Raw genomic sequence first — 142848 nt, forward strand, 5'->3', positions numbered from 1 at the left:
AACGGACCTAAAATAAAAAGCGAACAATCGGAAAACTATTTTCAATTTATTTGAAGAGGAGGAGGGGGGGGGGTCTGTGATCGCCAAGGCACTATGAAGAAAACTGGTGATTTTGCTGAATGATGCACATCTACTCTATACCTTTTTATAGGGAATGTGTGTTTTATCAGCTTTTATCAAAAACAGACTTTTACTTTTTACTTCTGCTTTGTTATTCCTTTTGTTTTAAATCTATGAGCTTTGCTAGTTATGGATGTTGACATCCTTGTTTTTTAATTCTGTATGAAGTGGAAGTAAATTATCCTTTCACATTTCCGTCTTAACAATACTTTTCATTACATTTATTCAAGTTTATTTTTAAAAGCAAAGCTTTTCTATAATTAGGGTCGGTTCGTCCCTACGTCCGTCCGTCACAGATGGATAGCTTTATTCGTTAATTTAGACATGTTAGAATTGTCCTATCGATTTTAAACTTTGCATGGTGATTCCTTTAGTAGTTAGGTACGATTTAGAAAGCGTAGCAATTCTATAATTATTACAGGAATGTCCGTACGTCCATTTTAAACATGTTGATTTTTTAGTTTTTTTAACAACAAATTTTTATGTGATCAAATCATCCGATTGATCTGATTTTTGGTATGTTGATTCCTTGGACAACAAAGTCTAATTTTATAAGCGAAGCAACTCTATAATCAAGTCCTAAAAATGTAAGTATGTCCATAAACATTATCCTGTATCAAGCAGTTTTTTAACAAATTTACTTACAATTTTGCTTCGACTCTTATACATTTATATTCTGATTATTCAGTTCTGACACTTTACAAGTGTTAATGTCCGTTTGTCCTACCGTTTCAGTGCTTCGCTTTTATGGATGTTGTCATCCTTGTTTGGTAGAGCAACTCAGGGAGGCAGGGGACATTGGGCTGTTTATTGCACTTGTCCTCAATATCTTATAATAACGTATTTTATTAGTTGGCTTAACAACCTTGGGGACTTTTATTAAATTTTGATTGGTTGGTTCATTGTGTCCAAACGTTTCAACCACTAATTGTATTCTATAGCAGGTGTAATTTGTTGTATCATCATTTGGGACGTAGATAAATTTATCGGACATTGTCTTATCCCTTTAGATCCCTGAGAGCAACTACTTTTTAGGTAGAATAAGTCCGTACATAACTAATAGTATCTAAAATAGTCAATATTTTGTATATAAAAATCTTTTTATTTGCATATTATAAGTTTACTAGCGGCTACGCCCCTAGAGGCCTCTAGTGGCACTTTAAATGTTTTTGTTTGATAAAGTCTCTACTTTATTTTTTTTGTACGATACCTCTTTATTTGACGTTGAAGTCTCCTAAACGTGTTTTAAAATTTCGATTTTTTTGTCATTTCTCTTGGGAGGGTGGTGGTACCCTCCCCCAAAATAGTTAAAAACCTTCCCGGGACTTATGAGAAGCTATCCTGTTAAGGAGAACCCGATCGGTTCAGCGGTTAGCGAGATCCTTCGGTACACACAGACAGACACACAGACAGACACACAGACAGACACACAGACACACAGACACACAGTCCCTTTAAGATAGATGTGGAGGGAAGGGGTCAGGGAGAGAGGGGACATTGGGTTGTTTTTGTACACTAGTCCCCACAAAGTTTTGATAACATTTCTTATTTGTTGGCTTAACAACTTTGGGGACTTTAAATTAATTTTTTTGGTTGTTTCATTACGTTGGGTATTCAAACGTTTCAGCCACGAATTGTAACCTACAACCATTGTTTTATCCCTTTAGATCCCTGGAAGGGGTTCAGTTTATATGAAGGCAAGTCAATGGACTTAAAGTAATAAATTTAAGGAAAGGATTTTTTCGTATGGATGAGAACCGGTTCCTATCCACCGGATTCGAATGAATACGAGAAAGGATTTTATTTGTTATTGGGTATATACAATCTATTGTGTTATGGACACTGAAATGTACATTATGTGTATTATATGGTATGCGCCCTTAGCCTTTAGGCACAATAATTTTATGCATATTTGCGTTCTGTTGCTTAAATACCAGATGTATATAAAAGGATGTACTCACTTTTATATTATTGCTTTGCTTGTTACCTGTTTCGAATCGTTTAGGAATCACCATATGACGACTACATTACAACTATTGTAATCTGTAAGTTTTCTGAATTAACATGTTTGAAATGGACACACTGACTTTATGGCAACGATCTTTAAGTTGCTTCGCTTTCTAAATTGTAAACAAGTAAAATCATCAATGAATGTACGGACTTTCTGGTAATAGTTATAGAGTCGCTACACTTTTTAAATCTTAGCTAATTGTTACAAGAATCATCATTCAAAGTTTGAAATTAATAGGACAATTTTTACATGCCTAAATTAACGAAAAAGATAACTGTGACGTACTAACAAACGTACGGACCTAATAATAGAAAAACTTCGCCTTTAACAAGGTTAGAGGTGTATGGGAATCTTTTATTCTTTAATCAATTGGGGTCCTACAAGATGATCCCCACAATTTCTCAAGTTTCCTGTGATTTTTAGCAATTAAGCTACTATATAATTCTAAATGTCCGTATGTCAGCTACGTTAAGGAAGAAGCGTGATATTCTCGGCTACTTTATGTGATAAAAGGCTGCTTTTTTGTGAATATTTTACTGATTAATGACTCGCATGGTCCGTCGGTTACATGCTAGAAGTTATTAACAATTTTACTTAACGGACCTAAAATAAAAAGCGAACAATCGGAAAACTATTTACAATTTATTCTAAGAGGAGATGGGGGGGGGGGGGTCTGTGATCGCCAAGGCACTTTGAATAAAACTGCTGATTTTGCTGAATGGTGCACATCTACTCTAAACGTTTTTATAGGGAATATGTGTTTTATCGACTGTTATCAAAAACAGACTTATGTACTTTTTCCTTCTGCTTTGTTATTCCTTTTGTTTTAAATCTATGAGCTTTGCATTGATGTTGTCATCCTTGTTTTTTAATTCTGTATGAAGTGGAAGTAAATTATCCTTTCACATTTCCGTCTTAACAATACTTTTCATTACATTTATTCAAGTTTATTTTTAAAAGCAAAGCTTTTCTATAATTAGGGTCGGTCCGTCCGTACGTCCGTCCGTCACAGATGGATAGCTTTTTTCGTTAATTTAGGCATGTTAGAATTGTTCTATCGATTTCAAACTTTGCATGGTGATTCCTTTAGTAGTTAGGTACGATTTAGAAAGCGTAACAATTCTATAATCATTATAGGAATGTACGTACGTCCATTTTAAACATGTTGATTTTTTAGTTTTTTTTTAACAACAAATTTTTATGTGATCAAATCATCCGATTGATCTGATTTTTAGTATGTTGATTTCTTGGACAACAAAGTCTAATTTTATAAGCGAAGCAACTCTATAATCAAGTCCTAAAAATGTAAGTATGTCCATAAACATTATCCTGTATCAAGCAGTTTTTCAACAAATTTACTTACAATTTTGCTTCGACTCTTATACATTTATATTCTGATTATTCAGTTCTGACACTTTACAAGTGTTAATGTCCGTTTGTCCTACCGTTTCAGTGCTTCGCTTTTATGGATGTTGTCATCCTTGTTTTGTAGAGCAACTCAGGTAGGCAGGGGTCATTTCTGTTAATTGCACTTGTCCTTAATGTCTTATAATAACGGGTTTTTTATTCGTTGGCTTAACAACCTTGGGGACTTTTTGATTGGTTGGTTCATTTAGTTCAGTGTATAAACGTTTCAACCACTAATTGTATTCTATAGCAGGTGTAATTTGTTGTATCATCGTTTGGAATGTACATCAATTTATCGGCAATTGTCTTATCCCTTTAGATCCCTGAGAGCAAGTAATTTATAGGTAGAATAAGTCCGTACATAATTAATAGTATCTAAAATAGTCAATGTTTTGTATTTAAAAATCTTTTTATTTGCATATTATAAGTTTATTACATCTTACTTTTTAATTTTTGATATTGGTGGCTTGTTTAGTTTTTGTAGAACTGATGTCCAGGATCAGATTTTGCTTAGGCCACAATGTGTTAAAATTAGTTTCCAGTATGGCTTCGAAACCGATTAATATTCGCTGGATTAGAACCGGTTCTCAGCCATCCTGAAAAATCATATATAGCATAGTATTACAGACAATTTTCCACGAATATACCAGTTTTGTTAGCCTATCGAAGTAACAATTCTGGTTTTAATCATATAATTTGATATATCTTCGGAAAGCTGTCTATAATACGATGCGAAAAATAACTATTCCTAAACTGTTAACTTTTACATTCTGATAATATACTTCAAATACATCCTATCATATTAAGAAATTGGATGTCATTTAAAAAAAAATTATAATAACGATTTTAGTCATGATAATTATACAAAATTCGTAAAAAAAATTCTATCTTTTATATTTCTTAAACCAAATTGTTTTATTTACTAAGTATATTTGCGATTACTTTTATTTAATAGATTTTTCCAATTTTTAACATTTACAAAAGGGCCTGCTTTATTGCTTCAAGATCCATGTCAGATCTATATAGGAAATAAATGTCTATAAACAAGCTCAAGTTTTCCAAGGAATAAATGTTTAAAACTCATAGTGCTCCAATAATCCATAATAAACTCTCATTGCCCAGAACAATAAAACCCAATATTTTACTTTATTAAGAATAAATTAATTTTTTTTATTTCATCTTGCTATTTATATAATATTGAAGTATTTAATTACTATTCTTAAAAAAGAAAATTTAAATTCATAATATAGTAAATTTAAGAAAACTTAGTTTTAAAATGAGTTGATTCTAGCGCCCCTCCCTAATGTGTCCAAATTTTGAAACAAAAATTAAAAACATTTTAACCCTTTCCTGAGGGTTGTAAAAAAATATATATTGGAAAATAAATTCCGTAATTTAAATTGCATTTTTGAAAGAATGAAAATGGCTTTATTATAAATACGTATTTGAAGATTAAATTAAGAAATCAAAAGAAAATGGAAGAAAAAGCAAGTTAGAGAGAGTTTTTTTTTAAAACAAGAAAACGCTAAGGCAGAATGTTAATACGTTCATAGTATCAAAGGCTTTTATCTATAATACAAAGTAGAACGATGTCTGTCTGTCTGTCTGTCCGTCTGTCCGTCTGTCTGTCCGTCTGAAGCTTAAGATCTCAGTAACCACTGAACCGATTGGGCTCTACTCTTCAGGGAATATACCTACTGGTCCTGTGATGGTTTTAAGCTATTTTCTTTTGGGGTGGGACACCCCCAACCCCCCCAAAAAATGAAAATACCCCCCCCCCCAAAAAAAAAACTTTTTTTTTACTTTTTCTTTTTGAATCTAAAATACGAAAAATTAAGCTGATCAAACCTCTTGGGGCAAAGCCCCTAGAGGCTAGGGGCGAAGCCGCTAGTTATAAAATAAATAACTAAAATCAGTCGGACAGAAATTCTAACGTAAGTAGTTGAACTTGAAGTAATCTTTATGTGTAAGTTAATATATTTATCTCTTTCTATTCTAAATGCATAAGAATATTTTAAACTAGCGGATGTGTACCTAGCATCCAGGGGCTCTCAATTAAAAGAGGCAGAAACAGGCTAGAAAAAATAGCTCAAAACCATCTGAAAATGAAATAGCCTAATACCATCATGGGACCTATTTAAAGCTTACCTAAAATAGAGAACCCAATTGCTTCAGTAGTTATTGAGATCTTAACCTTCATAAAAAAAGTGGAAAAACATATTTTTGCAGACAGACTGACGGGTCAATTGAGATGCAGAGTAGATGCTCATCACCCTGTAAAATTTTACCAGGGAAAAATTCATCTTTCTATCAATCAAATGACAATCAGAGCATTACCGATAGACTGACAGACCAGGTAAATTATATAATGGATGCTTATTTGTAAAGGAGAACCATATCGATTCTGCGTTTATAGAGATCTTTTAGTACAGAGAGAGACACACACACCGAGATCCTTTTACTTTGTTTTAAGGACTATAGGCTAGACTTCTATTTTCAATAGAAGAAAAGGCACATTTCCCTTCAGAAATTGATGTCATCTGGAGGGTTACAGACAGACTAACCGACTAAATAAGGTAGAGAGTAGATATTCATCTAACAGGAAAATCTTCTCTAGAAAAAATCAGTCGTGATCGTCTATCTACTTTATAATTTGATAAATAAAATTTTTACATTTCAAATTAAATGCCTTGCAGGGTATTTCCGACAGGCTGATGGAATAAGTAAATCACATATATTCTCAAAAATTAAAACCGTCTATCTTTAATAGCAGATGGTGAATTATGTTTTACCCTCAGACGGACATTTCTAATTAAAGAGGGGCTTCGCGTAAAAAATATTATATTTAATAAAAAAGCAAGGTCAGTTACCCTTGATGTGCCCTTACTCTTGATAAGATATTTATTATAGAACATATAGAATTTCTTAGAAATTTTAAAGCTAAACAAGGATGACATCATTTATAAGTCCTTAGTAAAGCTAATAAACATGGAAATCTTTACAATAGAATTTATATAATATCTTTGATAGTAGATGCATATCAAAGCATTCCAACAGACGGACGGACAAAGTAAGTTCATCAGTATGGGGATGTTTTTAATTCCAGCCATTGATCTTTTATAACTGAAGAGAAATTTACGTTTACTTCTTTACGGTTTCTTTCAGACAGACAGACAGACATTTCAATTAGAGTACCAAGAAACATATGATAACATCCATAAACTTTGTGAAGTTCATAAAAATCTAATAAAGTAGACGGACAATATGGTTAAAACATTAGATGTCAATAGAAATATATACAGTAAACTTAAAACATAAAATACCATAAAATCTAATTACTAAAACTTTAGCATAATGGACGGACTGACTGACAAAGTTAATTAAATATATATGATGCTTTTTAGTCAGCGAAATCCTCACAGACAAATTTGCTTTTCATTTTTAATTTTAAGTAAATCATAATTCTGATTTTGTACCAGACAGACATACAAAGTTCAAGTAAGATTTTCTGCTAAAATATTTTTTAGTACGGATAGCCTTTCCAGTACGGATATTTAATATTCTCAAGAGCATTACAGACCAGCGAACAACGTGAGCTGTAGGCTAGTATTTTATATATTTAAACGATATACATTACTCTCTAGAGCGAAAGAACAAATTTTGCTATAACAATTACGATATTTTGATTTTCAACCATGCACCAATAAAAATTCCTTGAAAAAATGTTTTACGCCATATTGAGCAATACTTTTTGATTCTAATACACCCATATACGCGAGCACAAAAACATCATACGGACCTTGAAATGTGGGCATGTTAAAAAATGCACACACACACTTACACACAGAAATCCGCAACATTACACACACACACCCACACACACACACACACACACACACACACACACACACATAAACCATAACAGACAAACACATTTTTACTTACAAAGAAAGAAAGATGTCACAAAACTATGGAAACAAAGAAAATATGAAAATAAATGGGATGAAACCTTCTAGGAAAATAAGGAGGGGGGGGGGGCAAGTAGAGACACATTCTAATTTCCCAACTCATTAGAACTGTCACATCCAAGCATAAAAATAATTATAATGACCTGCTTAAGGACCACGCAGCGTACGAAAACCTGCGAAAAAAGGATTTTCCGTGTTTTGCCTTATTCCAAATATTTTGCATGTTTTTTTAGCCGTTCCAAAGGATTTTCAAACTAAGGCTATATGACCATTGACCAGCAAGCTGCCTTTGAAGTAAAAGCCTCTTTTAGATTTCATTTCAATAAAATAAAATTTTTCATTATTGGGGGAGGGGAAAATACACTTAAAGTAAAATTTTTTTTACTTTATTATTTCTGCAAATAAAAAACAAAAGGGGCTTTTCGGTAATGATTATGTTTGACAAAAACGGAGGCCTAATAATTTTTCTTAGGACAAAATATCACTATCTTTTGAAAAAAAGTCTTATTTGCAAGATCCAAATCCATGATGATTTTAAATTTTCTCACAAAGGGTAAGGACCTTTTGCATTGCAACGGTCTTTAAACTAGATTAGGACAAATTTTGTTTGGGCCTGGAAGGCCTTGTGCCTTGTATCTGTATCTGTACCATATTCCATATCTCCTTTCTCTTGAGCTGAGAGCTGCCTGCTTTGCAACGCAAAACAAGGATAATCAATTGCATAAGCTACCAACAAAGCAAAATTATAAGCTTACCGAAAATTTACATATAATATTTGATACTCAATCTAAATCTAACCCATTCTTGAATTAAGATAGTTATCTACTCATTAATATTTATTTGGAGCTCACAGAAATGTGTTTTGTTGACAACCTTTGGTATTTTTTTGTGTGGAACACAGCATTACACTATTAGACTAGTCCCCAAAGTTCTATGATAACGTTTTCTTGTTCGTTGACTTAACAACTTTGGGGACTTTGGTGAATTTTGATTGGTTGGTTTAATAAGTTGAGTGTTAAAACGGTTCAACCACTAATTTTAATCTACAGATAGGTAATTTTATAAATCTACAGAAGTGGTAATCTTGTGTTTCATCATTAGTAATGTTTGTACATTAATTTATTAGCCATTGCCTTATCCTTGTATAGTGCCCAGTCAAACATGCGTCATCTCTCCAAAAAAATTAAATGACAATTTCAAATTCATAGAAATGATAGGAATCTTTTTTTCATTGAAAATGAAAAATAAATGACCAGCATTTTTTTTTCATTTTTGTAATTTTCCCCCAAATGCCAGAAAGATGAAAAGAATGTTTTTTTCATTGAAAATGAAAAGTGAATGACCAGCATTTATTTTTCATTTTTGTGATTTTCCGAAAAATGACCCAGCATTAAATTTTCATGTTTGACTTTTTCCAAATTATGCCAAGAATCTTCATATCATTAAGAGATGAAAAATAAATGCTGGTCATTTACTTTTCATTTTTTTCATGAAAAAAACATTCCTGTCATCTTTTTTTCATCTAAATGACTTTCATTTAATTTTCAGGCCATTCCTTTTTTCTATATTACATGGTTAGAAAAAATCCCGCTAGAGGTCTCAAATTTTAATTTTAAAAGTGGGAAAAGTTAAGTAAAAATAAATTTAATTAAAATTGAGTAATTATTATGTTATCAGAAAATATAACGGAAATATTTTTGAACATGAAAGGAATTTTTAACATTCATTTAAAATAAAGAAATCTTATTTGAATTACAATTTCAATTAGTAATATAAACGACTATATTTAGTGTCAACTACAACACATTATTTATTTTAGTTATATCTTTGGCCATCATACTTAGGTACATGTGGCAAGTCCTTGGATGCTGCTTTACATTATATATTATTTCCGTAAAAAGATGACCTGGCATGTAAATTTCATTTCTCTACAAACATGACTGTCATTTAAAAGTCAGGTCTCCACAAAAATGATTGTCATTTAAAATTCATTTCTATAATCATCAAAATCGGTGCCATTTTAGAAGGGAGTTGATTCTGAAATATCCCTGATTATCATTTTTCTGGCATGATGATTTTAAATGAATAGATGTAAGTGAAAAAGATGAAAATTAAATGAATTTTAATGAAAATGTTAGCTGGGTGGATAGCCTAGTACTATGAACCTTGATTGTAACCACAAAGTTACAGAGCAACTGCTTCTCTAACAACACAGGCCTTGTCTTGAGTTAAGCCAGCTTTAACAAGAAAGAGAAAGGAGATGAAAGAGAATGGTATCGTGCATACATACATATGTGCACATACATATATGAAGGTGATAGGACACAGATGCAAATTTGAACGGTGCTCACAAAGTCAAGGTTCAAGAAATGAGTATACTATATGTGCTCACACACACACACACACACCTATACATACTTAAGACCTTGCAACCTTAACCGGCATTATCCCCATATTCGCCAGTGGCGCACCCAAAACCTCCTTGACAATTTCATAAATTTGAAAAAAAAACTTACTTGTGACCAGGAATAAGGTAAAGCCAACAAGCGAAATAAATCTAAATAATATTTGGGGGTCAGATAAAGGTTGTTAATTATAAAATAAGTGTTGCCCCCTAACGAAAGCTAAAAATCAAGTATAGGGTTTGTGATTTTTTTCTCGAAATAATTTTTTGTTGGTATGACCTGACTTGTGATACTTATTTGGCTTATGACGGATAGCCATGCAGGTTACAAATGTAGAGGGGGGGGGGGGGGAGGGCGGGCAATTTTGGTGATTTAATCGAATTTAGGGATTTAACCCTAAATTTTAAAATTATATTAGAATAGCTTATCAGCTTATTTCAAAGTTTTTGCATACTTGAAAATATAAATAGACAGACGAATATTCTAAAATACTGATTATTCTTTAATATACTTTTTTTATAGCGAAATTGTTATATGAGAAAAACGCTGCTTCTATACAGTTTTTCTTTACACACAGTCTACAGTATCTACAGTACTGCTCTCTTGTATTAAACGTTGATATTCTTTTTATTCTACTAGCGGCTACGCCCCTAGAAGCCTCTAGGGGCACTGATAGGAGGAGGAAAAGTCGACCTCATCCCATTTTAAATTTTTGTTTCAAAAGAGTTTTTTAAAAATATTTTTTGGGGGGAGGGGGGTGAAGACACCCTCTCTAAAATAGTTTAAAACCTTCCCAGGACCTATAAGAAGCTTCACTGTAATGGAGAACAATATCGGTTCAGCGGTTAGCAAGATCCTTCGGGACAGACAAAAAATGCTTACTACTTTATATAATAGGATATTCTTCGCTACCTCTGGGCATAACATTAATTACCCTTGTTAATAGCAAATTTGAGTTTTAATTTGAGTTTAGGTCCAGATTACTAGGTATAATTGTGACTCTTAGCCCATATATTTAAGTTTATCTTGTTATCAGATATAAACTTTAGAGAAATTTTCTTAATACCATATATTTATTATATTTTGTGCGTTGATGCGTGTGTGTGTGTGTGTGTCTTGGTATACTAGTGTGTGTTTCTTGACCTTGATTTTTAGAAATAATGTTGGTGTGTGTGTGTTTGCGTGTGTGTGTATGTGTGTTTTTGTGTGGGCGTGCGTGCGTGTGTGTGTATGTGTGCGTGCGTGTGTGTGTGTGTGTGTGAGTGTGTGTGTGTGTGAGATGCTTGGGTAATGGGGTGAGCGCATATTTGGGATCGCTAGAGAAGTCAGAAGAAAACTTTTTATCCCTCGTGGTTTGAGTTCCACTATTTTTACTATTTCTTATAAAAGGTTTCTTTTATATTTGCTTATGTGAATTTGATTAGTGTGTTACCATGCGAATTTTACTCCTTTAATTTTTTAATACAAGAACAATTATATCCATATGTAAAGTGAAATTAGAGAAAATACCCGGCCCTGAATTGGAAATTCTAGCTGGATAAATCATTGTTTTTATATAAAAATATTTTTAAATTCCATTTAGAAATAAGGATTCTTCAGTCGTTTAACGTATCTTACTTTGATAAACTGACGTCATGATGTAATATAAGACATAAAAAAAACTTGGCTCTATGTATAGAAGCTTTCTCTTAGTCTCTCTAAAAAAAGGACCAATTATTGGTCACCCCAATATTTATTTATTTTTTTTTATTATTTGTTTCTGTAATTAATTTGAAGCATTTATTATTCAATCCTCTCTGTTTTCATAATTTAAAGCGAAGCTTTTCTATAATTAGGGTCGGTCCGTCCGTACGTCCGTCCGTAACGGATAGCTTTTTTCGCTAATTTAGGCATGTTAGAATTGTCCTATTGATTTCAAACTTTGCATGATGATTCCTGTAGTAGTTAGGTACGATTTAGAAAGCGTAGCAACTCTATAATCATTACCAGAATGTCCGTACGTCCATTTTAAACATGTTGATTTTTTACTTTTTTAACAACAAATTTTTATGTGATATATTAATCCGATTTATCTGATTTTTGGTATACTGATTTCTGGGACAACAAAGTACAATATTATAAGCGAAGCAACTCTATAATCAAGTCCTAAAAATGTAAGTATGTCCATAAAAATTATTCTGTATCAAGCAGTTTTTCAACAATTTTACTTACAATTTTGCTTCGACATGTATACATTTATATTCTGATTATTCAGTTCTGACACTATACAAGTGTTAGTGTCCGTTTGTCCTACCGTTTCAGTGCTTCGCTTTTATGGATGTTGTCATCCTTGTTTATTAAATAAATAACTTTGATAAAATACTACGGCAGATTTCTACGGTCATCTCTCCATGGAGAGTGGAGATACCCTCCCCCAAAATATCATAAAATATATATTTCATTGGCCTGTAAGAAGCTTCACTGTAAAGAAGAACCCTATCGGTTCCGAGGTTAGCGAGATTCTCCACAAAAGACAAAAAAAAAAGCTTACTACTAATCATAATAGGATTCAAACGTTAAGACAGGTATTCAAATCATTTTCTAATTCCTAAGGCTTGAAAGTCTAAGCAGTAAACGTTTTCATTGAAACTTTTTACCAAACCGCAGCTACCGGCCAAGCTAATAGAAAAATCGCTGACGTGCTGAGTCCGTTTATTCTTAAACAGCCAGCAGCCGCAGTTGTGAAACTTTGAGCAAGTACAGCTGCCGCAAAGACCTACCCTTGTCAATCTTCCGCAGCCAAGTCCTATCGTACATTAATTTTATCCAGTAAGGGAGGGGACATTGTACTTTCATTGCACTAGTCGCCAAAATTTTATAGTAACGTTTTCTTATTCGTTGACTTAACAACTTTGGGGACTTATATTGAATTTTATATTTTGGCTAACTTAGTTGAGTGTCTAAACGTTTCAACTACTAATTGTAATCCAAAGAAAAGGTAATTTTGTGTATCAGCATTGGTGATGTAAATCAATTTATCGGACATGTCTTATCCCTTTAGATCCCTGAATTGTACCCCTTTAGCAAATTTTTCAAGTTTAGAGATATCAGTGAAATAAAATAAGCAGAGAGGATTATATTTTTAAGAGGGAAGTTCTCTTGTTTTTCAAAAAACAAGGATGACAACATCCATAAAAGCGAAGCACTGAAACTGTAGGACAAACGGACATTAACACTTATATAGTGTCAGAACTGAATAATCAGAATATAAATGTATAAGAGTTGAAGCAAAATTGTAAGTGTAAATTTGTTGAAAAACTGCTTGATACAGGATAATGTTTAAGGACATACTTACATTTTTAGGACTTGATTATAGAGTTGCTTTGCTTGAAGCATTATACTTTGTTGTCCCAGGAATAAACATTCCAAAAATCGGATGATTAGATCACAAAAAAAATTTTGTTAAAAAAGTAAAAAATCAACATGTTTAAAATGGACGTACGGACATTCTTGTAATGATTACAGAGTTGCTACGCTTTCTAAATCGTACCTAACTACTAAATGAATCACCATGCAAAGTTTGAAATCGATAGGACAATTCCAACATGCCTAAATTAACTAAAAAAGCTATCAGTTTGTGACGGACGGACGGACGTACGGACCGACCCTAATTATAGAAAAGCTTCGCTTTTAAAAAGGTGGTTGCACTTTGAAGGAGAGTAAGAGGGACAAAATAAATTGAAGCAGGGTTGACAGGGAGAGGGTAATGATAAAAATATCTATATATGAACATTTCTCAGACTTTTATTTATGTGATCAAGGCAGAATTACAAACATTAGATTGGAGAGAGGGGGAGAGGAGATAATTGATATACCGCTCATTGACAAGTCCCTTTATCCCTGAAGCATGAGAGAAATAAATAGGGGATGGAAGGGGGATTCGAACCTAAAATGTCAGGGGGAAGGGGGGATGCCAGGTGGCAATGGCCAGCTGCTTAAAAATTTGCAGCTGCCACCATCTGATAGAAAAGGGGACAGGGGAAAGGAAAAGAAGGAGTAAGAGGGGGAAAGTAAAGATAAGAGGAACTTGGGAGAAAAAAATAGGCAGCAACTAACATGCATAATTTAAAATAAAACTTTTCTATCATTATTTAATATTTATCTTAAATTATTAAAGCAATAATTATTTGTTTTGTTGTGGATATCTCGTGTAATTAAGTGGTAATATGAATCCAATTCATGTTTTTTACAAAATTATTAATCTTTCCATCCTGCCTATTTTATTATAACCCCCTTCCTCTACCTATCCACTATTTAACCTTTCTAATTTTCCTACCCCTCCCCCCCCCCCAATTTTTCAAAAAGATTATAACTTTCTTTCTCGTATTCATTCGAATCCGGTGGATAGGAACCGGTTCTCATCCATACGAAAAAACTATGTCTAGCATCGTATTATATCCAGCTTTCTACGAATATAGAAATGTACAATCATAAGATTTAAACCAGTTTTTTTAGCCGGTGACTTCGTCACCTCGGGGCTAAAAAAACTAGTTTTAATCTTATAATTGTACATTCTATATCCGCGGAAAGCCGTTTATAATACGATACGAGAAATAACTATTCCTATCTTTGCTGTAAATGTCCATTTTCATTTATCTTTTATAAACAAGAGGATGACAATATTCATAAAAGCGAAGCTTGACAAATGCGATGAAAGGGTATAAACATAACAAATAAAAAAGTGATATCACTTTTGATGTTTTTATATTGAGAAAACAAAATATCAATCAAAAAAAAATAAAAAGTTAAAAAACAGACAATTATGTTTATGCTACTAAGAATGCAAGATGATTATACATCTTTGTTTAATTTTAAATTGGCTAAGTTATAATCAAAGCTATCCGTCTCAAAATGGACTTACGGTATACAATTATACATCCTTAGAAATAGAAAAGCTTAGCAACTACTTACCAACATAATATCATGTACCTCTAGCTGTACGTCCCCCCACACACCTCTCCCCCACCCCCCTTTTTTTTATTCATTTTAATTCCCATTTGCCCTTAATTTCCTTTCCCTAATCATGATGACATTTTTGTCTGCCTGGGCTTTTGTTGGGATAACGTTTTCTACGGATGTAAATAATTCATAATATCGATTGTTACTTTTGTTGTCAGGAATAGGAAGGATTTTATATCGGAATTAAATATTTTACGATTAATAAAAAAAAAAGACAAATAATCAATCTAAAGAAATATTTGAAAAAACATTTTAAGCAGTTTTTGAATTTGATACTTTTTTTACCCTGATAACTAGCAGACATGTTTAAACGTTAATGTCCATTTTTAAAGACTTTATTTACTTCAATCCCTGAAACATAAGAGAAATGAATAGAAAATTATATACATGTACGTTATTATTTGTTATTTGACTTATTGGAATTATGAATAAGGATAACAGAATTTTTTTCAGTTGTGCCATTTTAACGGTTCTTCCTTCCATTGAGGCTCTAAATCGGCACGAACTTAGGCAGGATTCAGGCTATTTTATGAAACGGGGTTAGGACAAGAGAAATTGGCTTAATTATCATTAACCAGAATAATAATTATTAATTGTATTTAAATTTTTCTTCATTTATTTCAAATTTTGCTTTAAATTATCATTATTTTATTGCAATAATTGTTTTAATATAAAGTATTTGAATTTTTTATATGTATAGAATACCCCAAATCCCAAATATATATAGTTAAACCAATCTATCAAACAGGTATGCCTATCTTACTTATGCCTAGATGCTTTACTAAATTTTTCCCCCACGGTTATCCTTCTGTTAGTAAAAGATGAAGGAAGATCTCGATCATAACTATTTTCGGATAGATTCACCCCCTCTCTTTCTCCATTCCCTTTGAACTGGATGGTTCTGGATTATCTATTCCAAAACTTGTTAGCGATAAGGTGTTTATACAAGTGCCCCAATGTTTTTTTTTATAAAATTGTTAAAAAATTACATCTGTTTGGTTTTCCTTTGCAATTAAGCTTTTTTTTAGGTACAGGGAAGGTTTTTAACTATTTTGGGAGAGCGTATCTCCACCCTCCCAATTTAAAATCACACCCCCAAATTTTTTTTCTTAATATTTCTTATTAAAACTCAAATTAAAAAGTAGAAGGGCGGTTGACTTATCCCCCTCCCACCTAAAGAACACCTAGAGGCTTCTTGGGGGTGTCCGTTGCCCCTAGTCTTTCTTAAAATAAAAGCTATGTCTTGCATTTTTTTCAATTAGGTGTTTGATCACGAATTTCATATGGTAAAAATATTTTTCTTATTTAATTGTTATCCTAATAAGATAAAAGTTATGCTTGAAAATTGTTTTAATAGCTATTATTATATGTTGCATTTTTAGATAAACGTCAGAATTTGCGTCATTTGCGTCATTTCTATTTCAGATTTTTATTACCCGTCATCTAGTAAAAAGGTAAAAGAGAGTGGTTGGTTTTGTTAAAGATCAAAAATTCTTTATTTTTAGACAGGGGAGGGGGGGGGGGAGAATCCCCTGGCAAATATAACCTGAACAGAACTGCTACCGAGCCTTTTTAACAATTGCAAGATCTATTATGCCAGCTACCTTTTTGCCTTCTTATTAAATTATATATATTTTCAATATATTGTTAAAGCATTTTACCTAGATTAAATGTTATTTTTCAATACTTTTTTTCGACAAATTATAGTAAATTAAAAAAAATAAAGGAAGGCCATTGAAGTGTAATCATAATTGTGTACACACACACACACACACACACACACACACATACACACACGCACACACACGCACACACACACACACATACACACACACACACACACACACAAGCACACACAGCAACCACCCGACCCACACCCTCTTAATGTGCTGTGGACAATTTGTTATAAGTTTGAATACACATATTGATATTCGGTGTGCCATAGCTACCGCTAACTTCAAAGTTTTTCATATATAATTACCTAAAAACCAGAAAGGGAGGGCACATTGGACGGTTAACTATACTGGTCTCCAAAGTTTTTCTTTATAACTACCAAAAAGCCAGGAAGGGAGGGGACGTTAGACGGTGAACTATACTGGTCCCCAAAATTTTCTCTTTAAAAAACTTTGGATACTATTATTAAATCCCCTATGATCCCTGCTAAAGAAACAATTTATAAATAAAAAGCAGCCATGCCCCTAGAGGCCTCTAGGATCATTTGAGGGAAGATGGGGGGAGGGGATTATTATTCCTAAGGGCGATTTCTCTTGGGAGGATGGAGGTACCCTCCCATAAAATAGTTATAAACCTTCCCTGGACCTTCACTTTAAAGGAGGACCATTTTGGTTCAGCGGTTAGCATAATTCTTCGCAACACACACAGTGACAGACATTCTATTACTTTGTAAAGGATAGAAGGGCACACTTTCATCTGAGATAGGGAAAACGGAGGGGATAGAGTGGCCTAATGTCATAAATACTCTTTGTAAAATAAAATTAAAAATTTTTGGAACGGAAGTGAAGTTTCACCTGAGATTCATGCAGGATGGAGAGACACTTTTGGGTAAGGAAACCTTTTCCTTTAAAAAGTAGCAAGGGGGGAGGGGGAGTACTTTACTTTAGGCTTGGCCATAATTAATGGAAAATCGATAAAATATAAATATAATATGTGCTTTACTGTAATATGTGTAAAAATAAGGTGATACATGTAGATACAAAATATTAAAGGGAAAATCATCATTTTAGTTTTTTAATTTTTTTTAAATTTTTTAAATTTTTTTTTCAATTATTTTTTTTTGGTATAAAACCTAAATATATGCATGTAAATTTTATAAAGGATTTAATTTAATTTTTTTTTGTAATTTACTTGCGACTGCGCCTCTATCATAAAGGGGCTCTGTATTAAAAGATTGAAAAATACCGGCCTAAAACCATCCCAAGACTTAAATCTGAAACTTTAAATACAATTAAGTGGCTATGTGAAGCTTCACTAAACTGGAGAACTTGATCGGTTCGGTTTTTTTTATCGAAATCTTAAGCTGCAGACAAAAAAAAACCTTACTACTTTTCATAATAGGATAGTGTTAAAATTTCATAGTGTCTCTTAGAGAGGGGAGGGACAAAATTACTGGCCTTTAATCAAATGCCTTTTTAGCAGCCAAGCTACCCTTTTTTGCTAAATGTCTGTTCTGCCGTGTGTCATGTAATTTTCGATGGAGATAGAAGCCTAAAACTTCGTTTAAAGTTACCTATGACCAAAGAGTATATAACTTACTTATTCTGTAGGTCTATTGATTCCATATGTAAAAAATACATTTCCTTTAATATGTATTTTTCTCAGCTATCTTTTCAGCTTTGTTCGTATTTTTGGCTTTTCTAGTTATTTTAGTTATTTGTTAGCTTCGCTATTATTTAATGTTGCCACCCTTGTTTTCATTTATCAAACAAATTATTGTTTGTTCATTTATAGTTTTATTCTCTTATAGGAAAACTTTATAAATATTGTACACAAAAGAAAATTAGCGCCCTTTGTTAAACGTTCATGTTAAAAGAGAAATAGTAAAAATTTTAATATTTTCAGCTAAATATTAAACGCGAATTTATACAGGCCCAGCCCTTTGATGCATGATGCAATTTTTTTTTAATGATAATGTTGTTTTACTGAATCAAAACATATCCCACTTTGACTTAAACAATTTTTTTTAATGTAGAATATTATGATGGGGGGAAAAATTTCCATCAATTATGTTGCTAACATTGAAATCTTTTTTTGGTCAGTTCGTTCAGTAGGAGGGGAGGGAATGGAGTAAAAGGCGTTGATTGGTATAGTTTTTTCAGCACGCTGCGAGTTTCTCTTTATTAGAGAACATGAAAATCTGGTCTAAGATCCAAGTATTAATAATTTCAAGTAAGTAATTTTTCCTTTAACAATCTCACTTTGTGTTAAATTTTATACTGTTTTTTTTTAATTTTTATTATAAAATTAACGATGATTATCTTTAAAATTAGAGATACATTTCAAATTTGCCTAAGCCTTATTAATTTCAATTATTACCAAATTTATAATCATAGTATCTTTTGTTATTGATTTTTTATAAATTTCCTTCAAGTAAAAATCCTCTAAATTGTCAAGTAATATTTTTTAACGGATTTTGTTAAATAAATGTGTGTAAGGAAGCATATATTAATACTATAACTGTGGACTCTTAGCTATATATTCAGTTTTCTATAGCTCATACACAACACATAATACCATTTCAAGGTGTGTCATCACTTCCCAAAATTGTCCTATCCGCTTAGTGTTTCGTACAAGACTACATAACAAATGAATTTGAGGATCTTATATTGATGAGAATTGTGCAAATATGAATGGACAGCTTGTGGTGTTGTAATCATCTTTTGCGGACAGGGAGGGAGGGGACATTGGACTGTTTATTTCACTTGTCCCAAGGTTTATTATAATATTTTTTTATTCCTTGATTGGTTGACTCATTGAGTTAAGTGTCCAAACATTTCAACTACTTATTGTAATCTACAGAGAGGTAATTCTATGTATCATTATTGGGGATGTACATCAATATATAGACCATTGTCTTATCCCTTTATTTCGCTGGCCTTCTGGTCTTATATTTGTGACACATTTAGCGGAAGTAATTGGTCACCCAATTACAATCCCAACTAAAGAACCAAATCCCTTGGAAAAAGGGGCCGAAATTTAAACGGTTTTTCATAGTTTTCCAAAGCTAGGGTCATGTTGGGACGGGGGGGGGGGGAGGTCAATAAAGAGGGTATAAGGAAGGAATGAACCAGATGGTATTTTCAAAGAAGATCTGCACATTTTGAAGGGGGGGGGGGTGGGGGGGGGGGGGTATTGGGGGGTTTATAGTTTTCCATCTACTCTAAAATAGAAATGTGTCCGTATGTCTAGCACAGAGTGCGTAAACATTTTTACAGACAAAATCAAATAGAAATTTATACACAATTGTGATATACTTGAATTAACTTGTTTCTGTAACATTTTTGTTACCTTTTATAGCAGTGCTATCTGTTTATAGACATAGTTGTCCTTGTTATTCTTTATAAATTGTCAAAGGAATTTAGAATTGGCTAAAGAGGGTGGGGGAGGGGGGGGTGATTTAGGCAGGGTGGGAAATTGTAAGGGGCAGGAGGCATGGTATTTGATAATGCATTATTTTGATAATAATTGCAGGCAGGCGGATGGACCTCTTCAGCAGGATAACTGTCATTTAATTCTATATTTACATCAGATTTTAATTACAAAACTAAATAGATATTAATTATCAAAATTAAATAAAATATTTGGGATTTAAGTTTCTTGTTGAAGCAAAGTTTTTCCATGATCGGGTCTATAGGTCAGTATGTCCAGAAGTCAGGCAAATTTAAAAATTTACATATTTTTGCATTGAAAGAATTGTCTACTCAATAAGAACGATTATGGTTACCAATAATTTATATTCTATATAACCTAACTACTCTAAAACATTCATTTATTTGAAGCAATTTTGACTAAATAGAAAGGCAGATATTTAAATCAATTGTTTGGCTAATAAATTATATATTTACTAGCGGCTACACCCTTACAAGCCCTTAGGAACATTTGAGGAAAAAGGAGGGGGGGGGGGGGGAGAAGAAATCGACCCTCCAATATCAACTTAAAAATTTTTGGATTAGCGGTTAGCGAGATCTTATGGTACAGACTCACAAGCAGATACTCTGTTGCTTTTAGATAAGGATATAAAAGGCGAAACAGTTAGAATTAAATGTAAACCTTATTTTAAAATGAACTTGGAGCTGTAATCATGCATTCAATAATAAAAAAGTGATTAAAATATAAAATAAACCTTTCAAAACTTAATATTTTTATTGAAAAAGATCATTGCCTATTGCCTCTGAAAATCATTACAAATTTCAATGTCCAAAAGTAAAGTTGTTTAAAATTTTATTTTAATTATTTTTTTTTCTATATATTTACTGTTAATTTTCAATTAATGTGAAATTTGTCAAAAAATATAACCGAGGTAAAAGTTAAAACATTTGATTATTTACAAGCTAGGAATCTTTAGGATAAGACAATGGAAGATAAATTGATATACATCCACAATAATGATTAATAAATACTTCGGAAATAGTCCCTTTCGTAACATCGCCCCATAAGGGGCGATTCGTCGTATTTTTAAAATGGCTTTTTATAGGTTATTTTAGGTTAGGTTAGGTTATATTGGGTTAAGTGATTGCCCCACAGGGTTAGGTAATTAGCCCCATAGGATTAGAGCCCCCCGCACGAAAGGGACTATACACAATACTTCTTATTTAGATTAAAATCATAATTTGAGAAGTTTGGACACCTCTAGTTTTAATATAACAATCAATATTTTATTAAAATATCCAAAGATTTAAAGCCTACAAATGATATCCGGGTACTAGTGTAATTTACAGTCCAATGTTCCCTCCCTCCCAATGTAAAGCACAAAACTCCACCAAACTGTATAGCACAAAAAAAGGGGTTGTAGGACAAAGGAAGTATTACTTTACAACATTCTACATATTACATTTTTCTACTTACTCAAGTTTTTGACCTAATTTCTTTTTTTTACTTCATTCCTGTGAATTGTTGGTGGGGAGAGGAGTTTTAGAATAGAAAGAAAGGGTCACAGTATTACATTCAACACCATTTTTAAAAGTAGCAAAGCTCCTTTAATATTCGAAATATCCAATTTTTTATTCAAAATTATTAATGGTTAATGTTAGTCGATGTTTAAAAAATGTTTTTTTTTGTGAAGATTCTCTGAGCAATTACTTTTATTATTTACTTACTTGTTATATGTCTAATGAATAAAAATTTAAATTTTGTCGGCTGCAATATGAAGTTTCTTGAGAAGATTTCCCTTTCAAATGATCATGAACAATAAATTTACTTTGTCTTGCTATTTGTTTTGTTAATCAAATATTTATTTTTTAATTTTTGAGCTTCGTACTTTTGGTTGTTGCAATCCTTATTTTTTCCCTTTCTTTTGGCTGATGACCAAGCAGCCACCCTTATTTTCTAATCTTGTACAACTTTTACTTTTTTTTGGTACCCATGTAACACAAGATATTGAAGGAGGGGTTGTAAAAGTGTAATTAGAATGAGGTTATCTTCTGGCCACATAATTATTTGTCCCTTTTTTAAAACAAGACCTTGATGATCACAGTTGATTTTGTTTTATTTTGTAATTTTTGTGTGTAGCACTGTGACGAGTTTTTTTCTGCCTACTTTCAGACAGATAATGGAATTATAGAAGTGTAACCAGTACCATGTGCAATTGTCTACCCTCTGCTTACATGATAATGGCGTAGAACAGGGAGGTCACATATTAAAGGAGGAAGCTTTTCGTGTCCCTCTCTTTTATATAAAAGCATATATATATAAAAGTATAAAACCAAATCTAAATCTGAAGCCACCCTTTATCTGAACCCTGAAACCGAAGCCACATTTGTGTGTGGAAAAGAGAAATGTAGATAGAGAGACACACAATCAGAGGATAAGAGTTTGGGGGACAAAGAACTGGTGAATAAGGACCCGCGATCAGACGGACGGACGCACATATAATTGCTTGCTCAGGAGAGGGTTACTCTTACACACATATACAACATCCCTTAAACTTTTTCTGTGTAACGCACAGACAGAGAGACAGGATGTAGAGAGTGGGTGATAAGCGAGGGAGGAAGGAAGGAGGACCGTGTGGGTAGGTGGGTGGTTTAGTCAAGGGGACAAATAATAAAATAAGGAGAGCGCAAGTTTCTCCTTAATTTCCCCTAAGAGGGGGGGGGGGCCGGGGGGGGTATGAAAAGGGGATAAACCTCCCACTCATCTTCCCGCCAAGTTTTAGTTTTCTGTCAGTGTCGGACAGAACGCCAGAGTGCGAACACAACCCGAGAAAAGAGCTGTAAAGCTGTTAGTATAGAATCTCCTCAAATATGAACTTTAATAGATGGCCGAGGGCTAGGACAATGGAAGAAAAGTGTACTAAACATCTTAAATTACACTTGGCCAAGAAGGAAATGGTTGTCACGGGGCTTACACATTTCCCCAGCAGTCAACCGGCCATGGTTCCTCAGCCGCGAGTGATAAAATGAGCTTAGTCTAGACTGACAAAGAGTTGTTAAGCTTTAGTGACAATTGTTTGTTTCAGAAAAGGAAAAACTTTTTAGACAAGTAAGGGTTGACTGCATATCATACCTTGACCATTTAAAATGTTCCTTTTAATACCAAAAAGCTTTTTTTCTTCACAGTATATGATACCTATAATTTTGGAAATTAAAATTTAATTGGTAGGTATTATACCTAGTTAATTTGACTATTGATTTTATTATTATAAATTCTTTTTATATTTATTTCAATCTAAGCATAACAAGGCTGTTTTAAATTATATTTCATAAAATATATATTTTTAATACAAATTTATATTTTGTATAGAATTTGAAGTGTTTGCTGTAAAAAGTTAATAATGGAAATATTTGCTTTACTTGTGTAAACTGTAAGGCAACATTTAATTAATTATTTTTCTATGTAAGCCATTAAATTAAATAATAATAAAAAGAGCCACCACGCCATGTTCCCAAATTATTGCTTTTTGCAATACCAACAATAATAAGCAAACACAAGTTCACATAATTTTGTGTAAAAAATGCCTAGGTTGGCAGGAAAAAATGCGCATTAGCAATTTTTTTGCATTCGTGAACTTGAAATTGTATGATTGCAGTCATTATGTCTTACAAAGGAAACCAAAAAGGACAACAAGATGGAGGAACACAATATAAGACGCTGTAATAGGGAAGGAGATGGTAACAATTGTGGCTTTGAAAAGGGGGACAGGGGGATATGAGAACCATGGGGAGGGGGGAGAGAATATGAAGTTGCTAGTAGCGAAGAGATGATGACCTTCACTCTGGTGAAAGTATGAACCCCCCTCTCTGGATGAGGACGTGAGCGATGATGCAGCTCTACCCCTGGAACTAGGAGGAGGTGTTGTAAGAACTAAGGTGAGTGAGTGTGACGCCACATATACACACAACCAACTCTAGTTTGTCGAGGTTACATAGTTTCCCAGCCAGTCAAGGGTGCTACCAAAATAATCTTAAATAGTTTTACCCAAACATTTTTTGTGTAAAAAAAATATCAAACTCTACCAATTTTCAATATAACAATTTAAAATTTATAAAAACCTATGTCATAGAGGAAAATTGTAAACCATGTAACCTTGAACAAATTTGGTATCAACTGGAAATATTTTCTTTATAGCCAAAAGTAAATACCTAAATTGTTATATTGTATGCTTAAATTTATTTAGGACTTCACTTTAAAACCAATGGCTTTGTCCCTAACTCTTCTGCAATTGACAATTAGATATTATTCATTAATTTAAGTAAATTAAAATTAAATTATTTTAATGCATGTAAATAATAACTATCTTCTAGTACTTTAAAAAGTTTATTAACTTTTTAAAACAGACAATAAGCTTCCCTGATTAAATCAAATGGTTGGACAGACAGTCTGAAAGGCATTGGGTTACTTTAAAATAGACAAAAACTTGGGTTTTATAATACTGTATGAAAACTTAGATGACTGTTCAAACTTTAGATGATATTTTGATATGTTGAAATTAAGATATTTCCAAATGTTTACGGTACGAGATTTTAAACTTTGATTTGCTTGATTTCATTTTATTTAAGTACATATCAATTTGATAGGTCAAATATTAGATTTTTTTGGACATAGCTTTAAAAAATTATTATAATTTAACAGTATCTGTCAATGATTAAGATTTTAGACAATTTACAGAATGATATGTATGGAATTCGTCTTTAATTGATATTTTATTTTATTTATTTGAAAATCATTAATAGAATGGCAATTTTCGATTTCCTAGCTTACTATCAAAGCCTAATTTTCATGATTAAGCGTGTGTGTGTGTGTGTGTGTGTGTGTGTGTGTGTATAGATACGGAGCTGTGATCATGGTAGCCTTGAATGCCACTTCATCATTACATCATCCCTTTACAATTCCTTTCACGCACACATTCACATCCCTCCCCCCACCACCCCACCCCCACCTCCCTGTCTTTGTTTCATTTTCTCAATTTAGAAGCGTTGAAATTTCCCTGAAATGTGTGTGTGTGTGCGTGTGCATATGCCTGTGTGTGTGTGTTTGTTTGTATGGGTTAAATTGGACAGGATACAGACTCAATTATTAAGATTTGTACTCTCATCTTAATCATTCTATCATTAATCAAACACAAAATTTTAAAATTTTCTTTTGAAAGATAAAAATTCTTTAAAAAATGCTTGGATTTATGTTCTTAAAACCAATGCCTGCCTGTTTTTGTTTTGTATTACATACATTCAAAAAAAATGTCTCAACGGTAAAATTAAGTAAATTAATTTTGTTAAATTTTTATTCCCCATGATATAATTTTATTGATTACATTTAATGAGGAACCAATATCTATACAAAGTATAATCATAATCAAGCCACATCAAAAGCACAAAAGAGCAAACGCCTTGTAATAACAAAATGATTACATACATTTTCAATAATTTGTGCTCCATTTTTAAGCCCTTTGGGTGTTTTGTGTTGGTCCGGCACACTTTCTTCCCCCCCAAATATAATAATAATATTTGCTAAAAGTAGAGAGAGAGCACCCATGAGCCCCCTACTTCCCCCCCCCCCCCCTACTCAACACCCTCTACCTAATTGTTCTCTCTTGTACGTGGCCCAATAACCATCCGTGGTGTTGGTACAACATTATTACCTACCATGAGACATTCTAATAACATAAGAATTTTTGTTTACCCAATGGTTGGTACACGACGAGTGGTATCATGTATATTATTATATATTAATGTATGTTTGAATTGTATTTCATACATATGTGGAAAGCTGATCGATAAATATGTTGAAAATATAAACTTTATAAGTAGAGTATTGTGAGTGTGTGTGTGTGTGTGTGTGTGTGTGTGTAGTATACTTGGTGGCCGTAACCTAGCAATATCAAATTTACGTGTAGACACATACACGTCCCCCCCCCCCTACCTTCATACTAACTATAATTTTAACCATACATACACACAAATAACAATTTAGGGTATATATACCTTGTACCAAAATATAAATAACCATTATCATTTAATCTTTGATGACAACAAAATTACACTCAAAAAATGTTAAGATTAATTTTAAATTTTGTAGGAAAAGTTCCCTTGGGAAACTACAGGTGAAATGGTTACCTCTGTGGTGGAACCCAAGTGGTTAAGTCCAGTAGACAGCGGCCGTCCTCTTGAAGAACACCACACTCTCTCACACTCCCCATACGTCCACACGTCACTGTCCATAATACTGTGTGTCCCAGAGACCCTTAAAAATGCTGAACAGTTAACCCATCAGTTATCACATTTTTAAGGTAAGATTTTTTATAAGATGTTTGACAATATAGTACTTATTCTGGGAAGGAAAGGACAATGTAAATAAAATTAATCTTCGCCTCTTTCTTCAAGCAATTATTTTCAATTTACAAAGTGGACCATTCTACACATTATATTTAGGCGGGATAATAGTTTATCATCCATTGTCTTATCCCCCGCCTCCCTGACACTTACTTCTAATTAGTAAAACCTGTGTATAATTATACCTCTAGCAAGACTTTAATTATTAATGATTCAACTAAATTTAACATTAATGTTCTAACAAAAATAGAAACCCATTTAAAGATTGTGAAATAAATATAAATGTAATAATGTCATCATTGAATTAAATGTATTGCAAGGTTTATGATTGCTCCAAGCAAATTTATAATTGTCTTGTATACAAATTGAAGTTGGCCTTCGATAAAGTCAATATAAAATTTTATTTATATACAAATTTTGTTTTGTCTTGAAGTACTTGAGTAAAAATGTCCTTTAATAGTCAAAATTAACGTTAAAATACAAAATTATAAAGTTTTTTTTGTTGTAAATGGTTGTCCTTTTAGGTCATAAATAAAGTGAAAAAACTGAGCAAAAATCTTAACAAAAACTATGCATATATTTTTTATTTCAATTCTAAACATAGTCTGAGAAAGCCAGTTTCACTTTGAAACACAATTTACTTTGTAATTATTGGTGTAAAGCCTAATACATATTTGTGGCATCGATTTCTTGCATTAATAATACATCAACCAGTGTTTCTCTTTACTTTCAACAAACACGACATGCTTAGCTTAAGGTTATTGAAGGATATTTTTATTTAAGTAAAATAAGTTTCTTTTCAAGTAATTGTATGTAGTATTTTTTAATTTTTTTAATTTTTGTAATTTAAGGCCTATAGAAAAACCTTACTTTTCCCTTCCAAATAAATATTGTAATAAAAACAAATGGTTTTTTTAGATCAATCATTTCACATTAAACCATGAAGACATCAAATTTAGCAACAATGCTTATATTTGAACACCAACATATATATATTGTATATTATTAAACTAAACTAAAATTGTAAAACCATCTGTATTAACAATATGTTGCTTTGTCCATGAACTTTTCTTATTATACCACTCATGTCAGAATCTTGCACACAAACGCACACATAAACTATCAACAAAACAAATTCTTGTCAACTTTGTGAACAAATAATGCTGTTTTTTTGCATTTATTGCTTTAATCAATTGAATAATATTCATGAAAAAGTTTTGTTTACTTCAAATGACTATTGTATTTTTATTGATTTCAAAAACAAAATTTATTTAAATCCTAAGTTTTGGATATTTGTTTATTTATAAAATGTTTAAAATGAAAGAACAACAAATTACAGTGATTAAAATTCATATCATATTAATCAAAAGTTAGAAAACACTGGTGAAGAAATTCTGGGTTATCATATGGAAGACTAGTGATTTTGTTGTTTCATCTAACAGCCGATCACTTGTCTCCTGATGATTGTCAGACCACAAATCACTCAGCCAGCTACCGACCAACAGACAAATCAAGCTCCAGGTTTTTTTCCTATACAGAAATAGGTATTTATCGCATCGTATTATAGACAGCTTTCCGCGGATAAGATAAGATAAAAACCAGATTTGTTAGTCCCAAGTGAAAAATATCTGGTATACGATGCTTTACATGATTTTTCAGTATGGCTGAGAACCTTTCCTAATCCAGCGGATATTTATCGGGTTAGAAGCCATACTGGGAAAATATATTCTGCAGTTTTTATCTAAAGCTTTCTGTTAACAAAACTTCATACCCACTTTCCCTTGCTTGTAACCTATCACCCAAAAATCGCAGAATATTAGCACCTTATATTTTTGTAATTTATTCATTAAAAAAAGTGTCCTTTTTGGTTATATACAAAGAAACTAAATCTTATTCCAAAGTTGTTTATATTTGACATGATTTATCAAATTTACATATGCTGCAAACAGAAGAAAAGAAGACCCACCCCATGAATGGTTTTCTCAGTTTGGAAGACTGGTGATATTGTTGTGTTCTGTTATATTGTAACGACATATCCCCAGATTCCGTACTGCGGAAATTAATATCAACGCCACATAACAAGAAAAACCACCAGAAAATAGTTATATTAAGCTTTATTTTGCATGTTTTTTTGTATTTATCACCAAAATTATTAAATTTATATTTTTTAGGATTATGCACTAAAGAAGAAGATTAGCAGAGGATTGTAATAGTAATGGAGCCTAAGGAGAAAGAGCTGCTACAGATGTCCAACTACTCTGGTCCCCCGGAGTATAAGAGCCTGGAGTGCTTTCAAATAGAGCGGAGGATTGGCAAGGGACAGTTCAGTGTCGTCTACAGAGCTAAATGTTTAAGCAATCAGGTATTATTCATTTTCAATCTTTCTTTATAATATAAAGTAGTAAGGTTTTTTTGTCTTTAGCTAAAGATCTCGGTAAAGAGTGACATGAATTAGTTGTACTTTTCAGGAAATTTTAAACATGCCTATGAGTGGTTTTAGGCTATTTTACTGACCTTCCCAACCCACCCCTTGAGGTTAGGGGCAAAGAAACTAGTAAATATAAAATCCATTCTTAAACGAATGTGCATGTCTGTTGAGAAATAAACTTTTCATTTATTTTCACTTAGAACTCTGTAATCAATTAAAAATTGATGTTCATTTTTTTAGTTTTAATATCTTTAATATGCAATACAATTCACCTAAATTTATCACTTATAGTCAAAATATTTTGCTTTCGATTGATTAGGTTATCTATTAGTAACAGACAACTCTCTGTACATTTTCAAAATATTTTTGTTTCATTTAATAAAGTACGACAACAAAACTCTGATTATTAGTCGTTTTGCTTATTATTATTAATATATATACATATATATCTTTTAGGAGATAGTTGCGCTGAAGAAGGTTCAGATCTTTGAGATGATGGACTCTAAGGCTCGCCTAGACTGCATGAAAGAGATCCAACTGCTGCAACAGCTGGACCATCCCAACGTCATCCGGTACCTGGCCTCCTTCATACAGGACAACGAGCTCAACATAGTGCTGGAGCTGGCGGACGCTGGCGACCTGGCCAGGATGATCAAGCACTTTAAGAAGCAGAAGCGGTTAATACCTGAGCGAACCATATGGAAGTATTTTGTGCAGCTGTGCTCAGCACTGGCGCATATGCATACTAAAAGAGTGATGCACAGAGGTACGTTACAAGTTGTCATAAAATATCTAAGATAAAATAATGATGAACTCCGATTTAGTTTCCGAAAGTGTACCTAGCGTCCGCGTCCTATCTCGAAATTTGCTATTAGCTCAAATAGCTTCAAACTTCCAAAAAAAAATTAAAATTTTAAACATTAAAATTTTGAATGTATAATGTATAAATCGCTTTGTTTTCACAAATTTCCGGAGTAGCTGAAAATAGGGTCTGCAATAATTGGGTTATCTGCTGTACACTTTAGGAAACTAGGGCTAGAATAGGAAATCCATTTGGAGCTCATCAAAATAATACAAGGCAACATTTTAAACTCTCATTCCTATTTTGAACATTTTATATTCTTTGTTTTAATGCGAAGGTTTTATGACATGCAGTTTCACATGGTTTAGACCTTCTTTTCACACACCAATAGCTATGGCCTTAGACAATTCTATGCAAAAAAAATCATTCCAAATTTAATTATGCATCTACTTTGCTTTTGCCTTTATATTTATGTTAATTGACTTGTACTATTAAAATGCAGTAAAAATTTGCTTTTTTGTCTGCACATCTCGCTTTGGTACAGAGATGGTAAAGGTCTAGGTCATTGGAATCATGAAATAAATACATATATGTAGCGCTGCGTGCAACCATGCATGCAAAATCATAAACATGCACATATAATTTAAGTACGTATAGGTATTAGGTATATGATCATGATATTGTTCTAGTCAAAAATTAAGATAATAAAATATTTGTTTTTATTTAGATATCAAGCCAGCCAATGTATTCATAACAGCGGAGGGAGTGGTGAAGCTTGGCGACCTTGGATTGGGCAGATTTTTCTCCTCCAAAACGACAGCGGCCCATTCTCTAGTGGGTACCCCATACTACATGTCCCCAGAGCGTATACACGAGTCAGGATACAACTTCAAGTCGGATATTTGGTCCCTGGGATGCCTTCTGTACGAGATGGGGGCACTGCAATCCCCATTCTATGGAGATAAGATGAATTTATATTCGCTGTGCAAGAAAATAGAACAGGTATGTTTAATCAAATTTTGCATAATTCACATGAGTTCTAAATTATCAAATATTATAAGAAGCTTTTTAAATTGAAATCTTCATTTTTTGTTATTTTCTAGTGCGACTACCCACCGCTGCCGTCAGACCAGTACAGCGAGGACTTGCGGACCCTGGTGGCAACCTGCATCAACCCGGAGCCGGACAGTAGGCCAGATATCAGTCATGTCTACCAGGTCGCCAAGGAAATGCATTCGAGGTAATACGAATTATAATCTTATATTAACTAAAAATATAACTGTATTTTTTTCGTAAGATATTATTTAAATAATATAATCTAGCTACTATATTTTTCCAGCTTATGTTAAATATTTACTAATGAGGTCAAAAAACAAAAATATTTTTGTAAAATAAAAAATATTATTTTGAACATATTCATCAAATATAAAATATACATTATTTTAGAACCCAACATCCTTCCAGTGCGAGTAGTACCATAAGCTATGATCCAGCCCTCCATAATTCCCAGCAGGATATGTCCCAAGCACTCTCACAGATCAAGCTGACCGACCACTAGCTGGAACAATCCCACCAATCTGGAAAACTGTGGAGTTTATTTTGTAGAATTTCTTATGTGTATTAGTCCAAAAGGACAACATGTATGCAATATAACTTATTGATTACAGTAGAAATAAAATAGCTATAATAAAATATATATCATCTTAAGCACAAACGACTATTTATAACACTTAAAGTAACTAAAGAACAAACTTTTTTGAGCGGGTAAACTTCATTAAAATCCTTGGCTGTGCTTCTTAACCTACTCCGGTGAACCCACACATGCAGCATACACACAGACACAATAGACACGCTTCACTGCCCGCTCTGCCCGCAATATACAATTGTTCTGTTCATGACAAAATATGGCATCAAACATATGAATTTAATTTTTATAATAAATGATATTAAAACGTTTGGAATGTAGAAAATATTTGCAACATTTATAGAAATAAATTTATTTGAAATTTTGTTTGTTTCTTTTTTACTTGTTTTGATAAAATACCCAATACAAGGATGTAATGTGTGAAAAAGGTATAATTCATTATCAACTTTTAAATGCAAAAGCATATTGACATATAAGCTTGAAGACAGCGATTTTTAATTGCTATTATGGTTTGTCTTACTTTTTCTCATCAAATAAAAAATATACAATAGATTTAATATTTCTAATAAGGACTACATACAAATACATACATAAAAATACGTTATTTTGTTATATTTAATCAGTAAGTTGCGTGATGTTTAGAAAAAAAAACAAATTTTTAGAAATGAAGCTTCTCTTTAAGTGTTCGTGGCTGTCTCCCCTCCAGCAATGCACTTTTGAATTTTGGAACGTCAAAAATGAAATTTTGTTTACTTCAATATTTAGGCCTTAGATTCTTCATATAATTACTTGAAATCGAAGGAGAATCCTGCCCATATGAGGTAATTTTATACATAAAACTCTATATAATTTTTTAACAGGAAGTTTTATTTTAGCAAAATCTTTTAACAAAAATCTTTTAATACCTTTTAACTATACCTCCTACGGGCGGGATTCCTCTTCGATTTTTAAGTGTTCATCTAGAGAATCCATAGTACCATCCGCATGTAATGGGATGCAATACACCCAAGGATATTAGGTTAAGTAATACTCATTAGACAACCAACTTTTTGATTGCACGAACTTTGTCTAAGAAGTTCTAACTGTGAATGGTAAAGAGTTGCGCCTGTTTAGTGTTTATGGGTCAAGGCATTCCCCCTACTCTAACATTTATGTCGCGCTACTGCCATTATAAGCAATAGGAACTATTTTTAACGTCTTTGGTTATCACGCAGTGTCGGGCCGAGCTTCGAATATATCACCTCTCCGACGACGAGCGGATGCGCTACGTGTTGAGCCACGAACGCGTTTTTTTTTGCTTTTTCTATCTCTCTCTCTCCAACACATTATTCTTTCTTTTTCTTTCATACTTTTTTCTTCTCAATATCCTACTAATGTTGTGTTATTTGCTTATTTCAATATCGTCTGTCTTTTTTTTTGTCCGCCTTAACTTCCGTTTTTTTTTCTTAACATTTTCTACCTTTCTTTCATTTTTCACATTCTTTTTGTTTGTTTTCTTTATCTCTTTATTTCGCTTTCTTTTTTATTTCTCTCCCTTTTATTTCCTTTTTACTTTTATATTGATTTTGTCATTTCAAACAGCTTCGTTACTATTGAACTCGTTCGTCCTTGATTACTTATAAGGACCTATCCATTATTGATCAAAAAAATAATAGTTGTCTTGTTAATAAATTTTAACATTCGCAGCTTGCAGTATTTTAATTCAAGTTTTAAATAAATCACGTAAGAAACATATCCTATGGTATCCTGACAAAAAATCGAGTAGTTTAACTTAAATATACAATAAGAATAATAAATCCTCGACGATGAATAACGATGTAGTTGCAAGACTGAAGAAATAGCAATTAATCCCTATATTTCTTATCCAACAGAAAGTATGTTACGCGGCATTCACGCTTCGCGCGCAATTCAGCGGATTACAACAACTTACAACATAAACAAAAAAAAATCGCTTGCTAAAGATTTACGCTAACTTCTTAAAGTGTTTTTGCGTTAATTATGCATATAAAAGATTATTTTACAAACAAAATGAAAATTAAAACCTATAATTAATAAAGTTTTATTGTAATTAATATTTTATTGGTTTTATACCTATATCAATTCTTGATGATAAAATAAAAATTATATAAATTGTTTAAAAATAAAAGATAATAATGTAAAGATGGTGGATCAGATTTTATTTCTGTTTGATCTTGATCAACTTATTCCTCTTGAAGGGTCGATAGACGTAAGTATTTTTTTTTATTACAGAGGGTTGGCAGTTTTTTTATCACGGGTAAAGAAAAAATAATTGAACGAACGTTTCAATTGATAGATTTACATGTATGTATAGCAAACTAAAACCTTTAATTAAGAATACTGTTTTTTATATCCTTTTTCAAAACAAACTGATGTAAATCTACGACTATTTTCGAAGTAGGTATATTTTTAATACAACAGTTTATTTGAATGGTTGACGCCTATTTGTCTGCCACCCTATATTTAATGCATTTTAAACTATTGGAAAGAAACTTACTTTTCTCTAAAACGTTGTTATAATGCAGTTATTTTTGAAATAATAAATATACAAATACTAACTTTGGTAAGGTATAAACAACAAGTGAATTAAATCTAATATAATATTTGGGGGGCAAATTGAGAGGTCGTCAATTTTACGATTAGTTGCCCCCCAACCACAGCTGAAAACTACGTACCTATAGGGTTCGTGGTTTTTAAAAAATTATTTTCGTTATTGGTAGGTATAAGCCGGCTTTGACCTATGACTGTTAAAGAGCCTTTAAATTTAAAATGTACTTACTCTTATTTATTAGGAGGTAGATCAGGAATGTCGATTAAATTGTGTGAAAGAGGCGTGCCTGAGAATTTTTCTTCGACAATGTGATGTCAAGAAAAAGGAACACAATTTACTACCTCATTTTGGCTACAGGTGGGTATTTTATTTTTTAACCCATTAAAAATCTCGTTCTTGTAAGTTTTCTTATTTTGTCTATATTTCAATGGGGTTATTTCATAAGTTCTTATTAATTCTTACTCTACAAAATGATTTCATGTGCTCCTTATTTTTAGACTCACATTACTGTTTGTTTTAGATTTTTCAGTTCAACAGGTTACCATCGAAGTGGCGACCACCTGCCCGGACACTTCCAAGCTGTCACCTATGATTCTGTCAGTGATTTTGAGACTGCCCTGGATGACAAGTTTAGAACTATTATACAAAATGCAATTAAATATTCAAAAGAAAATAGATTCTATTATTCTGCGTATCTTGAAAAATCAGGTAAATATGACATTTAAGGGAAAAAATTCTCTTAATGTAGGTACTTTTGAATGTTATTTATTACAATAGATTTTTCACCACACTTAAATATAATGAATAATTTAGGTCACAAAGGGTCAAGTGAAAAGATTAAATCCTGTCTTGAAGAATCTCTCGTTTTATTTGATTGGGATAGGCCAACAATTGTTTCTCCTGTCAAACTGGTAAATATACTTTATACGAATTTAAAATATTACTAAGAATATCGTTTTAGCTCATGTGAAATCAAAAGCTTTGTAGCATTATATCCTTGTTGTTTCTTAATTATCATGAAAAGTTTTCAGAGCATCTTCAAGAAAACAAAACAGCGTTAAACTTAAATATATTTTACTTTAATAGATAAAATAATTTATCTTTTTTAAAAAATCAGCAAGGTGCAGCAGAAAGTGACGAATGGAATGGAAACCAGATCTATCTTGTCACAAGAATACCACGAGACAGACATCAATTTCAACTTTTCCTCCCAAATAATAACAAAGTTTACTCACACAGAGACTTTGCACAAGCCTTGTTTTCAAAGGTAAACAATCTTTTTTTTCTTTGAGTACTTGGTATGATAAAAATATAAGTTGTTACTAGTTTCATAGTTTTTCTGTATTCTACATTTTTTTTTTATAGAAAACCAAGTCGATGTTTTCTGGTTACCTGAAGATTTGTCTGAACGTTTTGGACACTTCTGGGTTTTTCGTTGATGTTGAAATAGAAACAGACACATCAACAAGAAGTGAGTTTGAGAAATCTATAAAGGTACGCCTTTTAAAATTTTACGTTAGTGAGAGACATTTATAATAATAGCCCACCTCCACCCATATCCCCCAAAATAATCCAAGGGGTGAAACTACATAAAAGATTGTGGTAAATTTATACCTTTATTCTTTAATAAACTTGTATTTTGTATTTTTAATGAAATATTAAAATACTCCAAATAATATTCTAAACATTAATTCTAATATTTACATATTTTTAGTCTTACAAGGGTTCTGTAATACCAGTAGAGAGCTTATCTGTTCAAACTTCTTCATTAGAGGAATCGAACCTTCGAGCTTCAGAAAATATTGTCCAGTGTGGTCCACAGAATTCAGCGCCAGTGCCTAGTTCAGTTTACCTTAAATCTTTTCTAATTACATCAAAATTTAAAGTTCCAGATATTGTGCCACATTCTCTACTACAAATTAACCTTGGTGGTCAGTTGTTAGACTTTGAATGCAGTGACCCCTTAGAAATATCATCTGAATTACAATGCAAAGGATATATTTATAAGAATATGTTAACAGTGAAACTGAAGTCAAAAGTGACACTGACAGTTACTTCAGAAAGCTTAGAGTGTCAGTCTCTTCTACAATACCTCTACACAAGTAATCGTGTTGCAGTTATTCAATCACAAAATGCGTCTGACATGCTTTTGTTGTCTGCAGACAGTCTGTCAGCTGGTTCGCTTCAGCACCTGCAAGCTAGCGACGCAAACTTCCTTTCCCTCATGTTTCGCTTGAAAAAGCTGGAGGTGGAGCCAGCAACAATACCTGAAGGTGGACTTGCAGATTATATTCCAACTGATTTTCATTTTGTGGCGAATGATGAGTCCATGGAATTGGCGACAAAGAGAGGCTTTTGGGATGCAAATGCATTAGAAACATGGAGGAGAAAAGATACAACTGGTTTTAGGTAAATCTTACAAGATTTTTTTTATTTTATACATGGTTTTTTATAATATATGTACAAAAACAAGGATGACAACATCCATAAAAGCGAAGCACTGAAACGGTAGGACAAACGGACGTTAACACTTGTATGGTTTCAGAACTGAATAATCCTAATATAAATGTATAAGAGTCAAAGCAAAATTGTGAGTAAATTTGTTAAAAAACTGCTTGATACAGGATAATGTTTATGGACATACTTACATTTTTAGGACTTGATTATAGAGTTGCTTCGTTTATTACATTATACTTTGTTGTCCCAGGAATCAATATACCAAAAATCAGATCAATCGGATAATTAGATCACATAAAAATTTGATGTTAAAAAAGTAAAAAAATCATCATGTTTTAAATGGACGTACGGACATTTTGGTAATGATTATAGAGTTGCTACGCTTTCTAAATCGTACCTAACTGCTAAGGGAATCACCATGCAAAATTTGAAATCGATAGGACAATTCTAACATGCCTAAATTAACGAAAAAAGCTATCCGTTACGGACGGACGGACGTACGGACCGACCCTAATTATAGAAAAGCTTCGCTTTTAAAAATGTAATATAAACTTTTTTCCAGGTTTCTACGGCGTATGAAAGAGCATAAAAAATCTAAGCGTAGGAACGACCAACGTTTGAAAATATCCAAGCTTAGACAAAGGTCGAGGGAGTGCTATTCTATGAAAGGTTAGCTATTATTCTGATATATATATGTATTCTTGGGACATGATATTTCACCGAATTTACTAGCCTTTATAACTTCCGTCTGTGAAAGTAACAGATACATTGAAATGACTGCAATGTTACATTATGGTGCAGAAAAACGATACTTACGGTGTCAATAACAGTTGATAGACGGATAAAAAAAAGTTTTTCTTCATGTGGCATATTCTCTCCTCGAATATAGGTTGTATTATAATTTGAAATTTTATATTATTTAGAACCAAGCATATTAAGTAGCTCCAGAAATAGGACACTAGAAAGAAGAAGCTCAGAGATACAAGACAGGTATTTAAATTTCATAATCGAAATTATTGATTATAGGGGAATTAAAGTATTCATACCTACCTGATAAGAAAAAATTAAATCTTTCTTAAAAGTTTATATAGACCTAACGGTTCAACGAAGCGAGAATTCTAACAAATTTTGATCTAGGTTGATGAATGACTTTGAACCCAAGGAGTCGCGAGGAGTTAGTAAGGGACGCGTGGAATTTCAAAAACATTTGTCTGAGATTTCAAACGTTAGCTCTGTGAGCCTGAGTAGCAGATCTTCTGGAATTGGTACCTGGAGCAGTTCTGGGGCTCCAGATACAGAATCTGATGTTAATACTGTAAGTCACTTATTATTAACTTTCTTAAATAATGTTTTTTTTTCAATCTTCTATTATCTATAATGCAATTGAAAATTATCTTTTGATGATTATTATAAATCTTGAGCAATATTTGATGTATATTTATTTTAATCCAATTTTAGGCACAACTTATCAGCCAATTAAAATCAGACCGAGCAAACGCCGTGGTGAATGATATCCTTGAAAGTGTAAACCTTAACGACAATGACGAACTTGCGTCAGTTCTAGAGGAGAGGAAGAGAAATTTGGTTGAAAATATTGAAGAAGAAGATCCTCTGATTCTTGCTAGCTTTGCTGAGTCTTGTGTTTCCCTTGTACTCAAACATTTGGACTCGGTTGGAATTCCAAAAACAAATCTTGAAGGTAAACAAAAAACACCAGTATTTTAAGTCATCAAAATTTAGTTTTATGATTTGATCAAAATATGTGTATTGTTCAGTACTGAAGAAACTTATTTTGATTTTTTCTTTGTGAAACTAAGTTTTTGTAATTTTTCATAATTCCAAGGAAAGTATTCTGTTGGTCTTGGATATTTCCTATGATACACAATTAATAAATAAATACCGCAAAACCCCTTCCCTATTCTAGTAGGCGTATCCACTTGCTCCAGTTGAAATGTCAAAAGTTTATAATTTTTAGAATTTGTAACAGAACATCTATTGATGGCAGTGAATAAAGTTTCCTCACTGTATTCAAAACAAAAGACAATAAGAATAAGAGAACACCAGGTAATATTTCTTCTTGATTTCGTACCAAGCAATTTTTCTAAGCAAAGTTTTTTTAATGTTTCTTTATGAATAACTTTACAACTTTAAATTATTTGAAAAGAACACTTTAATATTATGCCGTATTTCAGTTAAATGACACTTTTTTAATATATAGTTAATAAATGGATAGGTAGACATTAATATGTCAAAATATGTTATTTATAATACAAAGTTGAACGATGTCTGTCCGTCTGTCTGTCTGTCCGTCCCTTAAGATCTCGGTAACCACTGAACCGATCGGATTCTACTCTTCAGGGAATATACCTACTGGTCCTGTGGTGGTTTTAGGCTATTTTCTTGGGGGGTGGGACACCCCCAACCCCCCAAAAAACAAAAAAATCTCCCCCCTCCATTTTTTTTTTTTTTTGTAGGGGATTTCATTGGTCCTTTTACGTATTACGTCAAAATCACCTCTTGGGGCAAAGCCTTTAGAGGCTAGGGGCGAAGCAACTAGTATGTAATAAAGAGAAGAGGATATTTTGAAATTTAAAGCCAATACAATAATATGTAGTTGGATATTGGACACTTGAATTGCTTTAATTTAATTTTTATTTTTAATACAAATAAGTTTTAATGATAACACTATAATTATTGTTCTAGATGCAAGTGTTATTGCGTGTAGAAGTTTACTGGTTATTGGCCAACCAAACTACAGTGGAGAAATTTGAGGAGTCCATGTTGGAACATCTGAGACAAATTTCATTTCATGATTCTCCGGGAGCCATGGCTAATTTTCTCAGGGTAAGGTTTATTTTAGCTGCATTTTTTTAATTTAGTAAAATATCTAAAAGATATAACATTTCTGATTGTTTACACTTTTAATGATTTTCCCTAAATAGAATAAATTACAAATTTTTGAAAAGCTTTATTTATTTAGGATGTTTTATTACCTTGTAACATAAACAGACAAGACAGCCTTCTATGCTTTCTTTATGATGAGTTAGATCAGGTTAGTCCAATCATGACATGATGTACTAAATTAGTTTGACTTCTAAGTCTTTCTATATTTACATAAATATAAGTTAATAATTGGCAGATTTAATAACCTATAAATACATTAGTCTTGGTAATGTTTACATCGGTAAGATTTATATCGCGTGTTGGTGAAATTTTGTAGTTAAAGAAGTTGATGATTGGTATTTTGTATTGATTTTATACTCAGTCAAAAATATGTTTTATAGGATCGACCCGGAGAGCTGAACCAGATATTTAGTCCTGAGCCTTGCAGTACGGCTCCGTCAAGTAATACCTCTCTGGTTTCCAGTGTTTCAAGTGTCAATCGTCAGGTATTGAAAATATTTAGAAATACTAAGGGTATATTACTTCGATACCTAAGGAACTCTTAATAAAAATTGCTTAAGTTGTACAAAGTTTGATTGTCTTTATTTTGGACGTACATCAATTTATCAATCCTTTGTGATTCTTGGAGACGCCGGTCCAGTCTGATGTTCTGATATTTGATGATAAAATTTGTAACACATAACGGGACTTAAAGCATAAACTATTTTTTTCCCCCGATATTTCTAAGGTTTCAAAACATAAACTTTTAAAGTTTTTAAGACCTGATTGTGATTTGTGTTTGTGTTGAAGGATCAGCGAGAATTACACCCAGTACAGAAAAGAATACCAATGGCTAGACACAAGAGCTTTGATACAAACCTTACCCGGCAAATTAACATGGGCGCAGGTATGCTTATTATTATTTTCTTCTAGTATACACAGATTATAACTGTGCCATTTTTACTTGAAAATACCTTTACGGTGTTTATAACACATTTTTTAATGAAGATGTGACCATATCATTAGATTATAGTTAAGAAATCATTATTTTTATATAATATAGTTCTGTTTAAATAGTTTTAGCGACACAACCTTATGAATCTACAGAAAAACCATTACAACTTAGCAACCTATAAAATCTTTATAAAATCATTAACAGTATCCATTGATCCTGAAATATTTTTTTTTTTAGGTTTAGGAGGACTGAAAAAGAGTTCCAAGCAGACAATAAAGGAGGCTTATAAGAAGTCGAGCCGTGCTGTTCCAACCAAAAAGATTGGAGTCAAAGAAAAAACCCGCCAAGCGATTGCGTCAAAGCGTGAAAGTGCGCGCAAAAATTTATCTGAAAACCAGCATAATACAGCTAAATCACCGACTAAAAAAGCTGTGCACCAAGCCCGCAGAAATCTTTGTTTTGACAAATCACCAATGAAGAAAATATCTGGTATGACCGCTGCTTCATCAACCACACCGACTAAGAAATCTGCAAAATCACGACAGACGCCGCAAAAGTTGACGCCGGGCAAACGGCATCGCATTATGGTGCCGGTAACGCCTACCCACAAGAACAATCGCCGCAAATCTGACGGAAACCGGAGTATTGTTGAGACGCCGGACAAAGGAGAGAAAGGAACAAAAAGTTTACTGTCTAAGTCTTTCGGTCAGAAGAGTAGTTTTTATTCTGATAACAGGTAAATCCAGAGTGTGTGTTTGTGAACTAGTAAAATGTGTCGCAAACAGCCATGATACATACAGGGTGTACATTCTGCAAAAGATTAATTTTTTCCCCCTGCTGCGAAAATTTTTATTTTTCCCCTCCCTAGTTTTTTTTGCAGCAAGGAAGGGGCGAAATTGAAAAATATTTTCAGGACTCTTTATTTTATTCATATTATCCTCCATCCCACATAAGTTTTTAGTTTTTTTTACCCAGAAGGGGAGAGCAATAGAAAAAAATGTTTTCAGTTCTCTTAATTTTAACATTTTTTCTCTCCCCCAACCAAATATTTTCTTGTTACTCACCCCCCCCCCCTTCCCTTTAGCAGGGCCAGATTTGCAGAATATACACCCCTGGGCCCATACCAAAGTACAGGGGTGTATAATCTACATGGGATCCCCGGCTCAGGGGGGGGGGGGAATAAAAAATAAGTGGTTGGAGGGGAAAAAAATGTAAAAATTAAGAAAACTGAAAAAATTTTTTTCATTTCCCCCCCTCCTAGGTGAAAAAAAAACTAAAAAAATGTGTGGCAGGAGGGAAAAAATAAATAAAATATAGAGTTATATAAATATTTTTCCATTTTCCCCCCCACTTGGTGAGAAAAAACAAGGGGGGGAAAAAAATAAAAAAAATTGTCGCCGGGGAAAAAAAATAAATCTTGTGCAGAATATACACCCCTGCCAAAGTGTGATTTTATTTAATTCTAAAGCAGATACCCTTTCATGTAAGTTAAAACTTAAATGTATTTAATGTTAATTAAACGAGTTGAGAATATCTAAAACAGAAATTGTTTAATTTTAGATCTCGTAATGCAGCGAAGTATGAAGAATCATTGAATGCCTCTCTACTTTCCTCAACTGTCTGTAATCCACTATTTCTTTCCAGGTAAATTTTTGTTTATAAGTAATAAAACCATGAATATTGAATATCCACCATTTTATTTTATTACAGGGGTGTATATTCTGCACAAGATTTATTTTTTTTCCCCGGCTGCCAAAAATTTTTTCATTTTTTTTCCCCCCCTAGTTCAAATATACCTATAACCAGTTTTTAACAGTATTTCATTATTATAGATTTATTAAGATAAGATTATTTTAAAATAACATGAGATATATTTGTAATAATTCAATGTTCAATTTGTATAGGCAGGTATATCATATAAAGTCTTAATTAGAAAATAAAGCATGTTGAAATGTTCTTGTTTCATAATAGCTTTTTACCTTACAGCTGAAAATCAGTTATTCATTGTTGAAAAGTGTTAAAATAAGGATAAGCCGGTATTTGGTAATTAGCGCACCTTTATGAACACAGAACATCTGCGCTGCACAACCCTGTCATTTTCTAGCCATTATTGATATACTGAAATCAGTTATAAAAACATATTTAAAACCTCACAAGATTCTGCAATGATAAACATAATCAAAGTGTGATCTTATTTTATTGAGATCATAATAGCACAAATATGATAAATGATAACATATACATTTAATAAAATAAGATGGACTCTTCATTGGAGGAATTGTAGGAGGTGCTTGGGCCAGTAAACCTGTAATAGTAGAATACAAATATTACTATTACTTTCTCTGCTTCTTCTCCTTTTTCTTTTGGCGGCGCTCTTTCTTTGAGATCTTCAGATCTTCGAGCTGCTCTTCCAACTGTTGGTTTTCATACAGCAATGTCTCCTTGACCTTGGCTAGGCGGTCGTAGGATGCGTCCTGCCACTTCTCATTATCCTTGAGCCTTCTCAGCTCTAAACGCAATTCATTGAGCTCTAATTCCTTGTCTCCTTCCCTCTTGTCCCTCATGAGGTCCATTTGGAGCTTCAACGTCTCGACCTCCACCCTCAAGCTGACCACCTCTGCACACTTGTCCTGGTAGAGTGATGATATCCTCCCTGCTACACGGCTCGCCTCTCTCTCTCTCGTGTACGGGTCTCTGGTCCTTCCACCCTTTGTTACCTGGTGGAGCAAGCGCTCCAAACAGCCGTTGGACATAGGACTGCGGCCGCCATTTGGCCTGGCTCCGGATACTTGGGAATCCGAGCGTTCGCGGCTGACTGTCCTGTGCGACGTCCTTCTTGGCGGGGCATGCCTTGAGGTACTTCTTGTTCTCCTCCCCCTGAACAGCCCTCTCGACTTCAACAGCCGGACCATGTACTCGTCCTCATACCAGGCCTTGGTCATCGATATTGGCAAGGGCATGGGCAACGGTGCTAGGATCCTCTTCTTGGGGCGTCTCTGGTGCACATAGGCGTGCTGATGGTGCTGAGTGATCCATCCAATGACAATCTGTATGCCTAGGTCCGACGGCGTCTTGCCTAACGATGTTTTGCGGTAGAATTCTTCATAGCACTGGGCAAAACACGCCAACACCCCGTTTTCTGGTGAGAGAAAGGCTTTATGCAAGCTCAAACTCTGCTCACCAATGAGCTGGGTGTAGCTGCGGATCTCGTTGTTGAGCTCTGAGAGGCTAAACCAGTGCCTTTCTCCATCCGGATTGTATCGCGCCGTGGAGAATGATATGCGATGCTTGCCTCCCTCTATCGCAGCTTCCGTCAAGCAACGGATTGTTGCCATCAGGTCTTCATTTTGCTCCTCCATGAAGAAGCAATGGACGATGTCCGCCGAGATGTGCATGGGGCGTTGCTCGTCTCTCATCCAATCCAGCGTCTCCTGGGTGAAGGTGCTCATCGACACGTCGCCTACCGTCTTGTAGACAATGGGGTAGTTGGTGGCCCTGGTTTCGACAATCTCGAAATCCGAGATGTGGACTCGCAAGGGTTGCTCCTCCTCCTGTTCCATGGACTCGACTCGGGCAGTCTCTACGGCATCTGCGGCCCAGTCATCAGCAGTTTTCGCCATTCTGAAATTTGGAAATCATTTTAGTGTTTTGTAAAACAATTAATTTTTTATTGTTTGTCAACGGCGAATTACGTGCGTGTGTCTGTCTTGAAAAGCTCAATTAATAAAGCACCAATGATTAGGGTTTGGAAAAAAAAAATTATGAACTCATACAAATTTGGATAAAACACATATTATAATTTGAGAATAATGAACTTTATATAATTACTGTACAATATTTGATAAAAACACTTTTATGCATAAATGTTTGATATTAGAAAAAAATATTTTTGTAAAATATCGAAATTACATGGTTGCTATTTTGATAAATTTACAGCATTTTTTAGCGAATTTGAATAAGCGCCGTATTTTTAACTTTCGTTTGTTTGTTTCACCTAGTTTTTAAAGTTGTTCGAGTTTTGGAAAAAGAAATGTCGATAGATTAATTTTTGGAAAAAAAAATCGTTGATAGATTAATTTTTGGAAAAAAAATATATGATTTTTGAAAATAAAAACTACCTCTTATGCTGAACAAAAAGCTCCGGTGGACGTAAGCAGTTAAAATGTTGGTAAACAGATGAATTTTGACTAAAAATGCACATAACTTATCAACTCGGTATAGGATGGTTCGCCAATGAAATCTTTACACGACTGGAAGAATTATTTCCGCTTTTCTGTATATATGAAACTTTAAAAGCGCGATGCCGCGTTTATTTGTCAATTGGCGTTGCGTAGTAGGTATTTTATTTTGTAAAATATGTAACTAACTTCCGGTAAATTCTGCTGTACTACGCGACACTACTTTTGGAAAAGAATATGATAAGGTCGTCTTTTATTTTTGAACTTTTGTTTGTCTATAAGGAATAATGGAACTTTTATTAATATTTGAAAACTTTATTTTCTTTTGATTTTTTAGGCTTTTTGTAAACTTGGGGTTTAAGAACGAATATTTCTGTGTTTTTTAAATTTGAAAATTGGTAAAAAAATATTGCAAAAATTAGAAAAATCTTTTGTGCGGGTTTGGGAACCTCTAAAAGTGTGGTTTCCCGTTTTGGTTTTGAAAATCGATTTTTGTCTTAGTTTTTGATAGCTCTGATATACTCGGAGCTGATCCTTCCTGCTTGTAGAATGACCATTATTTTCCTAGGGTTTACTCCCCTTTTGGTAAGGACGTCTGCTGCTTGTAGCTCTCCAGGCACCCAGACCAGTTTCTGGATTTCTTTGCCCTCCAGCCATTGCTTCACCATGCCTATTTCTCTCCTTAATCTCCTCTCTCCCACATCTGTTGCACTATGGATGCTTACATAGGCGTCTCTGTTGTCAATGATGGCTGTGATTGGGAAGTCAAACTTGTCTCCCAAAACTTCTTTTAGAAACCATCTTGTTGCTATGGCTGCGTCAATACCTGTTGTCAGACTCATGGTTTCAGCCGCTAGTGTGGAGTTTGTGACTCTTTGGATTTTGTTGGCTTTCCATTCTATTGGAGCACAGTCTCCAGTGTCTGCATTAACTAAGAACATGATGTATCCTTGAGCACTGTCTACTCCTTCGTTCAGGTTGCCAAAGCTGGCGTCTGTGAACACCCAGATTTCAGCTTTCTTCAGATCTTTCAGATCTGCAATTCTCACTCTGGAGATATCTTTCATTTTTGTGAGAGTTTTCTTGGCTGCTTTCAGATCTGCTATGGTTCCACCTTGCATCTTTGTGGAAGCTTCTATCAACTCAAATGCAAGATCTGGTCTTGTAGCTCTTACCGTCCAGTTTATTGCTCCTGTCATCTGTCTGATCAGTGTTAGTTCTTCAGGAGTCATCTTCTCTGTTGTTTGGCTTAGTCTTTTGGCTTCAATTTTTGGAATTGTGACACCTTCTACATACTTCTCTTGATCCAGATTGATGCCATTGTCATCTTGTTTCAACATGAATCCTGTGTACATAAATGAGTTGGTCTCAGACTTGCCAATCTTGAAAGCACTGAGTACTTTGTTTAGGATTGTGTCATTGAAAAATTCTGTACCACAGTGAATGAAGTCATCAACGTGAATTCCAATCAGCCCTTCTAATTCTCCTTTGTCATTCAGTAGGTAGAATAGGCCTGAATCATAAGTAGATTTCTTGAAACCTAACTTTTCCAGGTTGTTTTTCACTTTTTCGTACCATTTCTTGCTTGCATCTCTTAACCCGTACAAGCACTTCTTCAGTCTCCAAAGCTTCTTTAGCAGTTTTGCTTCCTTTGGAGGTTTCACAAGAACTATTCTGTCTAATTCATTGCCTTGAAGGAAGGCTGATTTCACATCACTTGCACTTATTTGCCATTTGTTTGCTGCAGCGATTGCTAGAATGATCCTGAGTGTGTGTTTGTGCATGGTAGGTGATTCCTTTGGAACATCCTGTAGTTCCTGGAATCCTTTGGCTGTGAGCCTTGCTCTCAATTCATCACCTTTTTTGGTTATGACCCAAAGTGTTGTGATGTATTCTTGTCCTTCATCCTCTATTACTTCATAGGTATCAAACTCCTCCAGTTTGTCCAGTTCTTTTTGTTTAGCATCTAGTGCTTCTGGAGTGTTGGTTTCATCCTTGTCCACTAATACTGCTAGGATCTCTTCATGAAGGTTTCTGTCCGAGTTGTCCTCATTATCCTTTCTTTCAACTCTTGGCTCCTCAGTTTTCCTGAGTTCTATGTTTTCAACATCATCACTAATTATTTGACCATCATCAAGAACAAAATTGTACCAGTTAGGATATTTTCCTGTTCTTTTGCCGCTGCTAATTACTGTGGCGTTTTTCCATACTCCTTCTATTCTGATTTGCACTTTTTCAGCTCTTTTTAGGATGGCCACTTGTTTGGTGTTGTTCTTTTTTGTTGGTCTACCTGGTTTCTTTTTGTGTTGAGATGTCTCATTGTTTTGTTCATTCTGTGTTTCTGTTTCAATCTCTTCTGTGTCTTCTTCTGTGATCTCTTCAGTGATGTCATTGTTCACAGGAGTGATTGTCTCTGTCTGCATGCTAGTGGTTGTGACTGTATTTTCAGCTTCTTTCTGAGTGTTTGTATCTTTTGTATTCTTGTCCTTTTCATTTTTGGCACTTTCAGCCTTGTTGGTGTTGGCATTTTCAGCCTGGGCATTTTCAGCCTTGTTTTCTTCAGTTTTTATCTTCTCAGCTAGTTCTGGTTTTACTGGATACAGTCTGTTTGCGTGTACTTGTCCGAAGTATCTCCCATGTCTCACACAAATCACTTTTCCATCCTGGTACACTACCTTTCCTGGACCTAACCACTTGTCATCTTTCTCTCTCCTGTAATAGACGTAATCTCCATGATTGTAGACATGTTGAGCTGTTCTGATCTTAGTTCTGAGAGCTTGTTTAAGCTTTTCACAGTTCTGAGATTTCATGAATGCTGCTCTGCATTCATGCATGGATTTGAGTTGTTCTTCTAGAGCTTTGCTGTGAGTCTTAATCTCTATGGCATTTGGTGGTTCTTCAATTATGTTTGGTAGGTTTGGTTGTCTCCCATACACTAGTTGGAAAGGTGAGAATCCATAAACTGTAGACAAGGAGTTCTTGGCTACACATGCCCATGCCAGGGCTGTCTCCAGGTCCATGTCTGGGAAGTCCACCAGTACTCTGGTGAGAATGCTGTCTACTAGTGCATGATTTCTCTCACATAATCCATTGCTCCATGGACTATAAGCTGCTGTAGTGTGAATGATTATGTCCAGTTTGCTCATTGCCTCCATCATAATGGAGCCTGTAAACTCTAAACCTTGATCTGTGATGATCTCTCTTGGTTTTTGGAAATATCTTACCCAGTGAGTCATGAAAGCTTTGACAACTGCTTCTGGGGTCTTTGATTTTAATACTGTGCCTACTGTGAATCTTGTAAAACAGTCAATCATGTACAGTATGGGTATTCCCTTCCATATCTTTAAATCCATGGCTACACAGTTATTGAAATCATTTGCCAATGGTAGGGCTACCGAGGGTCTATCTGGTAATCGCTTTTTGAAAATGCATCCCTCACACCCATCTATAATTTTGTCAATCATTTCATCAAAGTGATCTCTCCACTTTTCTGCTCCTTTTAAGAGATCAACAAATTTAGTTTTGCTGCCATGGCCAAATTGCCTATGGAGCTTCTCTAACATTTGGTATTGTTGTCTTATGGATGCTTGTTCTAAGTCTATGAGCATTACGTGTTGCATGACCATTGAGTCTTCTTGGTCATCTTGGCCTAACAGATTGATAATATAATGGCCTGCACTTGTGGTATGGAGCTTAATGGGGTTTCCATTAGCCGTGGCTGTGTCATTGACTAGGTTGATAGCTATTCCTAGTTGTTTCATGTGTTGTTTGGACATGAGTAGTGGGATGTCTGAGTCTATGACATCTAGACTTAGTTCATGTATTTCATTGGCAATAATTATGGGTATTTTGTAAATTCCTAGTGAGCATAGTGATTGCTGGTTGCCAAAAGTGAACGAGGTTTTACTATGATGTGGTCCTGATAGTAAATGTTTTAGATGTTTGGGAATAGCCTGCATGTATATTTTTAGCCATTTCATGCCTGTGACACTGCTAGAACAGCAGGTATCAAGCGCTGCTGCGTTTAGCGTTTCAGCGGTGAATTTTGATAATTCATTTTTGTCTGTAGTAAAGAAAATGTGCTTTTGGTTATTATCATTCTCTTTATTCTCTGCCTCTTCAATTTCTTTGAGAATATGCTCCGGAATGTCGTCTTCCGTGTCTGAGGTCTGTCCTTCTATGACAAATGCTTGTCTGTATCTGTCCTGTCTTTGTCCGTCTTGCATTTTGTTATAGGGACATTCTCTTTGTAAATGTTTAATTGACAGACAGCTCCTACATTGTAAAATACGCCCCCTCGCGTCTTTAGGGTTGGTTTTATCCCCTTGTGTTAGGTTATTTTGGGAATGATTATTTTGGAAACTGTTACTGTTGCTTGGGGTATGCGTGCGATTACTATTGTTGTGACGGGAATTTTTATAGTTTTTATTATTTTGGAAATTTTTCTTCTTTGCCCACGCAACAAATGCGTCTTCATGTTGCGCCATGAAAGCGTCCGACAGTTTATCTGAGCTAGTCTCATTCTTTAACCCAAAAACGTTGGTTAGCATGTCAAACATTTTTATTTTGACATTTTCATAGAGCTTTTTATCGTCGGATAGATCTACCACGGAATTTAGTAGCTCTATTTGTTGTGCAGAGAGGTTAGCATTGTTCATAAGGAACCCTGCTTTTATGTCGCTTGATAATGTTGTCAACCCTGCATTTTCAGCTTTGGAAACTAAGTATTCAAAATGTTTTGCATACTCTGAAAATTCTTGACCTGTAGCTCTCTTATATTCAACTATTTCTCTTAGACATTGGAATTTTAAATGCTTGGAAGGTTTCCCAATATGTCCGTCAAGAAATTCTAGGATTTTATCCACAGAATTTTCTGCAGAACCTATTTCTTCGGGCCTATATTTTTGCAGTAATTGTCTTTGGATATTATCCCCAAAGTGGGGATGATCATTTTTGATCCCCGCTAAAAGAATGGCCCCCCTTTTTGCTTTGGGAATGTCTGTGATCATATTCCATAATGCCACATTGTCTTTGTAATCTGAGTAAAGCGAGTAATCGGAGAGCTTTGGCGCTTCCGTTGTTACCCTCACTTCTGCCATTTTTATTGAATCCGGTGAGGTTTCGTGATTTTGAAAATTATTGGCTTTATGGAAATTATATATGTCTTTAGCACTTGTACTTTTTTGTGCTTTATAGTTGAATCTAAAAGTTTTGCTTTGTAAATTATGCTTCTCTTTAATATGCCGCGGGTTTGTCCTACCCATTAATAAGGTGGCTTAATTCTCTTTCCTATTTGGAAAATGAAAGCTTGGAAATTGCGCTACTTTTGGAAATTTACATCCTTGGATTACGCTACTTATAGATTAGTTATTTATCCTCTATTTTTACGAATAAAATAACACACAATTTATAAATTTTCTTTATTTTTAGATACTATGTTTGAGAAAATAATTCTTCTTTATATTTATTTGGAAAAAAATTACATATAATATATTTTGTTAATATATTTTATATGACAGTTTTACACCGGCTGCTCCGAGCCTAATTTATTTGAAAATTAATCTTACAATTTTGTAAATACACCGGCTGCTACGAGCCTATCAATTTGTTCTACACCGGCTTCTACGAGCCTAACAATATATGTTTTACATATATACTACACACCAGCCTCCAACGGGCTTAACATTTTTAATTGATTTCAGCAATCTTCTATTTTGAAAAAAATATCACCAACCTCTACGGGTTTAATCATTTGTTAATTGGGCCTAATGAACAGAGTTGTGCATTGTGGAATTCCGTAGATCTTTTTGAAAAAAAAATGTGCCTTTTTTTTTTTTTTCTAACTGTAGCGCTGCTACTATTGTTAAAATAAGGATAAGCCGGTATTTGGTAATTAGCGCACCTTTATGAACACAGAACATCTGCGCTGCACAACCCTGTCATTTTCTAGCCATTATTGATATACTGAAATCAGTTATAAAAACATATTTAAAACCTCACAAGATTCTGCAATGATAAACATAATCAAAGTGTGATCTTATTTTATTGAGATCATAATAGCACAAATATGATAAATGATAACATATACATTTAATAAAATAAGATGGACTCTTCATTGGAGGAATTGTAGGAGGTGCTTGGGCCAGTAAACCTGTAATAGTAGAATACAAATAAAAAGTTTTGGTGGAAACCAGCTTTTCTTTTCCTCTCCACGTCGAAAATTGTGCAAACTTGATGACAGATTGGCAAACTTCAGTCTGTCAGTAGACCTATACAGACCTTTTGGTTTCTTTTTTCTCCACTTTTCCGAAATTGCTGGAATGAAGGAATCTTTTAAAGTGTGGAATGGTGGCAAATTGAATCTACAAAAGACCTCCTTGTCTAGGTTGTTTGGTCTTAAATTTCTACCTTTTGATAATTGCATTTTCATTATGCTTCCTATTGTCTCACATATTGCTTCAGAGGAAGTTCTAATATTTATGTTTTCAAAAAAATCACGGAATGACTCTGTTTCTTCATCACAAAGATTGCAAAATTGTTCATATATTTGCTCCAGTTTATCATTAGGCCTAGCTAGTTTGAATTGAAGAAATTTTTTATATCCAATTTTGATATCCTGTATGCTTTCAATAAATTCATTGATTCGTTGTGTTTTTAAATTTCCTAGGATTCCTTCTATTTTTATCTCAGCATCAACATCATCAACTTTATCAGCATCAACATTACAGAAGGCTTCGTAACTCTCTTTCAAATAATCAGGTATATTTACCCTACTCTCTATACTTCTAAAAATTGTTGCATTTAATGATAATGATTTGGTGCAATGAAATTTCACCAATTTTAAGATTGAATTAAAGTTTAAGACCACTTTTTAAGGAGATTATTGTGCTTTTACACCTAAGAAATACAAGCCCAATTGAATCTCGCCCATCCCCAGAAGATTTTAAAATTGAAAGATAATGCCTTACTTCAACTATTTATTTTAATTGCTTGCTGAAGCATTATATAGGTACTATTGCAACAACTTAAGTATGTCATGTTCTAGGATCTAACCCAATAACTACTTGACATGATTGATGGACATATTCTTAAGTAATAATTCTATATTAATCCTCTTAGGCACTCTTTAAAAGTAAATATTTGTTAGATTAAATGCAAAAATTCCTGAGTATATCTTTAGCAACAAATGTCAACTTCATCTCAACTCTTTCTAATTGTGTCTGGTCAAACTCTTCAATAACCATCTCTCCAGCTGAAATTTCTTCTTCTGTGATATCATCTTGTAGGTCAGTAACTGTAACCTCCCCACATTCTTCTAGATACTTAGCATACTCTTTTCTGTTTTGGGCAAGAGTATTATGTCTTCTTAAAGCTGCTACTTTTACTGCCTTAGATAGGTCAGGGGAATATTTTCCATTCTTCAGTCCTTCAATTATTTGGGATGGATTACCAATGCCTGCAAGTTTGAGGTCTTCATCCTTCCAAGCCCAATTATCACTTAGGGTTTTAATTTGGTCATGTAAAGTATTGTAAGTTTCAGGGATTGTACAAGCAAGCAAGCGAATATCTTGAAAAGAAAGGGAGGCCTGAGAATAGATTTCAAGAATTTGACACAAGCCAACAGCCAAGCAAACAATAGAACCATTGGACAGACTCTTGAAAATTTTATCTTGTTCCTTGAAAGTAGTATTGTCACCTCTCTCCCTGGCCTCTTCCATTGTTCTTCCAGTTATTATGCTGAATGTAGGTGTATTTCTTAAGAAGGCCTGTAAACATCTTAATACTGATCGAGCCCATCTTGTTTCTTGCAAACCCTTATTTGTAAGACATGCATGGTGAAGTTCTTCAGCTATTTCATTGAATCTTAGGCCTGATTGGTGGGACTTATGCTCAGACATAATAGTATACATAAAACGATTAAATTCTTCAACATCTGGATTATCTTTAAATGCATCACCTATAGCTAATTGTAAAAGATGGCCTAGATCCCATGATCCCCCAAAGTCCAAATCTGGATCTAAATCCAAATGTTCAGCAAACTTCTTTGTTAGAGATAAGCATCCACCACCATGAGATCTCTCCTCTGGGGTAGCATATACACCATCATAAGCTACATGAACCACTTTTTCCGCTAATTGGTACCTTGAATATCCTAAAGACATCATAAGATCATCTGCAACAAACTTTGCTGTGCTTTCACCATCATATTCAGTTGATAGCATAGGGTGGATCCTGTTTAAGTATATGTAAATCTTGCCTAGGTAGAAGTAGTAAGTCACTAAAACAGTATATGGAATATTACTAACAGTAACTTTGTCAAGAGAAAAACTAATGTTTTTTAAGTCACTGAATCTATCTTTTGCAATAGACATAATTTCACTATGGACCATACCTCTTAATTCAAAGAAACTATTTAGACCATCATTTTTTTCAGGAAATTTAACTCCCTCTAAATTGCTAAGGGTTAACTCATCTTTGTCATTTAATTTTCGAAAATCAAAGGCTCCATATCCATTTTTTAGGCAAAATACTGCATTGGAAACAATCATTTCTGAACCTTTCTTATCCATTTTTTCTCTTTCTTCATTATTCTTAAGTTTCTGTTTGTATTGGCCAGCACACCATCTATGTAGGTTATTTCTCAAATGTTGATTCATATATCCCTTTTGTTCTTTCTCATATTTTGTACCACGCCTGTTTTTTTGATATATTCCAAAATTATTTTTATGTAAGGCTTTCAAGTGGCTAGGTCTGTTAGGACTCGAAGCAAAAGTTAGACATACAGTACAGGTTACAGTATTTTCTGTTTCGTTCCAATATTCTTCTAGTTTTTCCTCATTTTCCTTTGATTGATTTAACTCAGATTTTATTACATCTTGCATTTTTTGTATCAATATAGCATTGTTTTTATCCAAAATTGATTTCATGATTGTTTTTAGGGTTTCCTCGTCAAAATCAACCTATCAGAATTATTTAAAAATCAATAACAAAATAAATTTTTTTTATTGTATTATCAACTTCTTAAATTGCTATATGTTTAAAAATCTAATGAATAGGAATTTAAGTCTTTAATATAAAACAAGCAGCTTTTCCCCCTAAATGCCTCTGGGGCACTATCATTGTAAAGGAGAACCATATCAGTTCAGTGGTTAGCAGATCCTTTGCTACAGACAAAAAAAGCTTACTACCTTATACAATATTTCCAAAGCAAAATATTTACCCACTGCTGTTAACAATGTTTGTATAAAGCAAACCTTTTCATTTGAATTCTGATTATTTACTTGTGCTTGACTATTGTCTACTTCTGTAACAGTCTGTGCTACTTCAATATTTGGATCTGTTATGACTTCATTATCTCTTAATTCCTGATCTTCTTGATCTGGTTGATTTTCATCATATAGATCTTCTTGATCAGAGTGGGACACTTCCAACTCTAGTAAAAATGTTGGTGTGGTTATTTATACTAGTTGTAAACAAGTGAATTATAAATATCAAACAAGGATGACAACATCCATAAGTAGCAAGGCAGAAAAATCATAGATAAGAAGATTTAAAGAGCATTTTGTTATTTTGGATTTTATTATGATATTAATAATTAATATCTACAAAAATTTAGATATCAGACAAAAAACATTAAAGATATGGAAGAAAATGTAAAAAATACAAAAATAGTCAAAAACCTGCTAAAAAGCAGTCAGACCACCATGGATGTTTATAGTTAATTACGCTCATTAATTATAAAAATATTGACAAGAAGTTTCAGCCTTTTAACTTAAATAGAAGCTAAGAAAAATTTCCTTCACTTTGTGTATAACAGACATTTGGAAATTTCAATATAGTAATTTGCTACTAATAAGAATTAATAATTATGGTTTCCATAATATGAAGAAATTAAAGATTCTAAAGCAGGGATCTACTAAAGGGATAAGACAATGACTGATAAATTAATGTAAATCAAAATGTTTACTTAGATGGAGATTACTTAATATTACTTAAGGGTTGAAACATTTGGCCACTCAACTTATTGAACCAACCAATCAAAATTTAGTAAAATTCCCTTTTGATATCAAGCCAATTAACAAGAAAACATTGGGACTAGTTTATTAAACAGCCCAATTTCCCCTCTAGGAAAAGAAAAGGGGGGGGGGGGTTTAATGCAACTATCTCGTAATCAGTGAGCAAATGGCACTTAGAATTCAAATTTTGATCTGAAATTTTGCATAAGTAATCCTTGGTAGGTCTATTTTCCCTAAAAATTGAACAAAAAGTTGGAAAAGTTGCTCCAAAACGTTTTCAAACAGTTCTAGCCGCTAGTTGCTGTTACTAGAAATCTAAAAATGTTTTTTTTTTGTATCATTTCATATGATTTAAAGCAAAAATATGTTTCAAAAAGTTGATTTCTACATAATTTATGGCAGATTTGCCCTAAAAATAGCCAAAATTTCAGATTGAAATTCAAATTCTAAGTGCCATTTGCTCACTGATTACGAGATGGTTGCCTTAAATTCACCCCCCCTTAAAGCATTAATATTCCTACCTGCTCGGCTAATACTTCTAAACCTCTTAGCAGCTGGTAAAATGGGTGCATCATCATCATCATTATTACTTAATTCATCATCATTCTCATCTGATTGTGTTTCTTGATCATTAGAGAGAGTGTCAACAGATACTGTCAGTTCAGATGCAGATTGTCCCGTCAGTCTATTGTCTGCAAGCCTCTGTAATTTTAAATGTATGTTGGAAAAAAATTAAATCAAAGAGTATGTTAATAATGGTATATTGATTAATATTGCTTGAATTTTGTCCCGCTCCCAAAATAGCCTTTTTAATGTTGATTTTTTAATTGATTTAATATCTAATGATGTTATAAAAAGCCATGTTTTAATAATGTTCTTAGTTAAGTTAATTACAATAATTTTTTTGGTTTTAACTAAATTACCTGAAACATCTGTCCTATAGTTGAATTTCCAACACTTTGTTTATCTTTTCTGCATTTTAAAACAGCTTTTATACTAGAATCTGCAGCCAGATTGTTTTCTCTGTAGAAATCTGTATGCTTTTGCTTCTCAACACTGGCGAGCAAATATTCTTCAGAGTCAGGACCAACAATATCACCATTTTCATTTGCCAGAACTAATTCAAAAAGATGTTTCTTTAATTTGTCAGCTCTTCTTTTAATACTACAATTTTGCACTGGACAATTTGTTATAGATCTACTTTCTTTATTTAATGGTGTCCTTTTACGTTGTCCAGAAATTCCAGGCATGATTATTTTCTAAGAGAATTAACAAATAAGTTATGAAATTATTATACTAGACATACATATTTTATGGCCTACTGTGGTTAAAGATTTAATTTAAGCTCTCTTGATAGAACAAGCTTGATTTAGTCTAACTGAACATAATACTTTGATTTTCATCACATTACACATTAAACTAGATATTCATTAAGAGGTATTTGAAGGCTGTAATGTTGAGAGTTGATTTGATTTGAGAGGTGTTGTCCAGAAGTAGGGCGGATGTTGAGCCAATTAGGAGAGAGATCATATGGTATCAGAGCCAATGACAAAACAGGAAACTAAGAGCTTGTCACAGCAGAAATTCTAGAAAAATCCATGGTGAAATGTGCAGTGCGGAGTAATATCTATTAATTAGTTAACCCATACTAAAACTAGATCTGACATTGATAAATTATAATATTAATAATACATGATAATGATAAATAGAAAAAAATGGAAAAATCAATGAAGCTGTCGTGCATTCAGTCAATATTTTTATCTAATTGTTTATACTTTATAATTTCTATACATTTGTTTCAAAGAAAACATCAGCTGAGCTACGCTCAGCTGATGTTTTCTGTATTTTTTTTCTTCATTTTTTTTCCCCCCCTCAACATATTTTTCATTTTTTTTCCCCCCCCCTTAGCCGGGGATCCCATGCAGAATAACACCCCTGTTTTATTAAAAAGATTACATAAGCGTGGCCACTCCCTAATTGGATAATCAGCAAATTAAAATCTTATTTTGTGTTAATGTTGTTTAAATGTTATTTGTCTTTCGCTGTCACTGATCATGACCTTTGTTTTGGTAACACTGAAAATGCCATTTTTGTTTTCCTGATTCAAATAAACAACTTATCTTATTTTTCAGTGAGGTTTCCCACAGCAGAAAATCCATTAACATATTCTCCCAAATCATGCCACGAAAGCGTAAACGTGATTCTACCGACGAAGATGAGCTGGACGGCGGTGGTCTTGATATTAGTGGCGCCGCTATCGTCAAGATGGCCAGACTAGCCACAGATAGCGATGATTCTGTCCGCACCAGAAAAAGAAGAATCTCATTTTCGGACGAGAAAAGAACAATGATAACAACTCCTTCGAAACTTAATGATACATCTCCAGAAGGACGATTTGGCCGCACAACTCCTAGAAAAAATACAACTCCTTCGAAAATTGTAGACGAGTCCCCTTATAAGAAAGTTACATTCAATAGAACCCATATGTCTGCCACGCCACGGAGAAGTGATAGCTTTGTTGCCAAGGGAATCCTTAAAACACCATCTAAGACACCCAACAAGGACGTTGAAACAACATCGGATGGCTTTTGCAAGCCTACAGGAACTCCATCCCGTGCTACAGCAAGAATTTTATCTTATACTCCAAAGAAAAGTCCTGCGGCTGGCAGATGTCTAGTGTCGCCAGGTGGCAGACGGGATATATCATCCCCAGGTAGGGGTCAAACTATCAGGATGCTCAGAGTAACTCAAGAAACTTCATTGTCATTTTCAAATCAATCAACATCAGTAAGTAATGAGAATGAAAAATTAGATATGTCTTCAAGCGAAAATAATTGCACTCCAACTAAACTCAACTCCAATTATGAAAATAACGACGGCCCATTGTCACCAATCGTATCATCTAGCAAAAAGCGAAGAAAAATATTACAGGACAGTTTATCATCAGAATCAAGTGGCTTGCATGGCTTCGCCACCCCATCTCCTGGACGATTCAATCACCTGGCCAAGGTTGATGATAACATGACTCGTTTAATTGACGCAGCCATGATTCCCGATGATGACAGCTTCAATAAAGATATTATTGAACAATCCAATAATGAATCACCAACTAAACTAAATGGAAGGAATATGGATAACATACGAAGTTTAAGAAATTCAGGAGTTGAACAGCCAGATGGAACAACTCGTAGAGTTTCTAGGTCAACAAGAAATGAAACTTCATCAGCTGCAGTCGTCGAGGAGTCTAAATCTCTAATTGATGGTGGCTTGACTGAAAATTCTGAAAATGAATTTGCAACTTCTTCCGATGTACATCAATCAAAGTTAAATGTAAGTAACATCGCAGTTCCAATATTTAACGAGCAACCAGGAGAGGTTGCCAGTAGAACAAGCCCTAGAAAGAATAATTCTGGTCTAAAGCGCCGCCCATCTGAAACTTCGCAGTTGGATGACAAATTGGCGCAATATTTCTCGCCGAAATCGTCAAAACGTGAAGTGAAAGTGCGTCAAGACGTACAGGACAATATTGCAATCGCCAACGCTATCTTTTCTAAATCGCCGCGTAAAAACAAACGGAGGTCGAGCCTCAAGTTTGGTTCCAAGGCAACCGAGGTTGAAAGTTTTGAAGATGTAAAAACAATCTGTGATTCCAGTGAAGTAAATGGGGAAAATTCTACGGGAGCACATGAAAGACAAACAACTAAGTTGCATGTTGTAAGTTTTTATTTTATTCTATTTTGGACTTTAACTGAAAGTAGACCACAAACAATTTCTATGAGATGACATTTTTATGCTTACACTAGAAGTTAGGTTAGTTTTAGTAGAGACCTGTAGAGAATGGAACAAAAATTTTAAAAGTTATATGTGAAGGGTTTGGGTTGGTAATGATTTTACACAAAATTCGTATGTTTACTAAGAACTCCTGTTGTAGATTTTACTACAGTCTAGCCGCTCTACAATACAATGAATTTACACTCTAGCCTGATATTTACAACTTAACAAAGGCAGAATTTTATACATGTCATGTTTGGAGGAGATTATTTTAATTAATTTACAATATATTTGTCCAATCCTATCAAGTTTCCCTATATCATATTTTTTGGTATGTGTTTCTATTATCATAGGTTTCCTAAGATTGAAATTTATGTTTTTTTTTTGTAGATCACAGAGCTTGCTGTTGAAGAATCCATGTCTTTTGTGAAAACAAACTCAGCTGCTGAAGCTTCTATAACCACAAACAAATCAAGCAGCGTTAGCTTGAAACAGTCAAAAGTTAGAAAGCTTCAAAATGCTAAAAGACGCGTAGAGCCGGCCAAACCTATCGAAAATCCAGAAAGTGATCTTGCTTTTAATGCCAGCTCTTCCAGTTGTGATGGAAATGTTGCGGATGGATTTAATAGTCCAGCAATTATTTCTGGTAGTAATCCACAAACTATTCTTGCACAGAATCAATCATGTGAGTTCTATGAATGCTCCACCTGCCAGGAGAAGTTTGAACTAAAAACAGATTACATGTCGCATCACATGATGTGCCTATTGAAATCAAATACTGGTGTTCTTTTTGATAAAGTTAGGGAGAAATCTAATATTGTAGTTGAAGAAGAACCGAAAGTCAGTCAGAAAAAAGATGTCAAAGAAAAAGCTTCTAAGAAAAAAGTAGAAAGTAAATCCAGGTCCAAACAAGAGCAAAAGAAGGATATCGTAGAAGAACCCATAAAAGATACTAATTCCAAACCAAAGAAAAGATCTGCCAAGGCTGTCCCGGATAAAGTTGAGCATGAAGAAAAGACTCCTATTTCCAGAAATCGTAGATCACGTAATCCTGTGTCTTATGAAGAAACCTCAGATATTTTGGATGTCTCCAATAGCTTTACAGAGGACGGTTCTAGTAAAAAAGGTACAACTGCTCATAAACCGGAATTTTCGCAGAAGACAAAAAACAAAAGAAAAGTAGGAAGGTTTGTTCTGGATGGAACAAAAAGAAATTCTGAATTGATAAGTACAAGTACTCCGGTTCAAAACACGCCAAGAGGTAAAGTAAATGTTAAAATAATGAACACCTCCCAAGATGAGATAACCGATCTTGACTCCACCCAATCATCCGTTGAACAATTTAAATCTCCATCCCCCGACGGAAGGGGTAAATTTTTCTCAATCGGTAAATTGGTCGAGACTCCTGATGGTAGATTTAAAATCAATTTGAATCGTGTCAAGAAACCGTCACAAGCCGATTCAAACTCTTCTACGCCGACACTTAAAAGTGTGAAACAAAGTTCGAGTCGTGAAGGTTCATCCAAGAAAAGTAAGTCATCCAGCAGCAAAAACAGTTCTCCTGCGGTTAGCACACCATTATCTATGTACCCAATGCGGATATCTAGAAGTGCTGCAAAGGAAGTTGGAGTGTCTCCCAGTAAATTGAATAGCATGATTTGGGATTCTCCTAAGGTTAGTACTCCTTTATTTTTATATATCTTAGCTACTCTATAGATTGAGTCTGTCCTCTTCGTAAAAAAACTGTATGTTTGCCCTCTCTTTTGTAATACATATAATAATTTTCAGATAATCTGATTATCTTTAATCCGGGTAATTAAAAAAAACCTGTAATTACATAAATAACAATTTTTACAGCTTGTCCTTACAGTCACATTGGTTATTTTAAAAAAGATATTAATCTTTTTTTCATTTTAACTCTGACAGAATTTTTTGCATGCAATATGTGTCAAATATACCAAAATACTTCTTATAATGTATGTTTCCAAGAAATTTCAATTCCTTTTTTTAATGATATTTGATATTCTTTAGAGGCGACCTAAGGATTCAGAAGACCTTGGAACGCCAGGAAAAGAGAATGCTCCGCAATCATCAGACACTCCAAGAACACCAAAGCTTTTACTGAAGCGAACAAAGACCCTAGTTGGCGGAGCTTTGAGTGAAAAGAATGACACCTGGGTGGCAGAAACCGTTATTTCTCCAGTCAAAGCCATGAGGTCACCTGTTAAATTTATGAGGTCCCCGTGTAAAAGTTCAAATTTATATAGCAAAGAAAATGACGAATACGATTTTCCGGACGTATCCCCAGTTAAAGATACAAATTATTCTCCTTGGCGAGGCTCTCCTGCCAGCCTCCGGACGGGGGAACCAGGTTCACCCAGAGCGGATATAAAGGCGAAGACATTTTCTCCTCTTACATCAACAAGCATGTATAAACTTCAAACCTCACCTTTAATCCAGTTACCAGATAAAAAGGTAGTACTATTTAATTTTGCTGTAAGGTGATGCAATCTGTCTAAGATTTTAGAAAAGGCTATTCTATAAAGTGAGATACGATTATTGTAGAGACCCCTTAATACCAAATGTTTAGTTTAATAAAAACACCTAGTTAGCATAATACCTGTTAGGAATAGGTATAAATTGAAAATAACACAAAACTCAGAATTTCTGAAATTTTTCTTAAGTTTTGGCTGTATTTGTTGAGATAAAAGGATTAAAATGATGATAGATATAAAATTCAATTTAATTAAGCCTCCTATTAACTTTGTAGAAAGCGCTTTATAAGATGTTTCTAAATGTACAAACCACTTGGTTTTACGATATCTCTACAATAATCGTTTCTCTCTCTATGAAATATTTTTTTTCTTAGATCATGTCATTGAATATTTAATTTTTACTAAAACTTATTTCGTGACGAACAAGAGAGGAAAATTATTTTAGCCCCTGCGGGTGGATCTTACCCTGCAGGACCCTATCCTTGCTGTGAGTTTCTACTCTTTATTTAACCTATTAAGCTTAAATAAGTTGAGAAAAAAAGGAGGTGAATTACCTCTTTATACGTTTCAGCGATTGTTTTAAGTCTCTGATCTAAAAAATGTATTTGCTAATTTTGTAGTTCAAAGGCTACAAAAGATTCTACGTTTTTTATGGTCAATGATTTACGAAATGAGTGAATGATAACAAGTTTTATTAAATATTAGCCTGCTTAGATGAGGGTTTCGCCGGATATTTTATATCAGTTATAAATTGTATACATATATAAAATATATTTTTTTTTAGGTTGAGAAGAAGACTCGCAAAGTTAACAAGCAACTTAATTTAACTGGTTTTAACTAAATATATTTCATTCGTATCTGGTGCAGTGCATAGTAAAATATTGCTGGAATCGATTCTCTCCCAAAAAGTAATAATCTTAAAGGCTGCTAATGGCCTAACGACTGAACTTATATAATATGTTCGAACATAATTGTGATATCGGCAAAATAAGGGCTATAAATAATCTGAAATAGCCAATGCTCAAAAATGCACGCACAGGTACCTCGCAGCGCACATAAATGCGCGAATAAGTCTTATTTTTTCGCGCGTTTTCTATGGTCGAGCTTGCCTTGTGTATTAATGGATCACAACTATTTCAGTGTTAATAGGCATTCTTCTGCTGCTTATAACGCTGTGAGGAAAAAACATGTACGTTTAGCAGTTAGCAGCCTTTCAAGTTCGTATGCTTTTGGAGATCATGAATATTTTACCGTGAACTGCACCAGATCCTTATATTTTTATATGAACTGACATATTGGACAATTTATGATTAAAAATATTATGTGTGATTAAGAAGTGACCTATATGACTGACAACTAATTCTGTTTTATTTAATTATATTGTATCTATTAACTTACTATCTAATATTAAAAATTATCTGTGGAGAATATGTTATCATTTTTGTTTGTTTCAATCTGACCCAGACTTCAAAATTATCTGTTTTTATTATGTTTTAATGTGATGAAATATTTAAATTTATTGCCATTTTTAATTTGCCTTATTAAATTTTTTTCTTAAAATAGATTCAGTATGTATTGTATGTTTAATAAATATTTTCAGCTTAAAAAAATAAAATCACCAAATAGTATTTTTTTATAACTAAAAATATTGAGCTTATTATTGGTCGTGTAAATGTTAGATGAACTTACTTTAAAAAAAATGATGATACCAATATCTTGTTTTTCTGACACATTTGTTGACTACTTCGAGTTAAAGGTAACCATTTGAATTCAAAACCATCGTTTTTGTTGCAAATTCTATATAAATGGGGGGGGGGGGGGATGCGGTGACTCGTGCCACGACATACCAGCAATTTATTTATTTTGGGTGCTACTCCCTTGGTTTTAGAGATAATTGGGTAAAATCATTTGGGCTGGGTCACTAATTATCTCTAAAAGTATTTCTAAAACCAAGGGAGTAGCACCCAAAATAAAATTGCTGGTATGTCGTGGCACAAGTCACTACATCCCCCCCCCCCCCCCCTGTAAACTATAAGTAATTTTGCAGTGAAATATGTGTTCCACTATGTCTTCGAGACTGATTAATATCTGCTAAATTAAAGCCTGCTTTGAGCTATGTTTGTCGTTTTGTTTGTTAGCACATAATTCGATGCATTTATTCAATTGTAGCATACGGAATATACAAATTATGGAGGACATGAGAAAAAAACTGAGCTAGAGTTCGATAATTTTAGTATTACTTGTATTCGTTTCTTACTAATGTAAACAAAAACAAATAATGAACCTTTTCTATCATTGATTAATGGTATAATAGTACAACCATAATCTTATGAATCTGGCACTTTGGTATTTTCAAGATTTTATTTATAATAGGTGTTGGCTATACTCATTGATACGCTTTTAATGATGTCATCCTCAGCTCATACCAATAACGAAATTAATTCAGAAGAAAATCACGAAACCTATACGTGTTTTTCAGCTGTCGTTGGGGGGGCAACACATCGTAAAATTGACTACCTCTCCATTTGCCCCCCAAATATTATTTTAGATTTATTTTGCTTGTTGGTTATACCTTATTCCTGTGTCATCCTCCTTGTTTCCAAAATATTTTTTGTTTATATTTTTTTGAAATAATTCAGCGGTTGAAGGACAGAAAACAGATTGAAGAATTTACTATTTGTTTTCACGGACCTAATGATTGCCTTTCATTGATAAAAGAAAGGTGAGATTTTCAATTATTATCTATTTTGGATTGGATAGTTTAGAGTATATTCTGTAAATTATTAAATTTAATAAATCCCAGTTTAGTTCGAAACCGATCAGTATACACTGGACTAGAAATGGTTTTAAACCATACTGAAATATCAAAAATCATTTCGTATTATAGACAATTTTCTACGAATTATTAAATAAGAATCATATTAATACAAGTTTTGTTATGCCGTGCCTTCGGCCTCTCAGGGTCAACAAAACTTGAATTAATCTATTTTTCTATCCGCGGAAAGCTGTTAATAATACGTGTAATAAATAACTTAGATTATCACCGCTCGCTATAATTGGATAGAAATATAAGATAAGTTTTTCATCGAGTTCGAACCAAACTTTCCTTGAGTGAATTTACTTAAAGGTAACAAGATCTGTGTCTTGTCTGTTGTTGTAGCCCTGCTTCTCTGAAGTTAGGACTCATATGCACAATGAGACTGAAAATGAGAATCCTTTGGCCAATCTTAGATTGGTAAGCTTTGCGCACAGCTGATTGTATTCTTGTTACATTACAAGCTGACCCGCAATTCTCGTGGAAGCTACTCAATTATTACCTCACCCTGGCCTAGAGTTTTGGCAGGTGTTCCATATTAAGTCACCCTAATTAATGGCACTCTCATTCGAGGAGCATGGACGAGGGAAAGCATGGTTAAAGCTGCTTGATTGGTAGAATCCTAACTTCCTACAAATCTCCCTCCTTACAATCTAAGGGGAAGGCTGCGTGATTATAATCTGACAAATTGCGACAGCATTTGTCAACCAAGTGCAAAGTCTATGGGGGGACTTGAACTCGGTTTCTCCCAACCACAGCGTATTGCGCTAACCACTACACTATGGGACACCACTGTGTCTTGTCTGTCCCAACAAATCTCGCTTACCGCTGAATCTATATGGTTCTCCATTACAGTGTGCCTTCTTATAGGTCCTGGAAAGTTTTATAACTATACCCAGGGCGACCACTGCATACTATATATACTATTTATACTATATAGGATGAATTTGGATACTATATCATACTATATGACCAAAATTTACTATATATACTATATATTTTAACCTTTACTTGACCAAAATTTACTATATATACTATATAATATTACATTTATATAACAAAAAAACTAATATTGCCAGTTTTGTGACAACGCCTCTTAAGGAGCGTTTTGTCTTATTTTCACAGTAGGTTTTCTCTTATTTCTAGCCCCTGCGGGGGGCTCAAAAGATACTGTGATACGACTAAAATGCATAAAGATGAAGAAAATCCTTTAAAATATATTTTTGTTTGTGATTATGATATAAATATCAGTTATTTTTCATAGAGTTAACTTAAGGGTGAGGGGTAAGTTTTACCACTTTCGTTTACTTAGTGATTATTAGGCTAGGTATTAATGTGAGACTATAGGGTATTTGGGACAAAAACTTACTTTTGGGTAGTAGTTCACTTATATTCAATATTTTTTTGGATAAGTTTCCAGGTTCAGGTAGGAAAAAGGTGGTTTCTGGACAAGTAAAAAAATTGTAAAATTTAGAGATCAACTTATTAAACCAAATATGCATCTTTCAGGATGTTATTAACATATCTGAAGAAAAAAATAAAATTGGCCTCAAAGTTCTGGTCCTGCAGGCCACCAGGTCAACTCTGGACTGGTAAAAATTCAAATTTTTTTGTTTGATGAGTTAGAGGTCAACCTATGAAACAGAATATGCATCTTTTTGGATGTTATTAACATATCTGAAAAAAATTGAAAATTAGCCCTTAGGGTCAGGCCGTGCAGACCTCCAGGTCCATTCTGGACAAGTAAAAAATCAATTTCTTATTCTAAGAGTTAGAGGTCAACTTATAAAACAGAATATGTATTTTTTTTGGATCTTATTAACATATCTGAAGAAAATATATAAATCGGCCTCCTAGTTCAGGTCCTGCAGGCCTTTAGGTCCACTCTGAACAGGTAAACAATCAAATTTCTTATATGAAGAGTTAGAGGTCTATTTATATAACATAATATGCATTTATTTGGATAATATTAACATATCAGGATCCAAGTTCAGGTACATTCAGGACAGGTAAAAGACTCAAATTTTTAATTTGAAGAGTTCAAGTTCAGGCCTCCAGGTTTTCTCTGGACAGAGTCTACATGGAAGCCTGCAGCACCTTGACCTGGAGGTCAAGGGGGGGGGGGGAGTTCTGACACATTTGCGTAAACATGGTAAATAGGCTTTATCTTTGGATTGAGAGGATAGGTTATTAAAAAAAAATCATTCTTATATGATTAATTTTTCCAAGTTTTAAGATTTTTTGGATAGGCCTCCAGGATCCGGAGCTCCAGGCCTCCAGGTGGTCTCTATACAAGTAAAAATGAAAAATTTTTTTTTTAAGAGTTAGAGGTCAACTTATAAAACAAAATATGCTTCTTTTTTAATGTTATTCACATATTTGAAGAAAAAAAACATGTACTCTAACTCTTAAAAAAATTTTTTTCTTCATTTACCTGTACAGAGACCACCTGGAGGCCTGGAGCTCCGGAACCTGGAGGCCTGAAGCTCCGGAACCTGGAGGCCTATCCAAAAAATCATAAAACTTGGGAAAATTCATCATATAAGAATGATTTTATCTTTAATAACCTATCCTCTCAGTCCAAAGATAAAGCCAAAATACCAGGTTTACGCAAATTTGTCAGAACACTCCCCCCCCCCTTGTATTTTTTCTTCAGATATGTAAATAACATCTAAAAAGATGCTTATGGTGTTCTATAAACTAATCTCTAACTACATAAATAAGAAATTTTGATTTTTTCCTGTCCAGAGTCCACCAGGAGGCCTGCAGCATCAAACCTGGAGGTCGATTGTCATTTTTTCTTTAAACATATAAATAGCATCTATAGAAATGCTTATGTTGTTTAATAAACCTCTAACTCCTTAAATTTAAAATTTTTATTTTATTCATGTCCAGAGTCTACCTGGAGGCCTGCAGCTCCTAAACCTGAAGGCCAATTTTATTTTTTTCTTTCAAATATATAAAGAACATCCAAATATAAGCTCATTTTGTTTAATAAATTTAACTGTTCAATTAGGGAAGTTTTATTTATACCTGTCCAGAGTCTGCAGGACCAGAACTTAGAGGCCGATTTTAATTTTTTCTTCAGATATGTTAATAGCATTCAAAAAGATGCATATTCTGTTTTATTAGTTGGCCTCTAACTCTTCAAATAAAAAAATATCTATAACCTGTCCAGAGTGGACCTGGAGGCCTGCAAGACCAGAACTTGGAGGACTATTTTATTTTTTTCTTCATTTATGTTAATAACATCCAAAAAGATGCATATTTTGTTTTATAAGTTAATCTCTAACTAACTCTTCAAACAGAAATCCAAATTTTTTTACCTTTCCAGATAGCCTGCAGCACCTGAACCTGAGACCTATCCAAAAAATGATTAATATGTGAAATACTAACCAAAAGTAAACTTTTATCCTAAATAACCTATAATCTCACATTGATACCTTGCCTAATAATCACAGAGTAAGCCCCTTATATGTGAAATTGCTTTGATAACAGCTATGCTTTGAGTTATTATTGATGATGTATAATGTATATACTATGTATTACTAAATAATTCTAAGTCCCATACTATATCATACTATATGAGTTTTAAAAAATATACTATATATACTATATGGATTAAAAAAATATACTATAAAAATACTATATTTTTTTGGTTTCGGAGTGGTCGCCCTGTATACCAAGAGAAATCGCCCCACAAAGTTTTTTTATTTAAATAAAATTGAAAATGATCCGATGTCGACTTTTTCCACTTCAAGTGCCCCTAGAGGTTTCTTATGGCACAAAAGCTGGTATGACCATTAATAGATTTATTGTTAGGGCCCAAGACTCTGGTGTTCTAAAGGTTTTACTCGAGGCTTTCAAATATCTGAGTTCTGAAGATATAGATCCAGAGGAATATGATATTCAAGATGATTTACTCAGGGTAAGGCACCTTTTCAAATGCTAAAGTTCTTGTATGTATGTTTTACTCTTAAGATCTCTTTTATGGCTGAGCATTATGGTCCTTGATTTTCGGGAAATGCGTCTGTGATCTGATTAACACAACACCATAAAAAGAAAATTGGTTAAGCTGCTCACTATCATTACATGCTTGTAGGGAACGTTGGATAAGTTATATATAAATTAAAGCAAAGCCTCAGCTTTTGTTAGGCATCCATTAGACTTTTGTTGAGCAACAGGATTTTTGTCTGTGTGTCTTCTCTCCTGAAGGCTTTCGCTTACTGCTGAACCCATGGTTCTCCTTATTTAGTTATTTTTCATTCCGTGTGAAAATCTTTAAAAGTATATAAATTTTATTGTTAGTTGAGGGAAAAATTTCCAGATGTGAAGAATTTTGGAATCCTAGATGACGAGACCCTGTGGGATAGTATACCACTCTTTGACAGCCAAGTTTCAACTCTATCATATTCATATTCTCAGTATGGATGCATTGATTACTTATACAGGAATAAACCATGTTTTTTTTATAATCTTAATAGTTAAACACTATTACCAATAATGTTTTGCTAAAACCCGTTACCTTTAGCGTAGCGCATCCCCGCATCATAACTAAAAGCGTTACGAGATTTCTATGTCAATTACGCAAAATTATAAATAACAATATGGGGGTTATGCCTTTGCCAAAAACAGGCACGACTTATTTAAACTTCCATATAAAATTCGTGCAATTCAAGGGTTAGTTGTCTGCAATAGTTTAGATGTTAGTGCTTTGGGATGCATTCAGGGGTGTATATTCTGCATGGGATCTCCTGCTCAGGGGGGGGGGGGGGGGAATAAAAAATAAGTGGTTGGAGGGAAAAAAATGTAAAACTTAAGAAAACTGAAAACATTTTTTCCATTTCGCCCCCCTCCTTGGTTGAAAAAACTAAAAAAATGTGTGGTAGGAGGGATAAAATAAATAAAATATAGAGTTCTTTAAATATTTTTCTATTTCCCCCCTACTTTTAAAGAAAAATCTAAGGGGAGAAAAAAAAAAAAAATTGTAGCAGGGGAAAAAAAAAATATTGTGCAGAATATACACCCCTGGATGCATTATAAAGGGTTGACTCTACGTTATCAAACATCCAGGGGTATTAACCAGGTAAAATGTTAGGACGATTAATAAAAATATTAGAATTTGTTTGGGTTATAATCTTATCATTATTCTTCGTTTTAAATATCCCTTAAGTAATTCAAATAACAAAAAGGCTTAAATTTTTATCATAAATTTTCTCTGTAAAACATGTTTTATCTTATTTAAATATACAGCACCGAGGATTGGTAAGTGTTTTAAATAATAATTTAGATCATTTTTAAAGTAAAGCCTTTTCACTTTAGGGCATTTCCATGTCCAACCGTCTGCAAACGAGGGGGGGAGGGGGGCGTGAGTGTTAGGAAAACTGTAAAACCCTCATTTTTAAATAAAAGAGGATCAAAGTGCTCATGATATTTTTAATTTAATGATAATTTTTAGTAATATAAGTCTCAATAGTACCAGACCTACAAATAGTTATGGTGGCTTTCTGAACCTTGACCCAACAAATCAAAGAGATGTAGAGTTGAAGCTGCTGGCAAATCCAAAGGCTACGAAGGTTGGTGTTTATTTTTCCTTGTCAAAATCACCCTTTTGGTTTTATATTGAAAAACTGAAAGTATTAGTGGAGCAGGTACTTCAAAGTCAGAATTAAAGGAAAATTGCTGTTGTCTAATGTAATTGGTTAAACTTTTTAATAAAAGTTATTATTTATTTCTTGCATCGTATTATAAACAGCTTTCCATGGATATAAAATGTACAATGCATCTCGGGGCTAAAAAAATGGTTTTAAATGATTGTACATTTTTTTATTCGTATTAACTGGATATGATACGATGCTAGACATAGTTTATTCGTATGGATGAGAACCGGTTTTTAACCACCAGATATTAATCGGTTTCGAATGAATACGATAAAAGAAAGTATATTTTCTTTGAAAAAAATACTTGCTGATTTGTTTTGCTTTGCTATTTGTTGGCAAGGCTTGCATTAAATTTTTCCTTTGGAAAGCATTTTTTATTTTATTTGAACCTTACATTTTTAGATCTATGAAAGGCTTGTGACTGGTAAAACATATTTTGAAAGCCTGTTATCAGTATCATGGCCGGAGTGGTGTTTTCCTAAAGAAACTGAAAACTCTGTACAGGAAACATAATATTAATCATCAGCTTGACATTAACGTAACATTTTATATATGAAAGAAAGAAATAACATCTTTTTACCAATTAGTTAAATATTTTAAAATTGTCCAGTAACCTTTTAGATAATTAGACAGGGGTATATATTCTGCAAAATTGACCCTGCTAAGGGGAGGGGGGGGGGGGGTAAAAAATATGTGGTTAGGGGGTAGGGGATGTAATAATCAAGAGAACTAAAAACATTTATTCCTTTATTCTCCCCTCCTTGGTGTAAAAAACTAAAAGAATATGCAAGAGGGGGGATAATATGAATAAAATTAAGAGTTGGGAAAAAAATGAATCTTTTGCAGAATATAATATTATACACCCCTGCAATTAAATGCAATCGTTCTTTTTTTATGACACCAAGTGGCCATATTTATTAATATTATTAAAATGAAGGTCAATGCCATATTACCAGAATCATCTCAATTTCAGATCACAGGTTTAAAAAACATAAAAAGAATATTTATGTAGGATTAAAAATTATATAAAAATAGCGAGGCACAAACATAATGGATGGTTAAAGGGACAAAGTGAGGTAGAGCAGAGCTGGATCTTTAAATCATTTTAGTGGTGAGCCAGATCGGAGTGAGCCGAATTTCAGCCAATCACAGCGCGGCATTTCATAAAATGCTGTGCTCTCATTGGTGGAAAGTTGGCTCACCCCGATCTGGCTCACCACTAAAATGATTTTAAGATTCCAGCTCTTGTTCAGTGCTCCTTAAAAAGTGGGGAGAAAAAATAAAAATAAATGATAAGATAGGCAACAGGGGTAGGTTAACAAAAAATATCAGCCGAGAAAATCACAATTTCCTAAATCAGAAAAATTATGTAGAATTCTTAGTGTACCTAGTCTTTTTTTTTGTTAAAATTACAAGAAAAACTTTTTTTTGTTAAAATTACAAGAAAAACTTTTTTTGTGTTAAGTAACATATACATACTTATTTCTTTGTATGTTATTTAAAATGTTTTTCAAGATTTAAGGAAAGATGCAAATCTGTATACTTTTGATATCAACAAGAAATATAAGAACTTCAACATAATGAAACTTGATTTTGACAAGCTAGAAGAGTTGTCTGAAAATTGTAAAATAGTTGAACAAGTTGAGAAAGATAAAGATTCAAATATTTATGATGAAGAAGTTTCTCAAATTATCAGGAAGAATTTACAGTTTTTTGCTTTTGCTTTCAAATTATAATTTAATTTTGTTTTAAGAGAAAGTAGCTGCTCTATAATTGTTGCCAGCAAGTTTTAAAGGCCACAATCAATTAAGGAGCTTATTTATGTTTGCCGTTATTCTTTTTTTGCATAATTTAAATTATTCTGCTAGTAAAACTGATTCTTGGCATATATTAGGCCCAGCAAGCCAAATAAGGCCAAACAACTTGACTTGCGGAAAGCACTTGAGAAAGCAAATTTCCATCTGAGTTCACCCGAGATTGATGACGATATGTTCGTTAATAATTCTGATGACAACTCAAGTGTTGATGACAATGTTCAAGAAGATTGTCTCTCTGGCGATAATATTAAGGATCTTAAAGATGTGGAGCTGATAGACTACTCCGTCATCAATAAATCAAATTGTCCCAGTCCTATTTGTAGCCTCGAAAAGGTCGGCAGTGGACAGCTAGTCATCGATACTTTTATTGAGGAAATAATGGATATGGCCATTCATAAAGTTAAACTTAATCTTGATACAGAAGCAGCTACTGTAACTGAGTCTATTACTGACGGAATCTTAAATGCAATTTGGATGAGAGATACTCAGTTAACTATTGCAGATGAGGTTAAAGTGGAAAATGAAATAATCGAAGCTAACAGTGAGATTATTTTTAAATCTGAAGCTTTACAAATCTCTGAAAATATTGTATACGACATCGTTGAATCGTTTAAAGTAAGAGAATCACCTTGCAGTCATGATTTCTGTATCGGCAAAAAAACATCCATCAAAGAAGATGAAATCCGAATTCAGGACAATAGTAGTTTTACATTTGAAGAAAATCACATTGCAAATGAATGCGAACAATCAGAGAAAATAACTAAAAATGAACTACTATCGAGGACAAATGCTGAATGTACTAATAACAGTCAAGAAAATATAAGCAATGATAACCAAACTGAAACTAAATATATTAGCGAATCCAACTCACAACAAGATTTGTCAGCTGGTGTAAAGGAAAATGAAGAATCAACAGAGATAACATCTGAAAAAGGGAAACATTCACGAAAATTATTATTGAACTAAAATGTGTAAAGAAAAGATGGGAGGGTGTTGCATCTTTTAAAATACCAAAGTCTTACATTTTTTATTTTCATGGATTATTACTTATTTTTTTTAGCATCACATAAATAATAAAATATTTTCGTGAATAGTCTCTTATGTCATAGATAGTAAAGATCTTTATAACTACAATGATCTGAAAAGTGAGCAAAAACCAAATAATAATACCCAACATCAAGAAATTAATTCAGATCAAAATAATCCTTTGTCAGAAGTTCTAGTTGATGTTAATAAACATGTTCCATTAACAGTAGATGATAAAAAGAAGCTTAGTCCTGATGTTATAGAAATGAAGAAAAATGAAAATAAAATGAAATTAGAACACTGGATAAGCAAAAAGTATTTTATTGTCAAATATTTGTATTGCTGATACTCTCTAGCATTATTCCTACAGGCTATGTCCTTAAGACATCTAATCTATTTTTTCACAAGCTTTTAAATTTTAATTGGATATATAAACATTTAGCAAAAAGGGTGGTGATTTGTAATTACATGAACAGTGACAGTTTTGTATTTTTGCCCATTGAAAAATTCGATGCTATTTCAACGACTTTTTCTTTATAAACATAAAATAGTGCTAGAACTTAAATTTTTCTTTATTTCACTACATTTCACAAAAACCTGGTATTTCACATCACTGCTGGAAGGTGATTTACATACATAACTTGCCCACTGCCCTCATTCGTGCCTAGTCCCCTTTCGGAGGACGCTTTTTGTATGCCCCAATTTAAATAATCAACTGCAGAAGAAATATTTTTGAATATTTGAATATTCTGACAATAAAATATTTTAAGCGGAAAGAAAAGAAGAGGTATTTCACAGTCTTTAAGTACACCAAATCTACCATCATTTTCATTTTCTGAGTTCAATTATCCCCAGAGCCCTTGTAAAAAAGTGAAATATGATTTGGAAATAAATGACGCCGAGAGAAATATCCAAGTTCCAAGATGTACTGAAATAACTGAGGAAAACGAAAAGTTAAAAGATGAGAATTCTGTTTCTAATAAAGATGATGTTCAAGATGATAAAATACTTGAAAATAACTATTCACACACATCTGAAAGTCAAGAAGATCAAACTGAACCATTAAATTTGACAACCAGAAAAACTCCAGGCGATGAGGTTTCTTTAAAAAATAAAGGTACTTTTAGTAGATGGGCAAAGGCATGCTCTATAACAAGGATTTGTTCAAATGTTTTACTTGCGACTATTTGAAGTAGGGTTGGGCCGGATATCCGGTGTGGCCGGATACCGGATATTGAAACTATCCGGCTCTATAATTTTTTATACTTTACACCAAAAATCTCTGCTTTTTAAAATCTTAAATGGCTATAATTTTCTTACAATTGAAGCTAGAAGAATATTTTTTTTGAATAAGTTTAACTTTATGTAAATTTATATAAGATTTCTGAAGAAATTTTTTTTACTACTTTAATATCTGGTAACTTGGCCGGTTATCCGGCCGGATATCCGGTAATTTGGCCGGATAACCGGATATTTGCCGGATATCCGGCATTTGAAATCAGCCGGATATCCGGTATCCGGCCAAAAAAGTATCTGGCCCAACCCTAATTTGAAGACATGATAATTTTGTAAATTTAAAATAATACATTCAGATTCTGTTTTTTAAATAGTTCAGTCACTATATATTTGCTAAATATATTCGTTTGTCCGTCAGGTTTGTTGAGCTGAGCTTGTGTGGATTTTATCATAATTCAGGGGTGTATATTCTGCACAAGATTTATTTTTTTTTCCCTGCTACAAATTTTTTTATTTTTTTCCCCCCTAGATTTTTCTTTAAAAGTAGGGGGGGAAATAGAAAAATATTTAAAGAACTCTATATTTTATTTATTTTATCCCTCCTACCACACATTTTTTTTAGTTTTTTTAACCAAGGAGGGGGGCGAAATGGAAAAAATGTTTTCAGTTTTCTTAATTTTTACATTTTTTTCTCCCTGCAACCACTTATTTTTTATTCCCCCCCCCCCCCTGAGCCGGCGATCCCATGCAGAATATACACCCCTGTCATAATTTTTATAAAAAAAAACATTTCACGTTATATTTTAGAACCAGAAAGTGTTTTTATGAAACCAAAAACCAAGAGAGAAGAATCAACTACTAAGTATGAATCTAAGGAGACTAGTGACGGGACTGTTTTTCAAATTGTGCATTTTACTTCCCCTCCAAAAAAGGTTAAAATTTTTTGTTTAAGGTTCTAGAGAGAGAGGAGGGACAATTGGCTGTTTATTACACTAGTTCCCAAAGTTTTAAAATATAGTTTCTTATTCGCTGGCTTAACAATTTAGGGGACTTTTAATGGATTTTGATTTTTTGGTTTATTAAGTTACATCAATTTATCGGCCATTGTTGTATCTCTTTAGACCCCTAGTAAGGTTCCCTTTTCTTAACTCCGCTTTATAAATGTCCCAGATAAACTAACCTGCAATAGAAATATAATTGCTTTATTCAGTGTTTCGGATCCGCATTGATTTTTTGCGGATCCGGATCTTTCAAATTTGGTCAGTGCGGATCCGGATCCGGATCCTTGACAATAAAAATAAAATCACCAAATTTTTCAAAAATATTTATTCTTTAATTCGAAGTCAAAAATACTTATCAAGTCTGAACCTAAACCTTAAAGATTGGCTCTCATCAAGAGAATGTCTGAAATTTTATATAAATTTAGGTAGATTTTAACATTTTTCCCGCATTTTTTTGAGTCCAAGGAGCCGGATCCGGATCCGCAAAAAAATGCAGATCCGGATCCTTGGACTCAAAAATATGCGGATCCTTGCGTATCCGGATCCGAAACCCTGTCTTTATTGATTTGGGAGTTGAAAAGGTAACTGGATCTTGGTTTTTAGCAGTACCATTATTTGGAAATCTATACAATCATTTTAGAGTCCAATTAAACAAACATCAGAATCAGATGAGGGCCTAGACCTGAACAGTTACGAGGTTTCCTGTGAGAAACCCTTCCTAGAGATCTGGCCTTGTTTGAACAGACGTCCAGAAACTACTTTCAGGTTAAATTAGGAATTTAGGGACAATGGAACTTAAATTTTATCATGAAACATTAAACCCACCACGTCCGACAAGCCTTATAGATGAACCTTTTAGAGGTCCGACGTATATTTAATATTAAAAATCTTCGGCTCCATCCTCCTTTTCTTAAAATTTGATAACTGAATTTACTTAGAAAGTTCAAAATTGGGGGGGGGGGGGGTGTCATTTTTTCTATGGAAGATTTCTCTTATTAGGGTGGTGGAACCCTCCACCAACATAGTTTAACCCAGGACCTATGAGAAGTTACACTGTAAAAAAGAACCATAACGATTCCGCGGTAATAATATCATTTGGTACCGACACAGATCCTGTTGCTTTTTTATAAGAATTAAGTAATTTTATTTCGAGTTCTTAATATTTAGGTTTTATAAAGTGGAAGAAAAACCTAAAGAATCGTCAAAAACAAGGAACTTTTTGCTTGGAATAATCTACATAAAAAACAAGTGCAGTTGAAATTATAATAAAAAGTCACAAATGTATCAAACATTTTGTTTTCTTTCGTGTTTTTATCATGTTCTTCTTTATAAGAAATTTTATTTATTTATTACAAAATCCAAAAAGTATTTTTTATAGAGATAAACTTCTTGCTAAGATACTGAAATTTGGTCCAATTACACAACAATCCACAGATAATAAAGCAGCTCATACAAAAATGAATGACGCCGCAGCAAAAACTAATGAAGCCCATGAAAGTAAACAAAAAGATGAAAATAAGAAAATTGAAGAAAAGAAAATAGGAAATGAAATTGTAGCCAAGAATATAGATGAAATTGACAGCTACATTAAAAAAGATGAAAAAGAAACATTTATGAACATGAACAACGATGAAATTAAACCAAATGATACTGATGACCCAACAACTTTAGCAAAAGAACTAAGAAATGAAAACGAGATAGAAATGGATGAAACTGATGATGTGAAAATTTTGGCCACAGAGAAATATATCAATAAAGGAGATAAACATAATTCTATCACAGGGATGTTTTTATTTCAACAAATTACACCTTAATTTTGTATACAAGTTTTATATTAAAAAAGGGACTTAATCCTATTATTTTTCTTTTCTGCCTGTTAAAATTTACAAGAACTTTTCAATTCATGAATCAACAGTACGGTTCTGATCTGGTTTTGATCCAGAGGAATTTAATCGGTTCTCAGCCGTACTGAAGAATTATGTATAGCATCTTATTATATCCAGTTTTCTACTAATATAAAAATGTACAATCATAAGATTAAGACCAGTTTTGTTAGCCCGTGCCTCCGGAATCTCGGGGCAAAAAAAATGGTTTTGATTTATAATTGTACATTTTTATGTCCGCTTAAAGCTGGTTATAATACGATACGATAATAGTTATTTCTCGCATCGTATTATAAACGGCTTTCCGGGCATATAGAATGTACAATTATAAGATTAAAACTAGTTTTTTAGCCCCGAGGTGCCGAAAGCACCGGCTAAAAAGAACTGGTTTTAATCTTATGATTATACATTTTTATATTCGTAGAAAGCTGGATATAATACGATGCTAGACATAGTTTTTTGTATGGATGAGAACCGGTTCCTATCCACCGGATTCGAATAAATACGAGAAATAATTTTATAATACATCTAGAAACAGAGGTGGTTCTAGTTCAGAATGAGTGTCAAGTACAGAATAGAATCTTTGATATCGACCAAATGAAATCGGATTATGAGGTTAGCAATTTGTAATCTATCGGTATTATTGGCGTTTCATTGTCTTTTGTTAATATAATCCTAAAATGAAAGTGACAGGATCTGTGTTTGTCTGTCTGTATTTTCTGAAGGATCTCGCTAACTGCTGAACCGATATGGTTCTCCTTTACATTGCAGCTTCTTATAGATCCTGGTAAGGTTTATAACTATTTTGGGGGAGGTTACCATCACCCTCCCAAGAGAAATCGCCCCGAGAAAAAGAAATATCAAAAAATATTATAAAGTGCCGCGATATTGAATGTATTTTAAATTCTGGATTTGATTATAAGTGGTATAGATATGTTGTAGATTATTAACAGCTAGTAGTAATAGTTCTCTCATATAGGAGCTTGCTAAAGACTATGATGAAGAAGCGGCTAAAGGACTCCGCCAATGGCTTCTTGTGGATCAAAGTTGTATGGACAATAATCATCTTGCTGCGCAATTTTATAAACTTGAAGGCCAGGGGATATGTTTAAAATAAGAAAAAATTTAGGACACTTTTAATCAGGGTGTCGGAGCCGTATAATTTTGGTGCGGCTCCGGCTCCTACCTAAAAATTAATATATCAATTTTTGTTCATTATTGAATTTGATAAAATAAAATAAATAATATAGAATATTTTGCTTTAATTTGATTAAAGCTATATAAAAGTAGAAGGATGTGTGTCTATTTGTTAAGTAACAATAGTTTTTCAGTTTATTATATGGAAATAGACCGTTGCCAAATTATGGTATTACTTTAAAAAACATTTTTAGCTAATCTGGAGCAGGAGCCGTTTTTAACGAAAAATACGGCTCCGGATCCTGCTCCACCAAAAATGTTGCTGCTCCCGGCTCCGGCTCCGAAACACTGCTTTTAATGATAAGATGCTCCTGAACCTAAATAACTTTGAACAAAGGGGGTAATTTTTTCGTGTATTTTCCGTAAAGTTGTGTGTAACGGTTTAGTCAAATGTTCTTATTAAGTCAAACTGTTCTTAATTATAACCAACTAATATATATCATACTAGCGGCTTCGCCCCTAGCCTCTAGGGGCTTTGCCCCAAGAGGTGATAAAAAAAATTAAGGCGAAATTCGTTAAAGGACCAAGGAAATCTTTTACAAAACATAAAGGACCAAGGAAATCTTCTACAAAACATAAAGGACCAAGGAAATCTTCAGCAAAAAAAAAAAAAAAAAATGGGGGGGGGATTTTTTTGTTTTTTGGGGGGTTGGGGGTGTCCCACCCCCCAAGAAAATAGCTTAAAACCACCATAGGACTAATAGGTAGGTATATACCCTGAAGAGTAGAATTTGATCGGTTCAAAGGTTACCGAGATCTTAAGGGACAGACGGACGGACGGACAGACATCAAGCAACTTTGTATTATAGATGGTAATAATTAAGAACAGTTTGACGTAATAAGAGCGTTTAACTAAAACGTTAGGTACATTTAACTTTACGAAAAATACGTGATTTAAATGACCCCTTTATTAATTTTTACTAAAATACTTATCCTTGCGCCACACTCATAGGAGAACATGATTATCATCTGTTATACAGGTTAGTAATTAGGGTTGGCAATCCGGGATCCGGAATCCGCCCAATTTTTGGGCCAATATTTTAATCCGGATCCAGAATCCGTTTTTTAATAGCGGATTCCGGATTCTTAATTGGTGGGCTAAAATTAGCGTCTTGAGATTTTTTCTTTCAACTGTCTCTTTTTGAAAGTAAAGATTATCATCATTACATATAAAATCTTTTAAAATCTGGTTCGATTATCGAAAGTGAATTATAGAGAACATCCGCCATTTTTTGACTGATTCTTTTAAGAATCCGAATCCGGCTCAAAAATTGCCATCACTATTAGTAATAGTACAAATTTAATAACTACAAAATTAAGAAATCAAGTGCATGAAAGGAGGATAAAATGTGACATAGGTTTATGTTAATTCATTAGAATGTGAGTCTGCCAGTGTTAGAAAAAGAAATATCTTCTTCCTTGAAAGTATATTTTTAACTGATGTACCATTATGTATAGAGTTAATAATCGACTTTTATACTTTAGTTCTTTAATAATGTAAATTATTGCATTTTTAGATCATTTTATTTAAATCTAAAAAATAAGAATATTTTTGTCTTTAGAAAGTTTATTGATTATGAGACAGAAATAGTTTATCCTGATATTATTTATGGCTGCCATGTGGGCATATTCATCCTTAGGTAAATAAAAATTTATGGTATAATTTTATCCTTGTAAATTTCCATTGTGGGTATTTTAACCAATTACATCTTTGAAGCCTTTTGGAGTTATCTACGTTCCTTTAGTGTATTATTTATGTCTATTTACACAGCGCAATGAATTGCCACTATACCGCGCTGCTCTAGTGTAGAACAAGCCTAGCAAATTAGACAAGCAATGCAATGTATATAGCGTTGAACAGTGGTGGAGAAGCGATGTATAGTGTAGTGAGAGATGATAATAAGCCACGAAAAAGGAATTAATCAATTTATAGTAAAGTAACTCTGAAATTAATTAGATATTAATTTTAATTTGATATAGAAAGGGAAATGAAAACTTGCCCGTCAGACATGAAGACATGGATTGTAAAACCTTGTATGCCCAGAACTATTTCATCTTTGAAAAGCTGTGGTTTGTTGTTTTGTTTGACAACGAAGAGGAAGAAAGTGCGAGGTACAACCAAGCTTTGGAAATTGAAAGAATTTCTAAAGGTAAGTGATTTAGTACAACTATGTGCTTTGTCCTAAACAATGTAGCCTCTGAATTTATTTTTATTCCTTGATTTGTGGATATAAATTATCCCTTGACCAATATTAAGCTTCCTTGAAAGTTATGGAACGGTGGGATCATCCGTTTTCGAGGTTGCTTTATGGAGCCAGATTAAATCCAATTTTTTTATATTACAATTTTTAAGAAATGAAAATTCCTACTTTTTAGGAGCTAATACCACTTGTATGGTGGATAGTGTGTTGGTTTCTATGAAAAATCTTTCTTCATGTCTACTAAACATTTTTGAGGTAATTTCATTATTTTTTAACCATCCTCCTAAAAAACAAGAAACTGCTTAATTCAAATTTGAAGATTCACTAAGAAGAACTTTAAATGTCAAGCATTAAAGTAAAAGAATAGAAGTATGCTAATGTGTAATTTTTATGTTGAAATTAGTGTGAAGAAGTCAGTCCAAGTGTTCCTGTTGATGTTTTCCTATCTTCTCATGAATATTTGTTGGCCAACCTGTGTCCCTTCCTGAATCCAGTTCAGGTATTAACAGGGCTGTATATTCTGCACAAGATTTTTTTTCCCCGGTTAAAAAAATATTTTAGTACCTCCCCCCCCCCCCCCCCCCCAAGGAGGAAGAAAAGATGGAAAATTGTTTCAGTACTCTTTATTTTATTTATTTTTTACCCCACCCACACATTTTTCTTCCCAAGGAGGTGAAAAATGTTTTCAGGACTGTTTATTTCTTCATTTTTTTACCCCTTCAACATATTTTTTTTTTTTTTTTCACCTCCTACATATTTTATCCCCCCCCCCCTCTAGCTGGGGATCCCTGGCAGAATAAAATTATATACTCCTAGGTATAAACAAATTAATATGCGCTATTTATTAAAAGCAAAGCTCCGCTACCTATGGATGTAGTCAATTATCCTTGTAAGTAGATGTATATGATATAGTGTGCTTTATTTATAACTGATCACTTTTCGTGACATTCTTTTTGTTTTATTTTTACAAACGTTGATTAAAATATCGCATTATTAATTTGAATCTTCTACCTTTGTGTATATACTCATAAAAAGTTTACTTATTGTAGGTTGCAAAGATAGATATGGAGAACCAACTTCATAAAATAATTTTGGCCTCTCCAACACAGCTTTTGGAAAAGCTGCAGGAAAAAGAGAATTAAATTAAAAAAACTTTTCATCAGTTCAACCACTTGTGCAATCTGAATAAACTAACTATCTATCGTAGAACCAAACAACTGCTTACTAGTAAAACAATAACTATAGTAAATAGGGATGGCAATCCGTCAAAATTTTTGACCAGATTCGGATTCTTAAAGAATCCGTCAAAAAAAAAGGTGGATTCCCGCGGATTTTAAATTCTTATTTTTTTGCGGATTTCAGATTCTAGCAATATTTTTAAAGGCTTTTTTGAATTAAAAAATTTAAGTGCTACATATGTCCTAAAAATTAATTTTCTTGGTGTTCTCCATAATTCACTTCCGAGAATAGAACCAAATTTTAAAAGATATTATAAATAATGATGATAATCTTTGCCTTCAAAAAGGCGGAGTTGAAAGAAAAACCTCAAGACGCTAATTTTAGCCTACCAATTAAGAATCCGAATCCGCTATTTAAAAACGGATTCCGGATTCGGATTCCAAAATTGGATAAAAATTGGGCGGATTCGGATACGGATTGCCAACCCTAATCGTAGCTACTATTAGTATATCAGAATCCAAAAACTTTAATTGGACCTTCTTTGATTGAGAATTTCCAACATTGATACATTTTTTCTTACTAAACTATCAATCGCCCTCAGAAGCTACAGATCTCGGATATTACTGGCCTGAATGGGTTTTATTTTTCTGGGAAGCTCCTTTATTTTCTTAGGGTGAATTTAGGCTACTTCCCCCTTTTTCCTAGGAGGTTAGGGGCGTAGCAAATAGCTCAGTTATATAAAGTAGCAAGTTTTTTTGTGAAAAGCTAAAGATCTAAGAAAATGCTAGTCCAAATTAATTATACTATTCAGTTAAGCTTTTTAAATATCTTGTGATTGTTTTGGGCTATAAACCTGGCCCCCAACATTTTCTCCTAGAGGCCATGAGCGAAGCAACTAGTCATTTCTATTAAAGGCAAAATTTTATGTTTATTTATTCTTCTTTTGGCTGGCAGGATTTTGTTTCTGTGGGAGCTATTCAACTTCTAGCTGCATCCTTAAATGTTGAATTCAATTTTGATGTTGTCAATAAGAATCGTTTAGAAGAAGATAAAAAGAATGGTAAATATCTAAAAATTTAAATAGAATATTATGTTACTTATCCTTCAAATAATTCCCAATTCAATGTTTTTCTTTTAAAGAAACGTTAATGATATTTTTGCAAAAATAAGAATAAGAATAAAATGCCATTCAAAGCTTTAATAAAGAAGCTTTTTAATCTCAGATTCAAAATGCTTCAGATGGAAAAAAGCTGCTTGGAATTTTTAAAATTTTTTAAATGCGAACAAAATATATTGCAAGGCTCATTTTCCACTCTTATTATACCACATTTTGGGTAGAAGCCAGAATTTAAAAAAATCGTTTCTTTCAGACAAACAAAACTATTTAACCTAACATTTTTGTTTTATCTTCTAGTTGTGGTTGAGAGATCTGACAAACTGCACTCTACCAATGAATGCATTGATGTTGATGCTTTTGCAGCTAACTCAACTGAACAGTCATCTCAGGCATCAATAAACAATGAAGATGACAATGTAAAGATTATTGATGAAGAACACAATAGTTCTCAGCCTGGTAATTTATGTGCAGTTATAACAAGGAATTCAAAGAATAAAAAATTGCAGAAAAATGGTCTGTTTTTGAGTCGAGTTTTAACACTTACTTATTAAATTAGAATTAAATTTTGCATGGTACTTATTTTTTGGTGGGAGTGAGAGGGGGGGGGCTGTTATTGGGTTGTTAATTATCTGTCACTAAAACGAAGGTCAGAAAATATGTAAGATAAAGTTGCTTGTAATAACTGCATGTAATGCTGAAGAAAAAGAAGAAGAATGTGATTCTGCAATGAAAGCCTATGAGACACAAGACCATTATGTACCTGTACAACAGCCATATATGGTACAACCAACACAAATAACTGGCTATTATGAACAACCAAACTATCATCCACATTTTGTTCAACCTCAAACGGTAAACTGCCCTCCCCCTTTGTTAAGGTCAGCACCATTTACCGCATTTTGTGAACAATCCTACATGATAGAACAACCCCAGCCGTCACAAATAACAGCCTACGGATACCCACAATATCCTCAAAACATGGCTACAATTCAAATGGATGCTTATGGTAATCAATCCTTTGTAAGTAACATGATGGCCCCGCACATCCTAGCTTACAATGGTAACTCTATGGCCACATTTGGTGATCATACATTACCACAATATATTGTGCCACAGCATGCGCCACCACAATTTGTTAATCAACCAATGCCGTCTTTTTATGATCAACAACAAGAGAGTCATTCTCATCAATATGAGAACACTGCCAACGATTTCGATCTAAACGACTCAGTGTCGTCCCTGTCGACAATTTACCCAAGGTCAGCGGTGGCCTCGTCAGCTTCGTCGTCCTCGGATGTTTCCTTATCTTCTGGAGAAACGGACACCAGTGAATGGATGGATAATGGACACAAGAAAAAAAATGACGATGATAACTGTAAGTTTTTAGTACAGGAGCTTCTCTATAATTAGAAATGTACGTCCGTCTGTTTGTAAGAAACGATATGGGAGAAACGTGATTTTCTCGACTGCTATTCAAGATGAACCCTGAAGCATCTACTCTACAACTTATTTGGTCAGTCTGTCATTCTGTTATGCTGTGTTTTGTGGTAAAAATCTGTTCGTGAATTTGCAATGAATTCGATGTAAAGATTTTCATGAATATTATCATTAAATTCTTTCCTTATTTGGTTTACTTGTGTTAATTTTACTTCGCTACTTATGTGTGTTGTCATTCTTGTTTCAAAAAGGTTTAAATATATTAACACATAATGCAAATTTAAGAGAGAAGCTAGTTGTTTTTTTTTTTGTTAGGTTGTAATGGTTGTATAATTTAAGAATGGTGGTTTATGAAGTACTTATATACCTCTGTTATTTGCTTGGCGGTACTGACTCCACACATGTTAAAATGTATTTGTTTTTAGTTTATGTGAATAATGAGGGTGACGGTTTGAAGAAAGAAAAAAATAAGCGTAAAACTAACAACGAAATAAGGTGCAAACAAAACACCAGCAGGAAAACACAATTTTTTTGTTCTTGAATGTTTATAACAAAGGGCTTTTTTATGGGACATAATTCCAAGAGAAAGTTTGAACGCCTCCCCCTCGAAGTGGTCTGAAACCTTCACTTGATCATTGAGAAACTACACTCTAAATTGTGGTCCACCCGTTTTCGATATTTTAGCGGGCACACAGAGAGACAATGCACCTCTGTAACCAAAGTTAAAAGGATTTTAATCTTTTCGTAACAGATTGTCTAAATTTTCGGATGATGGAAAGAAAACGAAGCAGCGGGTTTCGTCGTATGTTTAAAGTAACTTTTCTCCTATTTCTAGCCCCTCCGAGGCCTTTTTAATAATTTTAGTTCATAAATTTACGACGGTCACTAAAAAAAATTGTGCGTTACCTAGCAGGCCCAAATATTCAGCATGGCTTTCAAAGGACAATGAAAGCCACGGAGTAGGAAGGAAATCTAAGCTTCCACAGTCTGATGTTCCACACAAGAGTTGGGGTGCAAAAAGCGGACGGCCACAAGAAAAACGAAGATTTGCTACTCCTTTTAAATCACGCAAATAATATAAATTCTCCGCTTTCCTTATTCAACAACAGAAAATTTTACGCGGTATTTGCGCGTTGCAATGTTGTTTCCGCGCGAATAATATTATAAACACACGACCTTTTATTATTTTTTGAGATTGGCCGCTTATAAATTAAATTTTGATAATTATTAATTAAAGAAAGAATATTAGGTAATATTATTTAAATAAATTTCTTAGTAAATATATTTGTATAAATATAGTGATGTTTTCGTATTGTATGACTTGAATACGTCGTTATGTTGGAAGTCCTTAGTTACGTATGTATTGTATATTAGTATACGATTAAAATCATAATTCTAATTACGTTTTCTAAATTACATGCAGGAGATTGTATTGCGTTAATTTCAGATATTTTCTATTCAAAATTATAATCAAGACAGATAACAAAGATGAATGCCTTGTGGGCACTAGATATGTTAGATTTTATTGATATGTTTTCGGATTCTGATTCATCAAGCGATCATTATGATTCTGAGACATCAAGCGACAGGGGTGTATATTCTGCACGGTTGACCTTGCTAGGGGGCAGAGAAAAATAAAAAAAAAATATATGTAATGGGGGGGGGGGGGGGGGATGAAGAGGAAAGAACACATTTTATCCCCATTCTTGGTGGAAAAAATAGGAGAATATGTGGGATGGGAAAAATGCATACAATAGGAAGTATGGAAACATTTTACCTCTCTTTTTTTTTGAAGAAAAAACTAGGGGGGGGGGGGGAGATGAAATGTTTTGCAGCAGGGGAAAAGAAATGAATCTTTTGCAGAATATACACCCCTTTTTAGCGATGAGCATGATTCGGAGTCATCAAGCGATGAAAATGATTCTGAGACATCAAGCGATGATAATAATTCTGGGTCATCAAATGATGAGCATGATTCTGGGTCATCAAATGAGGAAGCAGAGCCTATTGAAGAGGATGTCCCTGCTCAGGCAGAGGAAAAGGAAGATAGTGATGAGGCCAGGGCAGAGGCAACTTTCAGGTAGCACACCCCAGAGAGAGTCAAGGGACAATGGGTTGTTTATTATACAAGTCCCCAAAGTTTTATTATAACGTTTTCTGATTCGTTGGCTTAACATATTTGGAACCTTTACTTTTAATGAATTTTGATTAGTTGGTTTATTAAATTGAGTGTCCATACGTTTCAACTACTAATTGTAATCTACAGAAGGAGTAAATTTGTGTATTAACTTTGGAGATGTACATCAATTAATCGGCCATTGTCTTATCCCTGTAGCCCTCCATACCTATTGGATCAAACTCTAGAATAAAAAGCATAACTATCGTTTGATAAGACTTATGAAAACAGCTATATTTAAGTCGTGATATCTTCTTTTTCTATCTTTTTTGTCTTAATAAGAATCTATGTATTCCTTTTTTCAGGTTTAAGGTTAAAAACTTGAGCAAATTGCAGGACTCTGTGCTCTCCCCTCCCTGTATAATTAGAAACCTGCCATGGAAAATTATGATCATGCAAAGAACTTTACAGAATGGGGTAAGAAACGATTAATTTATGTATATTTATAGCATTTCTTTCCTTTCTTGAAATATGATTAGCAAATTGCTGGAACCTTTTTAACTGTTTACAAGCATTACTCTACTCTGACTAACCCCCTTACAAATAGTTGCAGAGGTATGATCATGTATTTGTAATAGTTCATTGAATTTCTGATTTCCTGAATATAAAGTTTTTTCGTTTGATTACATCAAATAAATAATTGCCTTGTTGTTGCTGTGTTACTAAAAGATTTAACTGTCCTTCATAAGTTTATATCCTTTACTTGGAATTTTCTTTTTATATCAAAACTTTGTTTTAAAAACCTCCTTTTTTCTGAAATCATTATATTCTCACATAATTTTTAATAGATTAAAAGCAATTATCACTTTCTAATAATTACCTTTTTGAGTAAATCCATTATATAAATGAATAGGTAATATTATATATAATGTAGATATTGTAAAAACTAATATATTAGTTTTTACAATATCTTTTATTTGACCTAGTATCCTTGATAGCGAGTCCTCTTTTTAAAGAGAATCAAAAAAAGAAAGTATTTGCCAACTGTTGTAATAATAACTCTTTTTTTTTAATATTTATTACTTTAGGATCGAACCCAGATAAGCTTGGGATATTTCCTGCAGTGTAACGGTGAGAGTGAGTCAAGCGCATGGTCCTGTAACGCCAGCGCCGAGCTCAGGATCTACAACCACAAGGACGACAGCTACTTCAAGAGAAATATCGACCACATATTTAACTCAAAAGAGAATGATTGGGGATTTTCTGTTTACATGGCGTGGAACGATGTGGTTGATCCGGATAGAGGCTTTATTAAGGTACAGTTGTTTTCGTTGTGAATTGACATGGAAAATTTTAACCACAAAGGAAATTTATCATCTGCTAAACAAAGTTCTTTGAGTTTTATTTAAAGAAGAGGAGTTGAGAGTACTGTATGGTCATGTCAAATGTCATTAGGGATTATACCACTATTACTATTCTTGAATTTACCTCTTTACGACAAAAATGAAATTGTTTTTTTCTCTTGTGTCTGTATATATACTAATGTACTTATGTCTAAATCTTAATCGATATTTAGGATGATTCCGTGATATTTGAAGTAAACGTGAATGCAGACGCTCCTCATGGCGTGTCATGGGACAGTAAGAAGCACACTGTTGGTCTCAAGAACCAGGGAGCAACTTGTTATATGAACCCACTTCTTCAGGTAAGACCTTTACTTTGTGATTGGAAATAGAAAATTATATACTTTTCATATAAGTAGAGAGAGAGAGAGTTACAGGGGTGTATATTCTGCACAAAATTAATTTTTTTTTCCTGCTACAAATTTTTAAATTCCCCCCTCCCCTAGTTTTTATACCCCCACCACACATTTTTACAAGGAGGGGGGGGGGATGGAAAAAATGTTTTCCTTTCTATTAATTTTCACATTTCCCCCCCCTTCCACATATTTTTTAATTTTTTACCCCCCCCCCCCACCTCCCCCTTAGCAGGGTAAATTTTGCAGAATATACACCCCTGAAACAGATTCCATGAAAGGAACTTCCTAGTAGGCCTAGCAGTTTGAGACTGACTGATAGACATACATCGTCTTACTTTGTTTCAGTACTACTACTAGAGGATGCGTCCCTAGCACCTAGGGGCTCCATACTCAAAGGGATAGGGAGGGGACAAAAAGTAGCCCAAACCCATTTTAAAGCTTAAATCTAAAAATAAAATAGCCTTAAACCAGCCTGAGACCTTTGTGAAACTTTTCTGTATTTATTATAATCTTAAGCTTTAGACATAAAAACCTTAATACTTTATATAAAAGTATAGATATAAAAAAAATTCTTCTATTGTAATGATATAATAGCCGATATTTTTATTTTCGTATTTGTGGAAAAACTGAATTTGAATGAATTAGAGTACTAATTTAATTCCTGCAGGAAGATCATATTCTGTCCAAAAGAAAACCCATTTATTCTACTTCTAAATGTAATATTTTTAGGTTAAAGAGTGTGTGATGAGGGAGCACAATTACTGCGCGGTTTCCCCATAATTATTATCTTAAACATTCTTTTCAAAATAACATTTTCCATCACAAAAAAAGTAAAACAAATCTTATGTTTGCAACTATAGATCTCTTATTTTTTTTATGTAAGAAATAATCAGTATTTAGATTGTGTTTTTTTTTTATGAAAATTATAAAAGTTCCAAAGATTTATATATATCTGTGTCTTATATCTATGTCTTCCACAAGCAAAATAAAAAATATTCAATTAACATAATATTGTACCTAACCAAAAATCAAACAATCGAGCTTTAGGTAAAAAATAAAAAAATCTCATTTGTTCAGTCAAAATTTGAAACAAAAACCAAAACTATAAAGTCTTAAAAAGTATGAAAATTTATCAAATGTGATACAAATAAATATATATGTAACGCAATTTTTTTAAGCAATTGCATTTACCAGAAACGCTTCCAATGTATTGAAACCAGTCAATTATAAAGTATTTTTATGTATTTTTTTTTCAGAGAATATATTTGTAACCAATCAAAATGTTTCATTTGTTACGGGAAAGATACAAACAAAAGTTTTACTCTGAAAGTAAGTTTTTTGCCCAACCTCCACTTTTAATTTTGTGTCTTGAAAGATTATGGGGGGATGATTTCTTTTTGGAGAGTTGCGTTATCCCCCAGAAAATTGTTTAAACTTCCCAGGGCTATGAGAAGCTTTACTGTAAGGGAGAACCATACCGGTACAGCGGTAAGCGATATTTGTTGGTATGAACACACAAACATCCTGTTACTGTAACTTTTATAAAAGATTTGTACACATGGATTTTTTCAATATTTTCTGTCTAAACTTCGATTTGATAATAAACGTTTTAAAACTTTTCATTTTGTTCAATAAACCTTAAATTCTATCTTTTACTAGGTCCAGTTGTATCGTTGACCCACATAAAGGGATATAGAACGGAGTATGCAAAATCATCAAGATCTACTTGCAGGGGTGTATATTCTGAACAAGATACATTTTTTCCCCTGCTGCAAATTTTTTTATATTTTTTTCTCCTAGTTTTTTCCAGCAAGGAAGGGGATAAAATGGAAAAATATTATGAGAACTCTTTATTTTATTCATATTATGCCCCCTTCCACATATTTTTTTTAGTTTTTTTCACCAAAGAGGGGAGAAAAAGAGAAAAAAATGCTTTCAGTCCTCTTAAATTTTACATCTCCCCCCTCCCCCCAACCACATATTTTTATTTTTTTACCCCCCCTTAGCCGGGTCAAATTTGCAGAATATACACCCCTGTCTACTTGTAGATCTTGTGAATCACAAATTGATGAAGTAAGGTTTTTATCCTTTAAATTTTTAACTTTATTATCTTGAGGGATTCAACAATGAACGATAATTTTATGTACAATACATCCCAGCACTAATGATGAACAAAATTAGCTGAACCAGTCATTAACCTTTAAAAAAGAAAATACCTATTTTATGAGCGGACTATTAAGATTACAAGACTTTGACTACAAAAATAATTTACTGCCTAATTTCCCCCAAGTGTCCTACCGCGAACTTAAATTGAATAAAATTGAATTATTGCCCTTTATTTCAAGGTGTATCGTTATCATTTTTATACACACCTTCACGCAACAGTCACCTGCATGGTACACTCAAATGCTTTGCTCTAAGACCAACTCTTTCATTTTATCCTGTGTAAAAAGATTATTTTTCAATTGTGGCTTTTTCTGGTCTTAATCAGGAAATCCAATGAAGAGAATTATTAATTTCTCTTAAAATGCTTGTCGACCACAAACCAACCGCCCTTATGCTTGAAATAAATTGAATTAAGATTAGGGGGATGGGGAGTTCAGTGCGCGATAGTCACTTTAAGGGAAAATATCGTGATTTTTAAATTTAGAGAGAAGTAAGAATATCAAAGATTTATTTTGACGATTGGCGAAATGGAAGACCCATAGACAAGTATGTTCAATTAAAGGGGGACGTAACTGAAGCCTTTTGGATCCTGGTTCGGGGGGGGGGGTGGATGTTGAATTAAATTGTATTCTGCACATGATTAATTTTTTTCCCCTGCTGCAAAATTTTTTATTTTTTTCATCTCCTAGTTTTTTCCAGCAAGGAAGGGGATTAAATGGAAAAATATTATCAAAACTCTTATTTTATTCATATTATCCCCCCTCACATATTCTTTTAGTTTTTTTCATCAGAGAGGGGAGAAAAATTGAAAAAAATGCTTTCAGTTCTCATAATTTTTTTCATTTGTTTCCCCCCAACCACATATTTTTTATTTTTTTTACCCCCCCCCCCCCCCCCCCCCCTCAGCCGGGTCAAATTTGCAGAATATACACCCCTGCTTTATTGTAAAGGAATATTTGAATATTGTGTGTGTACCCAACCCATAGATACAAGCTACTTAGGTATTGTTTTGACCTAATTAGTCTTGGAGTAGCACAAGACATTTTTGTCAAATAACTTTAAACGCTGTCTCTTGAGAGCTCCTCTATTTTCCTCGCCCTCGCAGATTATAGCAGGTGTCCCAATCAAGTCATGACTACATGATTATTCAGTATCTAAACAACTTAAATTATTTCCTCTTCTTTCTTAAACAACCAGGGGGGAAGTTGTGTGAATATATTGCGAGAGAACTATCAGCATCTTAATTCAGTGCCTTACCACTAAGCTCTAACAATAATCATAAGTGTCATAATTATTCCAGCACCTTTAATCTATTTTTAAGTTGTCTTTTTTTTTATTTAGATGGTACCATGTGCAATGTTTTGCAAGTGAAAGACGCAAGTTGAGATGGTTCACTTGTGCACATTTCATGCCTGGATTTGACGAGCTTCTCTTTGAGGACCAGGTTATACACACAAAGATGCTTTTTAACTTACTTTGCATGTTACTTGGCTGTTGTCAGAGAGAGAGAGATGATTTTCATGAGTAAGTTCCGATGATTAAGTAGTTGAATTTTCTTTCGCGTCGTCAGTATGTGCCCTAATGCTTACGTAGAAATCTAATTTCTATAGGGGAAATGATCAGTTGATTTTCATGGTTTGCGCCTGAATAAACCTTAACTTTTATATAAAAAAAAATTTAAAAACAAATAACAAGCACAAATAAATGATAATTGCCATTTGTGTTTAGAATTCTTTGATGGACGATCTACCAGAAATTGCTCCCTTTTTCAGTGATTCTGAGGAGGATGATGAAATAAACAGTGACGATGAAGAACTAGACGGTGGAAGTGATCTGGAAAGCGACAATGATTTAAGTGAAAATCAAGCTGAAAGCGAAATAGACGAAGACGATGAATCGTGGAATGTTGGCGTCATAGCCAGCGAAAACAATACTGATAATAACTACGAAACAGTACAAATAAATGACGTTGAAATTGATGGGGAATATCCAATCTATCCAGAAACAGGAGATAGTTTTATTTTACTTGACGGTGAAACACAAATAAATCCTGAAATAATAAAAATTGATGATATTGAAAATGAAATAATCTCTGACACAGCAGATGTAAACGAAGTTGAAATTAATGGAAAATACGAAAATAATGCTAAAATAGCCGTTGCTGATCAAGTTGAAGTTCATAGTGAAAGCGAAAATAAAGCTGAATCAGAAGTAGCCGATAATGTTGAGTTGGATGGTGAATATGAAATTAATGTAGAAACAGGAGATACAATCCAAGAGTGGTCAGAAAATATGATTAACAATGAAGAGGATATGGATATCCATATGGAGACAGGAGCCATAATACAAGTTTATTCTGATCCTGTAGGCTAAGCTTAATTTTATACAATAATTTTTATTCTTAAACATTTTTTTTATCTTCTTCCTTTTTTTAACTTGTTAAAAAACTACTTTAGAAATATTATTAAATCAATCTTTAAGATATAATAATTTTATTCAATTTAGGGTGACAACACGGAACCAAATTATTGCTTCAAGTTCAATCCTGCCAGAGTTAAACATGCACTATATCCTCTACAAGAACACAATTACTTTGGTGATTATCCAGCGCCTCTCTCCCCGCCACCTCCAAGATCATCATTTTCAGCAAGGGGATTTTACTTTCCGCCTATTCAATCTTTATTTTTCCATCAGTGATTCCAAATCTTTTCATAATTGAACCAATCCTGCCCGCTAGAGCAGATTTATTTCCAATCAAAAATAGATACCTACCCCAACCAACCTCAACCACACTTTTATTCCACATCCATTCGTGGCTAATCCATTCTGCCACTAAAGCCCGTTAAGCCTCAGCCTTATTTCCAAACTACTGGATTGCCAACATAAATTCTCCAAATTTAAAATTTTTTCTGAACAGTTTGGTTCTGCAAGCGAAAATAGTTTTAAATCCTGATTTAACTACTAACCGAAGTAATTTGATATTCATGAACAAGTTACTGTCAAATGACAACAATGTTTTATAATTATTCTAGTCTGATTTTTGTAAGTAAGTTTTTTAATGTTAATCCTATCTAAAATCTTAATTTTACGCATTCTCAAATATATATATATTTTTAATCTCGATTCTAAAGATATCCCAAAAAGAGCAACCTACTTGAAGTGTCTTAGATCTTAATTTTTATCTCCAATCAGTCCAGTTTTTAGTAGCAAATTTTTCCTAATGTGTGTGGTAAAACGATGCAGGGATGATTATGTTGCTCTCTTTCTCTTAATAAAATGATCCGCTTTGTATTTTGATAATAATCCATCAAAATTTTGCGATATATTTTTATGTCATAGTAATATGTATGTATAGTTATTTTTCAGCCCATTATTTTGTATTTCAAAATGGATAGAGTTATGAGAGAAGCTTATAAGCAAAGATTTCTTCGTGAAAGTAAGATTTTAGAAGATTTTTCCTTCCAAGTATTACTAAGATAAGTAATACCCAACAGACAACCAACAATTTAATTGTACAACCTTCGTCTTAAAGTCCTAATTGTGTATGGTAATCAGTTGCAACAAGTTGTTTACGGGCCAAGACATTCCGTCACTCTATTTGCGTGAACTGCAAGAAATAGAAGCAGTAGATGCAATTTTATTTTGAAGTTCTTATTATGACGATTTTTGGTCCTGAATCCAACTTAACACCTTGACGGCCAACGGGCACACAACCAGAAAGTTATTGTATTAAGGTTCTGTAGTTGATGGAACCCGGATACAAGGTTACCGGACAGAATATGCCAAGTCCTGGCGGGCTTCCTGCAGAACTTGTCGTCTAACTATTGATAAGGTAATCTGATAAAAGTAAAAATGTATTCAAATAATGCCTTAACATTAATATTTCATTTTAAATATTATATCTATAATACAAAGTAGAACGATGTCTATCTGTTTGTCTGTCTGTTTGTTTGTTTGTAGCGAAGGGTCTCACTAACCGCTGAACCCATCGGGTTCTCCTTTACAGGGTATCTTCTCATAGGTCCCGGGAAGGTTTATAATTATTTTCTTGGGGGGAGGGACACCCCCAACCCCCCCCCCAAAAAAAAATTTTTTTTCCTTTTAAAACAAAAATTAAAATAGTGGGGTATACTAACTCCCCCCCCCAAAAAAAAAAAAGCCCCTAGAGGCTAGGGGCGAAGCCGCTAGTAAACAAAACTGTAGGTAAACATGTAACATAATCAAAAGACTAACTTCACCCCCTTAGTTTTCAATTTTGTTAAAAAGAAAAGAGGATTTTCTATTCTCAACGCTGGTTTAATTATGTGTATATTATATGTGCACCAGAACAGTGGAGTCTTATACGAACAAAATACTAATACTTATAGATACATTCATTAATTTATTTATTTTTCTGTTTGATTTAGGCGACAGTAAGAATATCAAAGATTGATTTAAATGACTGGAGAGATGGCAAACCAATAGACAAGTAAGTCCTTAAAAAGCCGTCCATTTAGTTCTTTATATTATATTTTTGATTATATATATCCGGCCATTTTCAATATCCGACCGGATATTAAAACTATCCGGTTACAGGATATCCGGCTGATTTTTGACGCCGGTTATCCGGCCGGATATCCGGTAATTTGCCGGATATCGAACGTTGGCCAGATATCCGGTATCCGGCCCAACCCTATTTTTGATATGAGCAGGAGTGTATATATTAGGGTTGGCAATCCGGATCCGGGATCCGGAATCCGTTTTTCTTGATTCTTAATTGGTATGCTAAAATTAGCGTCTTGAGTTTTTTCTTTCAGCTCTCACTTTCTGAAGGAAAAGATCATTACATATAAAATTTTTAAAAATCTGGTTCGATTCTCGGAAGTGAGTTATAGAGAACACCAAGAACATTAATTTTTAAGGACATATGTAGCACTTAATTTTTTTAAAAAGCCTTTAAAAATACTGCTAGAATCCGGAATCCGCCAAAAATAAGAATCCGGAATCCGCAAGGAATCCGCCACTTTTTTTGACGGATTCTTTTAAGAATCCGTAATCCGAATCCGGCCCAAAAATTCGACGGATTGCCATCACTAGTATATATACTGCATATTTGTCTACCAAGTTGAGTTCAATTTCTGGTATTATCCTCTATGGATTTTTTTTTCAATTAACGTGGCCGCAGCGCTCGGCCCCCTAGCCATATAACCTAACCTATTTTTTTTAATTAACGAACTGGGAAGATATCAAAATTTTTATGATTGAAAAGAAAATCCTAAGATGATAACAAACAATTTCTTTTCCCCCACCCCACTCAATTTATTTCCCTAATTTCTTTCCTATCGTATAAATATTTATTATTTAGGTACTAATAAATCTCATCTTTTGGATGGAATTAGAAAGCTTATTACTGAATGGTCCCAATTTATGGCTATGAAAGGCGGTTCTAATTATTTTATTCTAGATGGTATCATCCACAATGCTTCCATGTTCAAAGAAGAGCTCTAGGTTGGTTTACTGATGGAAAACATCTCCCAGGATATTGGTTCTTGAAACCACAAGATCAGGTTAGTTCAAATCTTAGTTTGCTGAACACAAAGTGTTTATACAAAAATTGTCTTCGATGTGAAAGTTTTATTTGTGCAACTACTAGAAGAATATATGTTCATCTGTCCAAGATTTTTAAAATGTTGCTTTGGTTTGAATCAGTCATTTGAATATAAATCCTTTTCTTAATAAGTAGAATCAGCATTGATTCGTCTTCAAAAAAAGTTTTTGAATTCAGAAAAGTGGCTATGGTGTTAACCCTCCATAAACCTAAATGAAATCAAATAATAAATCATTTTACTAGATGTATTTATCTGATTTACTGCCTGCTCTTCCCGTACAGCAGCAAGTAGTAATCAAGACAGAGCCAGATCTGAACGATTCTGGGATTGGGGTTACTCCTAGAAGACAGGAAAGAAGCACTTCCAGGATAAGGACACATGTAAGTTTTAAACACTTTGTCACAAAGTATTCGATAAAGAAAGACTATTTTGAACAATCAAAATATTAGATATCACATCCTTAATACTTGGCACTATTGCCCAGAGAGAGGGAGGGGACAATGGACTGTTTATTACACTAGTCCCTGAAATTTTAAAATAACGTTTTCTTATTCGTTGGCTTAACTACTAAGAGACTTTTAGTGAATTTCGATATAATCATTGAGTTGAGTGTCAAAACGTTTCAACCATTAGTGATGTACACCATTTATCGGTCTTATTGTCTTATCCCTTTAGATCCCTGAATTGACTATTGCCATTTTTCTATTTAAATTTTTTGTCTTGACAAACTCTAATATTAAAAAACTTATACATTTATAAAGTAAATCTATGATTTGTTATGATAATAAATATGAAAATATACACCAAGACAAGTTTGAATCAGCTTATTCAAAATAACGAAATTAATTCGAAAAAAAATCACGAAACCTAAACGTGGTTTTCAGCTCTAGTTGGGGGGCAAGATATAGTAAAATAAACGACCTCTCCATTTGCCTACTAAATAAATATTTATTTCACTTGTTGGTTATACGTTCTACCTGAGTTTGAATACAAAATTATTGAAGAATCTTATTATTAGGTTCCAACAAATAGCGGAATGTCCAGTCAACAGACAATGCATTCAGCTCCACAATTCAGCCCCCAATTATTTCAGGCCTTCGTAGCCTTTAGTTATACCTATCAGACAAACGTTGGCCCTGTAAACTTTATGCAACAAAGCCAGTCAGGTGCTGCACCCATGCAGAGGCAATCAGCTGATCAGGTGAGCCATTATAGGTCCAACACTCAAGTCCAAAGTCAGTAAAATTCAGAAACGTATCAACGCGAGGCCTACCTAATCGCTGCTTAGACCAGCAGCCATGTCCGTAGGATGTTGGGGAATGAATTTTCAAGCAACTCTCATTAACTTTAACTTTCACATTACTAAATACTAGTATTCATGGGAAATTCAAGGGGGGGAGGGGGTTACTGCAACCATCTCGTAATCAATGATTAAATGGCACTTAGAATTCGAAATTCTATCTGAAATTTTGCGTGAATAATCCTTGGTAGGTCTATTTTCCCTAAAGCGAACAAAAAGTTGGAAAAGTAACGGCTGGCGGCTCAGCCGTTTTGCCATTTTTTTTGCGATCTTAAGAGCAAATTAGTCACGAAACCTATCTCCACATAATACTTTTTGTCGCTCAAAAACCTTATCAAAAGATTCTGAGCCACGTTACTTTTCCAACTTTTTGTTCGATTTAGGGAAAATAGACCTACCAAGGATTATTCATGAAAAATTTCAGATTAAAATTCGAATTCTAAGTGCCATTTAATCATTGATTATGAGATGATTGCATTAACCCCCCTACCTCCTTGTTGAATGATATTTAGACTCAAGAAATGTATTAAAATCTAATTTTTTTTGGTAAGCATTTTCTGACTGATTAATTTTGTTCATGTACTGTTGGTTTTATAACAATTATGGACAATTTAGGTGACACAGCCTTCATATTACAGACCTTGAGGAATCATCTGATTGATCACAACTATGCACTGTGCCATCAGCATCCACTATCTACATACATCCCTTCTACACATTCTAACTCAAATTGATCTTTACAGTACATAACAGTTGAATCCCATTTGGGAAGACTCAAAAAAAATACATAACAGTTGAATCCCATTTGGGTAGACTTTAAAAAATACATAACAGTTGAATCCCATTTGGGTAGACTTAAAAAAAACATTCTAGTAAGGACACTATAGGAAGAGGTTAAAAAAATATTTATACACAAAAACTATGGTCTGGAGAAATTATATGTTTGTATTAAAGTTATCAATCATAAATCTATTAATACAAATAGTAAAAAAGGTTGATCATCTTCAATCAGTTATTTGGAAGGCTCTATTGAATTAGATATCAAAATCTTATTCGTCAATTCCAAAAAGCAAAATTGTTGAAAAAATTATCTTGCTAAAGATTTCGGTTCATGGAAAAAAAACAAGTAGCTGATATGGTCGTATTTTCACAGTAGCTTTTCTCTTATTTAAAGCCATTCTAACCTATCAAAAGCTACTGTGAAAATACGACAAAACCCGCTACTTCGTTTTCTTGCCATGATCTAAGTTTTATCTTGTAGTTGCATTCATTATCTCAAATTCTATTTTGAAAGATCTTTAGCTCAGCAAAGCATTTGATAGTAAAACTACGATGAAATGTGATTTTTTCTGATGTTTCTTTAATTCTCCATACCACATGAATTACGAGAAGCTAGATAATAGATCAGCATCTCAACAATCCTATATATATTAGGGTGGGTCGATTTTGGAATTTCACATTGGTAGACATTGGCAAGGGATACTGGGCCATTATAAAAACCTGTGAAACTTGAAAGAGGTTTTGTAATCCAAAAACAACGGGCGCCCGGGGGGTATAAAATGTGCCCGCCCCCCTATAAAAACAAAAATTGAATATCCTTCAAATACAGGCATGTTACATATCAAAATGACCGCATTGAAATGCTGATTACAGATCTGAAAACCGTTTTGAAAAATATTGATTCAGTCTGAAATGATTTTCAAATAACCTACCAAAATGAACAATTTTGACCAAATCTGCTGTTTTTAGGTTCTTAATGAGATCTTATTCGAACTAGGAGCAATATTTTTCAAAACGGTTTTCAGATTCATAATCAGCATTTCAATGCGGTCATTTTGATATGCAACATGCCTGTATTTGAAGGAATTTAATTTTTTGGTTTTATAAGGGGGTGGGCACTTTTTATACCCCCCGCGCGCCAGCAGCCATAAGAGCCAAGTCACTTTTAAAACTTGAATGGGGCTTATCATACATATATATGACTTCCACAACTTATGATAACAGTAAAATCTAAAAAAAGGGGGAAATTTGCCCACCCTAATATATATTAAGTTTTTGTTCGAGTACCACCTATATTTTATACCTCTTTAGTAATATTTTTTGTCAGAAAATTTTTAAATATTTTTAGACCACAACCTCTCAACTAAAAATTTAAAACAAGAGCGTTAAATTAATCAAACAATCTCAGTCAAGAAAAATCTAAGTCTAATTCTGCTACAATTTTAAGTTAGTTAAGTCTATAGGTAATCAATAAATATTTGAACATTCTTATGAAATATTCACTGATATCTTTTCAGCTTTAAACATCAAAATATGTCTCATTTTAATAAAGTTTCAGTAATTATTTTAGTATAACATTCAATACAAATAATAATACATTTCGATTATGGGCAATTAAATAAAACATGGCTTTTATTTTTGAAGCCTAAAAGATTATGCTGAAAAAGTCCACAAATCTGTTCATCTCTTTAATTTTTAAACTTTAACTTATGTGATGATTTTTTTGTAATAAACTTATATATCTTATCTATCTTATATTTACATGTATACTGTACTGGTCCTAAATCAAACAATCTTTCTATAAACTTAATCTAAAATGCCATATTATGAATAATTTTTTTTTTGAAGTTACCAATTAAAAATTTCTGTTTGAAAAGTCAATGTCAATTGCTCATAAAAAAATAACATTAAGCATATTTAAACATGTATTTTTTGTACCTGTCGTTTGTAACTTTTTGTCAATTACTTTAAAAACCTAACAAATATGTAGATTAAAAATATATTTTTTAAGTGCCAAATAACTTTATTGTAATAATATTTTCATTTTTTTAAAAGTACCTTTTAGAAAACTAAATACGCTTTTTATCAACTGCAAAGTGCATTTTTTAGACTTAATAATTTTGAATTAAACTATGAATGGAGTTTCCAGGGTAGCCTTTATGAGAAAATTTCGGAATGAAAGTTATTTTTTTTTTCGTGTTGGGTTATTTAAAAATATGAAAATTAGTTATTTGTAGACTTACAGGTATTAAATTTTGCTGCACTTTCAAAAAAAGTTGGAGATTTGAGAAAGAAAAAAAGTGATAAAATCTAGGCATTTTTGATAATTTCAGATATATTTGTCTTTAGAACTTTACCGTATTTAAAACCTATTCAAATTCAGACCATTTATTTTTCGTTGTCTATTTATAAAACTATTTCTTATGCATTTGCAATGAAAAGTTTTATTATTGACTGTGGCTTTTTTTAACCAAGAGCCGCCGTTATTTAAACTTTTTCTAATTACCTGTAATTATGTTTGTGCACTGCTAATATCATATTCTACTCATACTATCGAATATTTTTTAATGTTATTTATAGTAGATCTATATTTTTCAGAACAAAATGTCTGAAGATAATTCGTCAGACCTCCCCTACAGAGCAGAGTATGCCAAGTCGGGGAGGGCAAAATGCAAAGGTTGCAAGGCTCAGATTCCACAGGGAGATTGTAGGCTGGCAGCAATGGTCCAGGTATAGGTTATATTTTGTGGCTACGCCCATGGGGGAATTTTATCTTTAGGCTATTTTCTTGTGTTGGTTGAGGTTCATTGAAGTTCATGCTTTTTTTAAGCGAAACATGTAAGTATGTTCTTAAACGGTATTCTGTATTTTGGCAGTTTTGCAACAAATTTACTTACCATTTTGTTAAGAGCTTATTCAGTTCTGACACTCTACAAGTTTTAATGTTTGTTTGTCCTACAGTTTCAGAGCTTTGCATTCATTGATGCTCATAATTATTTTAATATTTTATTTTAGTCTCCCTTTTTCGATGGAAAGCAAGCAAACTGGTTTCATCTCACATGTTTCTTTTCCAGAAACAGACCAAAGGTAGTGTAGAATACATTGTTCGGTATAAGTAAAAAAAAGTTTTTTAGCTTCTTTTATTATTAAATAAGTGTTAAGTCAACTAGTGGCTTGGTATCTCTTCTTTGAGGGTAAAATCTCAATACGCCCAGAGTGATTAGTGAAGTGTTGAAAAAGAAAATATATTAGGTATAATTTAAGATATCTAGAAAACGTAACAAAAAAAGAAATCTGGATAGACAATGAAGTAGCGGGTTTCGTCCTATTTTTACCCTAGCTTTTCCCCTATTTCTAGCGCCTGTGGGGCAATCATTGACATTTACATAACATAAAATAACTTATCAAATGCTACTGTGAAAATACGACGAAACCCGCAACTTCGTTTTTTTTTCCATGATCCGATTGCCTTTGATTAGGTCTTTTTTGACCTTTTCAAAACTTTATAGATTAATACTTGTAGGCTGAAGGCGAGTTTGCTCATTTTGAACAGCTCAGGTGGGATGATCAAGAGAAAATAAGGGAAAGAATTTCCAAAGGAGGTCAGCCATTAATAATTGAATTCAATATTTGTCCTTTTTAGTAAGTGAAGCTACTCTGCAGTTCTAGTTTCGAGGGATTTTTGTCCGTTCGTTCATGACAATTTAAAGGTTTATAAGAGGTATATACCTGAAATTTCTATTCATTTTTTCATTTGAAAAATGGGCATCTTATCTAACTTTTTCTCTCCACAGTATAAAAACAACAAAAATCACGATTTTATGAGCTTTGGTTGATGATCTTTTGATATTTTTTATGTATTAAGAAGTGCTTTTAAAAACCTACTTTTTCAGAACATTCTCAATTCAATTATTATTTGCAGGTGCTGGTCCCGAACCTGCCAAGGGCGGTAAAGGCGGAAAGAAGGGCGGGAAGGGTAAAGACAGAGGAGAACTTGTGGATGGAACAATGATCGGAGATTACAGAACAGAGTATGCCAAGTCAGGAGCTTCAACTTGTAAATCATGCGAAGAGAAAATTAAGAAGGTTGGTTCAATAAGAAAGAAACTTTTATTTACGTGTCCCTATCAGTTTGTAAAGGGGTAGTTTCACGAAATGCATTTGAACTTAATTGAGTGAACCGCATATTTTTTGCTAGTTAATGGGTTAAACTATATTTATATGGCATATATTTAAAAGAATTTCAATTTTCTACCACGTAGTTTTGAAAATATCAAGACTTGAAAATCGTCTTTTTGTGATATATCATATGCAATTTAAAAAGACGTTTCAAGTCATGATATTTTAAAAACTACGTGGTAGAAAATTAAAATTCTTTCAAAAATATGCCATATAAAATATAAATGTAGTTTAACCAATTAACCAGGAAAAAATATGCGGTTCACTAAATTAAGTTGAAATGCCTTTCGTGAAACTACCCCTTTGATTGTCTATATTTTCGACTAATACAGTATAATCTGCCAGCGATCTTGTCTGGAAACCATCATAATTTGATTTGATTCACTGCCCGGATCTTAATTTATAATTATCGTACTGTAGACAGTTGTCCGCGTATAGAAAAATGGAAAACTGTATTTTTCGTTAACTAAATTACAGGGGTGTATATTCTACATGGGATCCCCGGCTCAGGGGGGGGGGGGGGGATAAAAAATTAGTGGTTGGGGGGAAAAAAAATGTAAAAATTAAGAAAACTGAAAACATTTTTTTCATTTCCCCCCCTCCTTGGTAAAAAAAAATAAAAGAATGTGTGGTAGGAGGGTTAAAATAAATAAAATATATAATTCTTTAAATATTTCCCCCCCTACTTGGTGAGAAAAAAACGAGGGGGGAAAAGAATTAAGAAATTTGGAGCCGGGGAAAAAAAATAAATCTTGTGCAGAATATACACCCCTGCTAAATTAAGACTGATTAAATGACTTTTTGTGTACAGATGTAATTGTAGTCTATGATTCGATACTATAAATGCTTTTTCAGTATGGCCCATAACTGGTTCTTTGGAAATGATTCAGATTATGAGTTTTACTGGGAATTTTGTTTTGTTTAATTCTTTTTTATTAGGGAGAAGTAAGAATTGCCAAGAAAGATTTTGATGACGATAGAGCTAAGATGTATGGACCAATGGACAGGTGAAGTTATTATTTTCAAGTCGTATGCCCGCCACCCTAGCCTCTAGGGTTTCCAATGAAAGATGTGCTCGTATTTTTTATTTTAAAAAGTGATTAGTTTTAATGAAAACTCTTCTTTATGGAATACTAATTTTATTATAGAACTGTTCTAATTTACATATTTTAATATTTAAAACGTTGAGATTAATACTCTATATCTAGATGGCATCATGCTGAATGCTTTGGTAAGAATCGAGAAAGTTTGGAATGGTTTACAACTGTGGATAATCTGGCTGGACTCAAAACTCTTAAAAAGGAGGATCAGGTCGGTTAGATCATTATTAGTCAAGTCTAAAAAGCAAACTTTCTTTTAGATAAAATACAATTTAAACTTATAATTTGAAGTGGAGGCTATCAAATTGAAAACTAAGATACGCCTAACATCGAATCCTTGTTTCTAGGATCTTTTTAAAAGGATTTTTGTTGACATTGTTGAAGAAGGGTACTTTTAAAATCAAAAGTGGTTATTTTTCTCTCATCTGCCTATTTTTAATATAAGTTTGTACTGCTTTTTGAGTCTTTATTCCCAATTTTTTATGAATTTTTAACAAAGATTTTTTCTAATTAGATAATGCTGAAAGAATTGTTACCCAAGCTGAAAAGGAAGCAAGAGAAAGCTTCTAAAGATGAACCTGATGCTAAGAAACAAAAAATCGAAGTCAAAGATGTAAGAAATTATATGTAATCGAAATCAAGTTATCAAATAGAAAGGAGGACGGGCTGGGGAACGCCAAAATTTTGGACATAAAGAGCTAAAAATATTTACTGATAAAATTGCCTTATTAATTTGTTGTTAAGTTACTGCTGCGCTTTTAGTGACCCTAAACATTCTAACTTTTGTTACTAGGAGCCAGAGGATCGAGAAGAAATGAAGAAACAAAATAAGAAAATGTTTTACTATCGCGACCTTCTACAGAAACACCTGAAAAAGAAAGAGTTAGAAAATCTATTGGAATACAATAACCAGGAGGTTCCTGTTGGTCAGGTATCAAAGTTTTTTTTCTGGTAGGAATTCTACCTATCCATATTTTTATCATTAAAATCATAAAATTAAACATATTTTTGTCAAGTTATTTAAAATTTAGGAATGTAGTTTTTTAATAATCGCGAAAAGCTCCGTGCTTAGTAATTGATTGTTTTATATTTATTTTAAAAAAATAGATATGTATCATAATTCCTTGTGTAAAGAAAAAAATCTGAAAATTTACCTTTATCGTGATGAAATTATGACACACTGCATGCTTCAAGACCGTTTTTCAATTTCAAAATACATTTTAGGGGGTAAGGCCTGCCATTACGCACTAAAACAAGCATTACTAGACTTTCTTGTTGTGGTTTCCAACAGTTTTATCTGAATATTTACAAGAATAAACCAACTTTTTGATTTAGGAACTCTTTTTATTGTAGGACCGAATGCTAGATCGTTTGTGTGATATCATGACTTTTGGATGTCTGGAGGCTTGTTCTGTCTGCAACAAAGGACAGTTTGTTTATCAGGTTTCTTTCAAGTTTTTAATCCATATCATAACAAATAACTTGTCTATTGTCTTAAGATCTTGTATTTCATTTATATAATTTTAAATTAGTCGGAAAGGTAGAGGACAATTATGCTTAAAATTTGTAGCAAACCCACAAAAGAAAAAACATTCTAAAATCTAAATTGGGGGAAGTTACAAGTAAGTATCATTTATCGCCTATTGTCCTAACATTGTTGTATTCTTAAAAATCTTGAATTTGTATACAATTCGTTTAAATTTTAGAGTGGAGTAGGGTACAAGTGCCAAGGAGACCTGACAGAATGGACAAAGTGTCAAACTGTACAAGTTAATCCAAAGCGAAAGCCTTTTAAAGTTCCCGACAATTTCAAAGAACAGTTCGATTTCTTGTAAGTACTTTTCGTTTCCAGGCCTTGGCATTTTGATCTTGCTATTTTGGCGCCTCCAGAAAGTGCCTTGTTGAGCCCAGAAACCCCACTTGGTTATTAAAATAAATTGTAAATTAGGGGGTAGGTTAGATTATGGTATTTAAACTATATTAAAAAGTCTATTCAAAAATCTTATAAGCGTAGTAACTATTACACTTCACTGACAATTTATTTGCCCGCTCATTAAAAAATAAAAGGATCTTCGTTTGACTATGAATCTTATTTTAACACCTACCGTAGTTTTTGTAACCAACATTGACAAATCCGAATTAAGGTTTTAGAAATTCTCATATTTTCTTTTTAGGTCAATGTACAGTGGAAAGGTCGGAGTTCGGTTGATTGCCAACTTACCTGGAGTTCAGAAACAGAACGGCCATGCCTCCAACGGAACTGCCAGCAATGGATCTCAGGGGTAACTGTTTATACTAATATCAAGTGGAATATTTTTACCTTAATTTAAAAGTAAATGGTGCCTCGTTGAGCCAAGAAATTTTTTTAAAAATAACCATAGGCCCCCATTATGGTTAAATTTCTTTCTGAGTGGTTATTCTTAGGGGGCTAAGAGCTCAATGGCTCTTTAGGGAATGAAAATAATAAAACTTAATTTTGTTCAGAAGTTCCACTGCTGCTTTGTTACCTTTGAGGAATATGTCATTTGTTCTCAGTGGAAAAATAAATAAGGAGAAGGTAGGAGTTAAAAACAGTTAAATCTTTTTTAGAAAAAGGGTGCTTGATACCATATTTAGATTAATTTTTTGTTGTAAAAACAAAACACTACAATAAGTAGATTCGCTCAAGATAGGATTACATCTAAAAGAATATGGCAACAGAAGTAAAACCAATTTGTCTCCAGAATTTTGAACTCAGTAAGCTTAAAAGTCAAATGTTTTTGCAATCTTTTAGAAACTTTTTTGAAAAAGGTTTAAAACTGTTTAAAAAGGATGAAAACACAAGCGGCGAAGATTAATAAATCATACAGGAAAATAAAAAGCTTCTTTTGAACAAACCAAAGATATATGTTTTCATCTCATGAATGATAAAATGAAAATGCAGTGATAGTTTTCAAAATAAAACATTTATTTACTTGTTAAGATTCAAAAGAAGCTGGAGGCAATGGGTGGAAAAGTGGGCAACACTGTCCACTCAACTACGATGGCACTTGTATCTGATAAAGGTAAAAAATAACTAAAATATATGACTTATATTTTTTTTTTGGGGGGGGGGGGGAGATTCTTTGGATTGAAGAAAAATCTGACGTGGAAAGTAACTTCAATAAGGCTATAGATCTTAATCTAATCCATTATATCAGGACCGAATTAAAATAACTATTACAGTTTACAATATAAAGGTACATCATTTTTATTTGCTCTTTTTGTGATCCTTAGATTAGATTTATTTATGAGGCAGGGGAACCTTTTTTTTATTGCAGTCTCTATAACTAGCGGCTATGACCCATGACTTATGCTGGAAAGGAGAACCATATTGGCTCAGCGGTTAACGAGATAATTTTGTACAGACAGACAGAGATCTGTTTACTCTATTCTATGGAAATTCAATATCCCTTATTCCTTAAACTTATTGCATATGTATAATGTTACGATAATACTTCTTTTTATGTATTTCTTGTACAATATTTAAAGCTTCTTAGCTTTACTTATCCCCATTATAATCTAAATAAATCACTTTACTTTTTTATTAACGCTGCTTCTCTATAATTTGGTTAATTCCTGACTACTGTATCTGCCACAGTAATTATATTCATCCGTGTACGTTAAGAGAACCTATTTAATTTATGATGGTGCCACAATTTATGAAAATAGGACTTAATGAACTGACATGTTTAGTAGAACACAAATTTTTTCTTCATATCATATAGGTAAACTAGCGGCTTCGCCCCTTGCCTCTAGTAGGTATATTCCCTGAAGAGTAGAATCCGATCGGTTCAGTGGTTACCGAGATCTTAAGGGACGGAGAGACATCAAGATACTTTGTATTATAGATATGGAAGTTTAAATTTTGATTTCGTATTACAATAAAAAAAAGAACTGGATTTTAATTTTTGGAATATTTTTCCACCATTGATAGATTTATATATAAAATTTGTAGCTGCGCTATTTTTTTATGAACATACTGGTTCTTATTGTGATATAATTACAATTGCATTTCTTTAAGCATATTTCCCTTACTTAAAAGTGGTAATATTCTTCAATTGTCTTTTCAGTCCTGAGAAGAACAAATATTTTATGTAATCTAATTAACTATAGGAATGTGACTTAGCTGTTTTTTCTTTTCTTGTTAAAAGCGAAGCTTTTCTATAATTAAGATCGGTCCGTCCGTACGTCCGTAACGGATAGCTTTTTTCGTTAATTTAGGCATGTTAGAATTGTCCTATCGATTTCAAATTTTGCATGGTGATTCCTTAAGTAGTTAGGTACGATTTAGAAAGCGTAGCAACTCTATAATCATCACCAAAATGTCCATACGTCCATTTTAAACATGTTGATTTTTTTACTTTTTTAACAACAAATTTTTATGTGATCTAATCATCCGATTGATCTGATTTTTGGTATATTGATTCCTGGGACAACAAAGTATAATGTAATAAGCGAAGCAACTCTATTAACAAGTCCTAGAAATGTAAGTATGTCCATAAACATTATCCTGAATCAAGCAGTTTTTCAACACATTTTACTTACAATTTTGCTTTGACTCATACATTTATATTATGATTATTCAGTTCTTACACTATATAAGTGTTAATGTCCGTTTGTCCTACTGTTTAAGTGCTTCGCTTTTATGGATGTTGTCATCCTTGTTTAAGTATACTTAAGTTTTGATAATACATAGAGATAAAAGATTCTGAAAGTGCTTTACTTTAGTCCAACTGTCAATGAATATTTTTTTTATTACAAATTTGTTAAATTCTTTTTGTCTAATAATTGTTGAGCAAAAATCCATCCTGGTTGAGATGTCCATAATCTACTTATTTCAGAAAAGGATTAGGTTTTTTACATCATCATCGGGGCTGATAAAAAATGCTGACTCAACCTTTTTTTATTTAGGAAAACAGATTGTAATATGACCTTCAGGGGCAATCTACAGAATTTGGGTGAGAGAGATCGACACACGAAGTTTTGAAGAGAAAAGAAAAAAATGCAGGGGTCATTTTATGTGTGATTTCTCTTATGAGGGTTAAGGCACCCTCCTCCAAAAGAGATAACTTGGGGATAACTTGGACCTATAAAATCTTTTCGGTTAAATATAAAACAGACTAACATCCTGTTGCTTTTATTTTTCATTTTAAAAAGCAATGAAATTAGTTCCATAGATAGCTAGAGACTCTCACAAAAATCTTTTTTTCTAGAAACCTTAGAAGAAGGTCGGAGTAAGGTACGAGATGCCAAGGCGAAGAGCGTCCTGGTCGTGGGAGAAGAGTTTGTGGGTGGTGTGAAAGCTGAGGGTGTTGTTGCCATGCTGAAACAGCATGCCCTCTCTGATTGGGGCATTGAAGAGGTCCAGGAGAAGGTTACACAAGCTCATGCCCCTCCCAAAGAAGCCACCAAATCTAAAGGTAACATAACAACTTTTATATGGTTAACTTTAATCTACAGATGGAATAATTTTGTCATAATGAGGGATTTAGAAAGGTTTTTCGTCCATTGTATTATCCCTTAAGATCCTTGTATTATAGTAGAGGAAAAGGGCGGTGTCTCAGCCTAAAAAACCACCGCAATCTTAAAGTACAAATGTTTAAAAATCCGGCCGTTTTAATCAACTTGTCATGCAAAATTCCAACGTATGATATTTAAAATTATGCCTGCAGGTTCACGGTACGAGAGCTCCAACATGCCGAAGTCTGTGAAGCTTAAGTTGAAAGGGGGAGGATTTGTGGATCCGGAAACTGGTCTAGAGGATAAAGCCTCGGTTTATAAGGTTAGTATATATTGGTCACAAATTCTTTTGGATATAACTTTATTCATAGGTTATCCCATTTCAGAGTATGATATATTTGGTTTCTTAAAGAGTTCCATTTTTCTCACATAATTCCGTAAAGTTGGGTGCAAGCTTCCAGTAAAATGTCATTAGGTCAAGCTGTCCTTAATTATGACCAAACAATTTGACCTCATAAGAGCATTTGACTGGACGCTTGCACCTAACTTTACGGAATTGAGCGGGAAAACATTACGCTATTAATATCCGAAACAGGCGCTTTTAATTAATATCTTAAAATAAGATTTTTAAAAATTCTATCTTTATTCTAACAATTTATTTAATTATAATTTGTCCAGGTTGGAGAGAACTTGTACAGCATAGTACTGGGAAATGTAAATGTACAGGATGGTAAAAACAGCTACTACAAGATGCAAGTTCTTAAACATGATAAGAAAAACAAGTAAGTGGATTTTTTTCACCGTTTGTCTATCCACTTTGACTGATAGTGAGGTATACCTAGTTTTACTTTGAAAAATGCTTGGAACTTGTCCTAAACAAAGCTGAATTTTATTCGAATTACAATCAAAATTATTAAAACTTTTTTTGAACCTATTTAAAAGTCCATTTCCTCTGGAGATCTTACTGTCCTGACCACTTCTAGACTGACATACGCACATCCCATTACTTTATAAATATCTTATTAATAATACATTGGTTGTTTTCTAATTTTTTTATTTATAGGTGGTGGTTTTTCCGGTCCTGGGGTAGAATCGGTACAACGGTTGGTGGAAATAAACTTGAGGTTTGTCAGTTTTTTAACCAAAGCTCTTTCTCTTTTAGGGTCGGACAGTTCTTACTTCAGTAACAATTCAGATTTGTTTATTTTATAAGTAAAACTGTTTTAATGGATTTTGTCATTAATTTTGAATTTTTATATAAGAAATTGAGAAAATGTATCATATTTTAAGAAATTTCCTTTGCATAGGGTTAGTTAAGATATTTTCTTTAGGAAAAGGATGATGCCTCGGACGCTATCAGAGATTTCGAGTTTCATTTTGAGGATAAAACTGGAAATAGATGGAAAAACAGGAAAAACTTCAATAAGGTTTGTTAATAAATAATTTCTTTACTTCACTGGTTGTATCCCCTAGCTTAAAGGGGATACTCAATTATTCACTTTTCATTTTAAATCATTGATTTGAATTTAAGAATCTTTAATTCTTGGTGAGATGTACTCTTTTATATACTCAACCAAGATACAAAGATCAGGTCTATTATATCACACATTTTGTGTATATATAATAATAATGGGAACCTTTGTTTAAGACCTTAGTAAAACTTACAAAACATAATTTTGTAATTTTCAATTTAGATTGAAAACTAAAATTTAAATTAGAGAGAGGGTCTAAAAATTATAATTGTCAGGTCCCCAACCGTATGTACCCTCTGGAGCTTGACCACGGGGAGACCACCGCGCCCAAGTTGAGTGTCGAGGACAGCAAGTCCAAGCTAGACACCCCCATCAAACAGCTGATCACTATGATTTTTGATATTGGTAAGCTAAAATTTTATGTTGAATGAAATGATAATGTAAAATGTATTAGGTATTACTTACTCAAAATAAAACAAATCATTTAAAATATGATTTTTAAAAGATTATATGCTAAGGTACAAATATATTTTAAATTCAGTACATGTATATTCGTTTTAATGTATACTTTTAAAAGACAAAACCAAGTATAATAACATCCATGATTGCATGCAGATTTTAACATACTGTTTATATTGTATTATATATTAAATTTAAGGTAGGAGCCGGAGCCGGAGCCGCATCAAAATTATACGGCTCCGACACCCTGGTTGAGATACTACACTTGTCTAGCGTGTCAAATTCGTTGTCACACTAAATGGACTTATGGATATCCATTCAAATAAAAATGTAGAAAAGCTTCGCTATTAACTTTTTTTAATTTGAACTGATATTTGAAAATCCCATCATAACTCAAAAATGCTATTTGTAGAAAGTATGAAGCGAGCTATGGTAGAATTTGAGATAGACCTGACAAAGATGCCGCTGGGAAAACTTAGCAAGTCTCAAATTCAAAAGGAATGCAATGCTTAGAATATAAAACAAGTTATGGAAAAAAATTAACAAATAGTATTTTTATAAATATTGTGGGGGGGGGGGGGGTGTGTGTTTTAAGATCTACGCGTTTCTTCCTGTTTATTTGGCATGAACTATATTAATATTCACATAAAGGGGGGGGGGGGGGTATTTAAATTCTTTAATTTTTATCAAATTGGCAGGCATTTTATTTTTTTGATATATTCTATTTTTTTTTGTACAAGCGAAGTAATTCGAAAATTTATGATTCCAGTCTAAGTATTTAAGAGGCATAACTACCTAAGACTTGGCTGTTTTTTGATATTTTGTACTTAAATATTGTCTTTAAATCGCCCTGCATGCCAAAATTTGAATCATTGTGATACTGGTACAGGCCTACCTGATCCTGACAGAGGTACAGGACATGCTCAGGAATCAAACTGGGGAACAGATTAAGTACATTGACGCTACCAACAGGTAATAACAACTAAGGGGACTAATACTATGCACGAAGGATAAGAAGTTGTATAAACATTAAAGGCCTTACGTGGTTAGACAATAGACATCGACATTAAAAGAAAAAATCACTCTAGTGCTTTTTCAGTTTTTTGACAAAAAAAATAAATGTAAACGGAGTTAATTAAAAAATATTGAGTGCTTTGTCAAGTACAAAGTGTCAATAAAATAAAATGATCTATGGACGCAACTAGTTTTACATTTTTTAATTACTTACTAAAAAAATCCTCCAATTTTTCTTCAAATATTATCGTTGCAGATAGGACAGAGTGTAAACCTGTTCGAATTATGAACTCCTCCTCCCTCCCCTACACACACCCTACACTTACAGTCCAACTCAATATCAATATAAAGTTTCTCTGAAAATAAATTTGACCAGCAGTAGGCAAATATGAAGGAACGGATATCTTTTCATCTTGTATTATCAAAGGAATCTTTAATCTTTTTCACCATTTTTAAAGGTTTATAGGCATGGCAAATGTATCATGACAGTTTTTTTTTCTACATTGTACAATTCCATATGAAAATGTAAACTTTTAGGTTCTTCACGCTGATTCCCCATGATTTTGGTATGAACAAACCTCCCATCCTAGACAATGCTGATCTGGTAAGTAAAAAATTAAATAGCCTAAAACCATCCCGATACCTATTAAAAGCTAACCCAAAATAGAGAATTAAATCGGTCCAGTGATTAGACAACAAAAAACGTCACTACCTTATAAAGCATGTTTGTAATCAAACAAGGGCCCTAAGTTGATTCATTCTCATACAGCTGATTTAGGAAATTATGATAATGTCAATTCTTTTATGCTAGTATAACCTGTCAACTATTACTTTAGACTATCATGCTCAACCCAAACACACCTAAAAATTAAAATTTATTATGTATCATTGGGTTAATGATAAATTAAGTAGGTAATAAAAAAGAAAACCTTAATGAAACAGGAATAACTAATGACAATACAATACATGAAATTAGTGCACATCTCCAATGATAATGAACAAAATGATGATAAAACCTGTTTGTAGGTAAAGAGTAAGATAGATATGTTGGACAGCTTGCTCGAGATAGAGGTTGCTTACCATCTACTGTCAGACAATCAAATTGGTGAAGGAAAAGATCCTATTGATGCGCACTATGAGAAACTCAGCACTGAGATATCTGTTCTTAACAAGGAGGAGGAAGAGTTCAAGGTAAAAAACAATTTTTTGAAAGGCTCCCCTAATCCTTAAAAAAATTTAAATAAATTTAAATTTCCCATGTCATTTTAGAAGTTTTATTGAATTGGCGGACTGGCGAGTTAACTGAAACAAATAATTATTTTATCGAAAACTAGTGGATTTTTACATAAAGGCCTCTAGGGACGCTTGATTGAAATGGGGTCGGGAAAGTCAACTTAGTATATCGAAGAAAAGTAAAAAAAATGGGGGAGGGGTAGTAGGGTGTTTTAAAGAGATTTTTTTTTCTTGAGAAGCTCGCTCCACTGGTTAGCGAGATCCTTTGCTCACACAGATAGCAATTCTGCTACTTATATAAAAGGAACAAAATAATAAATATTTATGAGTTATTGTTATAGATTCTTGAAGAATATGTGAAGAACACCCATGCGTCCACCCACACTCTCTATACTCTGGAGATTGAACATGTTTTCAAGGTAAACAAATATTCCATCTCTATATGTGATTTAAACTTTATTTTTTATGCTTTTTCTTGAAGAAAATAGGCATATAGTTTTCACTTCTTCCACCAACAAAATTTAGTTCAGTGCTTTCTCGTCATTATATGTCACATAGGACATCTAAAATGGTGGTCTCCAAAAAGTTTGTCTGTATGTTCCACTTTTTTATTCTGTCTTTCTGTATTACTTTGTTACATGTACAAAACCGTTAAAAAATATGATCTTAATAATTTAGGTATCACGAAAAGGCGAAGCTAAACGATTCAAGCCGTTTAAAAAATTGGAAAATCGTCGCCTGTTATGGCACGGCTCCAGAACAACAAACTTTGCTGGTATTTTGTCTCAGGTTGGTCATAGTTGCATTTAAATCTTTACTTTTTAGCAGGGACAAGGAACCAGGTTTCTGACAATCAATTCTAAGTGAAAATATACCCCTATCCTGCCCCTCCCCCCTTTCTTTCTACCCACTTACCTTTTGTTACAACACAAAACAAGATTTACGCCAACAAAAAATCGTAATTTAAAATATCATTAATTTGCTAAATCACGGTCCCTGCTTTTAATTAGCGGAGTTATTCTTTTATTCACCCTGTCCGTAGGTAACGCTATAGGTTAGATATTTTTGTGATTCGCTACTTATGGTTGTTGTTATCGTTGTTTTTTTTCTGATTTGTACAATGCAGTATATACTAGCCTACTAGGTATATAATCTAAAAACAAGATGTTTATTCATACATATATTATAATCAATATTAAAACCTTCAAACGACTGATGAAATGAAAAAACTTATGACACATACATGTCTTATTCAGGGTCTGCGTATAGCTCCTCCCGAGGCACCTGTCACTGGTTACATGTTTGGCAAGGGTATATACTTTGCAGATATGGTCTCCAAATCTGCCAACTATTGTTGTACAAACAGAACCAATAATACTGGTGAGTATTTTCTCATCTACTTTCTAGGGATGGCAATCCGTCAAATTTTTGGACCGGATTCGGATTCTTACAAGAATCCGCCATAAAAATGGCGGATTCCCGCGGATTCCGGATTCTTATCTTTGGCGGATTCGGATTCTAGCAATATTTTAAAAGGCTTTTTTTAAATTAAAAAAATGTAAGTGCTACATATGTCCTAAAAATTAGGTTTTGTTTTTGGTGTTCTCTATAATTCACTTCCGAGAATCGAACCAGATTTTAAAAGATTTTATATATAATGATGATAATCTTTGCCTTCAAAAAGGGGGATTTGAAAGAAAAAACTCAAGACGCTAATTTTAGCCTACCAATTAAGAATCCGAATCCGCTATTAAAAAAACGGATTCTGAATTCGGATTAGAATTCCAAAATTGACCAAAAATTGGGCGGATTCGGATTGCCAACCCTACTACTTTCATATTATTGGGTTGGTGTTGTTCAAATATTATCCACAAAATTAAATTGTAGGTTTCATACACAAATTATAAGATGGTCTAAAACTCGTGGTTTTTAATTGAATTCATCATATTTCGCCAGTTGTTGTTTCAATAATAAATTGCCGAAAAGTTAGGGTACATACTACAATACTTCCCTTCATATAAAGCACAATAAAATGATCTAACGTTATTATTTGTATTAATTAAATTTTTAGCTTTAGCTATTCAAAATTGGTTAGTAAATTATTTTTTTTTGTACATTTTATCTCATGTTTGATAATTTTGTCTACAAGCTTCGCTTAAATGCACGAAATAGTATTTTACTTTGAAAAATAGTTACATGACTGATGATAATAATTATTGATATATTTACTTATGTATTATAATAATACTCTATAAATAATCGTAGGATTATTGCTGCTTTGTGATGTTGCTCTGGGCAATATGTACGAGAGAACTAAAGCTGATTACATTGGTAATATATTATTTATATATGTATTTTTTGTATTTTGTAGAGTAAAAAGGGATAAAATCTGCTGTCAGTTGGCGTTAGATTTCGGTGGTTTGTCTAAGATAATTAAGAATACATTAAGTAAGTTAAACTTTGAAATTTGTCGTTATATTATTTTAACTTGATGCAAATTTTGTATCGGGTGATTTTTATTAATTTCTCCATTATATAAAACCAGGGATCTAAAGGGAAAAGACAATGGCCGATAAATTGATGTACATCACCAATTTTTATACACAAAATTACTCCTACTATAGATTACAATTGGTGGTTGGAGTTAATGAAACAACTAATCTAAATTCCTAAAGTCCTAAAAGTTGTAAAGCCAACGAATAAGAAACGTTATTATATAACTTTGGGGGCTAGTGTAATAAACTGCTCATTGTCCCCTACCTTCCTGGTACAAAACCATGATCAGAATATATTGTTTTTAAAACCTAATAATATTTTATTTCTTTAGAAAAGTTGCCTGCAGGTTATCACTCAACCAAAGGTATTGGAAAGACTGAACCTGATCCAGCTTTAACAAAAACTATTGATGGAACAGTGGTAAGATTTTTAAATATTAAATATTAATAATATAATATGGAGATTGAAAGAATTAAACATGATCCATCAAAACTTTATCCATAATCTTAGACTAATAAATTCTGCCTAAAATAAGGATTTTCAACGAGATTCGAATTTTAATTAAACCACGTCCCTCTCAAGTTTTTAACGTTAAAGGTCAACTTTGTAATTTTTTTGGATAAAAAATCAATTAGAATAGGTAGAGATATTTATTTTTATTTGAAACTCTTAAAAAGTCCCCTTTGGTGTCATATCAAATTGTCTTGAATACATAAATGACCAGTTGAATGAAATATCAGCCTTAATAAGCATCAATGAATTATCCGTTTTTTATTTAAGGTCCCTCTTGGTAAAGGAGTAAAGGATGGAAACAAGAAGACGGATCTACTCTACAATGAGTTTATTGTGTACGATGTAGCGCAGGTTACAATCTTTAAATAAATCCTTATAATAAAGTAACAGGATGTCTGTCTGTCTGTTTGTCTGTAGGTTTGTACCGAAGGATCTTGCTAACCGCTGATCCGATCGGGTTCTCGTATATCCCGAAAAGATTTATAACTTTTTGGGGGGAGTGTACCACCAACCTCCCAAGAAAAATCGCCCTGAAAACAAAATACCCCCCCCCCCCCACACACACAAAAAAATATTAATTCGATTGCATTGGCTTTACTTTGAATGATAATGAGTTACTTCTTCAAAGCCAAGGCATTCTTTCAGCTTTTCGACAATTTTGCCTCATTACTTAGTTCAATGTAGGATACAAAAAGTATTTTTGAATGATAATAGGGGTTTATCCCCTTCAACTCTCGTGGTGAAGCCACATGAGGCTAAGGCAAAGCAACTGCTGTCCCATATAAGAGATTTTACAATTTCTGGTTATAGAATACTATACAAATAAAATATATTTTGTTAATATTGCTGTAATAACAAATTTTATAAGCATATTTTATCAAATATTTTAATTTATTAAAAATCTATTGTCTCTTTGAAATTAAGTCGAGGTACAAAATGTTTCATAACAATTTAGGCGGATGTAAAGCGCTGAATGAAGATAATGGTTTTAATTATTGTCTCTAATTAATGACTGCGACTTCAGGTTCTTGAGACTTAGCCACTGAAGTTCCAATCTCAATACCAAAGTCTTTAATCGGATATTTAGAATAAATAATACTAACTGCTGTACCTGAGAATCTAGTATTTTAAGTGAGGTGGTAGAAATATAGCCTAAAACCACCCAAATAATTAGATTTCATAAAAAGAATACCATCCTTTGTCCTATTTCTTAATTGGAGAGTTCTGTTGTAAGAGATATCTGAACGGTCAAAGAATAAACCTTTCACTTTATATTACCTACATGATACAAATATTTTAGGTTGAATCTAAATACCTCATGAAGCTGAAGTTCAACTACAAATAAACAAGAAGCAAGAAGAGCCATACAGTGATTATACCTGCCAGTTTTACAATCATTTTGTCTGTATATCATACAAGCTTAAATGAATAATATTATGAAGAGGGTTTAATTTTTAGAAAAAATTAAGCAGGGACACTAAACATAAAACCGTATAACGAAGTGTTTTTTAAACTTAGAAACAGCCTAGATGAAAAGAATTTATATTTAGCTTCCTACAAACAAGTATAGCATGCTTCAAAATGTACACTTAATTTTCAGGATCATGTCCCTCTTTCTTAACTTAAACATGAAGTATTTTTTACAAAAAAAAATTGAAGGTGAACATTTTATAATAATTTTCATAGTATTATAAAACTACAAACACATTTGAGGAATCAATCAAAATTTGGTAGCTAAATATATTAAATACTTCTCATGGTATTATTCTTCTTAATTTGGTCTATTAGAAGATGTCACCTTAAAGCTGTTTGATATGCATGCAACTTTGTAAATTATATGTAACTATTAACAAATGTGTACCTAAAGTTTTTTTTGTGTCGATACAAGAATACCAATATCCATGAAAATAAAGCTAAATTATATTATAGAAAAGTGAAAATTATTGAAGTAAATTAGATGTAACAAGTAGAATTTTAAGCATCGTGAATGGCCTTTGAAAAATTGGGGGGGGGGGGGGTAATTAAATGCTTTTCTTCACATGTATTTATTCAATATGTAAAAGAAAATTTTAAGCATTTCTAAGAGTAGATGGTCGATAGGACACACACACATACATAAGTATATCATATACATACAGTCGGCTACTTTCTTCTACTTGGTGTGTTTTTAAAAAGTAAATAATCTCATTACGTGGCGTACACAAATAAATATCTCTTTCGGACATTATAAAATAGCTTTGTCAAATTAAAAGAAAATGTATTAAATTAAATAAATATATTTAACAAGTTTAAAATGTAACAACATTTTTACAATAGTTTAGAGTATTCGGCTATTATATATGTGTGTTAAAGGAGGCAGTCAAAAAACGTCATCGCATACAAAATTTGTCATGAAGTGACCCTCAGCCTTTTATATGCAAATTTAAATTTTTTTTTATCTACGATAATAATTATATAGTATCATTAAAGTTTTGCAAAAGATGACGCTTTTTGCCTGTCCTCAATTTTTACATGTAAGATTTTTCGAAATATGTTATGTTTTTACCTATATTTTTTATATTTAATGCTTTTAAAATGTATATTTGAGCTAACTCTGTTTTGAATAGTATAAAAAAAAAGATTTTTTCTTTCCAATTTAATTAATTATATACCTAACTTTGTGATACCAAATATGTAAAATGTAATAACTATACCTATAATTATTGTTAGCTAGATTTTTTCTATAATAAAGTAATTTTTTTTATTTGTTATCTTATAAATGGGCACATTTCATGATTATTAAATATAATATGCCGGTCTTGAAGATCTTTGAGGTAAATATCAGGTTTTTGTTTCGTACATGGCCATTTCCAACTCGGAGACATGCCTAAACAAGTACAAATATGTATGAAGTAGCGCAGCAATACAGGAATAAGGTATAACCAATAAGCGAAATAAATCTAAAATAATATTTGGGGGGCAAATAGAGAGGTCGTCAATCTTACGATGTGTTGCCCCAAAACGACAGCTGAAAAACACGTATAGGTTTCGTGATTTTTTTCGAATTAATTTCGTTATTGGTGTAAGCTGGCAGCAATAGCAAGCCAACATAAGGGATAGTTGTATGAAGTGCATTTCAGAAAAAAATATTTCAAGCAGAACCAACAAGTATACCATCAAACATAAATAATTTTGTATTACAAGAATTAACAAACAAATAGACATCATCAAATTAGTCGTTATGCTGTTTTTGTGCAAATAAGCCAGCTATATAAATTGCACATATCACAAAAATACGTTTAAGTCTTCATTGTATTTTGAACTACATGGCAGAAAATTGAAATTCCTTCAAATTTAGTTAAAAACCATTGATCAGGTAAACATGAAGTTCACTATATTTAAGTTTAAATGAATTTCGTGTAATTACCCCTTTTATTTGAAATTAAATCGAAAGGTAAGATGCATGGTCAAATTAAATCGAAAGATAAGATGCATGGTTTGTTAACAGTTTTTGCCCTCATTGGAATGAAACCCTGGTTATTGGGAAATCTTACACTGACATATTTTGGAACAACCAACCTATTGTTTGCGCGACCTTTGTCTTATGGAACTGTTCATAATAATAAGTTGCACATGTTTTGAGTTTATCGCAAAAGTGTTGTCACGAGCCAGATATAATAGTACCATTATTAACATCTCTGCAGCGAGGTCAAAGTTCAAATCCGACAGTAGATGCGCTTGTGACTAAAAATTTTGTCGATTTTTGTCCAAGGCATTTACCCCATAGCGCTAAGCTGACATATACACTGTGTTCCAGAAATCCCGAAAAATGACAAAAAATCATAGAGAGTGTATATTTGAAAATTTTAATGAAATTTTATTTAAAATGCAATAAGTATACATATATCTTTTAAAATAATTGTGAAAAATACTTATAATAGGGGTTTTACACAAAGGGCGTCAAGGGGGGTGTAAAGATAGTCTAATAAGCACATTTCAGAAGCTGTAACTTCCTTTGTTTTTGAGCTACATTGACGGGAATTATATCAAAAGATATTGCACAACCCAATAATCAATGTTAGGTAACCCTTAACAGTTGGAGGGGGGGGGGGGGTGATCCCCCCCCCCCCTTACAGGTATTTTCTATCTCATTTTCTGTGTGTGAAAGATATAGAGCTTTAACTGAGTGACTTGTTTATAATGTTTAAAATGGGCACGACACATACCTGAAAGTTGAATATCTCCATCCTGGCGGGCACAGGATGCCAGGATACCTGGCAGGATCATACAGGTAAAGAGCAAAAATATTTTTTCATGACTTAAACTTAGCATTTCATCTTACCAAATACTAAAATATCCTATAATACTACATCCCAATATGAAATCTAGTTGTTCAAGTAAATTTCCGGTTCCAGGTATTATCCTGGAGGTCCTGCAGGTCTCAAGAAATCTTTAATTAGCTCCTGTTACCTCAATTTTTGACTTAGAGACTTCAAATTTTAAACTTAAGCTAATCTAACAACATTACACGACCAACAAAAATTTAATGAAAATCTGCAGCCGTTTTACCGCAAACTGCTGCCCCTGAAATTTATATTTTGAGATTTCTAATACAAAGTTTACATACAGATCAGTCAATTTCTTACTCATTTTCTGTTTGTTTTTTTTAGCAGGGAGGGATGGAACAATGGGCTGTTTATTTTTCTAGTCCACAATGTTTTATAATAGTGTTTTCTCATTTGTAGGCATAACAACTTTTAGACTTTATTAATTTGATTGGTTGGTTTATTAGTTGAGTGTCCAAACATTTCAACAACTAATTGTAATTTATAGAAGGGGCAATTTTATGTATTAGCATTGGGGATATACATTAATTTATCGGCAATTGTCTTATCCCTTTAGATCATAGATATGTAAGACTTTAATTTTTATTTTCATTTTACTTTAAAGGAAACAGTTTCTATCTTAATCAACATAAATTCTACTCTTCTTTGTTAATAAGTATGAAAGAACCTTTTGTGAAAGGTTGCTCAATAAAAGGGTAAAGGGAGTATATAATGTTAAAAATATAAAATCAGAATATTTTTTCTTGATCAAGCAAAACACATACAAAATTTTTAGACTTCTAGCTTTAATGGGATCCAAGATTAATATATATAGCAACCCCCCCCCCCCCTGCCCCCCTAATAAAAAGGTATAGTTCAGATAAGAGCTTAAACATTATTGGATAATCATTTATTTGATTTTAAAACTTTTCTTTACTTTAAGTTTAATTGAATAGGTGTTTTAAGTAATAAGAAATATATATTACTTTTATGACTTAAAAATTGTTATTTTTTGGTTAACCCTAGTTACTTAAGAGCTTAAAAAAGCAAACTTCGCTAGATTTCGGGAGATTAGGCTAAGGTTCTATGATATTATACATAGTTCTAATTTACTCATACGAGAGGATTTTATTGCCATCCTTTGCCATTTTTAGTTCTGGACCCAAACGTAAAATTTTCATTTCAAGAAAATTGTTTATCTTACAAGAAACGGGTATGTCTAGAAAAGTACCTACAATTACAACAAAAAATGGAGATTTGACTTCTTTTAAAGGCTAAACGTATAAATTATTATATACTGATTCCAAAAATATATAATACTCAAAAATAGCTTTAAAAATAATTGGTTCACACTGATTTGAAATGTAGTTTAGTTGACCGAAAAAATAGTTGTTTACTTTGATGAAAAGGAACTTAATTCCAAACCTCTGGTGTAATTACACATCAAATTCTTATTTTTCATAGTAAAGAGCTAATTCTTTCGGCTTTATTTCCAAAAACTTGTGTATATTACTAAACAATTGTTTAAAAGTGTATTTTCCAAAATGTAAAAATCGATTTTTTGTCACTGTCAGGAACATAGTGATATAGTAGAATGTATTTGGTAAGGTTTCAAGTTAATGAAGACTACAGCCATAAATTTAGGCAATATCCCTGAATGATAAAATTATCTGATACACTAGTTTTTCAGAGAAGCTTGACAGCTACTAACAAAATTACCTTGGTCCTCCTTGATGTAATCTTGGCGTGTCCGGGGGAGAACCAGAATTCTGCTGATTTCTAAATTATAATTAATCATTTAGTGAACCTAGTATCATTAATTAGGTGTTAAAACAAAAATATTATGCAAAAGATTACAAGGAATAAGAAAATGAATGATAAATGGACATGCATCCACAAGGATGTCAAACAAAATTACCCCTTCGCATAAGGAAAAGGATAAGAGGATGAATACTCACCCCTTTTTCATGGTAAAATACTACTTCCCCATCCCTAAATTTAGAAGCAGACGAAAATCAAAAGCCGCCCAGGGCTTTTTGTAAGTCAATCATAAATAAATATGCGAATAAAAAGAAAAGCGATATTTAGCAAACAGCCGTGGGCGGTCAGAATCAGCTGAATGTTCATTATGAAAAAAATTTCCCCCTTTTTAGAAATAGAATGATTCATCTTTCATGAACAAATTTTTTTTAAATAAAAATAAAATTCTATGTAATTTTTCATTAAAACATTAAAACGAAAATATCTAATCTAATATTCTTGCCCTAAATATGGAAATAGTAAAAAGTAAAAAAATATTTTTTTTAATAATTTTTAATCCTCCCATTTGAAAAGTAGTGGAATAGCAATAAATTTTAGCGCGGCAACAGCGCTGAGTAGGCCTCAAGGCCCACTGCCTATTTTCGCCTTCTAGTTGCTTCGATTCCACTCTTTTATTTTTTTCTCTATGCCCCTTCGGTAGAGTATGATTATTTGACCCATCTAGTTTTGAACCAACTAATCAAACTTTAAATAAAGTATCCAAAGTTTTTTAACCAGCAAATTAAATAACGTGTTGATAAAACTTTAGGTACCAGTGTAATTACCAGTCCATTGTCCCTCCCTCCCTGCACTGATAATATACAAATCATGATGATTTACCTATTCAATATTTTGCCTCATTAGAATATTTTCTAGTTAATGATTTTTCTCAAATGAAAATAGTAAAACGAACTAAACCCCGAACCACTTCATTATGCAATCTATATTTTCCTGGATATTTTGTCTATGGTAGTCCATAAGTATACAGTTTTACAGTACATTGTTTCTATTTGTTAAAGCAACACGTATGATAAAAGAAAAAGATTCTTTTTAAAGTAAAATGCTTATATATCAATTGAAATCTATATTTTTTGATTTTCTACTGATCCACTTCATTATGCAAATCAAAATAAAATCAATGGGAAAACGTTTGTTTTGCACTTTTCTCCACTTTTCAAAATTGATTATGATAAAATAACAATTTTTTAAGGGATTTATGCATTAATTATAATGAAAAACAGTTTAAGGTAGATTTAATGATTTTTCTAACTAATAGATAATTTTAAAAATTAAATTCAATCCCTATCACTTTAGAGGACAGCTGCTGACCCCCAGTCTTATGGATGAAGCTAAATACATGTTAAAGATAAAAATAACCCTCAAATGTTCACAAAAATGTTTTTTTGTTGTGTTTAAAAAATCCATTTTAAAATCTTTATTTTGAGGATGATGGCCTTAAAGATGTTCTTACTGGTGGTGATGGTGAGCCAAATGTTATCTAAGTACATGACCATTACAACAACTTGTCTATTAACCTATGTACCATTTTTTGTAGTCATAGCAGCCTCCAATAGAGCCTCACGACATGAAACATAACCATTATCAAAAAACTACATTATTTACTTTATGAATTTTAGTAATTAAAATTGTATTTTTTTTCTTTTTTAATATTGCGTGGCTGGAGGCTGCTATGACTACAAAAATTGGACCATAGTTCAATATATAAGTATTCATTATGGGCATGCACTTTGATAACATTTAGCTCACCATCCCCACCAGTAAGAGCATCTTAAAGGCCGTCGTCCTCAAAATCAAGATTTTAAAATGGATTTTTTTAACACATCAAAAAACATTTTTGTATATTTTTGAGGGTTATTTTTATTTTTAACATGTATTTAGCTTCATCCATAAGACTGGGGGTCAGCAGCTGTCCTCTAAAGTGATCGGAATAGAATTTCTTTTTTAAAATTATTTATTAGTTAGAAAAATCATTAAAATCTACCTTAAACTGTTTTTCATTATAATTAATGCATAAATCCCTTAAAAAATTGTTATTTTATCATAATCAATTTTGAAAAGTGAAGAAAAGTGCAAAACAAACGTTTTCCCATTGATTTTATTTTGATTTGCATAATGAAGTGGATCAGTAAAAAATAAAAAAAATATAGATTTCAATTGATATATAAGCATTTTACTTTAAAAAGAATCTTTTTCTTTTATCATACGTGTTGCTTTAACAAATAGAAACAATATACTGTAAAGCTGTACACTTATGGACTACCATAGACAAAATATCCAGCAAAATATAGATTGCATAATGAAGTGGTTCGGGGTTTAATAGTTGCCTAATTTGTTAAAATGGAAAGTTGGAGCAGCCCCCCAAAACTACGGCTCCACATCGCTACTTAGATCTAAAGAAGTTAATTTTCTCATTGATTTGTATAAAACCAACTCTGACCAAATCTCAAAAATTTTTCCTTTTATGTATAAAGAAAATAAACTTATTTCAACTTAAATTGTTTTGTTTACACTTTTTTGTGTTTGCATTACTGCACTGCAAAGGCTTCCTGTAAAATTGTTGCAAAATATTCGCAGGGTGCAAGGGAATTGGCTAAATAAATTCTCTAATAAGTTCCTAATTACATTTTTCACAGAAATGGAATTAAAAACTAATTTAAAATGATCTTCATATACATATAAGTATAATGTATTATTTCTTTATTGATAACATTTACAGTCTAGCAAAGCAAACATGTACATTGTACATTCATATACAGCAAAACAGTCACTTTTGTCTGAACAGTAATCATTCTCAACTGGTAAACAAGTTGAAGTTTTTTTCTGTACCTGTTGGATCCTGCCAGGACGCTGATTTTCAGCCGGTTCCAGTTAACTCCTTCGTGGCCGGTCAGACTGTCTTGCTTCCGCAGTAATCGACGGTCTGTGCCCTTATAATTAAGAAAAGTTCATTATTTTTTAATTGTTCAGATTTTTTTTCTACGGTATAACTCCGAATCCGATTGATTTCTGTTGGATTAAAAACTGGTTATACCTTTACGGAAAACATAAATCCACGCGGAAAATAAATGAATTGAATTACAGTATTTAAGACTAAAAGAGCGTGTTTGATTGCTTAGTATTTCGTAGCTACTCTATAACTAAAGTTAATACTTGGAAATAAAACCTGTTTTACTCTCACACTATTAGCGTAGATACTTTATAATTAGCTTCGCCCCTAGCCTCTAGTGGCTTTGCATCAATAGGTTTGATCTACCTATTTTTGTGTTATTTAAATTTAAAAAGAATAATCAAAAAAGAATTTTTGGGTGGGATTTTTTTTTCTTGGGGGGGGGGGGGGGTAAACGACCCCCTTTTTTAAATTTTAGGTTTTTTTTTGGGGGGGGGGGTATTTTTCATTTTATGGGGGGTTGTCCAACCTCCCAATAAAATAGCTTAAAACCATCAAAGGACCAGTAGGTATATTCCCTAAAGATTACAGCTCAATCGGTCTAGTGGTTACTGAGATCTTAAGCTTCAGACAGACAGACATCGTACTACTTTGTATTATAGAATGACTTTCACAACGTGAAAGTCAATTATTCTCCCTATTCAATTCTAACCCCCCCCCCCCCCTGCACAAAAAAGCATAAACGTCATTATCATTTTATAAAATTCTTATAATAACTTTTAGAATTCTTATACTAACTCTATTAGAAAAAGTGTGTAAATATTCAATAAAAATACGTCGCATGAAATGTCATGTCAATATGAACATTATTCTAAATATTATGGGATATGATAGTTGGAAAAATCATCATTTAAGTGAAGCTCTTTAAAGTGCCCATAAATAATGACATGATACAATACAAATGACAATTGATAGGCCAATATACAGACTAAACTACCAAGAGCAGGCCAGTATATATTTTAATTAACAAATCGTAGGCCAGCATAAAGTCATTTTTTATAGGAACTATAAAAAGCCTCCATTTAAGTTAATTTTTTTTAATTTTTATTTTTTTACCTTTGCATTGTAAATATATTATTATATACCCTCAATTAATACAATTTAAAAATCTTTTATCTCCTTTTTTTGGCATTCTTTCTTCTCAATTTATTAAAACCAATTCAATTCTCAAGGGAATCAATATTTGAAATTGTTAGGGTAATTCTTTCATACATAAAGTCACGCGCCAAATATAGTAGTAATGGCATAGTGCAAAAATCATTTATAGAAGAAATTTTCTTTGTTAAAAAATTGCAGCATTTTGAACAGTATTTCTCGTTTCAGAAATTGAGATATTATTATTTTGTTTTGATTTAATGCAAATGCTAAAAATATGCATTGGTTACCTAGCAAGCATTTATTTATATATCTTTTATAGGGTTTCATTAGGAAAACCCAGACATCTTAAGGGGTAGAAAAGTTAAATGATAAACAGCATTTCAATAACAAACTATCAATTTTCAAGGCTAAAATAAATTTAATGTTAATATGTTGCAAAATTCTTAAATACAGGATAGTCTTTAAGGACATACTTACTTAGAAGACTTGAATTTGATTATAGTGATGATTCGCTCATAACATGTTTCAAATGAATGAAATGACTTTTTAATTATGATTTGGAGTGACTACGTTTTTTGAATTATACCTAATTGCTACAAAAATCATCATGCCCAGTTTCAAATCGATAGGACAATCATAACATGCCTAAATTTATATACAATAAAGAAAAAAAGTAATCAGAAATGAGAAAAAATAAACGACAATAATTATAAAAAAGCTTTGTTTCTAAAAATATTTAGATTTTCAACCTAAACTTGTAATTTCAAGCTACACGAGTTTTATTTTTATTTCACGTTTAGTAAATGTGACTTAAAAATAAATGAGGCAAAGTTATTCGTTGGTATAGAAACAACAAAGTCACGTTTGAAAGGATGATGCATTTTAATGCAGCTATGCATATTTTTAGCTCATGGCTATGACGTTCTTGTTGCAAATTGCTTTATTTTCTTTTTTTGTACACTTTTTTGCACAGTTATTGTTAAAGAAAGTTAGCAATGAAAATGTTAGTTTATTAGGTAATGAAGATACTCTATAAATAAAGTTTATTTCGACTGTTCTACTACTGTTCTCTGAGCAAAAACATCCAAAATATTACAGCCCCTTGATTGCTCGACCTTTGTCTTGAAGTCCTGATTCTGCAAGATTATCAGTTTCTAACATCTGACATAACAGCAGAAGGTACAAGTCACAAAAAGTAAATAATAAATCGTTAGTTAATAAATTTGTTTTTAGTAAAAATCCTGTAAAAACAGTTCTAAGTTATTATTAGGTATTTCTAAATCACACATTTCAAAACCTTTCTCTCTTTTCTTTTGGTTGCCATTTTCTTGATTTTCTCAAATTCCTATCAGTACAAAACTAATTTCATATGAAGACAAACAGAATTTACGTCATATGAACCTTTTTTAAATTTTACATTTTCGTATTATCTTAAGATTGGGGAAACCAAATTTTCGTATGGATGAGAACCGGTTCCTATCCACCGGATTCGAATAAATAAACAAAATTTTAATGTTTTTTTTAAATTATGAAGATACAATAAGGAAATCCAGGCTTTTGTCCTAACTCAATATCCCACCTGAAAAAAATCTCGATTGAAAACGAACGATTCCAAGACTGAATTTAAATATAAGGATATACTTTCCTATTCAAGTAGTTCCTGATAATTTCATTGGGATAGAGTGTATTTTTCTTATGGTTTAGGATAGAGAGTAGATTAATAAAAAGTAACCTTATATAAAGATACAAAGATTGTGAAATCAAATGGTTTGTTGTCTACTATGTTGTACTGGACCAGGGGTTTGAGGTGAAGGACCAAGAGTCTAAGCTCTGAGTTGACACGTTGACTATTCAGTCCAGGTTCAACTAATACGACATAAGCACAGGCAACCTTATATGTTTACTAGCGGTTGTGCCCCTAGCATATAGGGTCTTAATATACTAGGGATATGGAAGGGTAGAATCATAGCCTTAAACCATTTCAACTTAAAAGAAGCTTCACTGTAAAGGAGAACCATATTGACCCTTCACTACAGACAAAAAAGCTTACTACTTTATATAATGCTAATGGCTTCGTCCAACCCAATTTTTTATTTATTTTAGATTTAAATAGAAAAAGTAAAAAAATGGTGGAGTTATAGTAACATATAGGTGCTTTTTATTGTAAGAAGGAGGTAAAAAAATACCCTAAACCATCTAGGGGCTTAAATCTAAAAATGAAATAGCTTAAAATCATCCTATGTGAGACTTTCCTAAAGAGGAGAAGTTCAGTATTTTTTGAAATCTTAAGCTTCAGACAAAAAAAGCTTATTCCTTACTACTTTAAGTATATAATAAGATGATAATATTCTTCTTACTATTAAGTACTGGAAATTTATCTTACCCTCGCCTCCGTCCATGTCTTTCCAAAGTATAGTAATGAGAAGAATATTAGGGCGGAGACGGCTATACCAGCACATGTGACCGGCCTCACCCACGGCAAGTAATCTGGCTCGCGAGCTCGACAATCTAAATTTATAGTTTATTTGAAAACTAGCAGCTACCCCCAAGTGGCATTAAATATAAGAGCTGGAAGAGGGGGGGGGGGCGACCTCCAACTTTAAATATATTTTTTTTAGGGCAAGCTTTTTTTAAGGGGGGATATCTCATGGGAGGGTGCGCGTACCCTCCCCCAAAATAGTTATAAATCTACTAAAGACCTATGAGAAACTACAGGGTGTCCCTCGTAAACTGTTTTTTTAAAACACTTATTACTCCCTAAATTTTTGAGCTATCTTAGAAAAATAAAAGTATTTGGCAGCCTCCTACTGACCATTTAATTTTAGTGAATATAAGACTAATCCACAAGAAAAATATGCCTTAGTTAACTTTAAAAGCAGCTGGTGGTCAAATGGTGGATCATAAAGACATTATAAGAACTGACATTGTAGTCAAATTAAAAAATCTGGTACATTTCAGGTTCTTGTGTGCATTTGAAGCGAGCTCACATGAAAAATTAACAAAGAATATCAATATTATGCCTATTTTTACATGTTGTTCACTTATATTACACTTCAGGTTCTTGAATATTGAGAATTTCTAGTATGCCATGTCAAGATTGTTCTATTTTTGTGCTTAGAAATTATAAGCGACCAGCCGTTTGGACCCTAACTAGTCCTAAAGTTCACAAAGCAAATATTTTCTTGTGGGTTAGTCTAAATTCAATAAAATAATCCTCTTATGTAATACCTCGTAGATTTTTTCCTGATTATTTTGTAGATTTTTAATCATTACCCCATAAAATAGTCAGTAGTAGGCTGCCAAATACTTTTTATGTTACTAAGATGGCTCAAATATTAAGGAAGTAATAAGCGTTTTAAAAAAAAAACAGTTTACGAGGGACAGCCTGTATATTACAAAGGAGAACTATATCAGTTCAGCAGTTAGTAAGATCCTCCTCTACAGACTACTTTCTTTGATACTAGTTCATAAAATTGTTTTTATTGCTAGTAGGGTCACCCATAGCACCCCAAACATTTGATTTAAAACAAAAACAACTTTTATGGGGGGATAAATAATTTCTATTAATCTGTAAGGGATTGAATAATCCCCAAAAAATAGACTATAACCTCCCTAGGCCCAACCAGAAGTTCCCTTAAAATTGTTGAGCAATTGTTGAGTCGTTTACGAGATCTTACTGGCCACAAAAACATACACGCAACTTACTTTCAAAACATCACATAAAAAATAAAAATTAGGCACCCCCTATAATGGCTTCGGACCTAGATGGTAGGAGCGAAGCTACTAGTAAACAAAGTTGTACCTGTAAGACATGCTAGTGTTGAATTAAGAACAAGATAAACAATATCACCACATTCAAGTCTACCAGGAGGTTCACAAAATTTGTTGATTATTTTCAGGGTTGAGTCAGCAAGACTATGGGCAATTAGAGTTCAAATATGCAATTTATTTTCAAAGTATAAGTTCGTTCAATTGAAGAGAAATTATGATGAGCAAAGCAAAAAGTACACTATAATTGGGATTTCGTAAAGATGAGAATTCTTCCCCTGACTAAAATACAAAGTAGTACGATGTCTAACGCTTAAGATCTCAGTAACCGCTGAACTGATTGGGATCTACTTTTCGAGGAATATACCTACTGGTCCTGCGGGAGGTGGGACTTCCTTAACTCCCCCCCCCCATAAAAAAACACCCTCCAATTTTTTTTATATTTTTTTTTGTAAACAAAGAGTTATGCTGTATGGCTTAAATCTTAATTAAACAAGGATGACAACATCCATAAAAGCGAAGCACTGAAACGGTAGGACAAACGGACATTAACGCTTGTATAGTGTCTGAACTGAATAATCAGAATATAGAAGTATAAGAGTCGAAGGAAAATTCTAAGTAAATTTGTTGAAAAACTGCTGGATACAGGATAATGTTTATGGATATACTTACATTTTTAGGACTTGATTATAGAGTTGCTTCGCTTATAATATTGTTCTTTGTTGTTCCAGGAATCAATATACAAAAAATCAGATCAAATGGATAATTAGATCACATAAAAATTTGTTGTTTAAAAAGTAGAAAAATCAACATGTTTAAAATGGACGTACGGACATTCTGGTAATGATTATAGAGATGCTACGCTTTCTAAATCGTACCTAACTACTACAGGAATCATCATGCAAAGTTTGAAATCGATAGGACAATTCTAACATGCCTAAATTAACGAATAAAAGCTATCTATCTCGGAAGGACGTACGGACGTACGGACGGACCGACCCTAATTATAGAAAAGCTTCGCTTAAAAAAAAAAAAAATCTAAACGGTACAGAATCAAAGCTGGTATATAATTTGTATTTGAAGATCCCTGTGGTTTGCTTGATTTCCACAATAAATAACAAGATCACAGTCAACCATGGTAACAAACACTCATTAATAATAATAATAACATATCAAAATTTAAATGAAAGGAGGTTTTCCTCAAAGTGATATATTATTATTAAATTGAATTGAAAAAGAGGGGGGGAGGGATAGCTTTTCTAGTGTTAGTGGTTTGCCTTAGGTTAGATTTGGTAATGGGAAGCCCCGCAGGGTTAGGATACAGTAAGAGTAGGCCCCACAAAGATAGCGACCCACGCAGATGTCATGCATAAATCCCCCCCCCCCCTCCTCCTTTCTTGCCAACTTGCCCTAGACTGATACAAAATAACCCTGAAAATTGTAAAAGTACGAGAAAATTAGTTATTTAGTAGCTAATTAACAAAACTTTTCTTAATTATGATATGTTAGTATACCTAATTATTACCGCAAATATTGCATAAATTTGTTTTTATTTGAATATCAAGTGAATTACGGTATTAAATGTTTATATTTCACTTTTGTTCAATATGAAAAAAACACATTGTATTGTTTCATTAAACAATGCACAGCATAAAAATTCTCACGAACGCAGAAAATCACCCCCTTCTTGTATTCAACCACTTTAAACAACAACTAGGGAGGGGTTGTTGTTGTTTTTTATTGCTGTAGGGCTGTTGGTGGAGAGGTGGTTGTTAAGAAACTAAATTGTATTTGACTCTCGCGGAGTTTTGTGTGCTTGTTTCTGTATGTATGCGTGTGTGTGAGTGTGTGTGTGTGTATGTGTGTGTGTGTTTCTGTGTGAGTGTGTGTCTGTGTGAGTTTATTTGTGTGTGCGATATTCAACAGAGATAAGTGTGATTTTTACACACTCTATTTTTTTTCCTATCCCCCTCGTCCCACCCCTCTTTTCTGTTGTCTCCCTCTGGTTACCTCCGTTACCACTCTGACTAAGAATTGAGAATGGTTCTCTGTTTATAAAATTAAATTACTCAATTATAAAATTGTGCGTTTTATTCCTAGCCTAAAATTATTATCATATTTATAATGGATGTTAAGAGTTTTTCTGCTACTAGTTACCGTGCCCTAGCCTCTAGAGAGGTGAGTGGGGGAGTTCAGGAAAATAGCCTAAAACCCCGTTCGTAATTTTTAGCTATCTTCGTTAATTTAGACATTTTAGAATTGTCTCATCAATTTAAAAACGTTGCATGATGAATCCAACAACAGTTAGAAGGCATAGCAACTTTATAATCGTTACCAGAAAGTCTGTATGTCCATTTAAAACAAGCTGATTTATAACCTTTTTGACAACAATTTTCTACAGACATAATTAACTTATTCATTTTATTTTTAAAATAATGATTCCTATGACAACACAAGGTACAATGTTATAAGCGAAGCATCTATATAAGCTTCTAAAATGAAAGTCATTTCACTGTATCCTGTATTTATGACATCATTTATGTACAATTTTGTTTAGACTTACACTCTACATGATTTATTGTTCGTTTGTCCTTAATTTACAGCTTCGCTTTTATTCATGCTGTCATCCTTGTTTTATATAAAGTCTAGTTACAAAATCACATAATAGTTATTTCTCGTATCGTATTATAAACGGCTTTCCGCGGATATAGAATGTACAATTATAAGATTAAAACTAGTTTTTTTAGCCCCGTGGTGCCGATGGCACCGGCTAAAAAAAAACTAGTTTTAATCTAATGATTGTACATTTCTATATTCGTAGAAAACTGGATATAATACGATGCTAGACATAGTTTTTTCGTATGGATGAGAACCGGTTCCTATCCACCGGATTCGAATAAATACGAGAAAATTAAATAGACACACAGATAAGGTTGAATGAAATGATTAAATTTGTTGATAAAATTGAGTGGACACAAATATCTTGTATGCAAATATCTGTGCAGTAGGCCTGAGGAAACTATCCTATTATCATAGGCGTCCAAGGGGGGGGGGGGGTAATGGGGCGATTACCCCCCCCAAACAATTTTGGGGGGGTAAATACCCCCCCCCAAAATAAAAAATCTCTAATAAAAAAAATTTTTGCGCGATTCGCGCGCATTTTAATACTATATATTTAATAAAATTTAAATTACCCCCCCCAAAAATTTTACCCCGGGGGTAAATTTTGGGGGGGGGTAAACTAAACTTACCCCTGCCAACAGATTTCAGGGGGGGTAATTACCCCCCCCAAGCAAATTTTACCCCCGGGGTAAAAATTTTGGGGGGGGTAAAAAAAATTTGCGGCGCGCTTCGCGCGCCATTTTACCCCCCCCAAACACGAATTACCCCCCCCCTAAAAAATTTTTACCCTCCCCCTAAAAAATGTTTACCCCCCCCAAAATAAAAAGCTTGGACGCCCCTGCCTATTATATATGGTATTTTTTTTATATAAAGTAGTAAGCTTTTTTTGTCTGTCCCGAAGGATCTCGCTAACCGCTGAACTGATATGGTTCTCCTTTACAATGAAGCTTCTTATAGGTCCTGGGAAGGTTTTAAACTATTTTTGGGGGGGTGGGACACCCCCAACCCCCCAAAAAAATTAAAAATCCCCTCCACAAAAATTAAAAAAAATTTTTTTTTTAACTAAAATTAAAAATGAGGGGGGGGGGGGCAACCCCCCAAACAAAAAATTTTTTTTTCGTCCCCCCAAAATTTTTTTTTTACTTTTTCTTTAAAAATTTAAAATAAGAAATTGGGTTATTAAATTTGACTCTCTCCTCCTCAAGTGCCCCTAGAGGCCTCTAGGGGCGTAGCCGCTAGTTATAATTATAAAGTAACAGGATGTCTGTTTAATGTGATTGTACCGGAGTATCTCGCTAACCGCTGGACCGATAAGGATTTCCTTTTTAGTAAAGGTTTTTATACTTATATTATTTAATGACTTATGTATTTCAAATGTACATTCGTTTGTACGTCTCTCAGTCTGTCCGTCCGTAAAAAAGCTCTTATCGTTAATTTAGGAGTGTTTGAATTGTCCCATCGATATAAATCGTTGCATGACGTGTTTTTACAGTTATCTACAATTTCACCATGTTCATGATTTGTTGGCTTTCTTGATTACATCTTATTTTATGATATAAAAGTGATTCCTAGGATAATTAGGCAAAATGAGTCTAAATGCATAATGTTGAATATCAAATGCGTTGATACTCTAAATTTAGTGATGTTGAATTTTGCTTTTTACTTTTCTTAAAATATATTTGGTAAAAAAATTCATAAGAGCGCTTGAAATGGAACAGGGCTATTTTACGGTAACTCAAAATTAATCAATTTTCACAAAATTGAAAAAAAATCTTGAACTTAAATATATTTACAAGCCACTCTGTAACTTAAGTCTGTCCATATAATTATACACGTCTATTTTTCAGAAGCTATGAGAAATAGAGGTCTTGTTTTTCCACTACAATAGTGCATATTTCAGCATCTATAGCAGTAAATAGAAATCTCTCCTGTGCCTATTGAATCTTCTCTGTAAAGAAGAACCATATCGGCTGAGCGATTAGCGAGATCCTTTGCTACAGAAAGATATCCTCTTACATTTATATAAGGATAAATATAAATCAATTAGAAATGAGAAAATATTTCCTTACATTGTACAATTAATTTCCATATTGTAAAAAACGAAGCTTCTCTATAATTAGGGTCGATCCGTCCGTACGTCCGTAACGGATAGCTTTTTTCGTTAATTTAGGCATGTTAGAATTGTCCTATCGATTTCATGGTGATGCATGGTGATTCCTTTAATAGTTAGGTACGATTTAGAAAGCGTAGCAACTCTATAATCATCACCATAATGTCCGTACGTCCATTTTAAACATGTTGATTTTTTTTACTTTTTTAACAACAAATTTTTATGTGATCTAATCATCCGATTGATCTAATTTTTGGTATATTGATTCCTGGGACAACAAAGTATAATGTAATCAGCGAAGCAACACTATAATCAAGTCCTAAAAATGTTAGTATGTCCATAAACATTATCCTGTTTTTAAGCAGTTTTTCAACAAATTTACCTACAATTTTGATTCGACATTTATACATTTATGTTCCGATTTTTCAGTTCAGATACGATACAAGTGTTAATGTCCGTTTGTCCTACCGTTTCAGTGCTTCGCTTTTATGGATGTTGTCATCCTTGTTCTGATACAATTACTACAAATCTTATGTTACAGGATAATTATAGATATAACATACTAGATGGTCCATCTGACCCTAAAATTCGTCAATCTTAAAAAGGAAATTTTAGCAGACAAATGCCTTTATTTATGTTTGTTATATAGGATACATTTTAATGATACCAATGACGAAAATTTTGAGGATATAATCTCCCGAATTTCGAATTATAGCTAAATAAAGAAATTAACTTTTAATAGCTTACTTAAAATATAGGTTTTGTCCTATGCTTTACATTACACAAGCGGAGATATTTTTAGAAGCGAAGCTACTCTATAATTCACAATGTCCGCCTGTCTGTCCGTAGTTAATGAATTGGGGGAAACGTGATTTTCTCGGCTCCTATAAAAGATAGAGAGCTGAAATTTTTTGACAACTTTCCCATTATTAAGGAGCATAATTAACTATAAAACATCAATGGCGTTCGGTTTGCTTTTTAGAAGGTTTTAGGCTATTTTTATATTTGCCAAATTTTCCCCATATCTTTGGTGTTTATGGTCCAATTTTCAAAATTTTTTCAATTAAAGATATCAAAATTAAATTTCCTGTCGTTTGAAGAAAACAACAATGACTGCCTTTTTGCAGGTTTTTGGCTCCAATTATAAAACTTTTTTTGCATTAACAGTTTTAAAATATTGTTTCCCATTGTTATGTGCATCTAGTATGTAATTTACTTTAACCGATTTCATCATACAAAATAAAACAATTTTTTGTGTTTATTTTCTCCAATAAATCTATTCTTGATTTTAATAAATACACTTTAAATTTACTTCTACGTATTCCCATCCACAATTTTTTTGTGCTTCGCTACTTATGGATGTTGTCATCCTTGTTACACGATATATTTAACCTGCAAAGCTTTATCCTAAGTAATGCGACTATTTATAGCTGGCTCATCATGCGAATGAAATGAAAGAATAACCGCCAATTCTCACTAAAATCTGTACATTTCCTAACAAATATTATAACCGGGCTATTTTCTCCTCTGTTTTCCTATTCGCTGATTTAGAGAGTGTGTCTCTAGATTGTCTCTATGAGGATAATAGAGATGTTTCTTAAATTCTTCATGTCTTTTTCTTATTATTCTGTTTTACTAAATTAAAAACGCAAAATTTGGTCACCGAGTAGCTTCCGGAAAAGAGCCATGTGCCCAGTTCACAAACAACTTTTAGAGGTCGACCGATTTATTCTGTAGGTCAACCTAAACAAGTAAAACTAACAAATACCTTTATAAAATCGGTCAACCTAAAGCTTCTTTAGGTCGACCTATGTCTTTTGTGAATGTAAGATCAAAATATGAACAAGGATGACAACATCCATAAAAGCGAAGCACTGAAACGGTAGGACAAACGGACATTAACACTTGTATAGTGTCAAAACTGAATAATCATAATATAAATGTATAAGAGTCAAAGCAAAATTGTTAGTAAATTTGATTCGGGATAATGTTTATGGACATACTTACATTTTTAGGATTTGATTATAGAGTTGCTTCGCTTATTACATTATACTTTGTTGTCCCAGGAATCAATATACCAAAAATCAGATCAATCGGATGATAAAAATTTGTTGTTAAAAAAGTAAAAAATCAACATTTTTAAAATGGACGTACGGACATTTTGGTGATGATTATAGTGTTGCTATGCTTTCTAAATCGTACCTAACTACTAAAGGAATCACCATGCAAAATTTGAAATCGATAGGACAATTCTAACATGCCTAAATTAACGAAAAAAGCTATCCGTTACGAACGGACCGACCCTAATTATAGAAAAGCTTTGCTTTTAAAAACTAACCCCATAAATAAATTTATTGGAATCAAAAAATTTATTTAATTATTTTGTTGAATTTATACATTTATATAGATATTACAAATAGTTTAATGAATTGTAAAAAAAATTGTCACCATTGATTACTTTAATTTAATGCCATAGCCTACGTAAACAATTTAACAAGTTGTCAGTCGATACAACTAGGTTATACACTGCTACAGGAAAATGTGGATTTTATTAGTGACTTATGAATGTGTTTAGAATATGTATATTCTAAACACATTCTAATATACGTGGATATTATGACAGGGGGAAAATGTCGTCAATCTAGCTTGCTAACATGAAACTTAGTTATTGGTCAATTCGTTTATATAGTAGGAGGGGAGGGGATGGGATAAAGGGGGTGAAAAGGAGGGATTCGTTATTTTTGCCCGCTGCAAATTTCACTTTATTACAGAACATGATGATCTGGTGTAAGATGAAAGTAATAATATATCCAATAACATATACTGATATTAAAATAGACAGGCATAAAATAATTTTATTCTGGAATTTCTTGTTTATTTTGTTGAATATTTTCTTTGATGATAAACTTGTTAAGTTCCACGGCTTCTTTTTCTTTCTCTTCAAAATTTTTCTCCGCCTAGGAATTAAAACAATTTTCAGACAAAGATGGTGCAATCAAAGGGTAGGATGGACGTGTCTTAAGGTAATTTTTATTATATGACCAGGACCTTAATTGACATTAAAATTGTGTATTTCAACACAATGCAATATTAAGATACGAGGACGCGCCATTTTGCTGCGCAGCTGTCGTCCAATGGCTTTAAATGATTTATTTGTTATTCGATTTCTATTTTTTGGACTATTAAGGCAGATTTGATACTAATTAAAGATAAAGAGATAAAAATTACCATCATGCGTTCATCTATTTTTCTTCCATAGAAGAAATGGAATACCGCGTAGAGAACACCACAAGCAAATGCTCCCATACCAAACACCCTGAAAAATAATTTATAAAGATATTTCTGCCTATCGAATATCGATTGTTTTGGACTTCGTCGAACTTACCTAAACAAACTAAACCTTAACTGATCCAACTTAACCTACCCTATCTTATGACTATTTTGTGAAATAGTTGTAATCACTGCCGACTTTTAATATATTTGCACAAGTAAAAATTAGCATAAATGACCAAAATTTGAAATCTAATACCATTTGAAGTTAAAACTCGCATCTGATTTTAATTTTAGCTGTATGCCTAAATTAATGAATGTTAACTACCAGCCGATATCACTAATTAATAGATAAACGTGAAAGGAGAAAGTCGCCCAAAAAATTCTGACGTCATAAAAATGAGGGATTTTATGACGTCACGTGCTGATTTTTTTGAGCGACTTTCTCCTTTCACAGGTAACTCGGACCTGAAAGCCATGGCAGTATTGTTGTATTGATCCTTGAGAACTCCTCCAATCAGGCCTCCCATACCCTTGCCAAAACCAAAGTGAGCCCCTCCAGACAGACCTGACATAGTGGCCAGGGTACCAGGTGGGGCTTGAACCTAAAACATTCCAAATATATGTTTCTAATACTTTGAATAAAGTAACAGGATGTTTGTATATCTGTCAGCCTTTACAAAAAGATCTCGCTAACCGCTGAAACGATATGTTTCTCCTTTACAGAGTAACTGGGATGGATTATAACTATTTTTTGGAAGTGTACCACAACCCTCCCAAGATAAATTGCCCCTTTTACTTGGGGTATCGAATTCAACTCCTATCTCCTCAAGTGCCCCTAGATGCCTCTAGGGGCGTAACTGCTAGTATTATTTAAATTAATAATAAGATTGTAAGTGATTATGTAAATTTAATCAATTTTGGCATTTAATTTTCAATTATATCAGCCTTTTTAGGGAACCGATGCTTAAATCAAAGACAAACATCCTCCCTATTACTTTCTACCTATCATTTAATTCATACCTGAATATATTTAGAGGAAGCAACTCTGAGAAGAAATAGCGTAAAAACTTCTAAAGCTTCAAATGGGAATGCAAACCAGGCACAGGTTATGTAAGAATAGCCGACATACCTGGAAATAAACAGTATGAGTCATTTTCGTAAAATATACAGACATGGTATAGTCATAAGCAGAAGATGCAGTTTTCAACATATTCAACTGAAAACAGCATCCATTTATCTTCACTATTTTTTATTAAAGTAGACTAAGGACGTTCAAGGGGTAGGGGGAGTAAAGAAGGGGGAATACCACAAAAACTAATTTTTGAAAATATATTAGAATATATATATTTCTGGGAGGTAGAATTTTGTGGCGCGCCAAATTACCCCCCCCCCCCCTTGCAGAAGAGACTCAAGCATTTTTCAATAATCCCCAGCTTTAGCCAAGTCGCCTACCTAACATAAAAATAAACAACTGTCAAGTCCAAAGAAAAATGCGCAAAGCTATACCTGACCCCATACATGATGAGGGCCCAGATGATGACATTGACCATTCCAACCTTGTTGACAATCCAATCAGAATAATATAAGAAAGGAATTGATACTAAAGCTCCAGTCGTTATTGTCAGACCAAGCAGGTAGATGGGGGCATGTAGGTCTTCCTAAAAAAGAAAAAAAAACCTTGTAGTAAAAATGATATTAAAGTAAAAGGATTGAGGGGGCTTGAACTATAAGTAAATTTCCCTACAAGGCAAAAAACCTGTCCAGATTTTGTGTTGGATCTTTAAAAATCAGCTGTCAAATTTTAAGTTTCTGAAATTATAACATTTTCTGGTTCCTATAAGAGAACAACAGAGAAAATGTGATATGAATATTACTTATTGATCTTATAAAACTGACATTTAAAAGGACAATTTTCAGCCATTTTGAACCTTTCAGAAAAAAACTAACCAATAAATGAAAATTACACTATAGCTTTTAACAGCTTAAATGAGAAAGCAAAGTTTAATAAAATTCATTTAGTTCTGCTAGCTAAAGGGTCCTTGCTATTTGTGGGAGGTAGTTGTCTGGAATATACATCTATATTTCCACATGTATTACAGAAATGGGTAAAACTTGTAAGTGTGTTATTGACAAGAATTTTGTCCTACTTTTGAGGTTTAATACTTTTATATAAATTTTTTAGGGTTTTCAGTATTGGTATTGTCAAAAATTGTGAGATATTAATTAATGATTATAGAAAAAGATTTTGCAACTATGAGTTTTTGGGTCTTGTAAAGTTAGTCTACAAGTATTTTTGACAAAATTGAGGCCAATTACAGAATGAAAATAATGATACCGGAATAATCGTATAATTTACAATATTGCACATAAGGGAACAGTTTTCTTTTTTATACTGTCAATATAATGGTTACAACATGGCAAAAATTATAGTTTCTATCCAAAGAGGAGAGCGAAATTTCAAGTTTTGCATGTGATCAAACATTGACAGAATATTTGAAATACCTATTCCAGAATATTCAATATAATGAAAATACGATAATAGTTATTTCTCGCATCGTATTATAAACGGCTTTCCGCGGATATAGAAAGTACAAATATGTGATTAAAACTAGTTTTTTTAGCCCCGAGGTGCCGAAGGCACCGGCTAAAAAAACTGGTTTTAATCTTATGATCGTACATTTCCATATTCGTAGAAAGCTGGATATAATACGATGCTAGACATAGGATGAGAACCGGTTCCTATCCACCGGATTCGAATGAATACGAGAAAAACCAATGGTGGAATATTTGATATTGTTACCTTAAGGTAAACAAAAAGGAATGTTTCAACAAATCCATAACAGCATCCGCAGACAAACATCATGATAAGGTAGATCATCATGGATATGTTAGTGAAGATAATTTTGATTCCATCCCAGGTGCTCACATCCTTCGGCAACCCAATGTCCTAAAACAATGCAACTAAATATAACTCTAACATTCTTAAAAGTGAAGCTTTTCTATTATTAGGGTCTGTACGGTCATCTGTCCGTCCGTCCGTACATTCGTATACGTCCGTTATGCTCTTTAAAAGCGAAGCTTTTCTATAATTAGGGTCGGTCCGTCCGTACGTCCGTACGTCCGTCCGTCCGTACGTCCGTCCGTCCGTACGTCCGTAACGGATAGCTTTTTCCGTTAATTTAGGCATGTTAGAATTGTCCTATTGATTTCAAATTTTGCATGGTGATTCCTTTAGTAGTTAGGTACGATTTAGAAAGCGTAGCAACTCTATAATCATTACCAAAATGTCCGTACGTCCATTTTAAACATGTTGATTTTTTACTTTTTTAACAACAAATTTTTATGTGATCAAATCATCGGATTGATCTGATTTTTGGTATATTGATTCCTGGGACAACAAAGTATAATGTAATAAGCGAAGCAACTCTATAATCAAGCCCTAAAAATGTAAGTATGTCCATAAAAATTATCCTGTATCAAGCAGTTTTACAACAAATTTACTTACAATTTTGCTTTGACTCTTATAAATTTAGATTATGATAATTAAGTTCTAACACTATACAAGTGTTAATGTCCGTTTGTCCTACCGTTTCAGTGCTTCGCTTTTATGGATGTTGTCATCCTTGTTACTTTAATATTAGAATGTTAGAGTTTTGGAAGGAACACGTGAACTGATTTTTGTTTTCACTTGTTTGCCGAAACACGGCTACAAACTTTTTGCTTGTTTTCTTCAAACAGTCTTCTTTTTTACTTTTTAAATATGAAATATACCAATTTTATGCATGTAAATTACATACAGACTAACAAACTTATGAAGATTTTAGAGTAGCTTCACTCAAAACAAGATTGACAATATCCATAAAAGCAAATCTAAATAAATCAGACAATCTACGATTTCTAAACTGTACCTATTTGTTGCAAGGTAAAAATCTATAGGAATTTTTTTGTAATCTCAAATTGGGTATTGATTTTAAATTAGAATGACCTACCCCTTGAACAAAGCAGATGCAAATAAAGGTGATGATAAGAAGGATATCACTGATGACGAAGGGGGCCACGTAGTTGGTGCTGCCAGTCATCTCAGTTATCTTGTCCATCAAGATTCCAACCTATAATACAGTGAAATTGGTAAATTTTGACACTTTTGCTGAAAAAAAGAAAATAAGTAAACACACAATATATTTAGCAAAAAATCAAGCATAATATCATATATCTAATGAAATAACAGGAACCAGTTTATCCACAAGTAGCGCAGAGTTGCATGTTAAACATATCTTAGTACAAGCAAGCATGTTCATAAAAAATACTCATCATTGATTTTTAAGTTCACTGTGTATAGAGCGATAATCTGACATGTAAAAAACGTTAAAAAAACGTAAGCTACTCTAGCTTTTTTGTCTGATTTTATTCAGACATGCCTTAGTCATAAAAAATCTGTTTATTTTCTCAAAGTACATATATAATAAAGGTAAATTGCTTGAACTTACCAGAGGTGAGATGATGGCTTGTGCCAGGGTCTTGTACAGAATTTGTCTTCCATACGCACCTATATTGATTAACAAAATTATTAATATTTATATGTATTATGAACCAAAAATATTACATTAAACACGAAGATTTTTTTAGTGCCTATAAAAAAATACTGGCCTACCATTTGTCAATTAAAATGAATTCTGGCCAGCCATTGGTGATTTAGTCTGTGTATCATTGGTCATAAATATTATATGACGTTTTTTATAGGCACTTTAAACAGCATCCTCTTTTTATCAGGGATGGGACAAAAAGACGTAAAAACATTACCTTTGTTTCCTAATTCTTCTTCAATTTTACACATCTAAAAAAAGCAACAAAAATTTTTATTTTATATTTTCAAAGTGTGTTCTATAAACTGTATCATCCCTCTCTTATGTGTCTGTAAATTGTAATGTGTCTTGGGATATCTCATAACAGTATTTCAAGATTTTGTTGGTTTTAAATATTAAATTCTGCATCTTAACATTGGAGAATAAAACCCCGCTAATTTAAAGTAATTATCAATGCTTTTCATGCAGATGCGTGCAAAGGGAGGTGTATCCACCCCTCTAGCAGAATTAAGGGGGTTGATACACTCCCTTTTAAACAGCTAAGGGAAGTGTCAATTAAAAAAAAACATTTCCCTCAAATTTAAGTAAGGTGCGAGAAAAATTTTCTAGCTTTGAATTTAATTTAACTATAAAACGAGGATTGTGGAACTTTTAAATTACGATTATGTATGGGGTGTATCCACCGCCCTATAAATAAATAACACTCCTTGTGGTCTGTAATACACCCTCCAAAAGCTAGCACCACCCTCGATTTTGATTTAAGGGGAGGGGGGGAATAAGAGTGAAAATTAAAAGTTAAATTAAAAATAAACTAATTAATTGACCTGAATAGTTTGAGCATCTAACATGATGAAAACACAGGCCAGTGCCATGGTCGCCAACATTCGCAGCACAAAATACACAGAATTTGTTGTCAACCTGTTCTCTCCGATTATGTAGTTACAATATCTTAATTAATATATGTATATATTTTTTGTATGGTTTCATAGGTAGAAAAATTGTAGAGATAAATTTTTGGCTGGCCTTTGATTTTTATTTATGATATATGTTTTATTTTCATCTAATTAGTAGCTATGCCCCTAGCCTCTAATATCTAATCAATATTAAAAGATTTTTACTTGGATTTCATTTTCCTCTCCCCCATGGGAAAATTTGAAGAAGTGAGTCATTAAAGCCATCAATGACTTTTATAGAGATGCAACGCATGTAAAATTAGGATATTTTAAAATAATTTGTTGGATACTTGATTATATAAAAACAAGGATGACAACATCCATAAAAGCGAAGCACTGAAACGGTAGGACAAACGGACATTAACAGTTGTATAGTGTTAGAACTTAACAATTATCATAATATAAATTTATAAAGGTCAAAGCAAAATTGTAAGTAAATTTGTTGTAAAACTGCTTGATACAGGATAATTTTTATGGACATACTTACATTTTTAGGACTTGATTATAGAGTTGCTTCGCTTATTACATTATACTT

General features: G+C 33.0%; 11 protein-coding genes and 1 long non-coding RNA gene across 20 annotated transcripts in view; 9 read left to right on the forward strand and 3 right to left on the reverse strand.

The window, feature by feature from the left end:
• Positions 1 to 22806: 22806 nt before the first annotated feature.
• LOC145315804 (serine/threonine-protein kinase Nek7-like) lies at positions 22807 to 31649 on the forward strand. The gene is made up of 8 exons (XM_080155895.1): positions 22807 to 23123; positions 23689 to 23950; positions 26157 to 26367; positions 28582 to 28772; positions 29295 to 29604; positions 30368 to 30642; positions 30744 to 30880; positions 31087 to 31649. Exons 4-8 carry the CDS (start codon positions 28626 to 28628, stop codon positions 31196 to 31198), a joined length of 981 nt encoding a protein of 326 aa, XP_080012021.1. The 5' UTR covers positions 22807 to 23123; positions 23689 to 23950; positions 26157 to 26367; positions 28582 to 28625; the 3' UTR covers positions 31199 to 31649.
• A 1574-nt stretch (positions 31650 to 33223) lies between these two features.
• On the forward strand, positions 33224 to 62224 carry LOC145315827 (uncharacterized). 2 transcript variants are annotated; one of them, XM_080155939.1, is made up of 23 exons: positions 33224 to 33512; positions 34096 to 34211; positions 34375 to 34562; positions 34668 to 34765; positions 34972 to 35121; positions 35220 to 35348; positions 35569 to 36263; positions 36874 to 36980; positions 37235 to 37301; positions 37449 to 37626; positions 37770 to 38010; positions 38287 to 38375; positions 39015 to 39155; positions 39292 to 39363; positions 39596 to 39700; positions 40005 to 40101; positions 40387 to 40885; positions 41710 to 41793; positions 56476 to 58057; positions 58505 to 59788; positions 60146 to 60589; positions 61394 to 61482; positions 61876 to 62224. In XM_080155939.1, exons 1-22 carry the CDS (start codon positions 33447 to 33449, stop codon positions 61448 to 61450), a joined length of 6489 nt encoding a protein of 2162 aa, XP_080012065.1. In that variant the 5' UTR covers positions 33224 to 33446; the 3' UTR covers positions 61451 to 61482; positions 61876 to 62224. The 2 variants fall into 2 exon arrangements, with proteins under 2 accessions (XP_080012065.1, XP_080012064.1); XM_080155938.1 differs by having other exon boundaries at positions 61394 to 62224.
• Positions 41849 to 51563, forward strand: LOC145315834 (uncharacterized). The gene is made up of 2 exons (XR_013878157.1): positions 41849 to 42165; positions 50506 to 51563. It is a non-coding gene; the product is annotated as an uncharacterized LOC145315834 (long non-coding RNA).
• LOC145315829 (uncharacterized) lies at positions 50507 to 56266 on the reverse strand. The gene is made up of 4 exons (XM_080155943.1): positions 55267 to 56266; positions 54865 to 55045; positions 53582 to 53760; positions 50507 to 53287 (listed from the first exon to the last, which is right to left on the reverse strand). Exons 1-4 carry the CDS (start codon positions 55591 to 55593, stop codon positions 51476 to 51478), a joined length of 2499 nt encoding a protein of 832 aa, XP_080012069.1. The 5' UTR covers positions 55594 to 56266; the 3' UTR covers positions 50507 to 51475.
• Positions 62225 to 62263: 39 nt separating the features above from the next.
• LOC145315830 (uncharacterized) lies at positions 62264 to 71882 on the forward strand. Its single transcript, XM_080155944.1, has 10 exons — positions 62264 to 62365; positions 63249 to 63331; positions 67247 to 67352; positions 67733 to 67868; positions 68671 to 68689; positions 68883 to 69000; positions 69487 to 69586; positions 70020 to 70064; positions 70600 to 70778; positions 70977 to 71882. Exons 1-10 carry the CDS (start codon positions 62282 to 62284, stop codon positions 71865 to 71867), a joined length of 1761 nt encoding a protein of 586 aa, XP_080012070.1. The 5' UTR covers positions 62264 to 62281; the 3' UTR covers positions 71868 to 71882.
• A 93-nt stretch (positions 71883 to 71975) lies between these two features.
• On the forward strand, positions 71976 to 84626 carry LOC145315828 (uncharacterized). Of its 3 annotated transcripts, none has more exons than XM_080155942.1 (19): positions 71976 to 72242; positions 72698 to 73044; positions 73971 to 74095; positions 74805 to 74929; positions 75332 to 75374; positions 75541 to 75944; positions 76578 to 76662; positions 77027 to 77141; positions 78197 to 78224; positions 78807 to 78884; positions 79225 to 79394; positions 79621 to 79700; positions 79849 to 79944; positions 80495 to 80568; positions 81575 to 81684; positions 82039 to 82197; positions 82448 to 83116; positions 83604 to 83689; positions 84087 to 84626. In XM_080155942.1, exons 1-19 carry the CDS (start codon positions 72193 to 72195, stop codon positions 84252 to 84254), a joined length of 3012 nt encoding a protein of 1003 aa, XP_080012068.1. In that variant the 5' UTR covers positions 71976 to 72192; the 3' UTR covers positions 84255 to 84626. The 3 variants fall into 3 exon arrangements, with proteins under 3 accessions (XP_080012068.1, XP_080012066.1, XP_080012067.1); XM_080155940.1 differs by having other exon boundaries at positions 71977 to 72242; positions 82442 to 83116; XM_080155941.1 differs by having other exon boundaries at positions 71977 to 72242; positions 75541 to 75942; positions 76582 to 76662; positions 82442 to 83116.
• Positions 84616 to 88310, forward strand: LOC145315832 (ubiquitin carboxyl-terminal hydrolase 7-like). Its single transcript, XM_080155951.1, has 6 exons — positions 84616 to 84765; positions 85059 to 85258; positions 85660 to 85771; positions 86383 to 86610; positions 86871 to 86999; positions 87783 to 88310. Exons 1-6 carry the CDS (start codon positions 84667 to 84669, stop codon positions 87831 to 87833), a joined length of 819 nt encoding a protein of 272 aa, XP_080012077.1. The 5' UTR covers positions 84616 to 84666; the 3' UTR covers positions 87834 to 88310.
• On the forward strand, positions 88308 to 92585 carry LOC145315831 (uncharacterized). Of its 6 annotated transcripts, none has more exons than XM_080155945.1 (7): positions 88308 to 88382; positions 88713 to 88783; positions 89100 to 89126; positions 89704 to 89765; positions 90561 to 90743; positions 90992 to 91583; positions 91725 to 92585. In XM_080155945.1, exons 1-7 carry the CDS (start codon positions 88334 to 88336, stop codon positions 91914 to 91916), a joined length of 1176 nt encoding a protein of 391 aa, XP_080012071.1. In that variant the 5' UTR covers positions 88308 to 88333; the 3' UTR covers positions 91917 to 92585. The 6 variants fall into 6 exon arrangements, with proteins under 6 accessions (XP_080012071.1, XP_080012073.1, XP_080012072.1 ...); XM_080155947.1 differs by having other exon boundaries at positions 90561 to 90663; positions 90948 to 91583; XM_080155946.1 differs by having other exon boundaries at positions 88713 to 88774; positions 89091 to 89126.
• On the forward strand, positions 92529 to 96894 carry LOC145315833 (poly [ADP-ribose] polymerase 1-like). Its single transcript, XM_080155952.1, has 7 exons — positions 92529 to 92655; positions 92954 to 93051; positions 93626 to 93687; positions 94663 to 94765; positions 95050 to 95187; positions 95826 to 96008; positions 96723 to 96894. Exons 1-7 carry the CDS (start codon positions 92607 to 92609, stop codon positions 96750 to 96752), a joined length of 663 nt encoding a protein of 220 aa, XP_080012078.1. The 5' UTR covers positions 92529 to 92606; the 3' UTR covers positions 96753 to 96894.
• A 2561-nt stretch (positions 96895 to 99455) lies between these two features.
• Parp1 (Poly-(ADP-ribose) polymerase) lies at positions 99456 to 116358 on the forward strand. The gene is made up of 30 exons (XM_080155953.1): positions 99456 to 99617; positions 99903 to 99974; positions 100411 to 100489; positions 100810 to 100973; positions 102006 to 102073; positions 102275 to 102377; positions 102681 to 102779; positions 102960 to 103097; positions 103520 to 103609; positions 103873 to 103997; positions 104341 to 104448; positions 104651 to 104723; positions 105129 to 105210; positions 107401 to 107607; positions 107860 to 107969; positions 108326 to 108429; positions 108711 to 108771; positions 108979 to 109074; positions 109395 to 109524; positions 109991 to 110074; positions 110466 to 110550; positions 111130 to 111196; positions 111619 to 111783; positions 112167 to 112244; positions 112504 to 112614; positions 113082 to 113205; positions 114091 to 114156; positions 114653 to 114741; positions 115102 to 115185; positions 116135 to 116358. Exons 1-30 carry the CDS (start codon positions 99492 to 99494, stop codon positions 116177 to 116179), a joined length of 3033 nt encoding a protein of 1010 aa, XP_080012079.1. The 5' UTR covers positions 99456 to 99491; the 3' UTR covers positions 116180 to 116358.
• A 736-nt stretch (positions 116359 to 117094) lies between these two features.
• Positions 117095 to 130550, reverse strand: LOC145315836 (uncharacterized). The gene is made up of 7 exons (XM_080155954.1): positions 130287 to 130550; positions 129860 to 129920; positions 128807 to 128919; positions 127388 to 127512; positions 123786 to 123886; positions 120858 to 120917; positions 117095 to 117700 (listed from the first exon to the last, which is right to left on the reverse strand). The coding sequence occupies exons 2-7, from the start codon at positions 129907 to 129909 to the stop codon at positions 117655 to 117657; spliced, it is 495 nt and encodes a 164-aa protein (XP_080012080.1). The 5' UTR covers positions 129910 to 129920; positions 130287 to 130550; the 3' UTR covers positions 117095 to 117654.
• A 5304-nt stretch (positions 130551 to 135854) lies between these two features.
• LOC145315838 (major facilitator superfamily domain-containing protein 6-like) overlaps positions 135855 to 142848 on the reverse strand; it is a 14980-nt gene continuing 7986 nt past the window's right edge. The window contains exons 9-18 of the mRNA XM_080155956.1: positions 142185 to 142308; positions 141578 to 141611; positions 141265 to 141323; positions 140767 to 140886; positions 139578 to 139724; positions 138284 to 138435; positions 137798 to 137906; positions 137243 to 137379; positions 136733 to 136820; positions 135855 to 136461 (exon numbers count right to left, since the gene is read on the reverse strand). Coding sequence (XP_080012082.1) covers positions 136360 to 136461; positions 136733 to 136820; positions 137243 to 137379; positions 137798 to 137906; positions 138284 to 138435; positions 139578 to 139724; positions 140767 to 140886; positions 141265 to 141323; positions 141578 to 141611; positions 142185 to 142308 — 1072 coding nt within the window. The 3' untranslated portion in view covers positions 135855 to 136359. The remainder of the gene's footprint in view (positions 136462 to 136732; positions 136821 to 137242; positions 137380 to 137797; positions 137907 to 138283; positions 138436 to 139577; positions 139725 to 140766; positions 140887 to 141264; positions 141324 to 141577; positions 141612 to 142184; positions 142309 to 142848) is intronic.

The sequence above is a fragment of the Acartia tonsa genome, chromosome 4 (genome assembly GCF_053477335.1).
Source record: "Acartia tonsa isolate MP-2025a chromosome 4, ASM5347733v1, whole genome shotgun sequence".
Taxonomy (NCBI): domain Eukaryota; kingdom Metazoa; phylum Arthropoda; class Copepoda; order Calanoida; family Acartiidae; genus Acartia; species Acartia tonsa.

What these genes read in the sequence shown, in the direction of transcription:
- LOC145315804 (XM_080155895.1), top strand. Translation starts at nt 28,626, where the DNA reads ATGGAGCCTAAGGAGAAAGAGCTGCTACAGATGTCCAACTACTCTGGT. An exon ending in TAAAAGAGTGATGCACAGAG is followed by an intron (nt 29,605 to 30,367) that starts GTACGTTACAAG and finishes GTTTTTATTTAG; the next exon opens with ATATCAAGCCAGCCAATGTA. An exon ending in TGTGCAAGAAAATAGAACAG is followed by an intron (nt 30,643 to 30,743) that starts GTATGTTTAATC and finishes GTTATTTTCTAG; the next exon opens with TGCGACTACCCACCGCTGCC.
- LOC145315827 (XM_080155938.1), top strand. Translation starts at nt 33,447, where the DNA reads ATGGTGGATCAGATTTTATTTCTGTTTGATCTTGATCAACTTATTCCT. An exon ending in CAGAATCTGATGTTAATACT is followed by an intron (nt 37,627 to 37,769) that starts GTAAGTCACTTA and finishes ATCCAATTTTAG; the next exon opens with GCACAACTTATCAGCCAATT. An exon ending in TTTCAAGTGTCAATCGTCAG is followed by an intron (nt 39,701 to 40,004) that starts GTATTGAAAATA and finishes TTTGTGTTGAAG; the next exon opens with GATCAGCGAGAATTACACCC.
- LOC145315829 (XM_080155943.1), bottom strand. Translation starts at nt 55,593, where the DNA reads ATGCCTGGAATTTCTGGACAACGTAAAAGGACACCATTAAATAAAGAA. An exon ending in CTATAGGACAGATGTTTCAG is followed by an intron (nt 55,046 to 55,266) that starts GTAATTTAGTTA and finishes TTAAAATTACAG; the next exon opens with AGGCTTGCAGACAATAGACT. An exon ending in TAGAAGTATTAGCCGAGCAG is followed by an intron (nt 53,761 to 54,864) that starts GTAGGAATATTA and finishes CATTTTTACTAG; the next exon opens with AGTTGGAAGTGTCCCACTCT.
- LOC145315830 (XM_080155944.1), top strand. Translation starts at nt 62,282, where the DNA reads ATGTTAGATGAACTTACTTTAAAAAAAATGATGATACCAATATCTTGT. An exon ending in CTTTCATTGATAAAAGAAAG is followed by an intron (nt 63,332 to 67,246) that starts GTGAGATTTTCA and finishes ATTTATTGTTAG; the next exon opens with GGCCCAAGACTCTGGTGTTC. An exon ending in ATCTCAATTTCAGATCACAG is followed by an intron (nt 70,065 to 70,599) that starts GTTTAAAAAACA and finishes ATGTTTTTCAAG; the next exon opens with ATTTAAGGAAAGATGCAAAT.
- LOC145315828 (XM_080155940.1), top strand. Translation starts at nt 72,193, where the DNA reads ATGAAGAAAAATGAAAATAAAATGAAATTAGAACACTGGATAAGCAAA. An exon ending in GGTTTCTTTAAAAAATAAAG is followed by an intron (nt 73,045 to 73,970) that starts GTACTTTTAGTA and finishes GTTATATTTTAG; the next exon opens with AACCAGAAAGTGTTTTTATG. An exon ending in AATTGAAAGAATTTCTAAAG is followed by an intron (nt 79,395 to 79,620) that starts GTAAGTGATTTA and finishes CCTACTTTTTAG; the next exon opens with GAGCTAATACCACTTGTATG.
- LOC145315832 (XM_080155951.1), top strand. Translation starts at nt 84,667, where the DNA reads ATGAATGCCTTGTGGGCACTAGATATGTTAGATTTTATTGATATGTTT. An exon ending in ATTCTGAGACATCAAGCGAC is followed by an intron (nt 84,766 to 85,058) that starts AGGGGTGTATAT and finishes ACACCCCTTTTT; the next exon opens with AGCGATGAGCATGATTCGGA. An exon ending in ATATGAACCCACTTCTTCAG is followed by an intron (nt 87,000 to 87,782) that starts GTAAGACCTTTA and finishes TAATATTTTTAG; the next exon opens with GTTAAAGAGTGTGTGATGAG.
- LOC145315831 (XM_080155945.1), top strand. Translation starts at nt 88,334, where the DNA reads ATGTTTCATTTGTTACGGGAAAGATACAAACAAAAGTTTTACTCTGAA. An exon ending in GTGAATCACAAATTGATGAA is followed by an intron (nt 89,127 to 89,703) that starts GTAAGGTTTTTA and finishes TTTTAAATTTAG; the next exon opens with AGAGAAGTAAGAATATCAAA. An exon ending in GAGAGAGATGATTTTCATGA is followed by an intron (nt 90,744 to 90,991) that starts GTAAGTTCCGAT and finishes TCCCTTTTTCAG; the next exon opens with TGATTCTGAGGAGGATGATG.
- LOC145315833 (XM_080155952.1), top strand. Translation starts at nt 92,607, where the DNA reads ATGGATAGAGTTATGAGAGAAGCTTATAAGCAAAGATTTCTTCGTGAA. An exon ending in GCAAAGATTTCTTCGTGAAA is followed by an intron (nt 92,656 to 92,953) that starts GTAAGATTTTAG and finishes TATTGTATTAAG; the next exon opens with GTTCTGTAGTTGATGGAACC. An exon ending in GATGGCAAACCAATAGACAA is followed by an intron (nt 93,688 to 94,662) that starts GTAAGTCCTTAA and finishes ATTTTATTCTAG; the next exon opens with ATGGTATCATCCACAATGCT.
- Parp1 (XM_080155953.1), top strand. Translation starts at nt 99,492, where the DNA reads ATGTCTGAAGATAATTCGTCAGACCTCCCCTACAGAGCAGAGTATGCC. An exon ending in CTCTTAAAAAGGAGGATCAG is followed by an intron (nt 102,378 to 102,680) that starts GTCGGTTAGATC and finishes TTTTCTAATTAG; the next exon opens with ATAATGCTGAAAGAATTGTT. An exon ending in AGAAGCCACCAAATCTAAAG is followed by an intron (nt 107,608 to 107,859) that starts GTAACATAACAA and finishes TTATGCCTGCAG; the next exon opens with GTTCACGGTACGAGAGCTCC.
- LOC145315836 (XM_080155954.1), bottom strand. Translation starts at nt 129,909, where the DNA reads ATGGTTGACTGTGATCTTGTTATTTATTGTGGAAATCAAGCAAACCAC. An exon ending in AACACTAGCATGTCTTACAG is followed by an intron (nt 127,513 to 128,806) that starts GTACAACTTTGT and finishes CTATAAATTTAG; the next exon opens with ATTGTCGAGCTCGCGAGCCA. An exon ending in AGACATGGACGGAGGCGAGG is followed by an intron (nt 123,887 to 127,387) that starts GTAAGATAAATT and finishes CTTAATTATAAG; the next exon opens with GGCACAGACCGTCGATTACT.